Source organism: Rousettus aegyptiacus, unplaced genomic scaffold (genome assembly GCF_014176215.1).
Source record: "Rousettus aegyptiacus isolate mRouAeg1 unplaced genomic scaffold, mRouAeg1.p scaffold_m13_p_15, whole genome shotgun sequence".
In the NCBI taxonomy this organism is placed as follows: Eukaryota; Metazoa; Chordata; class Mammalia; order Chiroptera; family Pteropodidae; genus Rousettus; species Rousettus aegyptiacus.
In genome coordinates this window covers 19,175,172-19,297,067 of record NW_023416290.1, presented here as the reverse complement: position 1 = coordinate 19,297,067, position 121,896 = coordinate 19,175,172, and the positions used below count along the sequence as shown (strand labels likewise).

The window sequence follows — 121,896 nt, the reverse complement described above, 5'->3', positions numbered from 1 at the left end:
AAAACATTAAGAATGGATCTACCATATGATCCAGCAATCCCTCTACTGGGTATTTATCCAAAAGTCTTAAAAACCCGTATCCGAAAAGATCTTTGCACACCGATGTACATAGCAGCATTATTCACAGTGACCAGCACATGGAAGCAACCGAAGTGTCCTACAATAGATAATTGGCTAAAGAAGCAGTGGTACATATATACAATGGAATATTACTCAGCCATAAGAGGAGATGAAATACTGCCATTTGCGACAACATGGATGGACCTTGAGATAATCATGCTAAGTGAAATAAGCCAAACAGAAAAAGTTGAAAATCACATTATATCACTTAAATGTGGGATATAAACCTAAAAGCAACAAATGAGCAGAACAAATAAACAGAGAGACTCATGGACATGGACTATAGTCTAGTGGTTACCAGAGGACTATAGACTGGTGGTTACTAGTGGGGCAGGGGAGGGTGGGGGAGGTAGGCTCGGTAAAAGGTTTAGGGGGAGGGTGAAGTAGGTAAAGAGGATCAAATATATGGTAGCTGAAGGAAACTGGACTTTGGGTGGTAAACACACAATAAAATATATAGATGTTAAATGATAATGTACCCCTGAAAATTATATAATTGTATTAACCAATGTTACCATAGTAAACTTATTCAAAAAATTTTTTAAAAGATTGTAGTGACAAAGGATATTCTATATAAACATGGATCAGCAAATGGGCCCACTGCTCTGGATATTCGGTGTCTGACCTACCCCGCCCTTCCTTCCTTGACGGGGCCTTGCCTGTTTTTGGGCAGTGCAATCTCTTTGTCTTTAACCACTGTCTTCCCTGTGCAATAATTCACTAGGGCAGAAGTCTGATTGTCTAGCAGAGTTAGACTCTCTGCATAGGCCTGGGCTCACATCCTCCTGTCTTACTGCTCAGGACCCTGGGACCAGAATACTGACAATGCACACAATCAATGTTCCAGGAGAGTCCATGATTTTTTAAAAATTAAATTTGATGTGAATTAATGAGATTTCCTTGTCCTCAATATTTGACCATTCTGGGCTATAGCTGGTTCCTGAAGCCCTCGTATATACTGTCAGAGGCCCTGGGCAATTTAGACTAATATGGCCATCATCTTCAGATAATCATCTCAAGATTTTCCTTTTTTTTGACTTAAACTGGCGAAAGCTGAGAAAGATAGGGAGAGGGGAGGAGAGAGAATAAATGAGTGCTTGGAACCGAGTTATCTTGGTATATCTTTAAAATTGAGTTGAATACTAACATTAACTTCCGACATGGAAGCATTTATATTAACTTAGGATATTAAATTAATGGCTAATAATAACTTTTTTGTTTGTTTCTGAAAGCTAGAGGCAAGCCAACAAGAGTGTTTGGGCACGTTTGCATTATAAATCTCTTTTAGGCAGTTAGTGTTACAGAATAGTGAGATAAAACAACTAGGTCAGCTGATTTCTTTTTTATTTTTTTACTTTTTAAAAAGTAAAAGCTGAAGAAAGGAGCTGGCTAGCTCTCAGGCTGTTTAAATTGTGTGTAGTTTTCTGGAAAACATCTTCATTGTTTGGGGTGAGAAGTTGAAGGTTTATTTTTAAGCATCTCTGTTTTTAGCTGCAGATCAACATTGCTGGCTCACGGTGGAAGCCCCTTTGTGGGAAACATCCCTTACCGCATTTGTCCCTTGAGCATAGCACATGCCAAATTATCATTCCTAATAGGCTAATTGATTTGCTGGAAAGAGGAAACATCTTGATATCTCCCTGAGATGTGTTATGTCAGAGAAAGTATATCACGGATGCTCAATAGCTCACTCAAGAGCATCATGAGGGAGCAATGCCAGGTGCCAGGCCGTCCAGCTCACCTGCTCAGGGGCTGTTGCCTATATCATTACCCAACTGTATACACTTGGCTGCCATTTTCTCAGAGACACTTACGCAGTGGTATTTTGTAACGACGTCAATTCTTTTCCTGTCTGACCTAGAAGATTACAGTGACTCAATGCTGGCTGGTCAACCTTAAAGATTAAATCGAAGACAACGCTTAATGATTTTAACAGCTAAAGTAAAGGATTTCTCAAGTATGAGGATCATGATATAAAATAGGGTTGGGAATTTTATTCAGTCTTAAAGAGAAAGTAAGTGACAGATGAAGGCATATTTTACAATTGTATTTCTTAAAAAAATAAATTTCACATTTAAAAAATTTTAACAAGAATAAGGATATGATTCTAATGGAGAATCTACTTATGCTAAACTTGTAAAATGCCCTATGTGAATGACTATCTATTGCATGTTGGAAACTATGCAAGAATCACTATTATTCCATGATTATAACAATTTTTTTCTTAGTTGAATTCCTTTGGGTTAAACTTGTATTTGCTTCAGTCTAGTGTTTCTTAAACATTCGTATGCATAAGAATGTCTTGGGGAGCTTGTTTATAATGCAGATTCCCGGGCTGTATCCACAAACCTCAGTATGAAGTGGGCCACAGGATCATTAATTTTTTTTTAACATTTAAAAAAAATTATTATGGTAACACTGATTAATGAAATCCAATAAGTTTCAAGTGTATGATTCAACAGTCAGTCATATATATTTTGCATTGTGTTTTCACCACCCATAGTTAGATTTACCCCTATCTACCTTCTCCACCCCCTACCCTCTGGTAACCACTAGTTTATTGTCTATGTCCATGAGTCTCTGTTTGTCATGTTTGTTTGTTGCTTTTAGATTTATATCCCACATATGAGTGGTATCATGTGGTTTTCAACTTTTTCAATCTGGCTTATTTTGCTCGATTATCTCAAAATCCTTCCATGTTGTCGCAAGTGACAGTATCATCTCTTCTTTTAGCAGAGCAATATTCCATTGTATATTTGCACCACATCTTATTTATCCAATCATCTATTATAGGACACTTTGATTGCTTCCATGTGCTGGTCACTGTGAATAATGCTGCTATGTACATCGGTGTGCAAAGATCTTTTTGGATACGGGTTTTCAAGTCTTTGGGGTAAATACTCAGTAGAGGGATTGCTGGATCATATGGTAGACCCATTCTTAGTTTTTAAAGAAACTTCCATACTGTTTTCCATAGTGGCTGTACCAATTTTCAGTCCCACCAGCAGTGTATGAGGGTTCCTTTTTCTCTACATCCTCTCCAGCATTTGTTATTACTTGTCCTGTTGATTATAGCTATTCTAACAGAGTGAGATGATATCTTATTGTGGTTTTGATTTGCATTTCCCTAACAGGTAGTGATGTTGAGCATCTTTTCAAATATTTGTTGGCCATTTGTACATCCTCTAGGGAGAAGTGTCTTCAGGTCCTCTGCCCATTTTTTAATTGTTTGTTTTTTACTGCTATTGAGTTGTTTGAGTTCTTTGTATATTTTGGATATTAGGCCGTTATCAGTTGTTGCTTGCAAATATGCTTTCCCATTCGAGTGGTTGTGTCTTTGCCTTTTTGACAGTTTCTTTTGCTGAGCAGAAAGTTTTTTAGTTTGATGAAGTTCCATTCATTTATTTTAGCTTAACTTCCTTTGAGGTCAAAGTCATAAAGTCCTCATTAAGTCCAAGGATAGAAGAAAACATAGAAAATAAACTCAAGGACTATGAATTTAAAATAAACACTCTTGGTAATTCTAGTGCAGGTGGTTGTGAAGATAGAGATTCCTTAGCCAACACTTAATCTCCCTCTGAATGCTGACGGAAAATGGACTAAATACAAGAATGCTGATGGCAGTTAAGCTTTATGAACATACCTATTCAGAACAAGAACCTCCTGAACAATTTTTGCTTCAACTTTTAGTATCCTAGAGAGGCATACAGTTTCCAAAGAAAAGAAGTAAATCCCTGGCATATGACTTTTTTATAGTGCTTAGTATACTGTCTAGAACTATTTGGAAATACATCCAGTAGAAAAAATATCTTGCCTGGAATTTGCTGTGAACAAGTCTGTGACGTGTACCCTGGGATTCTGCATCCCAGCTGAAGGTATCTGGTCTAAAGCGCCCTACTGGTTAGCTCTGTATCTTTGTTATCCTGTCCGAAAATGGCAGGGCAAGAGCATGTGGTGTTCGAGACTAGAGAAATACCTTGACAAGCTAGCTACCTTTCCAAATGATACATGGATCCTGGGCTGCAGCACCTAGGTCAGAGGGAAAGAATGGGGGAACATCAGCCTTCTCTTTATCTGATACAGTATGATTTCCCCCAAATGTAGGAAAATCTTATCTTTTCTCTTTGAAGGGAATCAAACCAATTGATATTTTTAAAATACGGGGTGTAGACTCTATGGATGAATAGAGAAGAAAAAAAAAAGGCAACAGTACAGAAGCTCCTTTTACCTTAGGTTTTATTTCTCCCATTGACACTTCGGAAAGCAGTGATTATTGGAAGCTTCTTGGGAATACAGGAATGCTATGTAAGATGACAGGTTCTATCCTCAGTGCCTTATGAGTCATAAGCTTAACTCAGATATCTCACAGGAACCATATATGCAACATATGGAAAAATAGGGGTACTTATCAAAATCCTGGCAGCATTTTTTTTTTTGCAGAAATAGAAAAAAATTCCTCAGATTCATATGGAATTAAGGGAACCCTGAATATCCAAAAATTTTTTGAAAAGGAACAAAGTTGGAGGACTCATACTTTTTGATTTCAAAACTTATTACAAAGCCAGAGTAATAAAAATAGTGTGACACTCGCATAAAGACAGATAATGACCTAATGGAATAGAATAGAGAGCCAGAAATAAAAAATATATATATTATCTCTGGCAGCAGAGATAATAAAGAGCAGGTCATGCAGGTGTACTTACAGAGATGGAATCTATAAGATTTGGTGACTATAATGGCTGTGCAGATTTTTGCAAAAAGGAGACACTGGTTTGGGTATCACGTTTCAACAAGCCTGGGATGCAATAGATTTCAGGGTGCACCTAGATTTTATATGCCACTGACAAAGAAATAATTTCACAAACTATGACCTGCCCTGGATTGTGGGATATATCCCAATTTTAGATATGTCAAAAAGTGAAAATGTATGCATATTAGAATTGAAAAACTGCAGTATTTGTCCTTTCAAGTGAGTTTAAGCTGCCTACTCTGGGAAGTTTTCTTGCATCCCTAAGATTGAACGAGATGCCCTTCTGAGTGCTTTTCTAGCAGGCAATGTGCTTAGTCTTGCTGTGTTAGTCCTGTTATCCTGTCTGTGTTATTTTAAACTTTATGAACAAATGTCCACAGAAGCCTAACATGTGTTGGCTCTCTTCTAAGGTCAGGGATTCAATAAATGAATTCAGTCAGAAAAAGTCCACCCAGATCTCCCATGGTTGTTTTGTTGTCTTTTGCACAGTCAACTGTGGATTCCTTGGCTGAGCATTATTGCTTCCCCAACAGCCGGTGCAGTGCCCGACACATGCGGAGCACAATGAACGAATTGTTGTGAGAATAAATACATGAAAGGGCTTTTCCCTTGTGGTAACTGGTCCAGACTCTTAGAACTTTATGCTTCAGTAATTTCAAAGAGCCTGCCTCAGGTCTCTCTGCTTACTCTCACCATTTTGAGCATTGCTGACCTAAACACTGCTGTTATTTCACTAGGATCAACATCCTTTAGAGTCTTCTTGTCACCCACTGAGAGAAATCTGGTGTTCATTGACTCTTCTCAGTCTAGTTCCGGTTCGTCTTTCTAAACCCATTTCTTGCTTTTCCCCTAGAGGAATCAGAATCTGCTCACAATTCTTTAAGTCATTCCTGATTTTGTTTTTGCTTGGCTATCATCCTAGCCTTGAATACTCACTGCTTTTCTCCACCCCACCCCAAATCTAACCATACACTAATGCTCACTGCAGATCCCATTTTATCCTGAAGCTTTTCTTAATTGCAACGGTTCACAAATTTCTTTCATTTCTTATCTCTTGCTACAGTTATAATTTATACCATCTAACACCTCTGTCTCTTTGATCATAATTTAATCATTTATTTCTCACCTCCTTAATAATCTGAGAAATTCTTCATGGGTGGGAATTTTCTAACACGTGTGTGTGTGTGTGCGTGTGTGTGTGTGTGTGTGTTGCAGCACATGGCATATAGAAAACATTTAGGAATAGTTTAGTGAACCAATAAATGGATATTAAACAACTGAAAGTGATGAGAAAGATTTTTGAGGCTTTTTGGATGGAGTAATGAAGAAGAAATGAGACAAGGTGATAAACAAAAAGTCAGTTATTGACTTTAATTATTATGGAAGTAATAGTCTACATAGATTTAAAATGGTTATATAGCTCATAAGTTTATATTCAAAGATGGTGGTCCTCTACCTTTAACCACTCCCTGTTCCACACCAGAGGGAAAATCTCTCTCAACTCTTCCAGCTATTTTTCCCCTGAGAAACCTCCAAATTTCTAAATAACATGCTTCTATGTTGTTATTTCTTGATGGATCCATTTTGTACCTATGTTTCTGTTAGAGTAGGATCCCATGTTTCTTTTTCTTGGTTCATTCTCTTGTTTTACTCAAGCATACCCTCCAGTAGCACCCTAAGAAGAAGTAGATCGAGAATGGTTTCTGTTTTCCCCACACAAAAGTTCTTTGTTTATTAATCCTTTCACTAAAAAAATCTGCACAATCACCATAGACAAAGCCACTGAACAATTTGCTCCTTTTTGCCAGCACCAGCACTGGCCTTTGCAGTGCCCCTGACTTTCTTCATCTGTTCTTGCATTCCTTTCACTGTTTTCTTCAGGTCTTTTTCTTAGCATACAAGCCATGTCTCACAAGTCTACGTTTGGGTTCATTTTTTTTGTTTGGGTTCATTTTCTATGTTTGGGTTCATTTGTTCATGCCAAAGCCAGTTGTCTTGCCACCACCAAAATGGGTTCTAAATCCAAATACAAAGATGATTTCTCGTGTGGTTGTGTACATTCTGGCTACTTTTCCTCGAATTTCTGCTTTAGGTACTGCTGCCTTCCTAGGGTGAAGGATGTTGATGACCATTTCTTTCCGCTGAAGTACTCTATTGGTCATGAACTCCTTGGTTCGGATAGTTACTATGTCGTTCATGATGGCGGCTAAGCCACAAATAGCCAGTGAGAAAAACAGCTGAGAACTCTTTTTTAAAAAAAATTTTTTTAGAGCAGTTTCAGGTTAACAGCAAAATTGAGGGGAAAGTATTGAGATTTCCCATATATCCTGTCCCCACATGTCCACTGCTTCCCTCAATATGCATATCTCCTATTAGTGGTACCTTTATTGGAGATGATGAACCTGCATTGACACATCATAATCACTCAAAACCCATATTTTACATTAGGGTTCATTCTTGGTGTATATTCTATGGGTTTGGATAAACGCATAATGACGTGTATCCATTATTATAGCATACAGAGCATTTCACTGTCCTAAATGTCCTCTGTGTTCCACCTGTTCATCCTTCCTCACTCACCCTCAAGCCCCTGAAAACCAATGATCTCTTTACTGTCTCCACGGTTTTGCCTTTTCCAAAATGTTATTAGTTAGAATCATATAGTACGTAGCCTTTTCAAATTGGCTTCTTTCACTTAATAGTTTACATTTAAGTTTTCTCCACATCTTTTCATGGCTTGATAGCTCATTTCTTTTTTAGAGCTGAATAATATTTCATCTTATGAATGTACCATTGTTTATTTATTCACTCACCTGCCGAAGGACATCTAGTTGCTTCCAAGGTTTGGCAACTATTAATAAAGGGGCTATAAACATTCATGTGCAGATTCTTGTGTGAACATAAGGTGAAACTCATTTAGGTAAATACCAAGGAGTGCGATTGCTAGAACATATGGTAAAAGTATGTTTAGTTTTGTACAAATCACCAAACTGTTTTACGAAGCGGCTGCACCATTTTGCATTTCCATCAGCCATGAATGAGAGTTCCCGGTGCCCCACCTTCCTGCCAGCATCTGGTGCTGTCAGTGTTCTGGTTTTAGTGATTCTAATAGATGTGTCATGTATCTCACTATTGTTTTAATTTGCATTTCTCCGATGGCATGTGATGTGGAGCATCTTTTCATATGCTTATCTGCCATTTTCTTTGTTGAGGTGCCTGTTAAGGTCTTTGACCTATTTTTTAATTAAGTTGTTATCTTATTGTTGAGTTATAAGAGTTCCTCGTATATTCTGGGTAATAGTCCTCTATCAAATGTGTCTTTTGCAAATATTTTCTCTCTGTCTGAGTTGTCTCTCTATTCTCTTGGCTTTGTCTTTCACATAGTAGAAATTTGTCATTTTAATGAAGTCCAGCTCATCCATTATTTCTTTCATGGACAGTGCCTTTGGTGTTGTTTCTAAAAAGTCACCGCCATATCCAAGGCCATCTAGGTCTTCTAGGAGCCGTGTTTTTTGGTTCTTTGCATGCCTGAGAATGTTTTTATTCTATCCTTATGCTTGATTAACTAGACATAGAATTCTGTTGGGATTTTCAAGTCCCATAATGTCCAGCTTGGCTGTTAAGAAATCTGATGACATTTGGATTCCCTTTTTTTCTTTTTGGTTTGCCACCCATTTTATGACCCTGTCTTCCCTTTACAAACAGAAAGTAAAACTTTCAATAATATGCCTTTGCATAAATTAAAAAATAATTGTGGTCAGCCTTTTCAAGCTACTAACTTATTAGGGAAATTATTCTGGGATTATTTTTTATGATTACTCTCTCCTTTTTTTATTTTTTTAATTCTGGAATGTTACTTATCAGATGTTATAATTTCTGGATTGATTCAATGATTATCTTATTTATTTTTTATTTTCTACCTATTTACATTCTTATTCTACTTTCTGGATATCTATTTAATTTTAACTTCTGACATTTCATTGAACTTTTACAATTTTAACTCTGATAGTCATGCTATCCACGGTCTCTTTCTTCTTTAGTCCTTTTCATATTATCCATACATATGAATAATCTTTCTCTCAGAATATTAATTATGGTTTCTTCTATTCTCTGTGTTAGCTTTGCTTCTTCTCGTTCTCTTCTCATTTTTCTGTTTGTTTTGATCTTGGTGATGGATACCCTCCATTGGCCTATCAATCGACATCGAAGGTCATACAGCCTCATCCCTCTGCTTCCGCCCTCCCCCGCCCCCCACCCACAATAAACACCTTATTCCAGGAGTTAAGACAGGAGGAGGAGGATTTACATGCCTTTCCAGGCCTTGATTTTCCTCAGATAGAACATTAGCTCCTTGCCCTCTAGCACATAGCCATTTACTCTGCCTCATTGGCCTGGTCTTGAAGCAATACATGCAAGAATCTTGCCTTGCTGTAACTGCTACTCAGATAACTGCTGATTCTTTTTCCTTTCATCATATTTCTTCTGAATTTTCTTTGATTGTTTTTCGTTTAAAATCTCTTCCTCCTCAGTAGTCAGCATGGCCCCTTCTTGAGGTCCAAGGATTTGTACCGCTGTGGGTGCAGTGTGCTGTCAATGAGGAGGACACAATTCTTTACTAGGGTCTTGGTGCACATCAGTTCATTGTTGAATGCATTGTAGACAACATCAACAATCCTCATTTTACACGTACAACACTCTGAGCCCCAGGAGAAGTTCCCCATGTCCAGCCTCAAGGTGAAGTACTTCTTGTTGCCTCCCTAGACTTGGATTGTGTGTATGTGGTGGGGACTAATCTTAGTGTTGGCAGCGGGGCATCCCAACTCACATTTTCACTTCTTGTGGTGGGGCTTTCTCTTGTCCCCAGTTTCGCGGCACGTGTGCCCGTTGTGAGAAATGCCCACGGCTCTGCGAGGGCTGGAAAGAGCCATCCCTTTGCTTTTTGCTATGGAGACAGGTTCCTTTGCCTACTAGCTTCTGTTTGGTCTTGGCCGAGGGGGAGTGGGACAGAGGAGAGTTAGTTTGGGGCACTGGTTCCCTCAGGCTCCTCCTGACAGCTAGGTAAGATTAAATCCTTCCTCCAATGTCCACATTTCTAGGTGAATGGCCTCTCCACATAGCTGGATTGTCAGATTTTGGCAACTTCTCCTTCCTACTGACTCCCCCTGGGCACTGCTTATTATTGTCAACTGTCCCTCCATTAAATTATCCTCGCATTTCCAAATTGTAGTGTGCCATCTCTTTCCTTTTGGAACACTAACTGATAGCCTTTTTCACACAAGAAAATTTCTTCAAATGTATAGTGATCTTCAGCTGTCCCTTCATTTCTAGGAGTGAGGCAGTTAAAACCTGATGGGAAACCCTGCTGTACCATAGGGGCTTGCAATCTAATGAACTTCACCATAAAGAAATAGGGGACAATCATTTTATTTCATTTCTTTGAGGTACTCCCAAATGTCACTATCTGGATATATTTTTTCTGGGACTTTCATTGAGAAAGATAATTCCCTAATCTCCATGGGGGGTGGAAAGAAATGTCATAAGCATGGCTCCTTGTATTTGTGAGTAGGGCAGAGGCTAGGCCCTAAAGGCCTACATGTGGGTCTCCACTAAGCACTGCATGTAGGCCCACACTCATGCTCTCTCCTGGCCCTGGTCTTAGAGGGGAGGATGGGAAAGAGCTACCTGCTATGGGAAGACCCTACCTACTAGTGTCTAGGTCTTCTGTGTCCAGAGTTTCACACAGTTTTGTTTTGAATAGCATTTCCTTTTTTCCTCTATGAGAAGTTCCCCAGATGAACTGACCTGCTTCTCAACGAAGTCAGTCACCACACCTCCTTCTACTTCCTGTCTTCATGATTTGCTGAGATTTGTTGACTGCTGCTGTCTCCTCTTTTTATAATTCTGGGTAAATACCTTTTTCATCCCTTTACTGTCATTTTGGCAAGGTTTTAGAAAAGAGAAGAGATGAATGTGTATAAATGCTATTTTTAGGAATAACAAAAAAAAAAGGAATTTTTATCTTTGTAGGCGAAAGCAAGAGGCAGTACAGCCTGATGTTTCAGAGTTTAGATCCAGCTCTGTGACTTTGTTTCCTCCCCTGTGAAAAGGAGAAGAGTATAGGAATAGCATCTTCTTTAGAGAATTTCCACGAAGATTAAATCAGCTACTACTACAAAGTGCTTAAAACAGCATGTGGTACATAGTTAGCACTGTGTATAAAGGACAATGCAACACATTTTATTTCAAGATATTTGTTAATAAAACAAATGTGAGTAATAAGACCCTGGTATGGGGTTCTGAGACTTCTTTACACAGTTCCACTGGAAGCTGGTTCTATCAGGAGCCGGGGCTTAGCTGACCCAGGAACAGAGATCATCTGCGGTCACAGTATGGAGCTTTCGAAGGTTGTGGGGAACAGGAAGAGGAAGGTAGGTAGAAAAATTCTGCTGCCTTTCATGAAGCAGGCATGGAGGAGAGGGAAGAGGAGCCATTGGGAGCACGTAGCCTTCTCTGGGCCCCCCGGGTGCTCTATTCCTGCTGGGTTAGGCAAGGGCTGGAACATTCAATTTAGGTAGCATTGCAAACTGGAAAAGTAGAAATCTGCCTAGAAGCTCTGGAAGAAATCCTCAAGAAACCAACTGTAGGGTTAGGAAGTAACCATGCACTTAAAACATCTGCTTAAATCAATACTGTTAAAAACACAGAAAAAGGATTTAGAGAAAATCAATCAATGTATATTTAGGCAGTGCCAAGCATTTGAATGCTCTTCCTTCAGCCTTCTTCTTCAACGACTAATGGCTGGGTGCTACCTACCTAACCTTCAAATCTGAGCTTAGCATACCATTTTCTCTGGAGCCCTCTATGACCACCTGCAACCTGAGAAGAGACATTTTCCCCCTTCAGATAATAATTTAATATATGCCAGCCAAAGTATTTGCATCTTTATTAAATTCAATTAAAACATACATGCGTGGTATATTATTTAACGTTCATTATGTACACATGACTTAAGCAATGCAAAGTAATTCTAGGTATACGGATTACTAAACTGTTAGCACACCATAAGTGGGGTTAGTGATGCTCAGCAAAGATTAATTGTCTCCTAAATGTAAGAACTTTTTTTTTTTTTTTACATATTCTTCCAGCACCTCTGTTTATCTCATTGCATTGCTTAGCATGTTGCATTACAAACAGCCCTTTAAACTATGGACCTCTCGATAGACTGTGGGCTCCTTGTAGCAGGTTTTATGGAGAGTTATGCTCCCAGCACCGGGTTCATGTTAGAGAAGGAGAATGCCATCAGGAAAATGTGTGTACTTTCATATCTTGACTATCACTAGCAATGCTGCCATGGACATACAGTGCATGTATCTTATTCAAACTAGAGTTTTTGTTTTCTTTGGATAAATACCGAGAAATAGAATTGCTGGATCATAAGGTAGTTCTATTTTTAAGTTTTTGATGACTCTCCATACTGTTTTCCGTAGTGATTGCACTAATTTACAATCCCGCCAATAAAGTATAAAGGTTCCCCTTTCTTTACATACTTCCTCCTTCAGCACTTGTTGTTTGTTAGTTTTTTGTTAATAGCCATTCTCACAAGTGTCAAGTGATGTCACATTGTGGTTTTCATTTGCATTTTCTTGATGATTAATGACGTTGAGCATCTTTTCACGTATTTATTGGCCATCTGTATGTCCTCTTTGGGAAATGTCTATTCAGGTCCTCTGCTTATTTTTCAATTGGATTGTTTGTTTTTTTGGTGTTAAATTATGTGAGTTCCTGATATATTTCAGATATTAACTCCTAATTGGATGTATCATTGGCAATTACCTTCCCCATTCAGTAGGTCGTCTTCTTGTTTCGCTAATGTTTTCCTTTGCTGTACAAAATATTTTTAGCTTGATGTAGTCCTGTTTGGTTATTTTGTTTGTTTGTTTCCCTTGCCCTAGGATACATATCCAAAAAGATATTGCTGAGAGCAGTGTCCAAGAGTTACTGCCTGTGTTTCTTTCTAGTAGTTTTACGGTTTCAGGTCTTCCATTTTTTAAAGTTAATTTTGAGTTTATTTTTGTGTATGGTGTAAGTAGGTGGTCCAATTTTATTTTTTGCATTTATCTGTCCAGTTTTCTCAACATCAACTGTTGAAGAGACTGGCCTTACCTCATCGTGTGTCCTTACTTCCTTTGTCATAGATTAATTGGCTATATAAGCAGAGATTTATTTCTGGGATCTCTATTCTATTCCATTGATCTATATCTGTTTTCACCCCAGAACTGTACTGCTTTGATTATTGTAGCTTTATATTATAGTTTGATATGATGGAGTGTGATACCTCCTGCTTTGTTCTTTCTCAAAATGTCTTTGACTATTTGAGGTCTCCTGTGCTTCCACATAAATTTTAGGATTGGTTGTTCTAATTCTGAGAGAACATCATTTATATTTGCATTGAATATGTATCTCAAATAATGTGTCATACACACATGATAAGTATCTTCTAATCAGAACAGTTCTCTCTGCCTTGATTTTTCTTTGCATTGAATTTCTTGACAAGTTTAGACCAGTCATCCTCTAGAATATCCCACATTCTGGATTTTTGATTTGTTTTGATTTACTCTCTCATGTTTAAATTCATCTTTAAACACTCCTGGCAAGAATTCTTCATAAGCGCATCACATCGACAGGCATATAATGTCAAGCTCTTTTACTAAGGCTAGGTTTTTCCCCTTAAAGTTGTCACTGACAACCCCCCTATCATAATCTGTAAGGTGCCAATTTTAGACCTTATAAATAACATATATCTCTACAACATTTTACCCAGTGGTTTTTGTGTCCATTAATAATTCTTGCCTGAATCAATGATTACAACGGGAGGTAAAAATGGTGATTTACTAATTCTATCATTCCTTCTACATTGATTAAATGGAATTCTACTGTAAAAGAGAGCTTTCCCTCTCCTCTTCCTTTCCTTTGGAGTAGCACTATGATCCGTTAATTTTTTCCCTGAAATTCAATGTATCATAACTCATCATGATCACTCTTTTTTTGATGTGCAAATAATCCCCCGTTTGTGCAGTGAGAACCCCTTTAAGTTGGATCCTCTGTCTGTTGAAATAACCTTTTCATCTTTGAGCACTTTTTTTTTCTTTTTTTGCTTTCTGACACAGCCCAATGCTCTGGGCTCACATTTTCCTTCCTCCTTCAGAATTACAATACTTAGTCCTCTACCAACAACAAATGTACTAGGTTAAAATCAATACTTTTTGCAATTTTTTTGTCCTGCAAAAATATGTAATCATTAAGAGCACATAATCAGAGTGCTGTAATTCAAAAGTTATTTTAAATAACTGATTATCTGTGCAGTTATATGATCGATTTGATATAAAGTTAGGGCCATGTGTTTTTATTTTTATTCAGTTTTAAGGTATTATTTTACTCCTTTTTTGTAATTTAAATTTTTTTAAATATACAAATATATATTCAGTGGCTTTGTCATTGCCCAACACAGGAAATAGAACAGTCTCTGACTGACTTTAAAGACTCTCAATGTTTTGGCCTCATTCTACCTAGGAGTTTTCCCAACTCCACACCAGTCTCTGCGCTTTAGTTAGCGCATTTGCTGCAGTCCGGGTCTCCCCAGTATACACTATTGCAATCCTAACCGGAACTCTTTCGTGTCTCCAACCAGCTCAAGAGCGCCCTCTTCCAAAGAGCTTTATTTCACCGCAACATCGCACATTCATCCCTGGTCACCGTAACTCCTATAATACATATGATCTGGCCAACAGTTTAACTTTTGATTATATGCTGTCATAGAATATTTTTATTTTGTCTCTGGTATTTTCTGCTTTTCCTGTCTAAGTAGACTGAATTCTCTTTAAGGGTAGACTTAATGGTTAAATTATGACTGTATTTCTCTTACTTCTTGAATCTATTGGTTACTTTGTAGAACTCAGTGAATTTATTTTTTGATATATATTTTTTCTTACTTTAAAAGTAATAAATAACACACCCTTATAAGAAATTCCTGAGCATGAACTTACTGGATTCAACTATGTAAACATTTTCAGCTCCAAAAAAGCACAATTAATAAAGGGCATGGATAGATGAGACACACACACACATACACATACACAGATAAAATTCACAAAGAAGCATACTATACAGGTGTCTACTTGCTAGTAATCAAAGAAATACAAATAAAATCTAATACTATATATATAACATATATAACATGTATATAGACACATATATACACATACATATCTAGCATAAATTTTAAAAATTAAAATAAATTTACATGAAACACATTGTTGAGAGCATTTTGTTAATCTGAATCAAGAGCTTTAACATTACTTTTTTCATTTGGTTTCGTAATCTTTATTAATAGTGAAGAGAGATTACCTTTTTTCATAAAGTTTTTGTTGTGTCTGGGAAAGAAAAGATAAAAGTGTATGCTTCCTACCCATCCCTCTGCCAAAAGATAATAGCACATTATAAATATAAATAGCACATTATGAGAAAAGAAAACTAACACCCAGATATCTATAATCCTGTTATTTTGTTTGGCTTCCTTATGGTTTTTTTCAAAAGCACATTTTGCTATTCTTGTAATCAAATATACATATAACATTTTGTCTTGCTTTTTTTCATATATTATTTAAAATAAATAATATATGAAAAAAATAATCCAAATTATAAAAAATACATTTGCTGAGCACCTTACTATGTATGGGACATAAGATGAGGATGATTTTATATATTATACAACAACACATAAGTTTGATTATGGTAGAACAAAAAAGACTTTTAACAGTGATTAGGGCTATTAAATCAATGAAGTTAATCAACGCTCATTTACTGAGTAGCTGCTAAGTGATGGGCCCTTTTCTTGGTGGTGGGGGTCTAGCAATGAACAAACCAAAGGTGTGATCGATGGAGCCAACATTCCAATGAGGAAAACAGACAGGAAACAGATAGATGGGCAGTGACGACTGCTATAAAAACAAAAGCATGGTGAAGAGTTAGAGACTGATAGGGTTGCTATTTGAGCAGACATTAAAATGAAATAAGAGGTGGAGGCTTATGAACAGAGGGGTGAACAGATTTCTTTGGGCAGCGGGAACAGCAGGTCCGAAGGCCAGGAGCACATGAGAAATAGCTCAGAGGCTGGCGAGGCCAGAGCAGTCTTTGGCCCTTGTTCTGGTGAAATAAGCATTTTAATTTTATTTAGTTTCAAGTGCATGTTTTGCAGACAATCATATTTATTATAATATATGGAATGTTTATTGTACAAGATGCTCTACCTATATTTTCTCTAATCATTCAAACAACTATGAAGAACAGATTTCATTTGGTATTTATAGTATGATACATGTAAATTCACCAAATAATACTTCATGTTATTTATGGATAGAAACAACAGCTAAATTATGAAAACATGGATGGGGAAGATACACAGTTAGAAGTCACCTCTGGGGAAGGGGAAAAGGGAGCAGAATGAAGGTGGATGAACGGGGATCTGTAATGCTTTATTTCTTTTTTAAAAAATTTATGTCGTATAAATTTATATAATGCTTGATTTCTGTTTTTACTTTCGTATGTGTGTATGTGTGTGTTACAAGTTTAGACTCAAATATAATTCAGTGTAACTTCAAACCAGTGCTCATTTTATGTTGTTTTCCTCAAAATGAATAGCCCCCACCAAAGAATAAAAGCTCACAATAAAAATTACCACTCAACCAACCCTCCCAGCAAAGTGTACAGTGACAATGACTTCCCACAGATCCCATTTGCAGGAGAGTTCTATTCCTCTTGAGCCAGTCTGATGTCCAAGAACTGAGTCTAATTCATACAATGTGTCAGTGTCATTGCAATGAATGATGGCTTGTTGCATTGCAAGTGAGCTAATGAGCTGGGGACATTCGTAGCTGTTATGTAGAGGGAGTCAGCCGATTTCCAGTAAAGGATGGGAAGCAGTCTGCGAGGAAGGGGGGCCAAGATTTTGAGACAGCAGCGTGGCCATGACCTGCTATTGTTACTGTGAAGTGAGCATGCCAGGTGCCCCCAAGGAACATGAGGGCAGCATGGCTCACACGAAAGTTGCTATCTTTTTTTCAAGCCACTGCCTAGAAATTAAGATAGCAACTGTGCCTCATACTCTTAGGAAAACATTTTTATTCTCCAATAATGTAAGGTTTCTAATCATTTCTTTGTTCAAGCAGGACAGTAGATAGAAATGGGCTGAAATGATTATGTGATATGTTGGATTATTAATTTTATAAGCTTGGTGGTAGATTTGATATATATATTTTAAAGAGATTTCAGGGTGGCAGAATACTATTAAAAGTTATTGCTGGTGAGCAAAAGGGAGGGTAGAATAGTCACATTTCATTTCGAAAGTTTTCTTTTGCTTAAATTTTTATAAAAACATTATTTATCTATACAAATAGCTTTAAAAAGAATGACTGAATTTCTTTTATAAATAAAGAGTAATAACACATCTGAAGGTCACTTAAAGCTTTAATTTTTAATAATTTTTTAATTCTCAGAATTACTTTGCCATATGTATTTTATCCCCATTTGATAGATGTAGAAATTGAGGCACAGAACAGCAGACAACTTGTCTAAGATATCAAATTACTGATGAAGCCAGAACTAGAACTTGTCTCCTATGTTCTAGTTGAAATATATGTGTGTGTGTGTGTGTGTGTACATATTTTATGTGTGTGTGTATGTGTGTATACACATATTTTAAACTAGATTCTATTTGTCTTTGGGTAACATTAATTAAATGCTTTACCTAAAAAGAAAACACCATAAGAATCTAGAGACCCCAGAATTTTATCTAAAATGAATTCCCCCTACCTCAATGTTCTGTTTTAATTTCAACTATGTAAGTAAATTTTATCAACACATTTTCCCTCCATGATTTACTGTAATTGTTAAAATTTTTCTTCTGCATTTTCAAAACCAATCTGATCTGCCATTTACCATCACTAAGATGTAAAAATAAAAAGATTTTTTAGGTCTCCAAGTTTCGTTTTTTAAAAAAAGAATTAAAAGGTAAAGTCAAATACAAAACTTCGTAAGTAAACCATGTATAATCCATCTGTATTTTGGAACAGAGAATTGAAGAAGGATAGACATTTTATTCTGATTCACTAGATGCAAGTTTCTAGTTCCAGGTGTACATTATCTGAGTCTTGGGCTGTCATAGATGCATGCATGCATAAGGTGTGTACTTGTCATAGATTGGTTGCTTAGGTCATCAAAAGCTACAAAGAAACAGGAAACACCAAACACATGTACTGTCAAGCATGCTTCTAAGTGCTTAGTATGTATTAACTCAATCTTCCCAGCAAACTTCAGGGCAGGAACAATTACTCTTCTCATTTTATAGATGTAGAGCTGTAGCATAGAGTGACAAAGTGACATGTCACAGGCCAAAAGCTGCAGAGCTGGACTTATACCATCCAGTCTTCAATTTCCTCTCGACCACTCCAGCACCTCTCTCCAAGGGCAATCTCTGAGGTTTACAAAAGTTTCCATTATTTTAGATAATTTTCTTTTGCTCAGTTTCAATCGTTTGTTTAGCTTCACGATTTGGACAACAGCGACTGCATTTGCGGAGCTCAGGTCTGGCTGTAATAGTGATGCGCAGCCTGAACGCTCTGCTTTTAAGCAACACTGATTCTCCTTGCTCTCCTAGTTATCCATGATTTTTAATCCCTTGTTTATTTTCACTCACTCAGCAGCCGAACCTGAAGTGTGCTAAATTGATAAAGTATGAGATGAAAAGAGAGGGTTTGGAAGGTTTCAAGAGTCAGCCTGAGGCTCTGGGAATGTGCGAGCTCTGAGTTTCTTCTCTCATTCCTCACCCCCAATTTGACAAGCATCCCCAATACCAGCCAGGTGCTCCTAGGGAGGGCCCAATCAGATGCAAATTTCCGGTTCCAAGTTAAGATTTTTTTTGAATTTTAATTAATTTTTTGTTATTGCATTATCTATCACCCAGCCTTGAACTATCTAGAGGAACCCTCCACCTCCAAGGAGAAGCTACTTCATTTTCATACCTACGTACCAGTGATGAAAGCAGGATAAGAGGCCCTTTAGGAGACAGATATTATACATCAGATTTTTAGAACAAACATTTATGGAGGTCTTATTTTGTATAAGCAACTGCAAAGAGCAGTCTCCTCCCAGTATGGCAGACCCTCTCACTCCCAGGGTGGCAGACTTCTTAAATCCTGCTAATGAAGTTTAACAATGAGGGATTAGGACTGAGGGCTGGGAGACAGCGGAAGAGGCTGGCCAGAGGACACTCAATTCGCCTTGATTCCAAACAAATTTAGAACGCCCCAAAAGAAAATGCCCTTTGGTTTCCTTCGCCAAGATGATTCCAGATTTGGAATATTGTCTACACTAATATTAATAACTTAAAACTTTGCTTCAAAGCCTGAAATACCATTTTGCTCAGTTCTTCTGAAGTTTACTTCTCGACCTGGTTTTACTGCAGAATACACTTGACATCGTGGTGAGAAATCCTCAGATTTTTAAAAATCTCTTGGTCATCTGACCCAGGCTCCATGCCTGCAGCCCCCAGGGGCCTGATTTCTTCTATCACCACTCCTTAGTGCCTGGCAAACTGGTTAACTCCTTAAAATGTTAGGAAACGTAAACAATTAAAAATATAGAACTAAAGGAACCCAGGAAATGTGACTCACTCGGTGTGTCTTGGTTCAATGTAGTTCCCATGGAAACCTGTTGTACCTGTTCCAGGGACACTGATTTTCTGGCCTGTCTCAGTTGCGTGCACTCAACACTTGCTGAGGCATGACCACCACCACTGTCCACAGGGTAGATGTCCAGGATCTTGAAGGTCAGTTGTTTCCTTTTAGGCCGGACTTTAGTTTGCCTCAGTGAGGTATTTCTTAGCTATGTAGGGCTTTGGGTGTTTGCTATTGAAAAACTGTTGTCACTCTGAGTGAGTGAATATGTGTTTGTAGGAAACAGTGAGAGAAAGTTTTATTTTTCACAATGCTTATAATTCTCACTAACTACATCTTATCCATACTCAGGTGTTTGTTGTTGTTTTGCTAGTTGAGGTCCATTTTTCTTGGGGCTGATATACCTCTTAAGCTCAAATGTAAAGCAATAATTGGTATTTTGAAACTGAGTAAATCTTGAAACTGCTTTTAATATAAGTATTTCACATTTACCAAAAATGTTAGTAAGACTGCTCTAAGTGGAAAAGAAAGGCAAGTTTTAGTCTGCCATGTAAAATCCTGGGAAGCACTGAATAGTGAAACTTTCTTTTATTTCCCCCTTTATATTAATTGGTAAAAATAGGAAGAACATTTTTACTGACGGTGAATTTTTGAAACAACCTATCCACTTTCAGATAAATTATTCTCTTGCGAGACTCCTCTCTTTGGGGTAGGCAGTAAGGAAAGTTCAATAAAATGCAAGTATATGGAGAAATTGGAACCTTCGTACATTGCTTATGGGGATTTAAAATGAGTCTCTCCTGACTTTTCATCTTTACTAATTAAAATCCTCCCTGAAAGCTCCTTCCAGTTTGTACTTTTTTATTAGTAAATGTTTTCATATCACTTTTGGAGCCTCCTATGCTCATTAAGAATACCCTCTCCTGGATTCTGGGCTGCCTTCTGAGGGTTGTATCCCCAATATCTATAATGTCATCAGAGCTTGCACAGTGGATCAATATTTTAAAATATAGCTAACAAAGCCTTTTGCCTCTGATGATTTATTTTGTTTTGTGTTGGGCTAGTATTGAAATTTCTGAAAAAAAAAAAGATATATTAGTTACTTCAGTAAACTAACCACATCCGCTATTATCTCTTGACTTAGAAAAAATTTGTTTTGGTGCTGTTTACTAGTAATTCTCAACAACAATTTGAATATTCTTTCCATTTCCTCACTTTAAAAGAAAGGTGGAGGTATTGAAAGTAGGATACATTCTGTTGTGACTGACAACTTGTCTTCAAGTCTCCTTTTTTTTATTCTGGATAATAGAGATGGTATTTCACCTTTTTGGTATTGTCTAATATTGCTTGAATTTTTTTAAATAAATTTTTTGGACAGTTTTAGATGTACAGACAAATTGTGAAAACAGTACAGAGAGTTCCCACATACTCTGCATCCAGTTTCCCTTATTATTGACATCTTACGGCACATTTGTTAAAACGAATAAATTATTTGTTACGAATAATGAATACATTATTATTAACTAAAGTTCACACTTTATAGAGATTTCCTTAGTTTTAACCTAATGTCCTCTCCAGCTCCAGGGTCCCATCCAAGACACCACATTCCATTTAGCCATTATGTCTCCTTAAGCTCCTCTCCACTCTGGCAGTTCCTTGGACCTTCTTTTCCTTTGAGGACCTCAATGGTCTTGAGGAGTTCTAGTCAGGTATTTTGTAGACTACTCCTCAATTGTTTTTTTTCCCTGATGTTTCTCTCATAATTAGTTTAGCATGGAGTTATGGGTTTATTGGTAGACCACAGAGGAAGAGTGCTTCTTTCATCCCATCTTACCAAGAGTACATATTATTAACATGACATCACTGTTGATGTTGACTTGGACCACCTGGCTGTAGTAGTGTTTGTCAGATTCTCCACTGAAAAGTTGCTTTTTCCCCATTTCCCATGATGTAGTCTTTGGCGTTTAGTTATTATGTGCAGTAAACACTTTGGTAATGGAAAGTTATGCTTCACCTCCTTGTGGGTGGAGTCACCACATAAATTATTTGGAATTCTTCTGCACCGAGACTGGTCTTTTCTTTTTAATTTGCTTATTGAATCATTTATTTGTAAATATTTATTTGTATAAATAAGGCTTATTTATTTATTCTATAGCTCAAATTGTTCCAGCTTTTGCTGTTAGGAGCTCTTTTGTTTGACTCCTTTGAATATTCCAGTCAATGTAGAGTTTTCATTTGTTTGTTTTGTGGTTTTTTTGAGCATTTTCTTATTTCCTGATACTACAAAATGCTACAGACTTATCTTGTATATTCCCTGTCCTGGTCATAGAATCATCCATTTCTCTAAGAAACTCTAGTTCCTTTTATTGGTGAATGGTATTAGAAACCAAGTTCTGGGTACTAGGTGTGCTCAGTGTTACTGGGTGTCATTGCTTCTAGGCTTTTTTAGCTAACAAAGCCACCAGTGTATTACAAATATCTACGAATATTTCTATATGTGACCATCTATATCTATAATTAAACTAAATATGAGTTCATACTGAAGTTTCCAATTCAGTATATTTCCACAATGATTACTCTAATGACTTCCTCTTGCTTCTCTGTAAACTCACATTTCTGCAGTGCAAAATATGACTCTCATCATCTGCCATCCATTTGCTTAATTGTTCCATTCCAGGATACATGTACAGTGGTATCAGAATTGTTAACCTGCAAGCCCATGGGAAACACTAGCAGTGGGAGTACAGTACTCATATGCAGTTTTATTTGCCTTGAATCTTATGAGTTCCCTCATTTCCAAAGTTACTTAGGTTAGTGTCTACTCCTCCAACCTCCTCACTAAAGTTATTTTATACATTAGTATAAAACAGATTCTCTCATCATAGTCTCTATTCCATTCTGGAACACCCCACCTCTGAAATGACTTTAAATTTGCATATTAAGGATCACTCTGTGCTGTACAGTTTTACGGGTTTTGACAAATGCATAGTATTATGTATGCACAATTATGGTATCATACAGAATAGTTTCAGCATCTTAAAAAACATCTCCTGTGTATCACCTATTCAAAGACCCCTTTACCCCATAAGTGCTCTTCTTTACCATTATTATAGTTTTGCTTTTCCAGATATCATATAATTGGAAGCATACAGTATGTAGCATTTTAAGACTGGATTCCTTCACTTAGAAATATGCATTAAGATTTATCCGGGTCTCTTGTGGCTTGATAACTCATTTCTTTGTATCTTTAAATAATATTCCATTGTATGGAAATACCATAGTTTATTTATTCATTCACCTAATGATGCATTCAGTATTTGGCAATTATGAACAAAAGTGCAATAAACATTCATATGCAGGTGTTTATGGTAGACATAGTTTTCAAATAAGTTAGATAAATACCTGAGAACATGATCACATGATAAGACTATGTTTCGAAACTGCCCGACTGTTTTTAAAATTGCTGTGCTGCTTTGTATTCACACCGGCAAGAGATGAGAGGTCCTGTTGCTTCATAAACTGGCCAGCAGTTGATATCATCGGATTTAGGGATTTTCACCATGCCCATAAGTATGTTGTGGCATCTCATTGCTGAGGACCTTTCGCTTTAAACTTTCCCTTACTTGAACAGATAAATTACTTCACAAAATGATTTGAAAACTGATATATGGCTGCCTTTTTATTAGAATTTTTGAAGAGTTATATTGAAAATATTCTAAAATAAAAATTTAACTATCATGTAAATGAATATAGTTTCATAAGTCCAATCTTTACAGTATAAGTTTATTTAGTTGGTGCATAGCTTCTTTATGATCTGAAAATTCTAAAGAATAATTAGAACTGTAACCAATAGTAATTAATTTACCATTTATTGGACACTTTTTAATGGAATGGATAGAAAAAAATAGTAAAAAGTTCTTCTCATCCAAGTTTATAATCTGTATATATATTACTTTTATTATAAATTAGAAGAATCTTGAAAAACAATCCTAGATAAAGTTGATGGAGAAGATACATTTTTGTTAGAAATTTTGGGGAAAAACTTTTTATTTGACCATTTCTTATCTTAAAAACATGATTGGCATAAAAGGATATCATTTTTTACATTCCATTTTATAGTCTTAAAATAACAGAATATCTAATTCAACAAAATCTTTCATTCAGTGGGACATTTTGGGTGGTTCTGGATTCCTACCCTCTCTACTTTTTATCATTGCCTGGATTTCTGCATTCTTGCCAAGTTAATCTTTTGCTGCTCTTGCAAAGAGCCCCAGGAGCTCATCTATCTTTGACAGAACGAGAAGGTAATTTCTTAGTCCTCCCTGGGATTTGGGTTGGGTAAGAATGATTTATGTTGGTAGGTTATTTTATTCACATTTTTTCATTGTTTTGGAAGGCTGAAGTTGAGTAATGATGTAACCTCTAACACCAGCAGGCTTATTTAACCCTACATTTGGTTTATTTAAGTTAATATCATCCGGTAGTTGCCTATTTTGATTTTCCCGAATCTTTGAACTTTGCCCCCTCTTTATTCTTGATAAACCTGGGGTCTGCCCTTACCATCCTGCTTGGTCACATGGGATTTGAAAATTACAAGTCTGATTTGGTTTAGAAAAGACATTCCAGTACATTTAAATACCTCCACCCAGCAATTACGGATATAATCATGAAATAGACTTGGATTTGCCAGTTACAGGATAAAGAAAAGATAAATCAATAGGATTTGTGTCTCCCTGTCATGAAATCTAGTTTTCGATCCTGAGAGCTAGGAAGTCTGACAGCTTCTTACTGACTTGAATTTGGTCTTTAATTCCTTGTGCTGAGTGTTGGCTCCTGCTCTGTTCCGAATGAGCAGCCACAGGATCACCACAGTAACACTGAGCTTCCAGGTATTCATGTGCGTGGTGTGAAGAACTGGAAGTATTCCCAAAACTGGATTAATGTTTCATAATCATCTTTGAATCTGCCTCATTTGGGGTTGCCATGCAATGAGGCTGGCCCTGTGGATTTGAGGCAAAAATCTGTCAGGTAGCAGAAGTCAAGTTATCATTTCTGTCTATCTGTAAGCCAATATAATCTCAGAGCATATTTAAACTTTAAAGCCTCAGAGGAGAGAAAAGTGAGCTCATTTCCACTGCATTGATTCACAATAATAACTTTTTATTATCACAGAAACAGCGTATGATCATTGTGACGCTTGCACATATCTTTCTAGATATTTTTCTGTATGTACTGCCTTGTGTGTGATTGTCATAACTTATGTATAAGGATTTTCTTTTTTTTTTTTTTTTAACTCTGTCGGCATTTGCCTAGGAGATACCAAAAAACCGAATATTGTGTTCCACCAGAACTGATTTTAACCAACCGACACAAATCAGGCTTCTTCTTGACTAATGGACAATGGACTTGTTTTAACCAATTTTTACTGAGGACTCTGCCCTATTAGGAGTGCTAATTTTCATTCCTAGTTAACATAAACACCACACTTATACCCCACCACCTTCAATGCCCTGACTTTTCCCCCTGAGTGAACTACTCAGTAAATTTCTTTATTGGTGTGTTTCCTTGCCTGGCCGAGAAATAGTCACTTGATTTTGTATTGCCTCTTTGTTTTTGATCTTTGTGGTCTTTGTTTTATTCTTTGAAACAATATTTAAGAGATTAAATAGTGAGCTCTCTGTGGTAATATCAGGATTATTGGGCACAATGAATTGATCCTGCGAAGGTATATTAAGTTAAGCCATATGCAGACTTGACTTGGAAAATATGGCTCAGGCCGTGTGCCTTGCCTTTCTAGTCCAGGGTTCACCTGGTGCTGGCTTACCCGATGGCTCCTCTCCAGGGCTGCATGTTCCCAGTGGTCTATTTTATCACATTTTCAATTTGGGGATTCAAATCCGTTTCCTTTTGTGTTTCTTTAAGGTTGGATAGTTATCTTAACAATTCTGCTGAAGTTTATTTCCCAAGTCTGCAGGTTTGCTCAGATTTCTTAGACAAATAGCTGGATTTTTGACCCATCCATGACAATGAGTGGAATTCACAAGGCTTCTCGGACTGGGCCTCATATGATATACAATTTTCTGAACTCATTAAAGTCCAGGGTCTCAGATTTTGTTTTAAAAGTACCTCATTTTAGTTTGACCAATTAATGTCTTGATTTCTTTTTAGCTTTGATGTAAAAACATAGATTTATTTCTAATTTTTGAAGTACATATTACAAATACTACAGCTACAAGTCCAGTGGATTGGGTGTTCTCTATTTCTTCATAGGATGTGCTGGACAAAGCGCTTACCTTTCCTGAAGTCTAGTTTCTTCCTCATAAAATGTAGATAACACTTCCGTGAGAGAATTATTCCTACATTTGAAGCATAGAACAGCTTAAATGCATTTATTTGTGGGTATCAAATAAACGTTTTATGGACTGAAAATAATTTAACTTACATTTTCAGTTATCTTTTAAAGTGAGTTATAGATGATGGTAAGAAATAGATGGCAGGGCTCCAGATGTGGGGGAGATGAAAGTTAATGTAGAACTTGCTGTAGTGAGAGCTCTTTAGTTCAAGGTTATTAGGGATTTGCCAAACATTGCAGTCTGCCCTCTAACAGAGACACCGAGAGTTTCCCTTGAAAGGTAAAAGTGCCAGAGAGAGCCATCTATTGAGATCACTTTTTATTACACATGAAAAATTTTATATTTCAAGTAGCAAAGCTATAGGGTAAAACATGTTGGGAGGAGATAATATTAATAACAATAATGATTATGATGGCAATGACTATTTTTTTGTATGTTCTAAATATAGTATCGGGCATTGTTCCAAGGGCTTTACATATATTAACTCTGAATTCTTATACCAGCCTCATTAGGACAACACAATTATAATCATTTTGGCTGGTACTTCTTTTTTTCTATTTTAACTTTATCTTTTCTATCATAGCAAAATACACATAACATAAAATTTGTCATTTTAACCACTTTAAATGTACAGTTCGGTAGCACTAAGTACATTCATGTTGTTGCACAACCATCACCACAATCCATCTCCAGAACTGTTTCATCTTCCCAAACTGAACATCTGTACCCATTAAAGACTCATTCTTCATTCTCCCCCTCCCCTGGCCCCTGGAAACCATCATCTGCTCTCTGCCTCTATGAATCTGGCTACTCTGGGTACCTCATGTAAGTAGAATCATATGATATTTGTTCTTTTGTGTTACTTAGCAAAATGTCTTCAAGGTTCATCTATGTTATAGCATCTATCAAAATTTCATTCCTTTCTAAGCTGAATAATATTCCATGGCATACATACACCATATTTTGTTTATCGATTCATCTGTCTGTGGACACAAGTTATTTCCATCTTTTGGCTATTGTGAATAATGGTACTATGAACAAAGGTGTACAGTTATCTTTTCGAGTCCCCGATTTCAGTTCCTTCGGGTATATATTCAGGAGTAGAATTTCTGGATTATATGGTAATTCTCTGTTTGATTTTCTGAGGAGTCACTGTTCTGTTTTCCACAACAGCTATCCCATTCTAAATCCCCATAAGGGTACCAATTTCTCCATATCCTCACCAACACTTATTTTTCAGGCTGGTAATTTTTAAATTTTTTTAAAAGTTTTTATTTTTCAATTACCGTTGACATGCAATATTATATTAGTTTGAGGTGTACCACATAGTGATTAGACATTTATATAACTTATGAAGTGATCACTCTGGTAAACATACTACCCCATCTGACACCATAAATAATTATTGACTGTTTTCCTATGCTATACCTTACAACCCCATAACTGTTTTTATAACTGGTAATTTGTGTATCTTAATCTCTTCCCCTTCCTTTTTCACCAATCTTCCCAACTCCTCTCTCATCTGGCAACTGTAAAAATGTTCTCTGTATCTATGAGTTTGTTTCTCCTTTGTTTGTTTGTGTGTTTGTTGTTTTTAAGTTCTACATATGAGTGAAATCGTGTGGTTTTTGCCTTTTTCTGTATGACTTATTTTACTCAGCATAATACCCACTAATCCATCCATGTTGTAGATGGCAAGATTTCATTCATTTTTATGGCTGAGTAATTGTATATATGTACCGCTTCTTTATCCATTCATGTATTTTTGGACACTTAGGTTGCTGCCATGTCTTGGTTATTGTAAATAGTGCTGGAGTAAATATATGGATGCATATGTTTTTTTTGAATTAGTGTTTTGTGTTTCTTCAAAAAATACTCCAAAGTGGAATTACTGGGTCCTTCCCTGTCTCTTGTTATAGCCTTTGTTTTAAAGTCTATTTTGTTTGGTATAAGTATTGTTACCCCAGCTTTTTTTTTTTCATTCCTATTTTCATGAAATATCTTTTTCCATCTCTTTACTTTTGGTATTTGTCTTTTGAGCTGAAGTGGGTCTTTTGTAGGCAGCATATGTAAGGGTCTTGTTTTCTTATCCATTCAGCCACCCTATCTTTGATTAGAGCATTTAATTTATTTATATTTAAAATAATTGTTAAAAAACACAAAAGCCACACAAAAAGTAATTGTCGATACAAATGTAGTTATTGCCATTTTGTTATTCATATTTTTAAAAATCCTTTAAATTTTTTTTCTCTTCTTTTTCTTAAAGAAACCCCTTTAACAGTTCTTGTAATTCTACTTTGGTGATGATGAACTCCTTTAGCATTTTCTTATCTGAAAACCGATTATCTTTCTTTTGATTCTAAATGGTAACTTTGATGAGCAGAATAATATTGGTTGTAGGTCTTTGCTTTTCGTCACTTTAAATATTTCCCACCAGTCCCTTCTGGCCTGCAGTTTGTTGAGATCAGCTAATAGTCTTATGAGAGGTCCCTTGTAGATATCTAACTGCCTTCCTCTTGATGCTTTTAAGATTCTCTCTTTGTCTTTAACCTTTGGCCTTTTAATTATAATATGTCTTGTTGTAGGCTTCATCTTATTTGGGACTCTGAGCTTTCTGGGCTCATATGTCTATTTCCTTTACCAACTTAGGGAAGTTTTCTGTCATTATTTCTTCCAATAGGTTTTCAATTTCTTTTTTGAAAAACTTCTTATTTTTTTATTTTTAAATTTTTAATTACTTTCAAGTATACAGTACATTTGTTAGATATCTATAAAGTTTATTAAATGATTCTCCTAGTTGTTCCCTCCCTCCCCTGACCCTTTACCTAGCCAACATATTAATGCTAACGGCATTCCTTATGCCATGCTCCCCATCCACGCGACCATCCATCAGCTACTAATTTGTACTTCTTTAACCCTTCACCCCATTCTCCCAGACCCCCAAACTCTCCTCCCCTATGTCCAACACAAAATTGTCCACTACATTTGTGAGTCTGTTTTTGATTAGTTTGGTCTTTTTATTCCTTAGATTCTGCATATAAGTGAAATCATATAGTGTTATCTTTCTCTGACTTAAATATCTTCTAGGTCCATCAAAGCAATATCTTTTTCCATCCTCTTCCTTTTTATATGTAGGGGTTTTGTTTACTTATTCTTTCAGCCATTCAATCTTTTGGTTGGAGCACTTAATTCTTTTCCATTTAAGGTACTTATTGATAGGAATGTAGTTGTTACCATTCTTTCTTCCTGTTTTTGATATATGTTCTTTCTTCTTAAAGAAATCTCCCCAACATTTCCGGTAGTACTGGCTTGGTGGTGATAAATTCCTTTAGCTTATTTTTGTCTGGGAAGCTCTTTATCTGTCCTTCCACTCTAAATGATAGCTTTGCTGAATAAATTATTCTTGGTTTTATATCCTGGGTCTTCGTTCTGTCAAATATTTTTTGCCAAGCCCTTCTGTCCTGCATAATTCTTTTGAGAAATTAGCTGCCAGTCTTATGGATGTTCTCTTATAAGTAATTAGTTGTTTTTCTCTTGCTGCTTTTAACATTCTTTCTTTGTATTTAAACTTCAGCATTTTAATTATGATGTGTCTTGGTGTGGGCCTCTTTGGATCCTTGATTTTTGGAATTATCTGAGCTTCCTGTGATTTTTTGTCCATTTTCTTCACCAAGTTAGGGAAGTTTTTCCATCATTATTTCTTCAATCAACTGTTTAACATCTTTCTTTTCTTCTGTTACACCAATTAGATGAATATTTGGAGACCTAATAGTGTCCCATATCCTCCTTAAATTATTTTTCTAGTCTTGGCATCTTTTTTCTTGCCATTCTGATTGAGTGTCTTGATTGGCTTTCCTGACTTCCAGATAGGGCATTTGATCCTCTTCTTTATTCACTTTGTTTATTCCTTTGTTTATTTTATTTAATATACTTTTCATCTCAGACTGGTTTCCTTTTGTAATTTCCATTTCCATTTTTATGTTTCTAATCTTTTTGTTGAAGTTCTCACTGAATTCACCTACACTTCCCAAAAGTTGATTAAGCATCTATATAACCAGTGACTTGAACTCTATATCTGTTAGATGGCTTGACTCCATTATATCTGGATCTCTGTTGTGTTCTCTCATATGGTTTCTGCTTCTTTGTCTTCCCATTTTGACTGCCTTTCCTTGTCTGTTTCTATGTACTAAACAAAGCTCCTAAGTCTCCCGGTCTTATTAGTATTGATTTGTGAAGTAGGTGTCCAGTGGCACAGTCGTGACAGGGGTTCAGCTGAAGGCCGAGCCTCTACCCCTGCAGGGCCACCTGTTAAGATTCAGCAAACAATCCACATATGCTGTGCTTATAGTTGCCTCAAAAGGACATACTGGAAACTGAGGCCAGCTGCCTCCACCAGTGTGAGTCTCAGCAAGGATCACCTGACTCACTGAGGAAATACCTGGATGTGGCTTGGGTGAGGCCACGAGGTGGGGGAGGCAGGGCTTCAGGGAATTCTCTGCACAGAGTGACCTCTGCTATTCAGTTTGATGATTTCACAGCTATGGCGGCCCTGTGTCTAGGGGAGGGCTCAACAGGGAACAGGGGATTTCATTGGCACTTCTGTACCAAGTGAGTCTCGCCTTGGCCCTCACTCTAACAATGTCTCCCTGTAATTCCCTGGTGCCCCCGGCACGCAGCCAAATCAGCACTAGTGCTCAGAGTGAGCAGGTCCATTACCATGAAAATCCGCTCGTGGATGTGGCCCCTTTAAGAGGCATTTGCTGTTGCTGCTGCCGCAGCCTCCATCTCGCTCAGCCACTCAGGACCCAGCAGCCCCGCGTCCTCACCCTGTCCTGCCTTTCACCGTTGCAAGTGCTTTCTTGGATTTCTTCCTAGTTGTATGGCTTGCTCATCCCAGGCAGTTTTTCCTTACTGCTCTCCTTGTTTCTGTCGCAACTTCGATTTGGTCGTCAGAGGGATGAACAGAGCCTCTATCATCTACGCCATTTTTTTTCTCTCTCAGGTTTTCAATTTCTTTCTTTCTTCTTTTTTTGGTACCCATATGATGTGGATATTGGCACACTTGATGTTGTGCTGGAGCCCCTTAAACTATCCTGATTTTTTTGGATTCTTTTTTCTTTATTTTGTTCCAATTGGGTGTTTTCTGTTACCTTATCTTCCAAATCACTGATTCACTCCTCTGCTTCATCTAATCTACTATTGATTCTCTCTAATGTAATCTTCATTCAGTCATTGTATGCTTCATTCCTGACTGGTTCTTTTTTATGATTTCTATCCATTTTTATGTTTCCTTTTTCTTTCTTGAAATTCTTATTGAGATCATTGAGCATCCTTATAACTAGTAATTTGAACTCTGCATCTGGTAGATTGTTTGTCTTCATTTCGTTTAGTTCTTTTTCTGGAGCTTTCTTTCTATGGGAGATTTTTTTTTTCATCTCCTCATTTTGGCTACCTTCCCCATGTTTTTTTCTCTGTAATAAGGAGAGCTGCTATGTCTCCCAGTTTTAGTATAGTCACCTCATGTAAAAAGTGTCTTGTGGGCCCAGTGGTACAGTCTCCTTGTTCACACAAGCCTGGAGCTCCGAGTGTGTTCTTTGTGTGGGTTGTGCGTGCCCTCCTTCTGTAGCTGAGCCTTGCTTTCTGTTTGCATGTCAATGGGAGAAATTGACCCTCAGGCTGATTTGTTATGGGGGCTGGCCATGACTACAGAAGAGGAGCTGTTATGTAGGGGCTGACCCTAAGGGGCAGCATTTTAGTAGGGCTCTGCTGCCTGCAAAGTTTGCCCTTTGGGTGTGTTATTTATGGAGGTGGTTGTCCAAAGCTAACCATCAAGTGTGTTGGTTCTGGGGCCTCTTGAGAGGGCTCTGTTGCAGTCTGAGGTCAGTTGCTGCCTGTGCTCTGCCTAGGGACCACTCAGTATGAGTTACATAATAATCTGCAGATAGTTACCACTGTGCTAGGCTTGGAGGTGCCTGGGAGAGGCTAAACTGCAAACCAAGGACATCTGCTGCTAATGTGAGGCTTGGGGCTGCTTAGCAAGAGGTACAGGGCATGTCGTGGCTACATGCTGCTTGTTTGGAGTTTGTCAACCTTCGAGATATTTTAGGAAAGTCCGCAGCATGAGCCAAGACAGGCCATTTGCATAGAAAAGTCACTAGCATGGGCTTGGGTGGGCCCAAAAGTTGGGTTGGGTAGAGTCTCAGGGAATCACCAGGGCAGAGTGAAAGGTATTAACTGAGTTGATGGAGACTCAGATATGGCACCTGCAGAGTGGATTAGGAGAGGGCTCGACAAAGGAACAATGGTCTCTACCAGTGCTTCTGTGTGGGAGAAAGCTGCCTCTCTAGCTCTTGTCCTGAAGCTAGAATTCAGTTCCTCCCCATGTGTCCCTCACAGCTTTCATGCTGGAGCTCAGAGCCACTGAGTCCATCAGTGAGTAAGTTTATTTATAAGCCCTTTAAGAGGACTACCTGGCACTCTAATTACTCCCAGTCTCACTCTGTCACAATCTCCTCTGGTTTTCGCAGCCACAATTTGTCAAAACTTCTCTTCCTGGCACTGGAGCCCTGGGCTGGAGAGCCTGGTGTGGGATCAAGATTCCTCACTCCTCAGAGGGGACCTCTACGGCTGAGATATCCCTCCTGATTTTTAACTGCTACAGGTGTGACGAGCTGGTTCTGTGGCTCTGCCTCTCTTACCAGTCTCAACAGGGCTTCTATATGTCCTTAGAAGACTTCTGTTCAGCTAGACTTCAGGTGATTCTCAATGATAGTTGTTCTGTAGGTTAACTGTAATTTTGATGTGTTGTGAGAGGAGGCAAGCATAGCGTTTACCTACTCTGTCATCTTGACGGAAAGCCTAAGTTAGTAATTCCTGATAAATGCCTAGAAACTTAATGGAAAGGGAACATAATTGAACTAATTTATGATTTTCATAAATACAAATCCTTAGGTATTGTCCTTCAGCAATGACTAACTTAGATGGCTGATTCTTATGACAACTTTAAATTTCTTTAAGTTGGTGCATGACAATTGCCATGAACATTGTTTTTAGTCACTTAAAAACCATCAGTAGGATTGGAAAAAATATGTGAGGGTTATGCTAAAAATGGCTTAGATTAACTTTAGTTATGATTCCTACATAGGACTGAAGAGTCTGTCACGTCAGGCAAAGAGGTAATCTCCTTTTGAAATCAGAGCTGAATACGGTTTTAACAAAGAAAATTTTAACAAAGAAAGACTTTAAAAGATTTTAAAAAGGGATCCAAAAGGCTTTCTGGACATCAAGTAACTTATAATTCAGTTGACCTAAATGAAATAGCCATACAGTCTACTTTCAGTTCAATTATTTATAGATTCAGTAGTTAAGAGAAAGGAGAATGAGACTTCATAGGCAGAGAGGCCCTGTTTCAGGAATATTTGTTCAGGTATATATACATACACTCAGTGGATATTTTTAAGGCTTTCTATTTTCTGTTATCCTATCTATGGTGTTTAATTTTTCCCGAGATGGGGAATCTCTACTATGAATTATTTTTAAACCTTCTGCAAAATAAAATTCTTTTTCATATCAGCAAACTTCTTTTTCAGAATAAAATGAGTAACATGTGGAATGCTTTAAAATTGGACCATTAAAAGCTAACCATGAAACTTTTCGATGATCTGCCATCTTCTGTGATTATAATGGTAATCATGCCTTCTTAACACTTGTAGCAGACTGTGCTCTTGGCTGGTCAGTTTGTTCCGCTTGTTCTGTCTTGTTCAGAACATGGATGTGTGTTTGCTCTTTCACCTGTTAAAACTAATTATCAAAGAGCCACAAATGTTCAAATGTTCTTTCTTCCCTTCCTATTGCCATCATCTATCAGTGCTGCTGAGTTTTGTTTTGTTTTGTTTTGTTTTGTTTTGTTTTGTTTTGTTTTGTTTTGTTTTGTTTTGTTTTGCATTAAGGACCAGGGAAGCAAAAGCATCACAATAGTACAAAAAAAACAAGAACAAAAAGTTTTGTCATAAAAGTCATACATAAATTAAGAGTAACCCTAATCTGTGGGTGAGGAGAATATAGAGTATAAAATGTGTTGTGACTGGCCTTTAGACTTGGAAAGTTCATCCCTAAATTGGAAACCAAAAAGACACTAAAAAGAAAATGAATATTTACTGTAAAATTACTAAGTGTGCTGTTTATTATCCTGGATCTTTGTATAATCACTTTTAACAATCACAGAGGTCCAATAAAGTGACACTATTATCACATTTTATGTAGTAAGACATCTTAGCTCATTTAGAGAATTTAGGTCATTTTCTGGAGGTGAAAAATATAACAGGATTTCTTTGTACCAAAAGGAGTTATTTTCTTTTGAGGTTTATTTTTAACATTTACATCTCAACAAGACCATTCACTGTCTTCTTTGATTTGATTCGCTTCCTTAGTCATTGTTCTGTTTGCGGGTCCTCTGCTCAAAGCATTTTTGTGAGTTAATATTTGGGATTTGTCTTCAGAACCAGTTTATCACACAAAAAATAAGTCTTTCTGTGTTTTTGACAGTTTTACTGTTATCTTTTTCTTGCTCATTTTTGTATTTTACTGTTGTTCTTTCTTTTTAAGTTAGAGGATATATGTTTTTTATGATGTAAATTGCAAAAAAAAGTATTTTTCCTTGTTTATCTTTTGTTTATAGAGTTTTCTACCATGCGGAATTTTTTTTAATCACAATTATTTTAATAAATTTTTGTGTTCTTATGGCTCTGGCTTCTGTGCTAATTGAATTTAATTGAATTGTCATATTTAAAATGATCATCACCATTCTGAACTTTCCAAAAAAATTATACCATTGCTCTTGTACTTTTTTTTTTTTAGAATTTCAATCTTTCTGAAGCTTATTTTGGTGTAAAAAGTAAGGTAGAAATATGTTATGGATAGAATTGTGTCTCTCTAAAATTCGTGTTGAAATCCTAACCTCTAATACCTCAGAATTTGACCTTTTTTGAAAATAGGGTTGTTGGAGATGTAATTATTAAGGTGAGGTCATACTGAGGTGGAATGGGCCCCTAATTCAATATGACTGGTGTCTTTATAACAAAGGCAAATGTTATACACAGAGGAAGAATGTCATGTGAAGATTGGAGTTTTGGTGCCATAAATCAAGGAACTGCCAGAAGCTAGGAGAGTGGGCTGGAAAGGATCCTTCCCTAAACCTTCAGAGAGAGCATAACCCCCAACCCAACACCTTGATTTTGGACTTATAGCCTCCAGAATATGATAAAATTTCTGTTATGTAAGCCACTCAGTTTATGATACCTTATTATGGCAGCCCTAGCAAACTAATATAGAACACAGATAATTTTCTTCCACTTAGTTATCCAGTTTTCCCAACACCAATAACCATCACAGGCCATTTATTTGTTAAGCCACTTTTGAAATATACTAAGTTCTTGTATGTATGTGAATTTAATTCTATAATTTCTAATTTGTGCCATTGTCTACTCAGACACAGATAACCCAGTGTTTTAAACATGGGTGTTTTATGATGTGCTTTGAAATCTGGTGGACAAATACACCCCCTAAAATCTCCATTTTTTTTAAAGTATGTTTTTAGATCTTCTTTAATAATTTTTACATATAAATTTTAGAATTTTCTTTTTCTTTATTGTTCTTAAATATTGTTATAGTGTTTCTAGATATAGTCAATTTTTTCATTTATATTTTCTCTTTGGCAAATTATAGGCTCTTATCTAATTCTTTAATTACGGGATATTAGTCTCTATTATTTTTCTTCTTCATTTATATATTTTTTCTTTCGGTGATTCATATCACCTGGATTTTGGCACTTCTACATCTATCTATGATAACTCTTAATTTAAAAAATTCTTTATCTCTTCTTTTTTTTTTTTCCCCCTAGGAGAGTTCCCCAATTTGATCTTCTAAACTTTATTTGATCCTCATTTCTATACATTTTACTGTTTAGTCAATCAATTTTTAAAAATAAAACTATTATATTTTATATATATATTATATTTTTAATGAAGGACTGACTTCAGAGGCACATAATTGGATTTATCACAATTTTGTTCATTATGCAGTCTCAAATTTTGCTTAAATATTACCTATTTATTTATTTACTTATGAATAATAATATATTAAGCCTTTGTAAACCCACCACAAAACACAAAAGCTAGGATCTTGAAAACAACTGACATCTGACAATGGGTTTTATCATCCCATGCCTCTCTTCCTTTCACCATAGGAAGTCATTAGCCTGAATCTTGTATTCATCATTCCTTTCATTTTATTGTATCCACATATTTCTGAAAATGTATTTTTTAATTTTATATTTTTGTTAACTTTTAAACAGGGTATCATGCTTTGTGTAATTACTGGGAACTTACTTTTGTCGTCTATTGTTATGTTGCTAAGATTCTTCCATATTGATGTCTCCTGCAGCTGTTCCTTTGTTTGGCTTCTGTATAATGTTCTTTTGTGTGAATATACTACGTTATTTTTCATACATTTTCTTTTTGATCAACATTTGGGTTATTTCTAGGTTTTTGCTGTTGTGAGCAATAGTACCATGAATATTCATGCTCTGATGGACCTGTGTATAGCTTTCTCTTGACATCTACCAAGATATGTGAATGTTCAGCTTCAAAAGATAATATTAAATCATTTTCCAATGTGGCTACTCCAAATTGTACTCCCTCAAACAATGTATAAGAGATTCTGTGGGTTTGATCTCTCTCCAACATTTATTATTATAACACCTTTTCATTTTCCTAAACAGATTTATAATGACATATCATAGTCTTGATTTGCATTTCCCTTGTCTCTATGACACTGAGCATCTCCTCATATACTTGTTGGCCAAATATATTTTTTCTGTGAAATATCTATGTATATCTTTTGCCCATTTATCTATCAGATTAAATATATTTTTCTCATTGGTTGATAGAAATTATTTATGTACTATTGATAATAATTCTTTCTAGTTTCAAATATCTTTTTTATTTTAAGATTTTTTTGATAAAAGAGTCCTAAATTTTAATATAGTTAAATTTATTAATCTTTTCTCATAAAGTTGGCTCTTTTTGTTTCTTAAATCTATAATAATCTCATGGGCCAAAAGAATTCACTTATATAGTCTAAGATTTTTGAAATTTAATTTTTATCCTTGCATTGCCTTCCTTGTAGGCTAATTTTCTTTGTTTTGAAACTTTATATACATGTAATCACACGTTATGTGTTCTTTTATGACTGACCATTTTTTTCCCTCAATATTACATTTCTTAGTTCATTCATATTGTTGCATGTAGCCCTACAACATTTATTCATTTTTATTGCTATATAGCATTTCATTGTATGGGTAATTCCACAGTTGATTTATCTATTCTATTTACATTTACATTTAAGTTGTTTCCAGTTTGGGCTATTATGAATGGTACTTCTGTAAACATTCTTACACATTTCTTAATGTACCTTTGTTGCATCAGTGTGCATTTAATGCATAATTACCTAGGAATACACTAGCTGGGCCAAAGGCTGTGTTCACATTTCATAGATCAGTATCCTCAAAGAATGGTCCAGAGACCCCAGGATCCCTGGTAGTCTTGGGGAGTCCATGATGTGAGAATTATGTTCATAATAATATGGTTACATTATTTGTCATTTTTCACTATAATGCCATTTGCACTAATATTGCAAAAATCATGGTAGGTAAAACTACTAGTTCCTTAGCGTGACTCAAGTCAGTTGCACCAAATTTCAGTGGTAGTCATCGTTACTACTTCTCAATCCTTAACTACTTTTCTTTTTAACATCCTGTGTGATGAAGTGAGAAGTATACAAAAGGCTGGATAGCAAAGTATGATGATCTCTGAAGGAAGAGTTTGTTAACATTTTATAAACTTGTATACACCACTGTGAACTTGGTCAGTTTGCCAATAATTAAAGGCTTTTTTGGTGGCAATGATAATAACAAATGTGATTTTAAAAATAACATACGATGGAATATGTTAATATTTAAAAGATCTGTATAAATCGGTGAACCAATATTTTCCTAATGACCAATACAAAATCATATATGGTTAAACAATCCATTCAAAGTGCAAATTAGACCAATGAATTTTAATGTAATAGTACAAAAATTTCATTGATATGATTTCAGATTCCACATTGAAACTAACTTTAAAAAAATCTACCGCTTGTTGAGCTTTGGTGTAGTATCAAAGAATATCCCAATTATCTGAGGAAGCTAATAAAATACTCTTCACTCTTACAAGTACAAATCTAGGTCAGTTTGGTGGATTTTCCTCCTTAACATCAGTCAAAATAACATGTTGCTGTATATTAGGGACAGAGGCCTGTTTGTATTCAAGCCCTTGCATAATCCCTTATGACCAAGTGTGAGCAAGACCTGTGACTTGCTTTTAACCAACAGAACATAGCAAAGGTAAAAGGATGCATATGCTTATATATGTGATTGATTACGTGATTACATTACATATGACTATAGTGCTGTCTGGCTGGAATTTGCTCCTTTGTTGGCTATGAGGAAGCAAGTGGCCATGTTGGCCACATGGCTAGTAACTGCAGGAAGATTCCAGGAGCTGAGGATGGCCTCTGACCAACAGTCAGCAAAAACCGAAGCTCTCAGTCCCATAGCCTCACAAGGAACTAAATGCTGCCAATACCCATGTGATCCTTAATAAAGAGATATTTTGAAAATGTCTCAGTTTTAATTTGTAATATGGTAAATATTAATTGATATAACCCACATTTTGGGTGAAATTGTATCCTCCTCTAAATTATTATGTTGAAGCCCTAACTTTGAGTACCTCAGGATGTATTTGGAGATAAGGACTTTAAAGAAGTGATTAAGTTAAAATGAGCCGTTAGAGTGAGTCCTAACCCAGTCTGACTGGTGTCCCTATCAGAAGAAACTTGGACACAAAAAGAGCCACATGTGGGTAAAGAGAAGATCATGTAAGGATGCAGACAGAAGGTGGCCATTTGCAAGTCAAGCAGAGAGACCTTAGGAGAAACCAATCCTGTTGGCAGCTTGATGTTGAATTTCTAGTCTGCAGAATTGTGAGGAAATAAATTTTTGTTGCGTAAGACACTTTGTGGTATTTTGTTATGGCAGCTATAGCAAACTAACATGTCTCATAAAAGATGTTCTTTTGAATCATTAATAATTCTTAAGAGTTTCAAGGAACCCTGAAAGCAAAATATTTGAGAACCACTGTGATAGACAATTGCCAAATTGTTTTCTAAAATATTGTGTCAATTTATACCTCTGTGAATATTCTCGTTGTTCTACACTCTCAGCAAAAAACTCTTGCTGTCAGTCCTTTTAGTTTAAACAATTCTTACTTTAATTTGCATTTTCTTAATTACTTATGAGGTTGAATACATTTTTATCTATTTATTGGTCATCTAATTCACAAGTGCCTAGCAAATATCTTGCCTCTTTTCCTACTATCTCTATTTTTCTTACTGATTTGGAATTCTTATGTTCTTGACACAGGCCCTTTGTTGTTTATATTTGTTGCAAGTATCTTTTACTCTCTGGTTTATATTTTCATTCACTAATTATGTCTATGATAAGCAGAAATTCTTATTTTTAATGTAGTCCAATATATAAATCTTTTCTTGTATGGTTTGTGTTCTTTGTGCAACTAAAAATATGTTTCTTTACCACAGGCCTTGAAGCTATTTTCCTGAGTTATCTTCTAGAAAATGTGTAGCTTTTCCTTTCACATTTGATCTAAAAAAATTTTTTTTTGGAATTTTGTTTTGTATATGTATGAGATGGGGTTGAGTATAATTTTCTTCCCATAAGGATACACCATTGCTCTGGCAGATTGCTTTCCTCACCACTCTAGTTCACTCTTTCTCAAATGTCAAAAGGGTGGACTATCAATTTTCTTCTACTCATCTGTTTTCCATCTTTGTGCCAGCATCACACTCTCCTGATTGGTGTAGTTGCATTCTACATCTTTTATCTGGTAGAACAAGTGTTTTCATCTTGTATATCTCATTCAAGATCTTGGCTTTTCCCAGTCCTTAGCTCCCTATTTTAGTTTCTCAAGTTATACACACACACACAACACTTGGAATTTTGATAGGCATTGCATCTAATCTATGGACCATTTTGGGGGAAAATTGACACTTTTACAACATTGAGTTTTCCAATTCATGAACATAAAATGCCCCTCCATTTATTTATGTCTTCTCCAGTTTCCCTGAATAATGTTTATAATCTTTGTTGTAGAAGTCTCACACATTCCCGTTAGAAATATATCTAGCTATCTGTTTTTTTTAATGTTATTTGTAAATGCTATAATAAAAAATATGTTCTAGTTCCTTTCACTGATTTAGAGAATTATAGTTGATTTTTGTCTATTGACCTTTTATTCAGAAACCAAAACTCGCTTATTAAAAAAAAAACCACCTTTTTATCTTTTTATTATAAAAATTCCAAACATATATCATGCAATCATTTCATTTACCCTTTTCTCCTGTCAAAACACACAAAACATTTTTCTGTAGGTGCATCCCTGATGTCCTATTGTTTCATTGTATCTATGTCAGTTTTGAGTTTGGTAATTCTAAAAATTTATGTGTAAATCCCTTTAAATTTTTATTGCATGAAATCATTATTTGTAAATAAAATTTCTATTTCTTACTTTCCACTGCATATATATTTTACTTACTTTTTTCTTGCCTTGCCAGCCAGGTTAGACCACCATTGCAATAGAAGTAGTGATAGCAGGCATCCCTGTCCTATTTCAAACCTGAAAGGTGACCATTCATATTACACCATTATCTATGATGTTTGCTGCAGGGTTTTGTAAAGACCCTTTGATTGGCAAAGAAAATTCCTCTCTTATTTTAGTTTGCTAACAGTTTGTATCAAGAACGGATATTGAATTTTATCAACTGCTCTTTTCCACATATATTGTTCATACGATATATCTCCTTTATTCTGTTAATTAATTAATTAGTCAATTAATTTAGTGATTAATTGGTTGGCTGATTGATTTTTTAATATTAAACAAAACTGGAATTCATGGAACATAATTAAATGTAAAGTATTATCTTTTTTCTATGCGTTAGAATAAGTGTATTAATATTTGGTTTAAAAAGTTATAAGTGAGATGACTCCATAATTTTTTATAATAATGTCCTTGTCATTTTTTGGAATTGAAGTTATATCAGCCTCCTCAAAAAAGTTAAGAGAATGGAAGAATTTATCTTTAGAAGACTATTTCAAGATGTAAGTGAGCAAAACTCAAAAAAATTTTTCATTTCCTTGTGAAAATTATTATGTGCAGTATAGATAGGCAAAATAAATTTTTGTTCTTTGTTCTTTGCATCAAACTTTAAGAGTTATTGGCTTGCTGTGCCAGCCTACGAAATAGCCTCTTAGGAATGCACTAAAATCTTCAGAAAAAAATAGATCTGCAAAATGCCTAATGCAAGTGTCCTAGACCTCACTTTGAAGTACAGGTCTGATGAATATAGCCATTATTGTTAGTTAAACACTCCAGGAGCACACACACACTAGGAAAGTTTTTGTCATAATTCAGTGTTTTCTCTTCCTTGGCCAGGAGTGAATACAGATCTATTAGCTGCCTCAATGTTGAAACTTTTAAAAAATTGTGGTAAATATACATAATAAAATTTACCATCTTAACCATTCTTATGTATGCGATTCAGAAGCATTAAGTACATTCACATTGCTGTGCAGTCATCATCAGCATCCATTGCCAGAACTTCTTCATCATCCCAAACTGAAACTCTGCACCCTTTAAACACTAACTCTGTGTTACCACCTTCCCCCAGCTCCAGGAGTAACTACCCTTTTCCTTTCTGTCTCTATGAATTTGATAATCTAGGTACCTCATTTAAGTGGAATCATACAGTATCTGTCCTTTTGTGACCAGCCTATTTTACTTAGCATAATGTCCATGATGTTTCATCCATGTTGTAGTATGTATCCGAGTTTCTTTCTTTTTTTATGGCTGAATAATATTCCATTGTATGGATATACCACATTTGTTTATTTATTCATCCATCCCACAGACAGTTGGATTGCTTCCACCTTTTGGCTATTATGAATAGTGCTGCTATGAACATAGGTATACAAATATCTGTTTGAATCCCTGCTTTCATTTATTTTGGGTATATATAACTATTGTTTCTTGAGTCTAGAAAAAGTTACTTTCAGTTTAGTTCAACCCACTATTTAATTGTGCACTTTTGTATGTGCACCATGTCAAGTCATATGGAAAGCATCAATAAAAAATAGAACAGATTCTGGCATGGGGAGGGTTTACAACTATGATGGAGGAACGTTATTCAAAAATAATAATACCTTGTGTTCTTGTTTTATTATATATGTCCCTAGTTTTCATTAATGACTTATAGCATATTATCCAAGGAACTGGGTCCGGCAATAGGACGCATTCTGAATTCTCATTTTTCTAATAGTCATAAATCAAAAGTAGGAAGTGTGGAGAATGAATGTTGCTCTGTTGCTAATTGTTGTTACCTGAAGTCATTTATTGACCTCTGTGAGGAATGGGCTTGATGTTATAGTGTTTATACCTTGTGGTATCATCGTGGGATCTGGAAAGGGCCTCTGGCAGTGCCCTGCACAGGCAGAAGGAACAGCCCTGTGGTCTCCACACAGTAGTTTGCTATGGAAGGTCCTGAGATTCAGAATTTTTGGCCCTCTTGGAATCAGAGATGGGGACCTGCTCCTGTCCACAGCACAGGCTGGCTTGGGGGTGGAGAGATCAGCCGTTTTCAGTATCAGCCCTCGGCAAGGGTTGTTATTTTTCCTGTCATGTTTGTTGGGGTCCAGCTCAAGTTTGTTTTTCTTGCAGAAAGGCAGGAAGGCCCATTTGGAACACATACAACTCACATGTCATTGATGATGACTTGGCCCAGCGCTTGTCATTGGCTCCCTGACAGTTAAAAGGCACAGGGTGGGCGAGCCCCAGCAGCTAGCACTGAGGAACAAGGAAAAGGAGGGAGAATGCGAGATTCTTATCTGCGCAGGCCTTGCAGGCCCCTCCATTCTTTCCCCCTGCTCACTCCTCCCTCAAGAGACTTCTGGCCTCAGCTCACACAATCTCCTGCCTGGAAGGGCCCTGCTGTTCAGTGGCCGCCTCAGCTTTCTGTCCACCTCTTCCTCTTACTGAATGCATGAGGAAGCATCCCACCCTAAGGAGGGGAAAGTCTGGATCAGCAGAGATCCATGCAGCAGCCTCCTGGTAGGTAAAAGCAGGAAGAGGGAGAAAGCATTTTCCATTTTGGACCCAAGACAATTGTGTGGTTTTTTTGGGAAAAGCTTGGTGTTTTTCCATCCACACTTGAGTAGTGTTGGGAGTCACCATATACAAGTTTTTACTGTCTTTAAATATCAGGATGTTCCATGGATGGTGTGCTCTTGAACATATATGTGGATGCTTGATGACTGTTGTCCAGTCACTCCTATCGTGGAAAGACCCTGGACATTCTGAAGACCAAATCACAGCCTTACGTGTTAGTGAAGGAGCATGCTCATTCCGGGGAAACTTGACTGGGTCAAATTGGATATTAAAATACATATAAACAATAACATTTCCAAAATATAATCTTGTATTCTCAATAACTAAGGCATCCTTAGTCAATCTATTAACAAATATTTTAGGGAGTCGGTATTACTTTGAGAGTATTTAGCCCCTCTGAGAATCAGTTTTGTCATCTATAAAATAACTAATGGTAGGGCTTAATTTGCAGGGCTTTGAAAGGATCAGCGACTGTACTTAGCATAATTCCAGCACATAATAGTTTATTCCCAAATGACAACTGTTTTTATGATTCCTATGTACTCATCTCTTCTCCTTAAAAAATTGAGGTGGTTATAGTTAGAAAAGAAGTAGGAGGAATGGCTTGAAAGCTGTCTGAAAAATTACATTTTACCTAGTGGTATAAGATCAGCACATTAAACATTCAAAAAAATTTGTTGAATGAACTAATATCTTTATAGTTGTTCATCTTCTGCATATTTTATCTTTCAATTACACAATAAAGAAGAAATCTTGTTTTTCATCTTTTTGAGATAAAATATAACTTTTATGTAAAATTTTTGTTGTGTTGAAGTTTCTTTTCAGATGGATTATATACATGTTCTGTTCTCCTTAAACATATTTCACTTGTTTATCAAGCCCTTCACAAATCACATGCCAGATGAGGTAGGTCACATGTCCAAAGATACCTGCAGCAAGGTCTCCCATCCCATAGTCTTGGTGCCATGTGACCTTGTCACTCCCCATCAAGAGATGATTTCTCTCTCCCAATGCCTTGAATCTGGACTAGCCTTATGACTGCTTTGACCATTATATAGCAGTGGAAGTTGTATTCCGGGACTAAAATCCAGGCACAAAGAGGGACTGACAGTTTATGTCTTTCTACTTTTGGAAGTCCTGATAGAAGTACAGCAGGTAGCAGTCTGGCTACTGGGGAGACCCTATAAAGAGGCCAGATGAAGGGGTAGAGGTCCTGAAACTGTACATAAAGAGAAGTCCACCTGTTCCGCAACCTAGCTGAGCCCAGACCCTAGCTAACTGGCTAAGTAAATGAATACACATGTGATGGCCACAGGCAAGAGCAGCAGAAGAACCATCTGGCTCAGCCCAGGTTGCAGAATCATGAGAAAATAAATCGTTGTTATTTCAAGCTACAAATTTAATTTAATAATTTAATTTAATTTAATTTAGTAGCTTATTTTAAGATACTAACTTTAAGGATATTTTGTTATGCATAAAGATAATCAAAACACAAACTAATGTTAAATCTTTTCAAAAAATGTATTTTATTTGTTAATTTTCAATTACAGTTGACATTCAATGTTATTTTATATTAATTTCAGGTGTACGGCATAGTGGTTAGGTATTTATATAACTACAAAGTAATCACCCAATAAGTCTAGTACCCGCCTGGCACTATACATAGTACAGTATTATTGACTACATTCCCTATACTGTGTTTTATAACCCCATGACTATTTTGTAACAACCTTGTACTTCTTAAGCCCTTTACTTTTTTCACTTATCTCTCCAACCCTCCTCCCATCTAGCAAGCATCAGTTTGTTCTCTGTATCTATGAATCTGTTTCTGTTTTGTTTATTTTGCTCTTTAGATCCCACATGTAAGTCTGATCATATGGTATTTGTCTTTCTCTGTTTGACTTATTTCACTTAGCATAATACCCTCTAGATTTATGTATGTCATTGCAAATGGTAAGATTTCATTTTTTTGGCTGAGTAATATTCCATTGCATATATGTACCACCTCTTCTTTATCTATTCGTCTGCTAATGGGCACTTAGGTTGCTTCCATTTCTTAGCTATTGTAACACTGCATGAACATAGAGGTGCATGAACCTTTTTAAATTAGTGTTTTGGATTTATTTGGGTATATATCAAAAAGTAGAATTACTGGGTCATAAGGTTCTTGTAATTTTAATTTTTCGAGAAAACTCCATACTAGTTTTCCACAGTAGCTGCACCAATTTGCAATCCTACCAACAGTTCATGAGGGTTCCCTTTTCTCCACATCCTTGCTAACATTTGTCATTTGTTAATTTATTGATGATGGCCATTCCGACAGGTGTGAGGTGATATCTCATTGTTGGTTTAATTTTTATAACAACATTGAACATCTTTTCATATGTCTATTGGCCATTTGTATGTCCTCTTTGGAGAAATGTTTATTCAGGTCCTCTGCCTATTTTTATTGATGGTTTCCTTTTCTATGCAAAAACATTTTAGTTTGATGTAGTCCCATTTGTTTATTTTTTCTTTTGTTTCCCTTGCCTGAAGAGATATATCAGAAAAAATGTTAACTAAGAGCAATGTCGAAGAGTTTACTTACTATATTTTCTTCTAGGAGTTTTATGGTTTCAGGTTTTATTTTTAGGTCTTTAATCTATTTTGAGTTTATTTTTGTAATGATGTAAGAGGATGGTCTAGTTTCTTTTTTTTTTTTTCATGTATCTATCCAGTTTTCCCAACACCATTTATTGATTAGACTGTCTCTACCCCATTGTATATTCTTGCCTCTTTTGTCATAGTTTGATTGACCATATGCGCATGGATTTATTTCTGAGCTCTCTATTCTATTCCATTGATCTATGTGTCTGTTTTTATGCCAGTACCATGCCATTTTAATTACTATAGCCTTGTAGTATAGCTTGGTATCAGATATTGTAATATCACAAACTATGTTCTTCTTTCTCAAGATTGCTATGGCAATTTAAGGTCTTTTTTAGTTTCATATAATTTTAGGATCATTTGTTCTAGTTCTGTGAAAAATGCCATTGGTATTTTCATAGGGATTGCAGTGAATTCATAGATTGTTTTGGTAGTATGGACATTTTAACAATGTTAATTCTTTCCATCTATGAGCACAATATTTACTTCCACTTATTTATATCTTCTTCAATTTCTTCAGTGTTTTATAATTTTCCAAGTATAGGTCTTTTATCTTGGTTAAATTTATTCCTAGATATTTTATTGTTTTTGATGCAATTGTAAATAAGATTGTTTTCTTTCTTAATTTCTCTTTCTAATGGTTTGTTATTGGTGTGTAAAAATGCAACCCATTTCTGAATATTAATTTTGTATTCTACTTCTTTACAGAATTCATTTATCATTTCTAATAGGTTTTTTTTTTGTAGAATCTTTAGGATTTTCTCTCTATAGTATCATGTCATCTGAAAATAATGACAGTTTTACTTTTTTCTTTTCAATTTGGATGAATTCTTTTTCCATTTTCTTGTCCAATTGTTATAGCTAGAACTTCCAATACTATTTTTAATAAAAGTGGTGAAAGTGAACATTCTTGTATTGTTTCTGATCTTAAGGAAAATGCTTTTAGCTTTTTACCATTGAGTATGATGTTATCTGTGGGTTTGTCATATATGGTCTTTATTATGTTGCGGTATGTTCCCTCTAGTTCCTTTATTTGCTGAAAGAATGGATGCTGGATTTTATCAAATGCTTTTTCTGCATCTACTATGATCATATGATTTTTATTCTTCATTTTGTATATATGATATATAACATTCATTGATTTGCAGATATTGAACCAAACTTGCACTCCAGGAATAAATCCCACTTGAGCATGGTATATGATCTTTTTAATGTATTGTTGAATTCAGTTTGCTAATACTGTGTTGAGAACTTTTACATTTATGTTCATCAGGGATATTGGCCTATAATTTTTTTCTTTCATTGTCTTTGTCTGGCTTTGGAATCAGGGTAACTGTGGCCTCACAAAAGAAGGGTAGGAGACTTGTATCTTGTTGAATTTTTTTTAATAGATTGAGAAGGATAGTTGTTAATTTTTTTTTGACTGGTTAAATTCACCTATGAAGACATGTGGTCCAGGACTTTTGTTTCTTGGAAATTTTTGATTACTGGTTTGATTTAATTAGTAGTAATTGGCCTGTTTAGGTTTTCTGTTTCTTCTTGATTTAATTTTGAAAGATCGTATGTTTTTAAGAATTTATTCATTTCTTTCAGATTGTCTAATTTGTTGATAAATTATTGTTCATAGTATTTTTCTATGATTTTGTATTTCTGTACGTCATTTGTGACTACTCTTTCATTTCTGCTCTTATTTAGTTGGGTCTTCATTCTTCTTGATGAGTCTGGTTAAAGGTTTACCAATTTTGTTTATCTTTCAAAGAAACAGCTCTTGGTTTAATTGATTTTTTTTTTTTTTGTATTTTTTAAGACTCTATTTACTTATTTCCACTCTGATCTTTATTATTCTCTTCTTTCAACTCACTTTGAGTTTTGCTTGTTCTTTTTGTTTTTTAGTTCCTTTAGGTGTAAGATTAGATTGTTTATTTAAGATTTTTCTTATTTCTGAAGGTAGGCCTGTATTGCTATGAATTACCCTCTTAAGACTGCTTTCACTGTGTCCTATAGATTTGAGGTTGTTGAGTTTTGGTTTTCATTTGTCTCCAGGTATCTTTTGATTTTTTCCTTGAGCTCATTGTTAACCTATCCATTGTTTAGTAGAATGTTATTTAGCCTCTATGTGTTTCTGTGTTTTGGGTTGTTTTCTTGTAATTGATTTCTAGTTTCATACCATCGTGGTTGGAAAAGATGCTTGAATAATTTTAATCATCTTAAATTTATTGAGACATGTTTTCTGGCCCAACATATGGTCTATCTTGGAAAATGTTTCATGTGCACATGAAAAAAAGATATATCCTGCTATTTTGGGGTAAATGCTCTAAAAATATCAATTAAATTCATTTGGTTAATGTGTCATTGAAGGCTGTTGCTTTTTTTGTTGATTTTTTGTTTCAAAAAAATATCTATGGATATTGATGGGGTATTAAAATCCCCTACTATGAATGTATTACTGTTAATCTCTCCCTTTCTGTTGGTTAATATTTGCTTTATATACTTAGGTGCTCCTATGTTGGATGCATAAATGTTTACAAGCATTATATCTTCTTGTTGGATTGATCCTTCTATCATTATGAAATGGCCTTTCCCACCCCCCTCTTATTACAGCCTTTATTTTAAAGTCTATTTAGTCTGATATAAGTATTGCTACCCCAGTTTTTTTTTTTTCATTTCCATTTGCATGAAATATCTTTTTCCATCCCTTTACTTTCAGTATGTGTGTGTCTCTGGATCTGAAGTGGATCTCTTGTAGGCAGCATGTGTATGGGTTTTGTTTTCTTGTCCGTTCGGCTACCTTATGTCTTTCAATTGGGGCTTTTAATCCATTTCTATTTAAAGTGATTATTAATAGGTACATAGTTATTGCCATTTTATTGTTCATATTTACATTTTCTCCTCCTCATTCTCCTCCTCCTTGTTCTCCTCCTTTTCCTCCTTCTCCTCCTCATCGTCCTCGTCCTCCTCCTTAACATTTCTGGTAATTCTGACTTGGTGATGATGAACTCCTTTAGCTTTTTCTTGTCTGGGAAACTCTTTATCTGTCCTTCAATTTTAAATGACCAACTTGCTGGGTAGAGTAATCTTGGTTGTAGGTCCTTGCTTTTCATCACTTTAAATATTTCCTGCTATTCCCTTCTGGCCTTTAAAGTTTCAGTTGAGAAATCAACTGACAGTCTTATGGGAGCTCCCTTGTAGGTAACTTAACTGCCATTCTCGATGCTTTTAAGATTCTCGTTTTGTCTTTAATCTTTGGCATTTTAATTATGATGTGTCTTGCTGTGGACTTTTTCGGTTCATCTTGTTAGGGACTCTCTGTGCTTCTTGGGTTTATGTGTCTATTTCCTTTGCTAGGTTAGGGAAGTTTTCAGTCATTATTTCTTCAAACCTTGTTCTCTCTGGTACCCTTATGATGTGAATGTTGTTAAGACTGATGTTGTCTTAGAGTTCCCTTAAGCTATGCTCATTATATAAATATTTTTTTCTTTTTGCTGTTCTTGATTGAATGTTTTCTGCTATATTGTCTTCCAAATTGCTGATTTGATTCTCCGCTTCATCTAATCAGTTGTTGATTCCCTTTAGTGCATTCTTGATTTCAGTTATTATGATCCTTCTGTAAAATATTGATTGAAATTAAGAATCTTAATGCAGAAGTAGATTATAGATAATATTTATGGAAAGAATGGTCTGTGGTGGTGACAGTGAAGTAAACTATCCTTCAAACCATCACCTTAGTTAATTCTCCTTTTCATTTTAGAGACTAAAGGGTAATGTCATTCTCCAGGGATGATGACAGTGGCAGTGGAGCAGGTAGCTCTCCCAGTATGGAAGGGGAGCAGGGTGGCATAGTACAATGGCAAGCTCTAGAGATATTGGTGAAGACTCTGCTCTGATGGTGTCATTGCGTATGCCCAGATGGCATCATCAACCCTGGAATCTTCTCCTCCCAAGTTCAAATCTCTGACTTCATGCTTCGAGCACCTAGTTCTGAAGTGTTCTCTGAAAGTCATAAACCATCCAGAATCAGAACCTATTTTACCACAAAAAGGTATACATGCAAATTCCTAAGAAAAGTGTTATGATCATTCTTTATTTTGAATTCTTAGAAAACAATTTATCCATAGGCAGAAAAAGAAGTAGGACATTAGAAATTCACAATTGTGTTAAAGTTACTCCTCCCTAAGTACAATACAGTACATTCATAAATGATTGTAGAATTTAGAATCTGGTTAATGAGTAAAAAGTACAGCATTTTCTATATACAGATAAAAGTATTTGGTAGCTTTTTGAAAATTATTTCAAGATCAGGAGGCGCCTGGCTATTTTTATCTCAGATGGCTCCTCAATTTTTTTTTTTTTTTACTGGAATGGATATACATATGGATAATATATAAATTTTAGATTATAGGTCACATTTTCCTGTTTCTTTGTACATCTAGTAATTTTTCATTGTGTGTTGAACATTAAAGATGATATGTTCAGGGGTATTGGATTATGTTATCTTCCTATAAAGAGTGTTGAGTTTTATTCTATCGAACAGTTTAATTATTAGTGGATTCTCTTTATCCTACCAGTTGGGTTGATGTTTTGCTCTTAGTCCAAGGGTCATTTTTATTTTAGAGCATGTTTTATTTTCAGAAGGCATGGCTTTCCCAGGTCTGAGTTGAATGCCTGCAGTGCTAGCAAAGTCTCTCTACTCTGAATGGGTAGGAATCTAACATGTCCCAGCCCTGAGTGGCCTGGGGACCTCTGTAGAGGTTGCAGCCCACAGTAGCACTTCTCTGCAGGGCCCATTAGAATTTGCTCTGCACTGATGCAGTCCTGCCTTCAGCCCAAGACCAACAGGTGTACCCACTCAGACTTCTGCCATCCCCTCTTCCTAGTACCTTTCCTGACAAATTCCAGCTGTTTCACCTGAACTGTAGTATCTGCTTCCACAAGTCAAGAGATCAGAGTTCTCTACTTGGATTCTGTCTCCCTATGCTGCAGTCTGGAGCGTGTCTCTGGGCTGAAAGCCAGGCTGACCTGGGGCATGTTTTATTTCCCTTTTCTCTAGGATTACCACCTTCTGCTTCCTATTGTCTAATGCTTGGAAACATTTGCTTTATATATTGAGTGCAGTTTTATAGTTATCTACAATGGAAGGCTAGGGCTAGTAGAAGTTACCCTGTGAGAGTTAGAAGCTGAAGTCTAAATTTTGGAAGAAGTGGTAGAGTTTGTAGAATAAGACCACTACAGTTCGATTCAGTACTTTGGTGTAAAGAATTTTTACAATATTTTGTACAGATTTATGGTCTTCTGTTTACATAAAATGATAGCCTCTTATAGTCTGAAGAAGATTTTCAGCTCTTGCTTTTAAAGATGAGAAAACTGACACCCAAAAGGGTAGAGATTTGTCAAGAGCTGGGGAATGACAGAACTAGTTTTGTTTGGTCCTCTTCATTTTTTAATATAGTACTTCCAATGGAAGACAGAATTGATAGTTCTCTCTTATCTTCTACATTCTTGTCAACTCTCATTGGGAGAAAGTAATGAAAACTAACTGGTAAGGGAGATTGAGAAATATAGTGTGCAGAGTCTCAGCTAGCCTTGGAATCACAAAGCAGTTCGGTGGTTCTTTAAAAAATTAAACCTAGGATTACCATATGCTACAGCAATTCCACTTCTGAGCATATACCCAAAAGCGTTAAAAGCGGAATCTTAAAGAGACATCTGTACACTCATGTTCATAGCGGCACTATTCACAATAGCCAAAGGGTGAAAGCAGTGCAACTGTCCAATGATGGATCAATGGACAAAATGTGGTTCTTATATACAGTAGAATATTATATAGTCTTAAAAAGAAAAGACACATTCTACAACATCATGAACCTTGAAGACTTTACGTTAAGTGAAATAAACTACACAAAAGGATAAGCTCCACTGATGTGAAGTGACTGGAGGTCTCAAATTCACAGAGATGGAAAGTAGTAGTATAGTGGTTTCCGAGAGCTGGGGAGAGGAGAATGGAGAGTTAGTGTTGAATGGGTACAGAGTTTCAGTTGGGGGTGATGAAAAAATTCTGGAGATGGCTGGTAAGGATGGTTGTACAACAATGTGGATGTAGTTGATGTCATTGAAAATGACAAAGACAGTAAATTTTGTTATGTATATTTTACCACAATAAGAAGAAAAATAACTACAGAGCAGATATTGGGGGAGGGACTTGGAGCCAAGAGACATTAATCAATAACAAGCATAATTGTTAATAGCTATAATTCTTATGTAAGCTTGCTGCAGTTTAAGATACAATCACTTCATGTAACCGTAGTAATATTAATTTGTTACATTTCCTAGTCTGACATTGTATTAAGCTGGGGAGCATTAGAGAATCAGAGCATACTACCTCATATATTGGGTAGTATTCTCAAGACATAAAAGGGGAAGCACAAAATCCTGCACGTGTCACTGCGTGTAAAAATGTGCCAGGCCCTATACATATTCTACAGAAATGACCCTGCTTTCTAGGTTTCTAATAGCAAACTTCATTTAAATACACAGGGTTAGAGTTATGCAAATATATCCATCCTATTGTTCAAAAATGTTTATTAAATACAAGAGAGAGCAAAATAAGCATTCCTTGTCCTCTGAGCACTTCTAGTCTTTCTTATTGGGTGAGGAGAATAATCTATTAGCAGAGATGGTATCCAGTGCTATGTGGATAAAGAAAGAGAGCTGGAAAGGGGCTAGAAAGGGTGTATGTGAATGGTGAAGCAATCTTAAAAAAGCAGGTGGGAAGACCTCACTGAATGATATTCTAGCAAAGACTCAGGGAAATGAGGGGATATTTGAGTGCAAAGTCCCGAATGCCCCTGGTTCATTTGAGGAACAGCAGGGAGGCCTGTGAAGCTAGAGCTATGGAGGGTGAGGGTAAAATGAGGTCCCCAGGTGGGTGTGGGGTAGCTCCTGGAGCCACTGGAAGGATTTTGGCTTTCATCTGAGTGAGATGGGAGCTACTTGGAGAGGGGCTAGAGATAGTTGTGCAGAGAATAGACAGGAGGCAGGGGTGGAAGCAGAGAGCCGCTAGGGACACAGCATGCTGGACCAGGGCAGGAGCAGAGATGGGGGAAGTGGTCAGATACTGGATCTATTTTGAAGGTAGAGGCAACAAGATTTATTCCCTGGATCAGAGGTGGGGATTAAGAAAGAAAGGCATTAAAGCTGACTGCAAGAATCCTGGCCAGTTAACTAGAATAGAGCTGCTGTTCCAGAGAAAGGGAACACTAGGGAGGATTTGGTTTGGGATATGTGACATTAGTGAGCATACTCAACATCTCAGTAGAGTGCAGGTGAGCAGCTAAAAATAGCAGATTGAGTTTGGAGGTTCACATCTAGATAGTGTTTCAGGCCTGGGGTAGGACGGGGTCATGGAGAGAAGGTGAGTAGCTGCAGAAAAGATGGAGCTTAAGGTCTGAGAGCCTCTTCTGGCTGACTCCATGAATACAGTAAGAGGGGCCTGAAGTGGGCATTCAAGCTTCAGGGCACGGGCAGTAGCTGAACCTCTCTGAATCTCTTTCCATTTATAAGGTGAGGACAGCAACGCCTGTCCCACCTGCTGTTGAGTTTAATGCAGTGATTCATGCAGGAGCTTCGCACCCTAGTGCCCAGTTCTTACCTCTCCCCTCCTAGTGCGAGAGATGCAGCAGGGCCCACACACCATCCAAACCCGCTGACCGAAAGCAATTCTATAAGATTACAAGGGGAGTGTTTTCCACCTGGCTTTGTTGTTCTCTTTCTGAGTCTTGCATTTTGTCACCCTCAAGAGGCTAAGTCATATTTTAGAGACGTTTTCCCTTAGTTGACTGCCTACACTCCCTTCCTCTTCCCCTTTTTAAAAAAGTAGCCAGAGTTTCTGTTCCAGTTTTGCAAGTGCCATTCTCACTTAGGTGCCAAGATAAACTGGCCAGAGGGTTAATGTGTTAATGGTGCTAGTGAGTATTTGATTAACCTTCTCAATCGCCTGCAGTCAGGAGCCACAGGACCCCCTCCCCAAAGTAGTTGCTGCCTAAAAACCTGCTGTTTTCCATGGGAGAGGAGGAAAGTGAGAAACCAGGAAACTGAAATATTTGAGAGCATCTAGTAAAAAGAGCAAAGATCATCTATGTGCTGTGAAGTGGTTTTCACATACAACTGATAAATCATGCTGTTCTTGAAATTAAGATGTTGGCATTGAACAAGCACAAATATAAACTAAATATGTGATTGTCTCATCCTGACTAACAACCCAATGGTCCTAACAATAGACCCACATAGTGAGAAGGGCTGTGGTGTGCTTGCTCTTGCTTTGGGTATGGTTGGGAATATTGTGAAACCTAGTCAATCAGCACAAGAAAAATAACTCAAAGGTGAAGTGCTTTTTGATAGTACTAAATACATTCTTCCAAAATACACAGATTTAATGAAAAAAGGAAAAATTTAGTGAAGATAACACCAACATTGAAAAACAAAGCCTGTTTCTAGGGAAGCAAAAATATTTTCCTTTTTAATAGAAGCAGAATATAACAATAAACTTTGAGAATTCCAATCATTGAACTCAAGAGTCAGAAGTTGAGTAAATTCTATTATTTTTGTAGAGTTAACAAATTAACTCTGAAGTCTCTTCTCGGCAAAGGTTACGAATGCTTAAGTAATAGATTTTGTAGCTCAAAATCTTGAATTTCCTAAATTACTTCTCTATAAAAGTCTTCTTGTTTTTCATTATTATTATTAAAGCAAAAAAAAAAAGTTTATGCCTCCCATAATTTCAGAAAGCATAGATAAAAACAAAAACCAAAAAAGACTGATGACCTCTCTCTTTCAATAGGGAGATTGACTATGGCCCTGAGATAATTTCAGTTATCATGTTGATATTTGTCCTTTGAGAATTTTTTCTGAGAATGTTTTCCATCACAAAATGGGATAATACTACAGATATAATGTGCATATGTGCTTTTTTTCACTCCAAAATACATCTTAGTGTGTTTTTAGGTCAGCGGTGTGTTGCCAAGTGCAGTACAGTACTAGGTCTTGTGCTGTAAACTAAGCACTATGCTTCTGGGCTGGTTTGTCACCATTAGCAAGATTGACAGGGTCCCTGTCACGAGAAAGCTGATAGTCTAGTGAGAAAGATACAGAAAACTGAAATATAACACGCAGTAATGCAGAAGAACAGGCATTTGTTAGAACCAGAGCTTGTTGGAAAGGGGTATTTAAGCTGAGACTTGAAAGGTGAGTCAGAATTAACCAGGCCAAGAGCAGAGGGAGGCTATTCCAGGCAGAAGGCACACTGGCACAAAGGAAAAAAAGCATTTGGGGTTCAGGAAACCAAATGGAGATCTATGTGGGTCATTGAATCAGGCAGTGGGTAACCACAGTGCAGAGTCAAGGTCAGATGTGAGATAAGCACCATAAAAGATGATTGAGAATTCAGATTCTACCCTAAGTGGACTGAGGAGCCATGAAAGGGTTTGAGCAAGAGAATGACAATCAGATCTGGGTCTGGCAAAGATTACTCTTACTGAAGTGTGGAGAAAGTCATGTCAGGGTCTTGGAGTGTGACAATGACATCAGGGAGAAGGCCTCTATAGATTTTGGAAAGTAGAAACAGAGAAACAAGGATGATTCAAGAAACATTGAGGAAGTTGATAAGAAAGGACTTTCATTGCATTTATAATGGGCATGGAGTTAGGCCCGCATGTCCCCCTATGAAAGGACTTGTCCCACTGCAGGAAGGGCCGTCAGCCACTCCTGACCACCTTCCCAAAGCTCTGCTCTATTGGGAAGCTCATATCAAGCAACTGACTGAGGTGGACCCACGAAGACCAACTGAACTGGGGGCAATAATCATAGACCATTTCAGCTCCTGCATTCCCTGTGGGCCCCATGAGGCCATTATTAGGCCTATGTCACAGCTCAACTCCTCTCTCTGTCCAGTCCTGCCTCCACCTTCTCCTCTACCCAGGAGCCCACTCCAAGGGCACCTGGGGTGGGTGGGGGGGAGGTAACTGAAGAACTATGTGTGGCTTCTGGGTTTCTGTTATCATGATTTATTGTGATTGAAAACTTGGATGGGAAAATCAGGGTTGGAGGGAGGGATGCGGGGCTTGTGAAATTGGGATGCTTATAGCTTATTCCTGTGGAGACACCAGTAGGTGAGTCAACTAGGTACTTGTTTTTGAGGTTGAGTCTGATTTGAAGCTGCATAATTACAGATGTATTTCTTACTATCTTTTCTTGGTATCTCTATACTCATGATATGCTGAAATAATTCCAGTTTCTTAAATACACTGTGCTCTCTCCTTTTTCCTCTGAGTCCTTATACATGCAATTGTCTCTTAACATTCTGGTATTACCAACAATGTTACTGTAAATGCTCTTCTGCATATAGAGTTTGCCCACATTTTAAATCATGTCTTTGAGATAGATTGATAAAAGTGGAATTGCCATGTCAAAAATTTCATATTATTAGAAGGTTTGATATTAATGGTGACAATTTATCCACTGGAAACAGTGTATCATTTTTGTGCTTATTTTTCAGCTCTGAATTATTTAACATTTGAATATAAAGCCTTAGCTACTCATTTTATTGTGGTAAAATATGTATAACATAATATTTACCATTTCAACAATATTAAGTGTACCATCATCACCACTGTCCATTTTCAGAATTTTTTTTTATCATCCCAAGCAGAAAATTTTTGCATATTCAGCAATAACTCCCCTTTCCCTCCTTCTCAATTATTTTGGAGAATGATTTGCATGTTTTTGGAAAGAATTTTGTGTTTAACTGCATCTTCATCCAGCAATAGGAATGTTAATTGACCCTTAAAAGCTTCTGATTTTGCATCAGGCCAATGATTGGAAACATGGGTGAATAGTTCTATCGTTATGCCAAGAAATGGAGCTTTGAGGAAATAATATTCAGGCCCACAGTCCCACAGCGCCATAGGATAAATGGTCCTGAGGGTTTTGTGGACCCAGAAGAGTATCCATTTGTCGCATTCAAGAGTTCCTCAGTCAATCTGAGGGATTTTTCATTCAGCAATATAAAATAAACAAAGACCAACGTGTTTAAGATTTTTGAAGCAGATGTGAGTTTTTCATATTTTTTTATGATAAGCACCAGAAAATGTGATTGAACTAGAAATAAATACAGAGGGATTCTCTTTATTTTTGCAGGTGAAATTCACACTCCTAAGCATCAATAAGGTGTAGCTTACCTAAGTGGTGGTGATTTTAAGAAAATCGTGAAGAAAAATTTAGTCTTTGAAATCATTTTCCAGAGAGAAAAGATTTATGTTGAATATTGTGTTATTTTTTTTTTTATATCCACAGCATCTTCTGCAGTGCTTTCATGAAAAGTCGGAATAATGCAAGGATGAGACAATAGGGAATCAAGAGGAGCATTTATTTGAACTTGATATAGATCCTGAGGTTAAGGTATGTCTGGAGACCCAGTTAAAACAATGGAAGTTTGCAGTTTTGCTAATTATTGGCTCTTGCCTATCTTTTACTGTTAGAACTACTAAGCAAAAAGCTATTGTCCTGAAACCCTGGTCATAACAGGAGGGAGAATTTATGGAGGATTAACTTTCTTTCATCTTTTTACCGTTTAAATAGGAGAACAAATCTAACAAACTGAATTAAAGGGAGGAGCCTTCTTAAAGACTTTGAAGTTTTTCTTTGCAAACAGAGTTGAATTGATTTGAGCCTTCCCCTTCAAAGTAAAAGCCCTACAAGCAAGTTTCCTTTATGCACTCCTTGTTCTTTGTGAATTAACAGAGGTTATACAGTAAAAAAAGGATCTCATAGGGAGTGGGAGTAAGCCAGCCCCTCTAGAATATTAATAAATGCCGATGAGCTCATAAAGTGACAGAACAATTTTTTCAATGATTGAAAAGTTTTCCTTCCAAACTCTGGAAGCGTTAAAACCTTGGGATACTGATAAGGTTAACAAGGAAAAAAAAAATCAAAATCGTAATATGACCCTGAGATGTTTACATGTCGATGCTATTTGAATTTAGCCAAATGTTGTCTGGTAACGGGGCTTTCTGTTTCATCCCCAGAAAAAAATAAACAACAAAAGCACATGTAAGATGTTTCAAAATAGCCAAAATTGATGTCTTATGTAAATTACCAGTTTTGAACATCACCCGACATTCAGGATACTTTCTCAATGAAGAGTGTGCCCTGCAGCAAGCTTACAACAGCCTTGGTTCTGCTGCCACCTCTGCCACTTACCAGCTCTTGTACTGGGCAAACGAAGGACTCCATTTCCTCATTTGTGCAATGGGGATATGAATGGGGAGTAATCCTGGAAGCTGCGCTGGGGTGGTGGCATGAGATTACAGAAGACATCCACTTTATGTGCATTTGACACACTTTGCACACATTTTAGTTCCCTCAGAAGAACAAGAGAATATTTGGATTAAATGAAGCCCCGTATGTAAGTAGTCCAGCTCACATGTATAGGATGACATTGGAAGTGCTCTTACCCAGGAAGTTACTGGCCTGAGTCTGCTGTCAGCATAGTAAAAGGACCTGTTTGGGCTCACTTTCTCTCATGGTAAAAGGAGGGGTGTCAGACCCAGACCTCTTTCCAGACGCCAATATTTGAATCTTGAAAAGCATGCAGTTGCTTACTTGTAGTTGGGGTCTGAAGAGCAGGAAAAGATCGGGAGCTCTTTCTGTTGGCTGGGGTCAGAAAGAAATCCGACGTACAGGAGAGGGCAAACATCTCCTACGCCACTGCTTACAGCCACAGTCTCCTTGTGTGCTCTAGAGGTTGGATGCCCTACGCACAGGATCTCATGCAGGCTGGGTGAACTGAGACAGCAATCGCTCTTCCTAAGCTTGGGCACATCACTCCTAGGTCCTTCAGTGGGTAAGGCTTTTGTTCTCCAGACGTTTTTCTCACATTTATCATCCTCCCTCTTCCTCTATGTGTATGTATGCATGTAAAATTTTAGTTCAACGCCCTTTTGCTCTAATATTGATAAGATGCTATAGGAATTTAATTCTTGTTTTTGTCAATTAGCTTATGGTAAATTGGTTTCTTATAGTCGTTTTGCTGCAGTTTCAAGAAACTGCCAGCAATGTTAAGTGAGGACTTGCTACATTCATGGACTGTTGTTTGTGAATTTACATACTTGCTAAAATTTCTTTGTAACCCAAGATCTATACTTGCTGTACTTTCCCAGTCCTTCGTCAGCGGAGGTGGCACAAGGTAATGCTCTGTCTTCTTGTTTCAGCCCTCAAATTGTAAACAAGCGGCCTTTTCTTGCTCTATTTAATGCCATATTTTTGCATTTCTGTTGGTGATTCCACGGTTTAAAATGGCCTGTAGGCATTGGGCTGCACAGTAGTGTTCTTAAGCACATGAAGGTTCGCTGTGCTTTAAGGGGCAGATGTGTTAGAGAAGCTTTGTTCAGGCATGAGTTTCTGTGCTGTTGCCATGAGTTCAGGTTAATCAATCAATAATATATATGAAATAAGGGGTCTTCAAATAGAAATGCACAAAAACAAGATTGCATATTGATCAATTGATGAAAATGTTGTGATCACGGACTCACAAGAGCCTAACTGTATTTCCCCTAAGAGCAATTACAGTATCCATTGATTCAGTGTTCGCAGTGATTTTTTAGAACCCAACTACTGCAAATAATAAGGATCGACATGTGTGTGTACACACGCACTTATGTACCTAACACACACACATAAAACTACCTTCAAGGAAAATAAATCTAATCGAGAAGGTAAAGTACAAAAATAAATAAAGGCAATATGGATGGAAGCATTTGAGTGACGACTTAAAGAGACCACTAAAACAAATTGGCAGCTGAATGGAGAATGAGTTAATCTTGAACTCTTGGTGATTTCTTTTCCTGCCACTGGAATGGAGCAATGACACCCACCGCCTGGTTGGTTTCTGCTTATTTTTCCGTGCAAACAAAGCTATATTCAAAATAAAGATAAACATATTCATGCTAATTTTATATAAGACTCTTCCTTGTAATTTCCCTCATTTTCCTCGTGCAGCAAAGAGTTTGTTTCTTTCATCTCTCTCTGTCATCTAGGCAGTGCAATTAAAACTGTTACTTAATGTCTTTTGTGCTGGTTTTTGTTCCCTGAAAGTGACAGATTGTTCTGTTAGTAATCTACATCTAATTTGTATCTCTGCCAAGTCTCAATTCTTGTTTTTCCGATTTAGCAATGGACCAAAGTGTTCAAGTGGAAAGTTTAAAGCCAAAGTTTATAATTATCAGATGAAGTTAACTTAAAATGATCGTTTTTGGAGGAGAGAGGCTGGCATCAATTTGACTTTCCTATCATTTAACATATCAAGTGCTTGAAACTTCTGAAATTCTGGCAGAATTTCTGTCAAGGGCCAGTGTTTCCCAACTTCTTTCTTAATTTTCATGCCTGAGACCTGCAGAGGAGAGTCTGAAGCTAAGATACTAGGACACATTGAGTCCATTAATTCACAGTGTCTTGAACCTGATCATGGACCCAGACTTTGTTCATGGGATATACTCTAACTTGTTTATTCTTTTCCCTTTCTTCTTCTTCCTCCATATGTGGTACTGATGCTCCTTCTTCAGAAGCACATCTTACTTCCCCCTCTCCCTTCATCTCTCTCTCTTCTCTGAGTGCATTGATTAATCCAGCACCTTTATCCTGGAATAATGAACTCAAAACTTTCCTTCTGGTTTTCTTCGTAAGTCCAGTTTCTCTACTCAGACACCTCAGCCCTTTCCGATCAATGCCCAAAGTCATTTTTCTAGGTGAGAGTCCATCTTTATCTAGAGCTTTAAGTAGGGCACTTGTCCTGCCAGGCCCATAGGCAGTAGAATGAGAATTTAGATCAGCTTATCTAAGTTTGGTTATTGTTAAGTGCCCTTGGCCTCAGTTGCCATGACTGAGAAGAGGAAGTCCATCAGCCACAGGACAATGAACAGGTGGCCTTGGCAAGAGCAACCTACACAATTGTATATTTTCTTTGTGGTTAGCTGCCATTATGTGAATTCAGTGTTATAACAGTGGACTGATCTAGTTACTCTAAAAAGGACCAAAATCTATAAAAATAGTCTATAGGACCAAAAAAAAAAAAAAAAGAGAGAGAGAGAGAGAAATTCTTACATGTATAAGGATTAAAAGTGCTAAATCTAGACATCACGCTTTACCACTAAAGTCATTAACAACTATTATACTAGAAGTAGGACCATAACTTAGGCCTACTAACTTCTAGTTTCCAACGTTACTTAATCGATGACTGGTGAATGTATATTTGAGTTTCATCATTAAATTTAACCTTCTTTTGTAAATTAGTGTAATTACTTGTTTTGTGATTTTTTTCAGTTTCCTTGAAAAAAGATGTTTTTAATAGCTCTATCAAGGTACAATTGACTTACAATAACTGTACATATTAAAATCATACAAATCGATGAATTTTGACATATGAGTATATTCATGAAACTGTCACCACAAAGCAATTAAATGAACATATCCATCATTTGTTTCTTGAGCCCTTTTGCAATCCCTGTATCTCATCTCTTTTTAATTTTTCCTTGCTTCCCTCCCCCATATTTGGCAGCCATTGATTTGTTTTCTGTCATCATAGATTAGTTCATGTTTTCTAGAATTTTATCTAAATGAAAATGTCCATTTTTCTATTGTTTCTGGTTGGAGGGTAGATCGTGTCCCTGTTACTCTGTCTTGACTGGAAGGAAGATTCTTAACATCTACCCATACATGTTTTTCTGGTAGTTTCTCACAATCACATAACCCTAGCTGTCATATCTTTTTTTTTTTTTCCTTCAAATTCAAATCCTTAGACCTTAATTTTCTTACTTTGGCTTTTGAAAGTTAGTTTTGCTTAATGAAGACTTTTTATCATATGTTTTCTTTTCTTATCTTGGTTTGTTGACTTTGGCTACTGCATCTTCAAAAATTTTACAGTACCTAAATGATATTCATAAACTTTAGTTTAGCAATCAGGATACCCAAAAGGATTAAGAGAACAAATAAGAGGGATGGATGGAGACTGAGTATACCATTTCATTTTTTATTCTAGGTAGTTTTACTTTTGGTGTCCTTAAAAGTAAGCTGGTATAAAAGAAGACAATTGATAAAATGAGTTTTATCAGAGTTAAAATTTTTTATTCTTCTAAAGAATAAAAGTTAAGACAATAATAAGGCAAGACATGGATTGGGAGAAAATATTTATAACATACAACTTAATATAACTTATGTAAGTTAATAAAAATTCAAACAAACGCTTCAAAAAAGAAAATATGCAAGTGGCCACAAAGCACATAAAAAATGCTCATCATCCATAGTCACCAGGAAAATGAGAATTCAATACAGTGATACCATGGCATATCCTCTAGAATGGCTATTATTAAAAGAACTGACAATGCCATATGTTAAATAAGATATAGAGGAACTTGAACTCTCTTCATACATTGCTGGTGGAAATACAAAATTGTGTAGCTGCCTTGGAAAACATAATGTATGGTTTAATTTACATAAAATCCTAGAAGTGGCAATAAAGTATTGTGACACGAGGCAGAGCAGGCTGTGTTGGTAATTATACAACTGTATGCAATTGCCAAAATTCATCAAACTTTACAGTAAAAAGAAAGAAAACATTTATTCCATGTAAACTATACCTCAATAAATCTTGGAGGAGGGGAAGTAAACTGGTGATATTTACATTAGAAAATATGGTGTAACTACTTTCTATAATAAATGGTGTAGCAATGCAACTTCCAACCTGCCATCTAATTTGATTTTTAGGCTTCTTTGCATCATTTTTATGTCTTTTTAAAAACATGTTTTAAAGAAAATAACATGAATCTTTGAAGTACTTTCAGTTTTTCATGAAAAGTCCAATAAAAATATTATATAAATGTCTATGATCATGCTGTAAATCCACACCAACTTGCAAATATGTGATTAACAATTAAGGCTGGGAAACGAAGACAAGTATTGACTCCATATATTTTACTCCCTTTGCTTTAAAAATATGTTGGACTATGACTGCATTTCTTGTATGAAGCACTGAAAACACACTGAAAGAAAGAACGCTACTAAAAATATGTACTTTCCTCATGAGTAATATTAAAATCAAAGCCTAATGTGACAGCTTAAATAATGTTAATCCAATAATAAATTGTGGTGTGTTCAGTAGTGACCTGTTTCCTTTGGGTGTTTGAAACCTGAGGTTCACTTTGAGTTTTTGAGCTGAAATATCCGTGAATGGAAATATTACCAGAATAATGCTTTAAGCAGTAAGACCATGGAAGTGTGTACAGAAAGAGGGACCCAAATTGCAAATCTGAGTGGACAGAGAGTTTTCCAAAACACAATTTCTGGAAAATCCCTTGCATTTCTAATCTACAGTGTGGTGCATTATGTAGAGCTTAGAAATCTGCCATCTAGTAACAGTATATCCTTGGAAACAGAGGACGTATACTGCATTTGAAAGTGTATTCCAAGAGTCTCTTGGGTCCTGTAAAAATCAGAAGGTGAACTAGACACGTTCATTTATTTGTCTTTCAAAAAGATACTAATCACTACACTAAGAGTTGAGGAATCAATGGTGGACAATGTAGGTGTGATAATATCCTTACAGAACTTATAGTCTAGTGGCAGTAAATGCAAGTAACATGCAATTAACTAGGCAAATAAAATAATGTGTTGAAGGGAGTGTAAGGAAAGATCTATGGTGTCTAAGTGGATTGGTGGGTGGGAGGGAAGCTTGTTGCAGGAAATGATATCGATCCTAAGATCAGGTAAGAAAAATCAATGCTTTTAATGAAGAGGGAAAATATTGGGGTAGGGGCCAGGGAGGCAGGGCTATCCTCCCAGACTACGCAAGAGAGAGTATCTCCTAACAGGGGATGTAAAAGGAGTGAAGACTGGAGGCTGTGAGCTGAGTGTCGGGGATGGAGAGTCTTGGAAGTGGGGTGGAGCAAGCGGTAGCTCAGATCCTATCAGAAAGTATCTGCTGAAGCTGGGGCTTTTGGCAGCTCTCATGTGCAGGTGCTTTCAGCCTGAGCAGTGGCTGCCCCATGAGGCAACTACTCAGTGCAGAAAGGCGGCGACCTGGGCCAGCTTATGGGGACCAGTATGAAATGTGACCCGTGCTCTCTATAACTCCCATTTGGCAACGCTTGTATTCTTATTTAAACCCAATGAGCCAGATGTTCCTTTAACAATATTCTGACTAGTTCCAAAATAATGAACACAGAGCCCATTCTACTGAGTCAGCGAAATTTTCTATTACTGCTCGAATTCAGCAGTCTTTCACTTTTCTCTCTGAAAACATGGTAGATAGAGATATTTTCCTACCTTTACTGGATCCTTTACTGTATTTCCTTTCTCTTCAGATTTCTCTGCTGTACAATTATAAGAAAAGTATATACAAAAGAAATAAGAGAAACATTCTAACAGCATTTTGCATTTCCTGTGGTAGGTCAATAGGATGCTTTTGAATGTATAAACTTTGACCTCATGCAATAAAAGATGAGCATCTCTAAATGAAGATGTGACCAGGCCTACCTGCCTGGCTCGCTTACTTCTTCAGGGACAGGTAACATACATGCTGGATCTGGACAGATGCCAGTGATTTTTTGTTGTTGTTTTTTGACCTCCAAGGTGATTGCTTTTTTCATTTTGAATCCCGTATATATTTTTTAAAACCTAGTTTTCTATTTTTTAAAACACTTAAATTGTAAAATAGAACATAAATATTAAAAGTACAAAAACATCCACATGCAGTTTGTACAACGGTCATAAAAACAGCACCCAGGTTGAGACAGAGAACATTGTTGGTTCCCCAGCACCCTAATGCAGACGGGTAAAGACTAGACCATATAGTGCTTGTTTATATATATATATATATATATATATATATATATATATATATATATAATTTTTACTATCTATGGTTGTAGCCTTAAATATTATGGTTTAGTCTGGCCTTTTTGTAATTTAAATACATGAAATTATTATGTATGTATTCATTCATGTCTTTGCTTCTTTTGCTCACTCTAGGTTAGTAGAATTCATCCATGCTGCAAGTAGCTATGGCTGTTCATTTTCATTGCTATACACTATTCTATTGTATAACACACCACTATTTATTCATCTGCTCCAGAACTGATGGTATTTGGTTGTTTCCAATTTTTAATTATTGTAAACAAGGCTGTGATGAACACTTATATATGGCCCTATGCAAGACTTTCTTTAAACTGTATCTGTAGGATGTCATCGATGGGTCACCTCGTGTGCATATATCCTACCTACATGATAGCACCAAACTTTTTTTCCAAAGAGGCTTTACCGACCTATACTCCTACCAATTATCAATATTCATTAATCACTACTGTGTGATTTAGGTCTTGAGGGAAAAAACAATGAACAAAACAAACAAAATCCCTGTCCTCATTACATTTACATTCTAGTGGATGGTGACATATAAGAAACAATAAGATATTTCAACTGGTAAGTAAAAATATGGAACAATAACACATAACAAGGGAATAGAGAGGAGAATGGGATACTCCTTTAAACATGGTGATTGTTGTAAACTCTGCCTTTCTGCGGTGGTCAAGGTCACACTTAAAGAGTTATGCCTTTATGTTTTAATTTATATTCCCTTTATTACTGAACACATGGTTACATTTTCATATATTTTCTTGGCTATGCGAAGTTTCCATTCGAGTCTTTTGTCCATTTTTGTGTCTTCCCTTATTTCCTTATTGAGCTTTTAGGAGTGTTTCGCTTTATTAAACTTTTGATGAACAGGTTAAAATTACGTAGTCAGAGTTTTCAATTTTTTCTTCATATAGTTGTGCCTCTTGTTGAGTTTTTCTCTGACTTGGTTTCCTTTTTGCAATCCCAGTGCTGGATGTACCAGCTCTGTCCAGTAGGTGGCACACACTCGAATGTCAGTCCGTGGGCTTATAAGGATAGGCCTGAACCCCTATACCTTTGATGAGTATTTTCTCAGGGAAAATGTCTAATGGCATATTCTTGCTTTCTGAGCTATCGTTTGATTAGCGCGCTGCATGCCGTATCTGGCATCCGAGCCATGGTGGATGCTGCCCTTCACCTAGAAACACAACTTACAACTTCCCTACTCTTCTGCTGCTTTTCTTCTTTCCTCCTTTGGGAAATGCCCGGCCACCTGGCGTCTCTCTTAGTCCCACCTTGACGGTGAGTTCGGCTTAGGACCCTCTCATCAGTCTTCCTGTTGCACCCATTCTATACCATTATCACTGTCCTATTACAATGTATACAAAGTATTAGTATCTTAAAAAAGGAGTAAACGTATTAATATTCCATACTGTATACTCCATGAGGACCAGGGCAGCAGACCCATCTCTGGGACTCAACACCCAGCACAATGCTTATCATATGATGGACACCCAATAAATGCTTGTTGATCTGGAAATTAACTCTGAAAGCATTGCCAGTTATAGGCCTAATGAGTTCTGCTGGCTAACTGCATTTTAGACATATCTGTAGATTCATTAAGGTGAGAACTTTCTCTTACTACTGTTAACTAATACTAAGATTTCTTTCCCTGAAAACAGATGCTGGTAATGGGTTGAGGGTGGATGAGAGAAAAAGGGGACACTTGGAGATCAGCTATGATAACCAGAGGCACCCACAGTCAGCTGTGGATACTAGATAAAAAACTACAACCAAACCTACCAAACCTTCATAAGCATCTCTGCACCATGTCCCAGAAGAAACAATTACTTCACGTTTTTGGGAGATTTACAATGCGTGGCAAAGGCTAAGATTGAGCGCGTGTGAAGTCTGGATGAATTTGAAGCAGGCACCGTGTGGATTTTGTGCTATTTATGCTGTTTATCTTTTAAAAATAGGGCAGTGGTTACACAGCTGAAGCCCTGAGCCTGCCCAGCTCCCTGCACGACTCTGCCCGCTCTCAAGCTTGACAGCACTTCCTTCCTGACCTCGAGTAGCTTCCTGCTCTGGCCTTATCGCGCACAAAACTTGACACTGCACTGGAATGCACTTAAAGCCCATACATGGAAATCTCTTGCTTTCTACATTTACAAATCACTATCATCTACAAAATGCTTTCTTTATTTCAAGACTTACACCTTCTTTAGCATAAAATTAATACAATTTCAAAAGGACAAAGAAGAAAAAAAACACTTTTCATCTTCATCCCTTGTTTTCACCTGAAATTTTAATCTTTTTGTTTTATGAGCCAAGGAAATAAATAAAAAGCATGACATATATGTACACAGTAGCAAGAGAGAGGTGGCGGGAAGCTCCATTGTTTATAGGGACTTTGGGAAATGGCTCTCACGTAGAGTGAATTATACAATTCACTTTATCCGATAGTCTTCGTTTTATTACGTCTCCACATTAACGAGGAAGGGTGGGCAGTTTGGTTGTGAACACTGTTATATAAAAACAAGAAATCTCTTAGTACTGTAAGCATGTCAATCACTACGAAAGCTTTTTTGTTTCCCATCATCTGAGATCTCCTGATGTACTTGTTTCTCGCTCTCATAAAGTATCAGAGTAGATAAGAGATAATCCTCACATTGAAAATTAAAATTTAGAATGCCAAATCCATCAAAGATAAATGGTGCTCACAAAAATTTAGGAAATTAATTTTCTGAGTTATTTAATATTGATGAAGATAGTGTAACAGAAAAAGTTTCAGGGAAATGGAGCACAAACTGCTCAGCTTTGCAATGCATTAAATTAAAAATTACTTTGAAAATAATTTAAAATTTAGTATGATGCTGATCTGGAAATTTCAAGGGGTTAATGGAGGAGAAAAGTTGCTTAAAGGAGGTTCCTGGGAGTGTCTTGGCTTTCTAAATTTAATTGCTCTTCATGAGCTCATCAACCTTCTTAAGATATTATGATCTTTTACCCAGGCTGGGGGAATTTCCTCAGATGTGATTAAAGAGTGGGCTGGGCCATGTCTTCAGAAGTCAGAATACTTAATATTGGAAGCATGAACAATCTTGGAGCGTTTCCCAATTTTATTTCAGAGGAATTCCCCCTTGAAGAACAACTCCCACATAGAAGGTGGGGGATAGAGGAAGCCTTTTGAAATGCATTTATTTTTTATTTTGCAAGTCGAAGAGTCTCCTCTACCTCTTTAGAAACTGCTTAAATAAAAGTCAGAGGAAACAGTTTGAAATCTTTTCTTAGAATGAGTAAATGAAACAAGTGAAGAGTATTTAAAAATACTTATTAAACGTGCACGATCTGAGTTATTTTTTCCAATATATAGGACGTCAATTATTTGAGGAAGGCTGGCGGATCCCATGGGTGAGGGTAATTTGGGTTTTTCATCGATTCCTAAAGAACGAGACAGCTTTCATAAAGCTACTACGTGTGAGTATGAACTCCTCTGTGACACGCGATGAAAAAGTAGAAGTGATTAACAGAGGAGGATAGAGGGCTGACTGAGGGTTGGAGAGTGAGGAAGGGCTTCTTGGAGGCGGAGACAGTATTTAAGCTGCTGCTATATAGAAGAGGAGCTGCCCGCCTGGTGGAGAGGAGGTATGGCTGGCATCAGAGGACTGCTTGTTCTAAACTCCCGTCTAATGCTTCTTCGAGGGCAGGGGTAGTGAGAGGGGAACTCAGAGAGGTAGGCAGGCACTGGATCATGCAAAGCCTCCTAGGTCACGGTAAGAGTTCTGGATTTGTAAAGACAAATATACATAACATATAATTTACCATTTTAACCATTGTTAAGTGTACAGTTCAGTGTCATTAAATACATTCACATTGCAGTGCAACCATCACCACCATTCATCTTCAAAACTTTTTTCATCTTTCGAAGCTCAAACTCTAAACCCGTTAAACAACAAGTTCCCATTCCCTCTCCTCACTGCCCCAGGCAATCACCATTGTACTTTCTGTTTCTATTCATTTGACTCTTCTAATATAAGTCATGTAAGTGGAATCATAAAGTATTTGTCCTTCTGTGACTGGTTTATTTCACTTAGCATTATGTCCTTCAGATTCATTCATGTTCTTGCAAATGTCAGGATTTACTTTTTTTTTTTTAAGGCTGAATAATATTTTATTGTATGCATATACTACATTTTCTTTATTCATTTTATTTTATTGTATGTATATACTACATTTTCTTTATTCATTTCTCAGTGAACATTTGGCTATTGGGAATAATGCTGCTATGAACAACGTACAGTGCAATGCTGTAAAACCTATACAGCAGTGTTCAAATATCTGTTTCAGTCTCGGCCTTCAATGCTTCTGGGTATACGCCCAGAAGTGAAATTTTTGATCACATGGTAATTTTCTTTTTTAATATTTTGAGCAACTGCAATTCTGTTTTCCACAGCAGCTGCATACTTTACATTCTCACCAGCAATGAAGAAGGGTTCTTTCTGCTTGTTCCCCATCCTTGCCAACACTTGTTATTTTCTTTAAAAAAAAAAAAAAATCACTCTAATAGACGTGAAGAAGAGTTTGGAATTCATTGAATGATTTTAAAGGTAGTAACACAATCCTCTTTAAATAAAAAAAGAAACAATCATTTTTACTGCTTGATGGAGAATGGATTAAAGGGGAGAAGGAGGTAGCAACTGAGAAGATTAATTCTGAGAATATTTTGGTGTCTAGGAAAAAGATCATGGTGGCATGGACAGGGGTAGCAATTTTGAAGAAGAAAGGTATGCAGATTCGAGCTATACTTTAGAAGTAAAATTTATTGGTCTTGAAGATGAATTAGATGTGGGAGTGGCTGAGAGGAGAGGAAATTAATAAAGTATTGAGGTTTTTGGAATAAACAACTGGGTGGGTGTTGGCACTATTTTCAGAGATGAGGAAGACTAAGTGTGTGTGGGGTTGGAGGGCTGAGTACCAGGACTGGAAGACAAATGCTCATGAAATATTCAATAAAAGTATCAAGAGACAGAAAATTGGATCTATAACATGGATACTGGGGAAACTGATTCAGAAAACACAGGAAAGCTAAGTAAGTAACTTAAGGTCACACAGCACAGAAGACAAGTGACAGAGTCGAGAAGCAAGCCCAGGACTGTGTGACCTGGTCTTATCCATGCTGTGTCACTGCCTTCCAGGCAGAGCAGATCAAGCTCCAGGAATCTGGGCCAGTGACAGCATTTATTTATTTTGGAAAATCTCTAGTTTAAAAAGGGAGACATCACAGTAGTAATAAGCATGAAGTTTAAAAGCAAACTTTGCATAGTTTTTGCGAATAAATAAAGCAATGTATTTGAAACATGATAGACAACAAAAGAGCATTTCTTAAAATCGTATTTACAGAGTTGAGTTTAATAAATCCTACTGCCTATTACTGGGAAGCAAAGAATATATTTAATCTTATCCAAAGGACTTTGGAGTCAAGGGTGGTGTTTTAACAATGCTGCACAAGAATGCCCGATTCTAGTATTGCATCGCATACTCGATGCAGAGACATTTGTACAGGTGAAGGGATGCTAACAGAATAATAATGATGGACCATCAAGGAAGAGTGATTATAGCCTATAGGTTAAGGACAGAGGTTATAAAATTAGACAGAAATGAATTTGAACCTCATACTAGCTGTGTGTCCTTGGGCTAGTTATTTAACCTGTTTTACTTTCAGTTTCATCATCTATAAGAGAAAATAACATGATACCTAGATCTAAGGGGCATTCTGAGGATTAGATTAGATGATGCACATGAAGGACTTAGCAAAGATTAGTTATTTTTTTTTAAATAACTTTGTTCCTAAATGTCCAGTTTTTGTGACAAGTCAGTAACTTTTCATCCATTGCTTTTCCATAGGTTTAAATATACATTTAGAACAAATTAGGAAAGCACTATATTTTTTTCTACATATATTTCCCATATAATTAATGACTTCTCAAGAATCAGCTAATAACTTTATAAGCTTAAACATGTGGGATGCTTTAGTAAGGACAGATAGCATGTTTTCTGAAATCCTCCTTTTGGGGGTTGGAGAAGTATAGCAAAAAAGCACTGGATTTGCTACCCCAGTGGGGTAGACCTTAGTTTGATGCCCACAGTTTCTTCTAGGTAGCTGTGTGACCCTAGGGACATTACTTAACTTCCCTGCATCAATTTCTTCATTGGTAAAATGAGGATGATAATTCCTCTCTCATGGGATTTTGTGGGGCATGTAAATTGGTCAGTTACCGCTAGGTTCATCTTAGGCTATTTATAAATGGTACGTATTAATAATGATAACTATGTTTTTTTTTTCCCTTTTCTGTTTTCCTCTTGTACTGTACAACACACTTTTCTACCAGGTAAAAGGATACAGAAAAAAAACATTACTGAACAGTGGCTATCAAAGGTCCCATAGAATCTTTGAGAAATCAGGGATGTCATTCTTCCTATTGAGTTCACTTCCTAAAATAACTCCTTGATCACCTATAACCCTCCTCGCTAGAAGTTACCGATGGAAATGAGTGAGGAGTTCAGCTTGTTTCTTACAGCACTTGTCTGGTTGCTTTTTTGGCTTTCAGCGTTTCAGCTGGTTTGCTTGTGAAAGATGATCACGGCGAGGTTTTCTCACCGCTCCTGAGAGGTCACGTCACACTGTACAAGACTCCCTGGTGAAAGGCATGGATGTTCTTTTGCTCAATTGAAAGCAGCTTAACCTTTTCTGACTCTCTCTTCCCGGGGTCCCAGAGCAGTGCCTGGCTTCTTAAATTAAAGGGCAGAGGAACATAAAGCAGAAATCGGCGTGGTTTGGGGGCTGATGCCGTTCAGGGAGTCTGCGAGAGAAACGTTAACGCTGCCTTGCAGGGTCAGTGGCTGAGGGAGTAGGAACTGGTCTGAGAAGAAATGACCGAACGATCATCAGGTGGTTAGAAGTACAGACTGAGAAGCTTGTGGAAGGTTCCAGAATTGTGATATATCCTGGAGTCAGATGCATTGAGATGGAAGGTAGACAGGAGGGAGGTTGACTCACCCAGGAGGGAGCCCAGTGCAGGCAGAGAAAACTGTGGACTGACTACATTATGGAGTAGGAGAAGAAAAAGGGGCCAATGGCTCTAGCACAAAGGAGTTCTCAGGATGTAGAAATCCTGCACCTCAAGATGTGAAAGAGGGTCTCTGCTTACCACACCCAAGAGAGGCCAGCCAGGAAGGCACCAGGAGGTTAGGGATGGAGGGCAGGTCGTTGTGGCAGCTTCCAGGAAATGGCAACTCTTAAAGTACCCATTTCAGAGACCGATGGAGAAGTTTCATTCTCACATTAAAAAGAGAGGGGTTGTTAACTCGGGGGGTCAGTGAGGTTAAGGAAGCCCTTAGAATAGTCTTCTGGGAAAGGTCTGCTGCATAGTAAATTTGATAATTATCTTTTTTTGAAAATTGCCTCAAATTTAGGCACTGTTTTGAGAGATTATATAAATACAGAGTTTTTATAAATGGCAGAGATAGACACAGCACCGCTTATACCAAAAAGGTTTCAACACTAAAATGTTTTTAAAAACAATGTTCAGTTTTCTCCTGTATTTGAACTTGACCCAACACACCTGAACAAAGGGCTTTTCCACTGTTTTAAACCAACTTTTCAGGTCTTTTTTTTAAAATAAATATATTTACTATCTTGAAACTTATTTTAGTTTTCATTTAAAAAAATAAAATTTAAATGTGTTTACTGAGTTTGCAGTGTGGGTCTTAATTTTGCTGTATCAGGTGAGTGTTAGCTTTCCCTCATACTAATAATTGATCCTAAAACACTTTTTAATTACCTCGAAATGAGTAAGGTCCCAGGCTAGAGGTCCAGAGTCTTGCTATAATTTAGTCCCCTCCCTTTCAGAAAATGACACATTATGGAAACTATTAGTTCTTAGGAGGGGAGTTGTTATTTCCAAGATTGAAGAAGAGATATATTGTTTCAAAAGATTCACCTCTTTCCCTTTTATCTATCCTTGTTTATATAGATGGTAAGGTTCATATAAGGAAACCTAGCCTCACAGCACTTGCCTTTTGAGGGTGTTTGTAATGTTGATGTGTGCCAAAATGCCTGAGTTTATTAATATGCACTACACATTGTGTTTATTTCTGTTTCATCAAAGTTTTGCCAGATTATGGCCTGTCTGTGCCTGATAGTGGCTGTGTTTGTGTATGAGCACAGGGTCATCTGATAAGGAATTGTCGCATCATGCGATTAAGTGATGTTTAAAATGGGTTTAAGCCAGAAGAGTTTGACTCCCAGCGTGCTTTTAGAAGGTCTGATCAACAAAAGAAAGTTCAAGGTATCTTGGAAGAGGTCATTGATTACAACCAGTGTCTTGATCATTTTGGACTTGTTCCTTCCTGCAGAGACACAATTAAAATAATGTTGTACAGTAGAAATGTTTTATTGTTGGAGGAAGGATGATTTTTTTCAAAGGTAAATTAATATAAAATTTATCTTCTGCTGAGAAAGATAACAAATAGTTTTAGAAGCTAACTGAATGAGTTGCAGAAGAGTTGATGCTTTCTTACATGCGTCTGCTTCCAAATGCTATTTTTTCTGATGATATTCCCTGCCATACCCAAGGCGACAAGGGCAGGCCGTGAGCATTGTGGGAGCAAGGATGCTGCTTCATTCACTTTTGTATCCTTGGTACAGTTTTGTGGTACATAGTAAGTGTTTCATAAATTTCTGTTGAGAGACTAGATGAACACTGTAAACAAATCTGGTTACTAGGCAGGAATAGTAACTAAAATGTAAACTTTGACTTGTAATATTTATAACTACATTTTTCTATTGATATCTAATCTCTGATTTATCATGCTCTAATCAGCTAAAAAACTGAATGAATCTGGAAAGTATTGGAAAAAAATTTTGTCTGATAGCTAAAGTTTGAGACCAAAGTCATCCTCATCACTATTGGTTTTGCGCTATTCCAAAATTAACATTTTTCCTTATTATTTTTTTTTGACATTGGGTTCTTCTCCTTGATACTATGGGCATATCACCTTGTTCTAAGTCCTTTGAAACTTAAGAAAATGTGCAAAAGAAATGAATATGTGTTCTCTTCCGTAAAGTCTGGTAATTTTAGTAATCCATTGCCCTACAAGATACAAGGCAACTCTGCTTCCTCTGTAGTCTGTTTTTCCTCCTTTCTTTCAAAATAACCTGCCATCTTTCCAAAATAAACATGAAGGGGAAATACATTAGTGGGTATGTAATCACCCAGTTATCTGGAGCAGCATGCCTCTAAAAAAATAGTAAAAATAATACAGTCATCAGAAATTCATTCTGGTTTTACAAAATTTGTTAGTGTTCTTGTCTTTTCCTCATAAGGTTTTTGAAAAGAAACATCTATATTCATGTAAAAAGTTTCCCAAAGTGAATATTATTAAATAGCTATTTGCCTAGAACTAATTACCTCTTAGATTTCTAAGGTTATAATTTTGGGCGAACATTATCAAAATAATTATTTTACAGATTTTTAACATTCTAGAATTATAATATGATGTTCTATTTCCATCCAATATTTATAAATCTTCATTCTGATCACCTTATCTGAGAGCTGTGTTAACTACATAATTGTGTTATATATAAATTGTAAAATGCATATTTAACATTTATTTTTAGATACTTTGAATTTAAAGATAAGGTTCCTTTTAACCCTGAAGGGTCTTTGACATTTAAGAAATGGTTAGAAAACTGTCTTGCTCAAAAGACTGCATCTGCCCCTGTGAGTCTGGTGAATAATTTTACTATTTTCAATTTATGGTTTGGAAAATACAACGACCCCTCCCTTCTTTCTCCCGTTTTCCTCCTTTTCTTCCTTCTTCTCTTCTTCATTTGCATCTTTTCATTATCAACAAATATTTATTTAGCATTTACTCTCATACTGTGCAATGGAATTTCAAAGTTTTCAACTACTGCCCTTAGAGTCAAATCCTAACTCATTCTGTATCACTACTATGGCCAGGAACAGACCATTAGAAGTCTAGTACAGATTTGTTAATAAAGGTCCTGTTCTTTGGAGAATGTGACAATTTGTGGAGCTCTAAGCAAAATTATCTGTGTACAACAAACCAATCTAGGAGAGAGGGTTTGCCAATTTAATAGCATCATAAGATAACAATGTTTACTTCTCTTAGCAAAGTCTACTGCTTTTTCCCAGATATATGCTTGTGAGACCTGAGGATGCTAATTACAAATCATTCTTATCTTGTCACTAAGGTCCTCAAGGAGGTTTACTTGCAAGCAGACCTTAGTAACCACAGGAATCTTACAGACAAATAAACAAATTACAGTACTATTCTTCAGTTTAGACTGGTGCACCCCCCAAATTCCAAATTACCCTGACAGTAACACGTGGTGTGTATAGACCTTCCCTTTGAATGTTGACTTATTACAATTCTACATGCTAAAAAGAGTCCATCGTTTACTCTCCCAAGAGTTAGTTCTCCAGCCAAGATTCTCGAAGGAGAGCCTGTGAGATTGAGCCCACAGCTAAGCCTCTCTTTGGGTAAGGAGGGTCAGTTCTGAGGCTGGAGGCCTTGGTAATGGGATGGTGTCAGCCAGTATTCCTAATGGCTCTCTATGTGAAATAGACATTCCTTCTCACTATAGGACTAGGGGTCGACTGGGGCTAGAGATGGCATAGGAAAGACAAATATCCTCTGCCAGATCCCAGGAATTCCACGTCATTGTCCTTTCTCTGAATAGCTTCAATGGCTCACTTTACCCAGTCAGTGGAGGTTGCACAAAAGCTGCCCAGTTCATAAAAGAGAAGAATAGAGAAAGAACAACAGTGCCTGTTTGTACACTTTGTTTCTGTGTATGTGCCCATGCTGACCCAGGTCTAGCAGATTTCCTGTTCATAGATGACCAATTGGCTTCCAGCTCATTGAGCTGGGGTTTCTTGGCAGCCCCTTGGGCCATCAGATTCAATCCCCAGGAAACTAACTCATCCACAATAATCATAGTTTAGGTACATGGATTATGACTAAAACTCTTGGAGATAAGGAAGAAAAGTTTAATTAAAACATGTAACCACGATTCCATAGGGCAGAGCTGTGGGAGCATCTCTGATTGTATCTTGGAACTGGGCAACGCAAAATGCCTAGTTTTAATTAGAGACCCAGAGGTTGGCATTGATGGAGCTGATTCTTTTCCCTTCAAATTGCCACATAGGGAAAGTTCAGTGTTAGAATTGAAATCCCAGGCTGAGTCAGCCTGCCTCCATGAACAGAGCTCTCAGACTTTGGGGAGATTATTAACCTGCCACCTTTTTGACATACAGTTGTCCCCTTTATCCAGCGGGACATGTTCCAAGACCCTTGGATGGATGCCTAAAACCACAGATAGTACTGAACCCTAGATGTACTGTTTTTTTTTTTATACATACATACCTAAGAAAAAGTTAAATTTATAACTTAGTCGCATAAGAGATTAATAAAAATAAGAATAGAACAGTTATAATAACCTACTGTAATAAAAATTATGTGAATGGCTTTGGGGCCATTATTATGTGAAATAAGGGTGACTTGAACACAAGCACTGTCATACTGAGATAATCGATCTGCTAACCCAGTTGGCAGCTAATATAACTAATTGGCGAGTACCATGTGCAGTGTGGATAATCTGGACAAAGAGATGATTCAAATCCTGGGGGGCGGGACAGACTGGGATTGCCAGAGATTTCATCACACTACTCAGAATAGCTTGCAATTTTACACTTATGAATTGTTTATTTCTGAAATTTTCCATTTAATATTTTCAGACTGAAGTTGACTGAGTGTAACTGAAACTGTGAAAAGCAAAACCGTAGATAGGGGGGACTACTATACCTATAAAAACAAGGATGGGAATAGTGATACTTCGAAAGGTTCCTAGGAGTCTCTTTTGCAGGATTAAATGTGCTATAAAGTGCTTATAATCATGCCTATTACAGAATCAACACTAGCATAAATTAATTTAGATAGGCACAGGCTGTTACCACTGCTTCATGTTAGAACGCAAGAACTCTGGATGACAAAGAAAGGAAGGAAGGCAGGAGGGAAGGAGGGAGGCAGGGAGGGAGGGAGGAAGGAAGGAAGGAAGGAAGGAAGGAAGGAAGGAAGGAAGGAAGGAAGGAAGGAAGGAAGGAAGGAGAAATAGAAAAGTAGAGAAAAAAACTTCCTGGCAAGGAATAAAGATAATTTTGTATGTATTACTTCACAAAATATTTCCTTTAATTCTCATAATAACTATGAAATAAGTAAACAGCTAATATTTTATGAGAGTTGGAAAGAGAACTACCCTTTCCAGCATTATTTAGGTAAGATTGACAAAGATTATATATATTTAGGTTGTACAATGCAATTCTTTAATGTGTACTATAGGATGAGTTAATATACCTGTACACTGTGAAATGATTACTACAATCAAGTTAATTAACACAATAATGACCTCACATAGTTACCATTTTTTTCGAGTGTGTGTGTGGTGATAACACTTAAGATCTACTCTCTTAACATATTTCAAGTATAAAATACAGTATTATTAACTATAGTCACCATACTATATATTGGATCCCCAGAACTTACTTGTCTTATAACTGAAAGTTTGTACCCTATGACCAACATCTTTCCATTTTTACCACCCTCGACTCCAGTGAAATTGCTTCTACAATTTCAACTTTTTTAGAATCTACATAAAAGTGAGATAATACACTATTTGTCTTTCTGTGTTAGGCCTATTTCACTTATTCTCCAGGTTCCTCCATGTTGAAGCAAATGGCGGGATTTCCTTCTTTTTATTTTTCGGTATTGTTTTTTATTTGATGTATTTTCAGAATTAAATTATTTTTCAATTATGGTTGACACTCAATATTATGTTGGTTTCAGGTTACAGCCTGATGGTTAGACATTTATATAATTTATGTGGTGATCACCCTAACAGGTCTAGTACCCACCCAGTACCATACATACATGCTTAATACAATATTATTGATTATAGTCCCTCTGTTGTACTTTACATCACTGAGACTACTACCACTTCTTTATCTAATTGTGTACTGATGGGAACTTAGGTTGCTTCCATATCTTGGCTATTGTAAATAATGCTGCAAAGAACATAGAAGTGCATATATCTTTTTGAATTGGTGTTTTGGATTTTTTTGGATAAATACTGAGAAATAGAATTACTGGGTCAAAGGTAAGTTCTATTTTTAATCTTTTGAGGACACTTCTTACTGTTTTCCATTAGTGGCTGCACCACATTTCAATCCCACCCACAGTGCACAAGGATTCCTTTTTCTCCACATCCTTGCCAACAGTTGTTGTTTATTGATTTATTGCTAATAGCCATTCTGACAGATGTGAGGTGATATCTCCTTGTGGTTTTAATTTGCGTTTCTTTCATGATCAGTAACATTGAACATCTTTTTATATGTCTATTGGCCATCTGTATATCTTCTTTAAAAATATGTCTATTCAGGTCCTCCGTTCATTTTCGAATTGGATTGTTAGTGTTTATTTATTTTATTTATTTTATTTTATGTTGGTATTGAGTTGTGTGAGTTCTTGATAAAATTTTTATATTAACCCTTTATTGGATGTATCATTGGAAAATATCTTCTACCATTCAGTAGGTTGTCTTTTTGTTTTGTTGATAGTTTACTTTGCTGCACAAAATCTTTTTAGTTTAATATAATTCCATTTGTTTATTTTACCTTTTGTTTTTCTTGCTGGAAGAGATATATCAGAAAAAATATTACTAAGAACAATGCCAGAGAATTTACTGCCTATGTTTTCTTCTAAGAGTTTTATGGTTTTGGGTCTTATATTTAAGTCTTTAATCCATCTTGAGGTTATTCTTGTATGTAGTATAAGAAAGTGATCCAGTTTCATTTTTTTTGTATGTATCTGTCCAGTTTTCCCAACACCAGTTATTGAATGTCTTTACCCCCTTGTATATTCTTGTCTCCTTTGTCATAGATTAACTGACCACATAAGCATGGATTTATTTCTGGGTTCTCTATTCTCTTTCATTGATCTATGTGGTATTCTTATGCCAGTACCATGCTGTTTTGATTACTATAGTCTTGTAGTATAGTTTGATATCAAGGATCTGATACCCCCAACTTCATTCTTCTTTCACAAGATTGCTGGAACTATTAGGGGTCTTCTGTGGTTCCGTATACATTTTAGAATTATTTATTTTGGTTCTATGAAAAATGCCATTGGGTTTTAAGGGATTGCATTAAATCTATAGATTGCTTTGGGTAGTATGGACATTTTAACAGTGTTAATTTTTCCTATTCATGATCATGGTAGTATATATCATTTATCTGTATCTTCTTTAATTTCTTTCTTCAGTGTCTTATAATTTTTCAAGTACAAGTCTTTTACTTCCTCGGTTAAATTTATTTTTAGGTATTTTATTGTTTTCAATTTAATTATAAATGAGATTATTTCTTAATTTCTCTTTCTGGTGGTTTGTTATTGGTGTGTAAAAATGCAACCCATTTTTAAATATTAATGTTATATCGTGCTACTTTACTGAATTTATTTATCAGTTCTAATAGGTTTTTTTTTTGTAGAATCTTTAGGGTTCTCTCTATATATTATCATGTAATCCACAAATAATGACAGTTTTACTTTTCCTTTCTATTTAAATGGATTTCATTTCTTTTTCTTGTCTGAATACTGTTGCTGGGATTTTCAATACTATATTAAACAAAAGTGGTGAAAGTGGACAGTCTTGTCTTGTTCTTGATCTTAAGGAAAACACTTTTAGCTTTTCTGCATTGAGAATAATGTTAGCTGTGGGGTTGTCACATTTGGTCTTTATTATGTTGAGGTATATTCCCTCTATTCCCAGTTTGCTGAGAGTTTTTATTATAAATGGATGCTGGATTTTATCAAATGCTTTTTCTGCATTTACTGATATGATCATATGATTTTTATCCTTCATTTTGTTTATGTGATGAATTGCATTAATTGTTTTTGCAGATATCAACTTAACTTGCATCCCAGGAATAAATCCCAGTTGATCATGTCGTATGATCTTTTTAATCTATTGCTCAATTGGGTTGGCTAATATTTTGTTGAGGATGTTTGCATCTACGCTCATCAGGGATATTGGCTTACAATTTTCTTTTTTTGCAACGTCTTTGTCTGGTTTTAAAATCAGGGTAATGGTAGCCTCGCAAAATGAGCTTGGGAGCCTTTCCTACTCTTGAATTTTTTGGAATAGTTTGAGAAGTATAGGTGTTAATTTTTCTTTACATATTTGTTAGTATTCATCTGTGAAGTTGTTCAGTCCAGGACTTTTGTTTGTTGGGAGGTTTTATTAAATTACTGATTCAATTTTGTTAATATTTATAGGTTTTTTCAGACTTTCTGTATCTTTTTGACTCAGTCATGGGCTATTTCTAGGAATTTATCCATTTGTTCCAGCTTACCCAATTTGTTGGGCATATGATTTTTTGTAGTATAGTCTTATAATCTTTTACATTTCTGTGATGTCAGTTGTCACTTCTCTTTCATTTCTGATTTTATTTATTTGAGTCTACTTTCTTCTTTTTCTTATCCTCCTCCTCCTCCTTCCTTTACAAATTTCATTTATAAATAACCAGCTCTTGGCTTCATTGATCTTTTGTATTGTTTTTTTTTAGATTCTATTAAGTTTATATCCATGCTGATCTTTATTATGTCCTTCCTTCTGCTCCTTTTGGGCTTTGCTTATTCTTTTTTTTTTCTGGTTTCTATAGGTGTAAGGTTAAATTTTTTATTTGAGATTTTTCTTGTTTCTTGGGGTAGGACTTTATTGCTATGAATTTCTCTCTTAGAATTGCTTTGGTTGCGTCCAACAGATTTTTGGGTCTTGTGTTTTTGTTTGCATTTGTTTCAAGATATCTTTTGATTTCTTCCCTGAGTTTATTGTTAACCCATTTATTATTGTCCAGTAACTTGATATTTAGCTTCCATGTGTTTGTATGTTTTTCAGTTTGCTTTGAGTTGTTGATTTCTAGTTTCATATCATTGTTATCAGAGAAGATGTTTGATATATCAATCTTTTAAAATTTAGACAAACTTGTATTGTGGCCAAACACGTGGTCTATCCTTGAAAATGTTTCACATGCTCTTGCAAAAAAAAAAGTATCTCTTGCTACTTTAGAGTGAAAGACTCTAAAAATATCAATTAAATCTACCTGGTCTAATATGCCACTTAAGACCACTGTTTTCTTGTTGAATGACCTATCTATTAATGTCAATGAAGTGCTAAAGTTTACTAAGATTACTGTATTACTGTCAATTTCTTTTTTTTATGTCCATTGATACTTGCTTTGTATATTTAGGTGCTCCTACATTGGGTGTATAAATGTTTAGAAGGGTTATATCCTCTGGTTGAATTGATACCTTTATCATTATAAAATATCCTTCTTTGTCTCATATTATATAGCCTTCATTTTAAAGTCTATTTTGTCTAATATAAGTATTTCTACCCCAGCTGTTTTTCATTTCCATTTGCATGAAACATCTTTTTTCAACCCTTACTTTCAGTCTGTGTGTATTTGATCTGAAGTGGATATCTTTTAAAAACATATATATGGGTCTTTTTTTTTTTTAATCAATTTTTACCTTGTCTTTTGATTGGAGCATATAAACCATTTATGTTTAATGCAATTATTGATAGATGTGTAGTTACTGCCATTTTATTATTCACATTTTTTACCTTTTTCTTTTCTTTTCTTTTTTTTAAGAAAGTCCCTGTGATATTTTTTTGTAGTACTGGTTTGGTGCTGATGAACTCCTTTACCTTTTTTTTTTTTTTTTTGTCTGGGAAGCTTTTTATATGTTCCTTGATTCTAAATGATAGCCTTGCTGGGTAGAGTAATACTGGTCGTAAGTCATTGCTTTTCACCGCTTTTAATACTTTGCATTATCTTCTGGCCTGCAAAGTTTCTGTTGAGAAATTGACTGATAGTCTTATGAGAGCTCCCTTGTAGGTAAATAATTGCTTTTCTCTTGCTGCTTTTAAGATTCCCTCTTCATCTTTAAACTTTGGCATTTTAATTATAATGTGTCTTGGTGTGCATCTCTGGGTTCTACTTATTTGGAATTCTTTGTGCTTCCTAGATTTGTGTGTTTATTTCCTTTATTGGATTACAGAAGTTTTCCATCATTATTTTTTAAAATATGTTTTCAGTTTTTTGCTCTCTCTCTTCTCCTTCTGGTATCATAGTGATGCAGATGTTTGTACACTTAATGTTGTCCTTAAACTATCCTTACACTATCTTCATTTAAAAATTCTTTTTCTTTTTTTTCTCGCTGTTCTGATTAGGTGTTTTCTACTACCTTGTCTTCCAAATTGCTGATTTGATTCATTTACTGTTTCATCTTATTTGCAGTCATTTCCCTCTAGTGTATTCTTTATTTCTGTTATTATATTCTTCTTTTCTGATTGGTTCTTTTTTTTACAGTTTCTCTGTCCTTTTTTTTTACACTTTTTGTTGCAGTTCTCACTAAGTTCCTTAGGCATCTGAATAACCAGAGTTTTAAACTCCAGCAAATTTCTTGCCTCTATTTCATTTAATTCCTTTTTTTAGAGTTTTTTCCTGTTCTTTCATTTGGGACATGTTTCTTGTTTGTTTGTTTGTTTGTTTGTTTGTTGTTGCTGCTGCTGTTTGTCTGCCTCTCTATCTTTGTTTCCATGTATTAAGTAGATCTGCTGTGTTTTCCAGTCTTGGTATAGCAGGTGTCCTGTGGGGTTCAGTGGTGCATTCTTCCTAGTCACTTGACCTGGCTGCGCCAGAAGTGTCTCTTGTATGGGTTGTGAGTGCCCTCCTGTTGTAGTTGAGCCTTGATTGCTTTTGGCACATGAGTGGGTGGGGTTGACCCTTATGCTGACTGGCTATGAGGATTGGTCACAACCATAGAAGATGAGCTGTTGTGTGGGGACTGACCCTCATACGGCAAGATTAGCCCCAGCAGGACTCTGCCAAGACCACCCTTTCCTTTCAGTATGCCTTTTGTAGAGCCAATTGTGTTGTGCACTGTTGTGATCTGAAGCTGTTTACTAAGTGTGTTGATCTGGAGTCTCTTGGGAAGGGCTCTGGTGCAGGCCAAGTTCAGCTATTCTTTGTGCCCTGCTAGGGACCACTTGCTGAGGGCTATAAAGTGATTTGGCAGTTGGTAGCTGCCTATCCTGGTCCCAGAGGCATGTGGGAGAGGCCACACTGTAAGCTGAGGCTGGCTGCCACCAATGCTGGGCCTGGGGCCTCTCAGCAAGAGGCACAGGGAATGTCAAGGTGAATCACTGACTGCTTGGCACCTGTGGACTTTCGAGACTTTTTAGTAAAGTCTGCAACACAGGCTGAGGTCAGCTGTTTATGAGGCACAACCATTGAAAGAGGTTTGGCAAGTGCGCAAGTTGGGTGGTACAGAGTTTCAGGGAGCCACCAGGGTGTGGTGAGTTGTATTTACCAGGTTAATGCAGATTGAGACTTGGCACCCACCTGCACCTGCAGGTTGTGAGTAAGGAAGTCTTAACATAAAAACAATGGCTGCTGCTCCTGCAGCCTTAACCATGAAGCCATATAATTCAGTTTTTCTCATATGTCTTTGGCGCCTTTGGAACTTCTGTCCCTTCACTGGAGTGTAGGGTGAGTATTTGTGAGTGAGTGAGTTTGTATGTGGCCTTTTAAGATGATGCTTGAGTTTCCAGCAGACTTTGTCTCACCCAGGTGGAATCTCCAATGATTTTCACAACCACACGTTGTGGGGGCTCCTCTTCCCGGCGCAGGTACTTTGAGCTGGGGAGCCTCACTTCTCAGGGAGGGGGCTCTACAGCCAACAAACCCCTCCTGATTCTCAACCACTGTATGTGGGTGTGGGACCAGCCTGTTTCATGTCTCCATGCCTCCTAACAATCTCAAAGTGGTTTCTTCTTTATGTTCTTAGTTACAGGAGTTCTGTTTAGCTAGTCTTCAGATGGTTCTCCAGGGTGATTGTTCTATCATTTAGTTGTAATTTTGATGTGGTCATAGGAGGAGGGGAGCACAGAGTTTGCCTATTCCACCACCTTGACCATGTAGAGAGTTCTGTATTATATCACAGTAATCATGCAAGGTTGATACATTTATTCTTATTCTAAATGAGATATTGAAGTTTACCAGATTTACCTGAGGTTATACAACTTGGATCCATCTGACTTGAATTTTACATTCTTGAAACTAAGCTGCACAGTCTCAGAGAGAAGCAGTATCTTCAGTGACAGCAAGAGAGTCGATCTCCACTAGGATTCCTTTTTTAATGGCCGAATAATATTCTCTTGTATATGTTTATCACATTTTCTTTATCCATTAAAGAACTTAGATTGTTTCCATATCTCGGCTATTATGAATAATGCTGCAAAATACATGGGAGGTACAGATATCTTTTTGATATCCTGATTTTATTTTATTTTTTGGATATATACCCAGATGTCTGAATGCAGATCATATGGTAGTTCTATTTTTAATTTTTTGAGAAACCTTCATATTGTTTACAGAATAATAATCAACTTCCTACTGCTGGAAATTAAAATCCTGGGCCTCTTTGAAAATATTCTTTTGAAATAAAGGGGTGTTGAGATTGCACCAAGAGCATGGATATACCCTATAGGCAGACATCTGCTCTGTTCCTAAAGAAGAGGATTCTGGGTCTCAGATACTTGTATTTTGCTTCATTCAACAAACTTACTAAACACTCAACTATGTTCCAAGTACTGGCATGTGGAGGTAAAAATGTCGCTAAAACACAGTCTAGCAATTTACAATTTCTTGGAAAGACAGATATGACACTTATAATTAAAATACAGGGTAGTAAATGATCTTTGAAGATTGCTCCTGTCCTCAGTGCTTTAGGGGTCCAGAACCGAAGCATCCCAGTCTGTCTGGGGTAGGGGGTATGAGCTGAATCTTTGATAGAGGAGAGAGTACTTAGCTGGCTCTTGGGGGACAAACAGCAATGTGCCAGGTAAGAAAAGGAGAAGAAAATTCTAGGCGGAGAGCAGCATGAGCAACCATGAAACTGTGAAAATAGTCTCCATGGTTCTGAATCAGCAAATGAAGAAGTAGGACAATTGAGGAGGAAGAGAAGTGGGAAACGAGACGGGAAGATGGGTTCTACCTAGACTATTAATGACCTTCTATGTTAATTTCTTACTTAAACATTGCTGGCTTCAAAAATGATCTAGGACTGTTCAAGTGCCTATTTATTTTTTGTAGGGACCCAGTAGAGGTTCGACAAAGAGCAACATGACCATTGTTCCTGCAGCTGGCCATACAGCCCCTCTGGTGGCATGTGAAGAATGAGATGCAAAACCTGAGAAGGCCTTGGACACAGGCCACAGAGATGGAGCTCAGAGTGGAAGGAGGATGTAGGGTTGGAGAAATGCTGCTAGAATTGAGGCATGAGTGTTAGGATTTGATGACAAGCTGTAGGGTCAACAAAGAAAGGAATGAAGGCTGACACCAAGGGTTACTGACCAGATAGTAACTGGACACATTTTGGATTAAATGGAGAATTGAAGCTTCGTATAGGCATAAAAACCATTTTCTAAGAACTCTTATTCTGTTTTAAAATAACTGAACTTAGCTTGTTCACTACAATATCACACTGTACCAACAAGCTAACACCACATTGTTTCTGTCACTTATTAGCTATGTCATAAGCTAATCATTCATTTCTTGAGACTCTATTCAATTATTGATAAAATCTGGATAACATCTATTACTATAGAAATGGGAATTCAATTTTTAATCTACATGAGTAACCTAGTCATGATCCAAGAGTTAGCTGAGTTAGAATATGTTAGTTCCCTTTGAAGGGAAGAATTTTAACTAACAGAGAAAGATAATCAGTGAGTGACCAGGGTGCCTCTCCTCCTTCCTTTCTTCCTCTTCTTCCTCTCCCTGGTTTCCTTCCTCTCATTCTCATTGCTCTCCACCCTCCCCCTCCTCCCTTTCCTTCTTTTTTTTTTCCCCTTCTACTCTCTCTTCCCCTTCACCTTTCTCTTCTTTTCCTAGCTAGAGTCTGCAATTCAGAAAAGCTAAATATTTGTTTTCTTGTAAATAAAATTATATAAATAAGCCATTTTTGGACTTTTACCTGTGGGTCTAGAATTTAGCTTAATGAACAAATTTGTATTTAAGTTTTAATATGTAAGATCACTGTTAAACTGATCCTTTGTCTCCACCTATCTAAGTGCTTCTGGTTTCTATCTTCTCATTAGTTTCAGATCATTGGCTCTCATTGCACTAGAAGTGATGCCCAAGTGGCAAAGGGGACTCAAATGTAATGCCAGGCAGAGGAATGCTACACTGCCTGCTCACACTGAACTTCAGGCAAGGTCTTGTCCTGCTCCCCTAAACCTTTTCTGCTCACCTGGCTCCAGCTCACCCAGGCTTCCATCCTACAGGAGCTGGAACTAGAGTTCCGATAAGCCTCTCTCTGCGTGCTGGAGCTTTCAGGAAAGCAGGGTGACTCTCTTGGGCTCTTTGCCATTCTGTACACGTCCAGATCGTAGCACCCCAAATCACACCACCATTTAAATATCTCTTTCCTTGCCCTTTCCCTTACTAAACCTTGAACCTCAAAAGCAGGAATTTTCTTCTATTCATGGCTTTATTCCAGTACCCGACACAAGAGTAGGTACAAAGCACTTAGTGAGTGATTGAAGGGCAAGTATGTGTTAGAAATGTTGGTGGAGATAAATCTACTTCTACAATACTCCCAGAGAAGACTTTGGACCATGTGGAATTGGGATTACTCATCAGACATGTCTATATAGGAGACCAAACCTTGGGGGAATTTGTTGTCGCATTGGGCACTGGATGGAGAGGATAAGCTATGGGACCTCTGGTCTTTCCAGGCTGGTCTCCCAAGTCCTTTCTAGTAAAAGTTCTGCATAGATATTCTATTATAAAAATGAAGCTCTCTTAAGGCAGAAGGAACATGAAACTACCAAAAGGTTCTCCACCATCAACCTGGACACAGCAGCATCCTATTCTTTGCCTACCTGATAAAGTTTAAAGTGTTGACACCCTTAGATTATCGTATTTTAACAGGCGCATATTGAAGCAACATTTGGGACTGAGTGGGGAGGGGAGATCAAACCCTCCCTGAGTTTGTTTAGTCTCCTTTCATGGGGGCTAGAATTTGACTATATCCTGCCTGTGGCCAAGGCTAAGCAATTCTGCACCCTCTTTCTGTGGGCTTCTCAGCCAGGGTATTCTGTCAGAAGCAGGAGAGAGGAGAGCATCACTGTGGTAGCACCGATGTCGCTCCTCCTGGGAACAACTTTATCTCTGTCTTTCTAGCACGTAGGCTTTGTAAATAGACGGGAGTCTCAACTTCCCTGCTTTGTTAGTGTGAGCTATCGTCAGGGCCTGGAGCCACTTAGCCTTTCTGTCAAAGACACTTGTTTATGTGTTGTCTAGAAAGCCAACTACTGCCCTAAGGGAGGGCCAGCTTGTCGGGGAAGTGTGTCTGGAGTGTAGGCCAGAGTGTATCTTGTCTCCCTTTTGGAGTTTTTGGCCTGGCAGGAGCTCAATGTTATAACAAAGTGACATTATAAGTCAAATTTCCACAAACAAGAGAGATACTAAATGGCTTCTCGTCTTCTGGTAAATTACCATGTTTCCAATTCCTCTTGGAATCATCTTCTAAACTATTTCTAAAGATTTAAATTAGGTTTTATGCCTCAGACCAGATACCACTACCAGGAAAAAAAAAAAAAAAAAAGGTATGGGAGCAGGGTGGAGAGGGAAGATAAATATTAAAAAAAAAAAAAAAAAAAAAGAGGTACTATCGGGCTGAACAGGGTGTCCTCCAAGGAAGAAAGAATAAAATACTCTCTGTCTTTTTTTATTGTGGTAAACTACACACAACATAAAAATTCATCATTTCGACTATTTCTAAGTGGCACTTAGTAAATTTACAATGTTGTACAATCATAACCACTATCTTTCTACAACACTCTGATCACTCCACTCGCCCTCTCCTTTTAAAAAGCTAAGATTCTGTCTGTCTAATGAAGAAACCATAATAATTTTATTCAACCAGTGACTGTAGTAATTAATTCATAAAACATCTATATTATATATAGACCATTCACAGGGAACTATAGTCTGACTAACCTCTTTGATATGGACTATTCTGAAGAGATTTAGAAAAATAATACTGCATAGATATAGGTCAAAAACTTGATATGTCGAATATTTGAAGAAATATAATTGTATTGCTTTTATGTTCATAGAGTGTCTCTACTAACAGAAAATGGAAGGTATAAATACATTTAATCATTTCCTTAATAACTATAAAGAAGTAGATAGGTGATATAGATATATAGTAAAATTCTTTATTATTATTACCCAATAAGAAGAAGATAGACATCACTAGTAATTATCACATTATATTGCTATTAAACCAAATAGCAATATTTATATATAATGATTTACTAGGAGCTTCATGTTTATTGACTTCACTTTCAAGCAGGCTACATCTTTATTTTGGTTACTTTAAAAAATTTCCCTAGCAAATACTTTCACAGGAAATGCATGACAAATTCTATGTTATTAGAACCTCAAAGTGTGTTTTTATTAGCAAGTACACTGCAACTACTTTCATTAGTTCTAATTTGTACTTCTTTAGCCCTTTACTCCATTTTCCCAGCCCCCCAAACCTTCTCTCCTCTGTCCGATACCAAATTGTCCACTATATTTGTGAGTCTGTTTTTGATTAGTTTGTTCTTTTTATTCCTTAGAGTCCTCATATAAGTGAAATCATATAGTGTGTATCTTTCTCTGTCTGACTTAAATACCTTCTAGGTCCATCAAAGCAATATCCTTTTCTGTACTCTTCTTTCTTATGTATAGGGGTCTTGTTTTATTATCCTTTCTTATCTTTTGGTTGGACCACTTCTTTTCCATTTAAGGTGCTTATTGATAGGAATGTAGTTGTTGCCATTCTTTCTTCCTGTTTTTGATACATGTTTTTTCTTCTTAAAGAAGTCCCTCCAACATTTCCTATACTACTGGCTTGGTGGTGACAAATTCTTTTAGCTTATTTTTGTCTGGGAAGCTCTTTATCTATCTTTCAACTCTAAATGATAGCTTTGCTGGATAAAGTATTCTTGGTTGTATATCCTGGGTCTTCATTCTGTCAAATATTTTTTGCCAAACCCTTCTGTCCTGCATAGTTTCTTTTGAAAAAATCAGCTGTCAGTCTTGGGTTTTCCCTTATATATAGTTATTTGTTTTTCTCTTGCTGCTTTTAATATTCTTCCTTTGTATTTAACCTTTGACATTTTAATTATGACGTGTCTTGGTGTGGGCCTCTTTGGATCCCCAATTTTTGGAATTCTCTGAGCTTCCTGGGGTTTTATGTCCATTTCCTTCACCAGGTTAGAGAAGTTTTCCATTATTAGAGCATGAGTTGGAGGCTTTAGATTTTTTAAATTGGAAGTAGAAATAGAATTCATTAATTTTGAAGCTTAAATTATATCTTCTTTTATGTTCATAGTTTACTTGCAGTATTATCATACAAAATGGTTTTCCCAATGCCTAAAATTAGGTTAAACTTGTTTCTACTCATTTCTTCCTGGAGCTTATGCCCAGCCTTCAAAGTTCATCCTGCTTTAGGATGACTTTTCCATAGCCTGAACATTTCTTGCCTTGTGGTCTTGATTCTCTTTTAGCTTTAATAATTACTTGCTCTGTGATTTTAGTCCACTTACTTAAACTTTCTAAGATGTGTCTTGTGTGTGAAATAAAGATAAGAGCAGAATCTAGCTCCTAAAATTATTATGAGGATTAAAAGAGCTAATGTACATAAAGCACTTAACACTTTCTGCCAAATGGCCAGTGCTCCCTATTGTTGGTTCTTGTTACTTGTTATCTGCCTTAAGAATGTGCTTATTTGTCTACTTATATGCTATTAAACCTCTTGAAGGCAGGGGCATTATATTACTTCATAAATAAGCTCTTAAAGAGAGATTTGTTAACTAAATTGGTGCATAGATTCACAAACCAGACTGTAATGAAAATGAAAATTAGGGTAATTAATGATAAAATCTATGATTATCAAGTCTTCATATTGAAATAGCTCTGAAAAGCCAAAAGTAAGACTTTAGTAAGAGATGACTATGAACTCTCTATGACAAGCCTTTATGATTTTGGGAAGTCTTTTGTATTTATTTTAATAAATAAAATAAAATTTATCATTTTAACAATTTTTAAGTGGACAATTCAGTGGAATTGAGTACATTCTCATTGTTGTGCAACCATCACCATCATTCCTCTCTAGAACTGTTTCATATTCCCAAACTGAAACTTTGTACCCATTAGACACTAACTCCTGCCTACCTCTCCCTCTAGCCCCTGGAGATCACCATTCTACTTTCTGTCTTTGCGAATTTGACTATTCTAGGTACCACCTATAACTAGAATCATGCAGTATTTGTCCTTTTTACGACTGTCTTATTTCACTTAGCATAATGTCTTCAAGGTTAATCTAAGTTGCAACATGTGCCATACTTTTATGCCTTTTTATAGCTAAATAATATTCCATTTTCTAGATATACCACATATCCATTCTTCCATTGATGGGCACTTGTGTTGTTTCTACCTTTTGGCTATTGTGAATAATGCTTCTATGAACATTGCTATACAAATATCTCTTCAAGACCTTGTTTTCAATTTTGGGGGTACATACCTAGGCATGGAATTCCTGAGTCAAATGGTAATTCCACATTTAACTTTTTGGATAATCATCATACTATTTTTCATAGCAGCTACACCATTTTATTTATTATTATTATTTTGTTTTTTTCATTCAACATTTGTATACTTTGTAAAGTGATCACCATGATCACCATGATAAAGGGATCTGTCACTGTTCAAAGTTATTAAGATATTATTGATTATATTCCCTGTGCTGTATATAACATCTTTGTGATTTATTTATTTTATAACTGGAAGTTTATATCTCTTATTGCCCTTAATTTTTTTGCCCATTTTCCCATGCTCCTCTCCTCTGGCAACCACCAGTTTATTCTCTATGTCTGTGAGTCTGTTTCTATCTTATTTTATTTTGTTTATTCATTTGTTTTGTTTTTTAGATTTCACATGTAAGTGAAATCATATGGTATCTGACCTTCTCTGTCTGACTTATTTTGTTTTGCATAATACCCTCTAGGTTTATCCATGTTGCTGCAAAGATAAGATTTCGTTCTTTTTTTATGGCTAAGTAATATTCCATTGTGTGCACATTTGTGTATGTGTGTGTATGTATGTATGTATGTACACATATTTCATTGATCAATGGACACATAGGTTGCTTCCATACTTTGTCTACTGTAAATAATGCTGAAATAAACATAATGGTGCATATATCTTTTAAAATTAGTGTTGTATTTTCTTCAGATAGGTAGCCCAGAAGTGTAATAAAACTTCAAGGAGAAAACATGGGCAGTAAACTCTTTGACATCGACCTTAGAAATATTTTTTGGATAAGTTTTCCCCAGGAAAGGACAACAAAAGTGAAAATAAACAAATGGGATTACATTCAGCTGATTACGTCAAACTAAAAAGCTTTTGCACAATGAAGGAAATCATCAACAAAACCTAAAGAAAATCTTCTGAATGAGAGAATATATTCACAACTGATATATCTGATAAGAGATTAATATCCAAAATGTATAAAGAACTAGTACAACTCAACATCAAAAAATAATCCAGTTGAGAAACTGGCAGAGAAACTGAAAAGACATTTTTCCAGAGATACAGACAGCCAGCAGATACATGAAAAAATGCTCAAACTTACTAATCAACAGGGGTAATTCAAATCAAAACCACAATGAGATATCATCTCACACCTGTTACGTGGCTGTTACCAAAACAAAAACAAATAAGTTGTTGGCGAGAGAACTCTTGTGCACTATTGGTAGAGTTGCAAATTGGTGCAACCACTGTGCAAAACAAGTGGGAAGTTCCTCAAATTTTTTTTAAAAAGCAGCTACATCATTTTACATTACCATTGGCAGTAGATGAGAGTTCTAATTTCTCCACATCTTTGACAACAGTTTTGGCAAATCTTTTGTCTTCTAAGTGTCTCATGATTGATGACTACTAAAGTGAAACAGAAATCACCAATATTTTCCATGTGTTAAATGTTAAACTATTATGAAAACATTATCAAAAGCAATTTGATAATTATCAAAAAAATCATGGGAATTAATAAGTTATGATGGTGCGAAGCCCAGCTTCGTAATTGAATTACACTTTTCCTTGAATTCTCGAATTCTGGCTTTGCATCCCTCAGCTGTGTAACTTTGGCAAGTGATGTGACTTATCTGCACCTCAGCCTACTTACATATAAATCGAGGATCACAATACTTAGTTCACAGGGTTGTTATGGGACATTGAGACAATCATTGTAGAAGGAGTTACACAGTGCTGCTCATGTAGATCCTAAATAAAACTTTTGTTATTGTTTTCGAAAAATGTTTTTTTTCTTAAGAAAATGATTATTTAAGAATGTCATCTTTTGCTAGTTTAATTAATATGTATATTATTTCAATTTTGGAAATATTTCTTCATTCTACAAATTTATACATGTGCACAGACACTTCAAAGATTTGATTTTGATCTGATCTGGAAGACAAAATTTGATATGAGATCGGAGTAGGAAACAACTTACCTTGAGAGAAATTATTTGCCCTGTTTTAAATGGCGAAAAGGTGGGACAGAAGTAAGATGCATGACAAGCGGAAGATCCAGCAGAGAAGGCAAAGTCTAACAGAAAAATATGAGGCTCAGGAAACCTAAATTCTGTATCAAAGAACAGCACAGGGTCTTTGAGTCCTTTATTTTCTGGGTTCTCAATTTAACTACCTTTAAAATAGCCATAGAAACATTTATCCCTCTTTCACATGACATTACTCCCCAGAGAGTGAATAAACAAAAGTCATGGTATACTGTGGATGACAAATATAGCCATAATACTGATCAGAAAGTCCCAACCCTGCTCATGATACCAGTTTCTAATACTGCACCTTGCATCTGACAGTGGGAATGTTAATAGGACCTGTACTGCTGAGTTCCATGCTACTCACCTTGGTGGCTTGGGAATGTGAAAGGGCCTTTGAGAGGCACTAAAGATTCTTATAGTTCTTGGCAAATAGCAGATTTTTTAAAAATCAGATATCACTAAAGAGCATTTGAATTAGTGCCGGGTAGAGCCAGCCCCAGGGGACCATATCTTTGGCAAAGTCCTTATCGGGAAACACCCAGTACTGGTTTGTGTCTTTTACTCTCAGTAAAGGGAAATTCTGTCATTGTCTTTGAATATTTGATTAGGGTCCTACTGGCAGCCAAGTTGGACTGTGGCTCTTGTGCTCCAACCTGTGGGATTTTAGTGTCATTTTAAGAATAGCGATGGTGGGTGAGGGGCTTTGCCATCAATGACATTGAAGCTAAATATGGATTACCTTGCTTTGAGACAAAATATTCCCTCCTTTCTTTGGTAGGAGAAGTAAAGATGATCTAAATACAAAACAGATGACACATTTTAGGAAAATTATATGGACAGAATATTGTTGAACAATGATGTGGAAGCTCAGACAAAAATTTGTGATGACCCTGGAAAAGGGTCCGGACTTAGATGAGAAGAAGAGTTCATTTTGGCAACACTCGAGCCAACTGGATACAGAAAAACTCCAATGGAAAGACAATTCAAAATTCTTTGATAATAAGAATAGAATGTTAATTTTCCTTTTCTTAGGATCATTGTAAGTTCTTCATATCATAGAATAATTAATAGAGAACAGACATCTCCACATGAAGAAATAGAAGCAATAATAACCTAAATTATATCTCTAAGCAGTAAATTGTAGACCTGGCAAAACTTTCAATAAAACTTTCAATTCTCAGTATAAATTTGGTCTCGTTTTTGCTATTGTTTTCTGATTTAGAACAATTATGTAGTGTTTTTCTTTAATATAGGACTTAATCATTATTATGTTTCATATAATACATATGAAGGTTTTTACATAATATAGCAGAAAATAGAAATGAAATACTAATAGAAATTGTCTTTAAAATGTCTTCAAGTTAAGTATGTTATTGATACACTCAAACTTACATATGCATTTGCACACACATGTATTAGCCTTCAGGCAAGAAACACATAACATCTTCATAATGTCTATTCTTCATCTCAAATTTTAGAAGTGACAAGTTTCAGAGAACCTTTATTTTCTCCATTTTCTCTTTCTTTTGCAACAATAAAACTACAAATATTTTTTAAAACATTTTTTAAGAAAGTTGGAGGATGATTTTATTCTGGAAAAGTAGAAATTAAAACTGATATACTAGACCCAAGGATTTTTTGTTTGTTTGTTGTCTTTAAATCAGTGTTGCTAGCTCCAAAAGTTACCTAAACTTTGTTGAGAAAGATCACTCTACAGAATTTTTATAATATTTCTGAAAGGTACTTTAAGCGAACTCAGCACCCAGCCTTTGATGACTTGAAGCATACCTATGATAAGTACAGGTCTCATTGACCCAATGGGAAACTACAGATGGATACTTCTTTTGTTGAACAGCCTGCGATTTCATTAATTTCACTGACAGTAATTCTGAGTGAAATTTATGAAGGCCACAATGTAGAGTTAGTGAACCGCATGAAATGTCAGCATACCCACTTTGGACTCTGTGATCTATATTTTTTCTTCCCCCACTCCCACCAAGACTGTTTGCTTTGCCAGGTAGCTTTTTTCTAATCTAATTTACAGTGCTTCGACATTGTAAATGACCTCACTGGAGCTCCATTACTGACAGTCCTGGAAGGCCTCTTTGATTCTACTGAGCACCATGGGTGTTTTACTGTGAACATTTTGTTTTCTATGTAGGCACAATACTCACACCCACACCACAATACCCACACCATGCACACTACACACCACACAAACACACCACACAATGTCTCAGAGGCAGCATCTAAAAAACCAGTTTCCTGTTACACCAGATGGATCCTTTTACACCTATAGTCATACTGAGCTATTGTTTCTCTGCCTCTGGTCTACTTTCCTGCCTTTAATAAAACAGAACCCATGTCAGTCATGGCCCATTGGCCTAGTGCCTCTTTCTGGCCCTAGTACTAGGTTCAGCAAAGCTAGGGAGACCCAGCCCTGTGGCTTTTTCCGAGAGCAGTTGAAGGAAAGCTGGTTTTGGGGTTGTGAGTCATAATCTTGGAGTTGCTAGAAGGCATCTTGCCACCATGAGAAGGGTGTTTATTTGAGAACAGAGCCAACACAGAAGTGAGAAAGACTGTAACAAGAAGTTCAGGCCTGGATCCCTTGCCAAGTCCCCCTTCCCACACTTCCCATTTATGACCATAAGGCTTTGTTTTTTTCAGTTCCACTTGATTTTGTTTTGTTTTGTTTTGTTTCAGTTGGTTTTTCTGTCATTTGCATTCTGAAAATTCCTAACTAATTAATGATTTTTAGCAAAAATTAGTTTATTTTTTGAGATAGTTTGAATATCCATTATTCCTCTAGGGGTGATATCTTAATTGATGTGTGTAGTAAACACCTTTTTCCACCAGTAAAACAAAATGCAACTAGAATAAACTTAAATCATAAGAATTAAAACTAAGAGTATTATGATGCTGCAGTAGTAATAATAAATAGAAATATTACTGTTTTTATTAATATAATCTTTGGTTAGGCACAGATATAAAATAAACATATAGTCATTAATTTAAAACAATAAAAAACTTAAAATATTTTTAATTATAATGATGAATTATTAAATACAAGAAGGGGCAAATACTATCTAACTGTAAATTAACAAATCAGACCTATTAACATAACAATGGATAGCCAAAATATGAAAAAATAAAAATTTTAATGTATATAATCTGTCAGAATTTTTAAAAACAACAATAATTACAATAAAGTAATACTGAGTGTTTAAACTGATACCTAATACTATTATATCTATACTTTCAATAGTTTAGTACTCTGTGTGGGATGTATTATATATATGTATATTTTTTTTTTAATGAGAAAAGAAGCACTACAAATTACAAATTGAAAAAAAGTTAACAATGCATCACACAAAGATCACCAAATCCAAAAATCCCACACATTTTATGAGCTAATGTTTGCCATATCTCTATAACACTTTTCCTATGCTTTTTGGTGACATACTCTTTAATTGCCTCGCTCTATAACACTGAATTTGCAATAGAAATTTTTATAAAGAGAATATAAAGATGAATTAGTCCTTCCTTTAGCACAGTTGACAGATTTTTTTTTTTTAAGTTTTGATAGTGTGGACACGTGTTTTTCAGTTTTACAACTTTTTATTGGCACATCATGTAAATCTTAACAATTATCGCCAAATTTAGGAAAACTTCTTCAAGTTTTTTTTACATATGAGTTTCTTTTTATATTTTTCTTTTATACATCAAGTTTCTTTTACATATTAGGTCATTTCAGTTTTTTTTGTGTGTGAAGTAACTACTTTTAAATGCTGTTGTAATAGACAACACACGATCAGTTTGTCCCTGATGTTCTTTTTGTAGTGTTGTCTTATGAGTTGCAGATTATGTTCACTGATGTCAATATTTTGGGTAAAATACAGTCATAGGCAGATGTAAAATGTGTAAGACCACACCAATATTATCCGATGAAATGTGATGGAGTAGAAAGCAGATTGGAAAGAGACAGGTGTCTTAACTGATCGTTGTGAAACATCTTATTTTTTCAAAAATTTAAAAATATAAGACCAACTGAACACTAAAGACTTCTTAGAGTTTTGGGATGGGCCCATATAAATGGGAATCCTAAAACCTAACTTCAGATAAATTCGCCTCTGAGCAACACTGAAAATTAGACCGAATTGGGCTAAATCTCAGTTCTAGTGTACTTATTAGAAAAATGAGACCTACTCCTTTGCTCAAATAGTTTTCTAGAATCCCTAGGAAAAAGACCATTATACTTCTAGTTTACATAAATACAGTAAGAGAAGTAATTTCCTGGCCATTTGACATGAACTTTGTTCACTCCTTGAAGGTGAAATAGCTCTGATACCATGTTGGTTCTATTAGTTCCAGGAGTTGAAATTGTGAGATTCACTTCCTCTTTGGCTATAGTGAAAGTTGAATCATGCCTCAAGTGTTCCTGGAAGATCTGGTTTTCTCAAGCTTTTGTGATCACGTGGCAGAACAGACATCTCAAGGATTCTCTAGGATTCTGTTTCCTTATTCTATCACCTAACCACCAATATTTTGGAAGCCATCAGCACTAGGAACATATAGCTAAGGGGTTTAGAATATACCAGACTGATCTCTTTGTAGTCTTGTGATTTGGATCATTTATTTAATTAAAAATGGTAAAATTTCTCTCCGAGTATCTTGTTTAGGGGGAAGGCGGCTGCCATGTTGTAAGGATACTTGAGCAATGCACAGGTAGAAACCAAAACCAATTCACCAGCCATGCGAGGAAACACCTTGGTATTGGACCCTCCAGCGCCAGCCAGGCCTTTGGACACCTGCTGTCCTGGCTGACACCTTGATTACTACCTTAGGAGAATCTCCAAACCAGAACCAGCCTCTCTATAATTCTAATCTGCAGAAATTGTGAAGGTAAATAATGTTTTAAATTATGGATTTAAAACATTAAATCCATATAATTCACATTACATAACTGACTTATTTACAGTATACAATTCAATGTTTTTTAGTATATCCACAAAGTTAATGATAGACTTAAAAATTATGATAAAATACATTTAATATAAAATTTACCATCGTAACTATTTTTAAATGTATAGTTTAATAGTGTCGCATATATTGGCATTCTTGTACAACCAATTTCCAGAACTTTCATATTCCCAAACTGAAACTCTATACTCCTTGAAAACTAATTCCCTATTATCCCTTCCCCAGCCTCTGCCAACCACTATTGTATTCTCTATTTCTATGAATTTTACTGCTTTACTCTATGTACCTCGTATAAATGGTATTAGACAGTATGTGCCCTTTTATTTTTATCGCTGTCTTATTTCAATTAGCACAAAGTCTTCAAGGTTCATCCATGGTCTCACATATGTCAGCATTTCATGTCTTTCTATAGCTGAATGATATTGCATTGTATGTACCTACCCCATGCTTTGTATCCATGAGTTTGTTGATGCACACTTGGGTTGCTTCCATCTTTTAGCAGTTGTAAATAATGCTGCCATGAGCATGAGTATACATATATCTCATCAGGACATATAGTTTCTAGTATGTACACAAACAAATCCTGTGGAAATTTCTGATAAAACCACCATCATAATAAGAGTTATCAATTTTTGGTTGTTCTGTATATTTCTGAAGTGGCTCAGTGTCTGAATATCAGATTCCATACATCTTATACCTTGCCAAACATTCTGGAAACTACTCTTTTCTTTCCCTCTCTTTATGATGACTCTACTGGAGATCAGTTGACCAGTAAGAAACTCTTGATCTGCAGTCTGGGTCTCTTCTTAAGAAGAGAAAGCAAAGTTCAGAAAAAATAAAACAAAATTATTTTATTTCAATATATGTGAGAGTACATACCCATGTTTACATTATTTTTTTTAAATCATTAAAAACAAGTGCAAAAAAAATTGAGGATGCCTTAAAACAGTCCCCTCAGGGACCCAAAACAAATGGGGACCCATCTGTCAGATGAGGAAGTTCAGGCTCTGAGGTCAGCCTTAGGTTTCCAGAGTTGGACAATCAAGAGAACAGAAGGAAATCTTCTGCCTGGACTGAATCTTTGACAGATCTTCTCTGTTCAACAAAAACATTCTGGATGGAACTTAGTGTCTGCACCCTATCCACACTGTGTACAGTGTGCCAGCAAGGTCATTATAGGGAATCGGAGAAGATGCTGATGGAGAAAGGAGTTAGTGGGCCCATCAAGCCTTTGTGTTTCAGGGAAGAAAGCCGTGAGCTGAAGAATACAATAACTCATTACTTAGTGGTGGCAAGCAGTTGGGATGGGAAAACTATCAGAAAGCAGGGCAGGTGAAAATGAGGGGCTAGTGCATTTTTGACCACCAGATATTTTGTTTCCTTTTGTCTTTGATTCGGACATTTGTTCATCACCTCCCCTAAAAGATGAATTTGCTTATATGAAATTTCCATATTTCCTGCTAGAAAAACCATAGTATTCACTTAAATGAAGAACATTCTTTCATTTGAGCTTCCATGGCCCGTTATTAAGAATATTTAAAGTGACTTTGAATACTTTTCTATAAATATCTCGGGTTCTACTTGCATTAGTGGGTGGTCCCCACAAAACTCTCTACGCTGTTGGTGAGAGGTGACCTATCATTCTGGGGCAGCATGCCTCCAGAAGGGCCTTCAATGTTTCTTCATGGCTCTAGTGGAGCTGTCAGGCGAGGAAAGTGAGTATGTGCAAAAAGAAACCCTTTGAGTATCAGCAATGCTGAATGTCAGCTTGGGGAGAAACTGTCTCAATATTTATTTGTAAAGTTAGGGTTTTAAATTACATAAAGTCTACTGCTCACCACATCTTGGATTCTAGTAAGCTTGGTTGATCCAGGTCAGGACCAGCTCCATGTCCAGGCCAGATCCCACATAAGAGCCATACTCAACCTGTTCTTCAGGACTTATATCCTTTCCTTCTCCTACATATCTGCCTTGTTCACTATCCTGTGAGCCTTTCAGGACAAAGGACTGTGTATCTTCATCTTTGAAGCTCTGAAACTTACACAGTATATGGTATAAAATATAAGCTCAATGACTGTTCTTTGAATTTCAATGTTTAAAACAAGATAATAAACTGTGATTGTATCTCCGGTTAAACACCTGGCCCCTAAAGCCAAGTGCTTCTACTTGTAACGCAGCTAGTCTTCCCAGTGCCACAGATCAGAAACCAAATTCACTACCAACTCGCTCCAATCTGGCTTATTTTCTGACTTTACTTCAGGTACTCTAAGCTAAAATATGAGAATCTTCTTAGACCTCTGCCTTTCTTTCCTTCATTATCCCTTATTTCATGATCCAATGTCTTACTGACTCAGTCCCCAGAGTCCCTTTTGTTTGATGCAGGATTCTCAATGTCTAGTAGTACAGCGCCCGATGCGGTAGGTGCTCAATGATCATTAGGCAAATAAAAGAATGAGATTATTAAGGTATTTGAGGAATCTCGTATGCTGACCATCCTCAGTAGTGCAATGAATTGTCATCTGTTTGAAATGGTCTAAGCTTACAGCAGAGACTGAGGAGAATGATGCATGCATTGCTGCATATTTCTTTTCAGTGCTCTGACTTGATTTTCTAGAGGGGTTGTCCATGTTTTCCTCAAGGTATATGAAGACTGTGCTCTCCAGTCCCACGCCTTCAATTTCCTACCCTCAGCTTGCATGTATGCTCCGACTTAAAGGAGCCGCGTCCTTTTCCACTTCCACCTTCACAGAAAGTCTGACACCTTGACAAGAAAAGGGCATTCCATTGTGATGCATTGCCTCAAGTTGCAAAAATCTCCTAGGCATCAAAAACGACATCATTTGAAATATTGTCTCCTTTAACCAAGTTAACAATTCTACCTCTGTGTCTCACAAAGAGATACTCCTTACAAAAATTTACCTTCATATTTAATAATTATTTATCAAACTTGGAAAAAGTTCTCAATTATATACTAGCAAAGATTGTATTAGTTATTCCTCTGGTACACATTTTTTTTTTTTACATTTAAAACCATTTGGTCACAGGAATTGTTAAAAATATTAAATTTTAATTTATGTACATTTGTCTAGGGACAAATAAAATAAATTCAAGCATATGCATATGTTACCTTAGGATAAAATTCTAACAGGCATGTAAAACAGAAATAGAGCTTTTGAGGAGAAAATGAGTTGATGTCAAATTTCAGAGTGTTTATTAAAATCTTATTCTAGTACTTTAAACAGATAATAGTAGTTAACAAATAATTGTGCTATTAGTATTCCCCTGGATTCATTTGAAAGTAAGATAAAGTTTTATTTATACATTTAAGTATTTCCAATACAGTGGAGGTCACATCCTTTGCAACTATTTAAATTTAAGAGAAGATTTTTGGATGGCAATGCATCAGTATAAAAGGGGGGGGCAGTTTTTCAAAATCTTAAAGTAGACGGGTGCTTTAGTCATTTTGTAGACGAAGCCATAACACTAAAGGAAACATCCCTCATCATTCAATTTAACATAAAACTATAGAAGGTTGCCATTGAAGAACTAAAAATAGAAGCGCCCCTGCACGTCATGTTGCCATAGCATAGGTGCTATTTAGAGCCAGGAAAAGTGAAGCTCTGTTGCCATACAAAAGACCTCCCCAATTGTGTATTGCTTACTTCCTCACATTGTGGGCCTCCAGGATCTGCTGGCAAATGTGGGGGTGAGTCAGGCCTGAATGGCTGATTCCAGGGCCTAGATAAGGCATCTGGAAATCTCTCCATGAGCCCGAATAGATGGTGAGGCAGCCACCCATTTTATCAAGGTTGCTTAGGGTGGTGCCAAGGGCACGATTCTACTAGATCCTGTGGTGCCTACGTGAAGGCTACATGCTGTTGGATGAAGAACTCAGCCTCAGGAAGGAGAATCTATCCACAGAGGGAAAAACCCAGGGCAGTTCCTGGCACTTAGAAGGAACTAATAAAAGTTCTGTGTATGAATTCCTTCAAAGCAACCTTAAAGATATATCTTTAAAGGTTACAACCCAGGCAACACTCTAATAGCCTATTATTTCCCCTAGAAATATGCAAGCAGCAAATGAATGGACTAAGCACCTCACTGAACCTGTGTTATGAGTCTGTTGCCCAATTGGTTCAGCCTGACATCTCTATAAATTCTCCTCTCTCGGGTGTTCTCCTTACCTGAGGGCCAGGTAACAGAGACCCAACGCCTGCTGGCAATTCAGTTGGAATGTTCACAGGCACCTTCAAATCCACTGCTTCAGAAACCCACTCCTGCATCTCAGCTAACCTCTGGATCTCTCTTTACAGACATCCCCCATTTATTCAAGTCCAAAACGCAGAATCACTTTCCATCTCTCACTTTTCTCTGTGCCATATCATAGTTCGTTGCTTGTTTGTTTCTTTATATAATGGTAAAAATATACAATTTTTTTTTTTTACCAATTTAATCATTTTTAAGTGTATAGATCTGTGGTATTAAGTATATTCACATCGTTGTGCAACTATCTCCACTAGCCCTCTCCAAAACTTCTTCCCCCTTTTCCCATGTAGGGGAAAAAAAAAAAAAAAAAGTGCAGCTTGCTGCTAGCATTCATTTAACATCATGTGTAGAAATGTTACATTTTCTAGGATTTGACATTTTCAGCTATGGAACTCTAAAAACAGAATGCTGTAAATAGAATAATGTAATTTGTTTCGAAAGACTGTCCATATATTAGAGAGATGCAAAAATAATAAAAGCGAGATATTTCATGGCAAACTTTGGGAGTAAGGTTAAGACACGTAATCTTGGGGTAAACGCTGCAGCTGCAAGGGCCGCCAGTGAGTATTCTGGAGGCAAAAGGGAAAAGTGATCATCATCCCAAGCAGAAACTCTATATCCATTAAACAGTAACTCTCTATTCCTCCCCATTTCCTCTAGCCCCTAGTAATGTCTAGACTACTTTCTCTTTTTATAAAGTTGACTACTCTAGGTACCTCATACAAGCTGAATTGTACAGTATTTGTCCTTTTTTGTCTGCCTTGTTTCACCTAGTGTAATGCCTTCTGGGTACATCGATGTTGCAGCATGTGTCAGAATTTCCTTCCTTTATAAGGCTGAATAATAGTCTATTGTATGTATATACCATATTTGTTCATCTATTTATCTGTCGAAAGACATTTCTAATAGTTTTATGATCTCATTAAATTCTATTTTATCATTACTCCATTACTCTAGTTGACACAGAAGTTCCTTAATTTCCTAGTTTGTCTCTTCATCTTAAAATCCTTCTGTTTCCAGTTCTTCTCATGCACCACTTAACAATTTACCTAACATTTCTAATAATTGCTCTATTCTCCTGTGTATCTCCATTCCTTGCCTCCAGATGGCCTAGGCCCAACCAACCTTTACCTCATCTTACTACTTTCATTGAAGCCCCCATAGTCACCCTACTTATCAGGTCAAGAAACAGTTGTTGGATGAGTCCTGTTTTGGGGACAGGATATAGCAGGAAGTCAAAAAAGGCTCTAGAGAACATGTCCACCCTGGAAAGCAGGAGCGTGGCTGGAAACCCCTCACCTGGCCTCCCCCACAGCTCCCTCATGGCTGCTCCACCCACCACCTGCTCTCTAGACTGTTCTTCACCCCCCTCTTTGAGGTCCCCGTTTCCTGGTGCAAGGGGTGCTCCCATCCTGTAGGTGACTAGAGCACATGTGGTTATGAGTGCAAATCCTGGAGGTAGACATCTGTTCTCAGCCCCAAGCTCTGCTATTCACTAGCTTAGACTCTGGGATAAATTCACATTCATATATCTTGTATTACAGTATAGTGTTATATTTGTTCTATTTTAGCGTTATTGTTGTTCATCTCTTACTATACCTAATTTATAAATTAAACTTTATCATAGGTATGTAGTATAGGAAAAAAAACATAGCATATATAGGATTCAGTACTATCCACGGTTTCAGGCATCCACTGGGGGTCTTGGAATGTATCTCCTGCAGATAAGGGGGAACTACTATATTATTGCAGTTACCTTTCTGTGATTATCCTCAAGTGTAAACTTTAGCCCATTTGTTAGGTTTCCACCCTCTCTTAAATATCTTCAAATGCCTAGTTATGTGCTAAGCACAAGGAATGTGCTGCTCCCCGGGGGTTCCTATTATGTGTTTCTGCTTCTTTCTAGAGCCCCGTGGTGATAGCATAGTGTATTACCCTCCTTCCTTCTCCCCTTCCTCCCTTCTTCCTTTTTCTTCCCTTTCGTCCTTCTTTGCTTGCTTCCTTCTTTTCTTTCCTGTTTTGGACACTGCCCAAATGCCAGAGACCCTGCAACAGACAGGACAGTCATTCTTTCATGGAGACCACTAACTAATGGAGAAGACAAATAATAAATGCATAAGTGAATAAAGAATATGATTCAAGAGAGCAATAAGTACTCTGGAAAAATCGAGAAAGGTGACAGGAATGGGTGTGCTGCTTGACGTAGTTCTGTTAGGAGTGTCCCCCTGAAGAGACGTCACCTGAGCAAGACCTGAAGAAAGAGAAGGTGTCAGCTCTGACCAGACCTACAGGAAGAACAATACAGGCAGAAAGAATAGCCAGAACCCAGAATCAAGGCTGAGCTGGGTGTGTTTGGGTGAAGGGAGCCAGAGCAGGGCGGAGGTGCTGCAGTGGGAAGTGAAAATAGAAGAGGCGGAAGGAGATCATGGTCTTGTTGGTTCTCAAAATATGTGGTTCGGGGCTTGTATTTTTATCCCAGGTGTGATGATAAGCCACTTAGAGGGCAAACGACGTGATTAAGTTGGCAAATGACATGATCCAACAGGTACAAGAAGCAAGAAGACCAGGTGGGCTGCCACGGCAGAACAAGCATAGCAGGTGGGCACAAATATCTGCTGAGCAAAGCATTTGCTGGTACTGACTGCAAGATGCAACCCTAACTGAGCACCTACCTCTAGCTTATGCCTTTTAATTGTTAAAAATCAAATAAGAACTAAGCGGATATTGTGTTCTATGAATCAGGCCCCCAAAATCTTAATCTCATGCTCATTAAAAGAGTGAATTTATTCCATTTCTAAGTTCAAAAAGAAAATATGTTAAAAAATTAAAAAATATATTTCCCACAAGAAAGTTTATATACCAGAGACGGAAGAGACAAATTCAGTCCTTTCATCTCTCTCTGATAGAACATAAGTGTTGATATAATTTTAAATATCTCATGGGGTGAGTTTTTATTGTTTCTTAAAGGCAATTGTTTCCATATTTCAAACATCCTTCTATTAAGAATTTAAAGTGTAATTTTTTTTCTATTTTAAACTAACAAAGAGCCAGTGAGAGTATATTTAATATAAGAAGCAATAAAAGAGAGCTGACTGAGGTACAAAAGGTTGTTAACACGAATACTTTTTAAATTAATTTCTTAAGAGCTGTTCAATTATGTTAGCCAATTCAAAAGAAATTCTTGTGTCTCCTGTAAAATTATTTATTTCAGGTATTTGTAGATTACTAATCTTAATCCTTTACTCATCTCCTGTCCCCTAATCCATGTCAAAAAAGAAAAAAAGAATCATTGATTAGCCTAGCTAAACATCAAAGGAATGATCTTCCCCATAAATCAACCCCCCAGTCTCTTAATTGCTTTGTTGATTTCTCCCAAACTTCCCCATTTATCTATTGAACTTCTTACTCCTAAAGCCTCAGGTTTGTTGTCAGAAATTCTTCACTTGTTTTTCTGCGACAAGTTATTGTCCAACTAGTGATGCTTGGGTAATCGAGTAGTCTTGCCCCCATGAACAGCACAGAGATATCAAGTCTGAGAAACTCAGTCACTTCTCATCCTGAGCACTAAACTGACTAAAGCCAGACTCTCAGTTCCCTGCATTTTAAAAAAGCACCTTCATATCCCAATGATCACAAAGGTAATCGGGTTGCTTTTGTTGTTTTCTTCTTTTTTAAAAATAAAATTAATGGGATGATAACCTCCTTCTCACCAGACCTGAATATTGATTTCTGCTTCATTTTTTAGCCCCTCTTCTAAGTTCTGAAGACTCTACCAAATGGGGATATTGATCAGCAGGTTGCTTGTCACTTCTTTGGATACAAAGGACACAAGCCCTGTTACCTTCATGCCCCAGAACAGACCTAAAGGCAAAGGGTCAGAGATGAAAGGCTTCTGATTAGTTCTTCTTTGTAATCAGCCTCCCAGGAAGCACTGAGACTCTGTTTACACCTGTCCTTGGAGTTTAAGATGGAAAACTTTTACTCCCGGGTCCATGCATGGATGTAGGTGAAGCAGAACCCTTATCTTTCTCAATTTTCTCACTGGGAGAGATAGATTGTTTGTTGTGAAGGCGGGTTGCCTTTTTAGGTAGAAAGCCTATGTTTCCTGAGCTTTTCATTTGTTACCTGTTCTTCCAAGACTTCATCTGTTATAGGAATTCCAATGCTTTGGGACATTGATTAAAGAACACCCACATAATTTCCTCTGAGAAAACGAGCATGCAGGCCCTGAAAGACTCTATTTTCTTTCCTCGGTTTGCAGTGATGCCATTGATTTCATTGTTAAGCCAGAGCAGAGAGGGTCAAGGGAGTTTCAGGAAGCAAAGAGAAAGAATGCAAAAAAAGTCATTACTTATCCATGTCCATGGAATGGCCAATTAAAATTCAGGAGGGCAACTCTGAACCATGTCCTGGAGAACAGAAGTTTTCTAAAGTGGCCTTGGCTTAATCCTCTCCCCTTATAGTTAACTCAATGACTAACCTTTAAAAACAAGGTCATGCCATAAAGTTCTGGTAATCCTTTGTTACTATTTCATGTATATCCTCTCCTTTCCAGGTCTAGATTATTACCTTAAAACAGGCATACATTTTTCGTTGGAATTACACCCATATTTTCCTCTACTCTCTTTGCTTTTGTCATACCCTAGTCATTTATATTCTCACTCCTCAAATAAGGGAGGTTATTTCCATGCATATCCCCTAAGTTTTCTTTAGTTTCTAGAACTGTGAACATATGACTAAGCAACATGTCCAATAAGTTACAAAGAAGGAAGAAATGTGCAGAGTCTAGTTTAATAATCAAAGTGATACTTCATGCTTCAGGTAATTGTTAGGGGGCGGCACGAAAGGTGGGCATAATGCTCTCGGGATTTGAGTCGAGAACAGCCCTCTTTCCCTCACTTTGCTCCCCTTCTCTGCTCTCTTCCCTGTCCCTTCTCCTGGTTCCTCTGGTCTCAGAGCAGCAGCTGTCATCTCCTTCTCTTTCCAGAACCTGCAAAGCTATCTCCCGAATCTGCCCAGACTACTTCCTAACCCCCTGAGGAGTCTCTCTTTTTGCCCTCTCACATTCCTACATAGAAGCCAGGGAGCAGGCTTATTTGGGGCTGCGTGTAGCCACACCTGGACCCAGTTTAGTTGGAGAATGTTCACTGCATAACTTTACACCCCAGTTAGAATCCCTGTGTGCAAGAAATATAATGGGAAATTATTTTCACAACTGGCTGAGTATAACTAACTATAAATACAGGGCTCCTCTATTTGTCAATGTTCAGTGATCAACTTTATGGACAAAGGTGGCCATCACATGGCTCTAGTGGGGAATGAGAATTGCAGATTTGCTGAAAGCAAATTTCTCTGAAACTATTTTTTTCATGTATACATTCAACATTCCTAAATTTCATTCATTAATAAAATGTAACTTATTTTTTGCAAAATTCCATAAGGAGTGATTGGCTCTTTGTCCATATTTCAGATTGTGACCATCAAACTTCGCCTTACATAGGAACAACGGAAGTCCACAGATACCTGGCCCACAAGGCAATGTTGCCTTCTCTCTACTCCTCTAGCATCAATTTAATACTGTCATGAAAGAAGTAGAATGGTTTTCAGAGGTCTATCTCCAAATGCTAATCTTATCATGATAAGCAAGAGATCTAAGTGCTGTTTGTTTTAGAGTATTTTTCATCAACTTCCAGCCCTGGTTGCTAACTCAACTTGTGTCATAAAACAATTCACATAGATACTGGGATTAGTAAACCTTTGAAGACAGTGTCAATCAAGATATGGTCACTTTGTACCCTGCTGCTCCTAAATTCTACTGAAGGTTGGCTCCTCCTGTTGTCCGGCAATTCCCGATCACTAATTAACGACACTTGGGCATGTGAATACTGCTTGCCCAATGAGTATATGATGAAATTTATTCTCACTCCACTATACCATGTTACTAGCCAGTAAAAGGTGCTCTATAGAATTAACCTGATGTGGTTGGGTTAAGTCAATACGATGCTTATTGTTTGCTTGTTTAATTCTTGTTTGATCTCCACTACAGGTGATATGTGGGCAGTTCCTTGTGATGTTCAAGGATTGGAAGCCCAGCAAGGAAAAATTCCTTGGGAAAACTGAAACAAGAAATAAGAGAGAAATGGGTTTTAGAAAACATTGAAAAAGATCCACCTCTAAAAAGAATTTAAAGCTAGTTCTACTTTCTTATTAACTGTTAATGTGCTATAGACATGTAGACACCCTGGCCACATTTACTCTCTATTTAATAATGAGATTGAACTAGATATATTCTTTAGGTTTTTTCTATTAATTAATTACTATATTGATTGATCGACTTGGCCTTATGGCTGTTCCTCCGGCCTGCATGCTGTTTCCTGCCCAGTAACACTCATATACTCATTTACTCACTTTTTTCCAGGCTGGGTGCTCGCCCCGATCTTCGCACAGCTGGTTCTTTTCACCAACCGGACTTGCTCCAATGACAGTGCTTCCCAGAAGCCTTTCCGACAGCCCAGCTACTTGCAGAGAGTGCCCTTGTCTCCTCTCTGCTCATTTGGGACAGCACGTATCACTGTCTGAACAGAGTGTATCACAGTGAGGATCATGCATACTTGTGTTTGTCTCTCCCTTTCTCTCTTGTTCATAGCCACTTCCTAACACCAGAGAAGCACTGGTTCTCACTGGGACTCAGTAAATTTTCATTGAATAAATGTTCAAAGAATAAAGGTGTCACCTCTGCATTCTACAGATTGTTTACCTGTGCTATGACTAGCGTCTTGGTTGTTTTTCACAATCCATGGGTGTGTGCTTCTTTTGAACTGTTTTGGCTTTGTTTTTTAAAAAACTTTTTATTGAAAAATAATATCAAACATACAGAAAATAATATCAAACTTACTGTACTAAGTATAGGTTGCTTGTCTGCCCTTTCCCCAGATTTATCAGAAGTCATTTACTATAAACTAATATTGTGATATCCTGAAAACCTTCATGTGCCCTCAGATGTACTGAATGTTCAGTTTGTCAATTATATTTGTATTTTGAGACTCTGTTTACCCAAACTGAAAGGGTTAGCAGAACAGAAATCGAGATAGTTAGTCAAGGAAAACATACTGGTTTCCCTTTTCTTCAGCAGCCAAGTTTCCTCCATGTTAGACATACCGTTTTGGGGCAGTTTTCTCAACTTCTCATTGAACACTTTGGGCTGCCTCTTCCTGGGCATATAAGCTCCTTTATGGTCTCAGTATATCTTCTCCCCCATCTTTCTAATTTTTTAGCAGAGAGTTGCCAGACGGAAGCAACAAGTAGACTGAGAATAATGTGAAAGCAATTGACCCATTTAATTCTTAAACTCTTTGGAGAAAACTGAAAAGCCCCTGCAGCGATCCCCAGGTCAGCTCCTCTAGGGCATGGAGGGCAGCATAACGAAGTGAAGAGCTGACAGCCAGGGCCGAAAGCAGCCTGCTCTGAGCTGGCTGCTCTGAAGGGCATGGAGATGGAGTCTGGAGGTCATGGCCATCGGTAGCTCCCTTCTAGGAGCCTAGCAGATAGTGTGCCATCACTGCACATCGCCACTGTTTGTTTCACACTATTGACACAGAAAGATGAGCTGCCTCATCACCTACCTTGTGCAGAAACTACCATTTCCTCCCTCCTGCACAGGCAAATATTTACTGGCCCTGTGGACATTCAGGTGTATCGGCATTAAGGAGGCAAGTGGTGACGTGTGGCCAAGTCAGTCTGGGGTCAGATGCCAAGGGGCACAGGGGTTGGTCTCTCCTTGCTGCAATAGCAGAGAACAGCAGAGAGGGAGAGAGGTTTTAATTTTGGGGGATTCCAATTTTATCCAAATTGGTGTCGAAATACTGTTGTCATTTGATCCCTACCAAATTAGTCTTGAAATAACCTTGGTTTCAGGTACTGATTTGTAGACTCCATGAATTTCTTCATTGTCAACATAAAGACCTAGAAAGAAAAAAAAGAAAAGAAAAAGAGGAAGAAAGGAGACGAAGAACGTAGAGAGGAGGGAAGAAAGGACCCTGTAGTGGGTGGCTGGCTGAGTGATGGAGACACTTCCTTTGGCTAACATTCCCGGACCTCCAGGCTGTGGTTTGCTTCCCAGTCTAAACTAAAATATGGGAATGTTGGGGTCATACAGAGAGAATCAGATACATAACAAAGTAAATTATTACACTCTTTTTGGAAGCACCAACTTACCTTTTAATAAGGATCTAGGACCCAGATAAAGTCCAGAGCTAGAAAAGATGTAAGATCAAAAGTTAGGAAAGAATAAAACACTTACTGAACCAGGCATTACAGCTGTCCTTGATTCTTAATCCTCATAAGCATCATGAAAGAATGGTATTTTGATCCCCATTGGATAAGAGAAGCTATCTCAGTCAGAAAGGGTTAGTGACCCACCTAAGTCCACACAAGAAGTAAATGATGGGGCCAGGGATCCATTATTGTTCTGACTCCAAATCCTACCGTCATTTCTCCACGGAATCTTTACTGCCACTTAAACCCAGAAAACAACAGATGTGGGCTGGAAACAAATCTAAAAGCAAACAGCACGAGGCAAATGAAACTCAGGGAGAAGCAGCCCCAGCTGGCAGGTGGTTCGGAAGAAGGGACCGGGGGCTGGGAAAGCCGAGGAGGAAGGCCGCCTGGGCGCTGGCAGGTCCCTGCTCCCACTCGGCCAGCCCTGTCCTACGAGCAGATGGTGGCACGCGTTTCCTCAGATTTCACATCCATTGTTCTGCCTTTATTACACGGTCTCACTGTCTATCACAGACGGAAATGAAATTGGTCTAGAATGGTTTCCTCTTCCCACAGTCTTCTTGGTTCCTTACTGATAGATGACTTTTAAATATAATATCCTTACAGATATGAAAATTAAGCTCATCTATCCATTCAATGGCCAGAACCGTAGGAGCCTTTTATTTTTTCTATTTTAACATGAGATACAACAAATTTGCCTTTTTCAGTCCTCCAAGATTTCCTTACCATACTACAGTCTGGAAAAGTGACTTAATTTTCCTAGGTCATCCGCGCGACCACGTCAGTTGGACACATGTGGTGTCAACACTCGGCCCTGTCCTGTTGGAGCTCGGCCTCCCTTCTCCCCAGTCCCAGGCCTTTGGCCAGGTAATTACAAGTTTGCAAAGGTGGGTGAAGAAGAGCGAGACCCTGCTTCTCCCAGTCCTCTGCTTGCTTCTCAGCTGGCCCCGTTTCGCCTGGTCTTCCTCGCAGATTTTCTATAATCTGTGGACCTTTTCCCCGCTCCTTTCTGTGTCTCCTACGAGGCCCATCTCTTTTTGTGTTTTGGTTTTTTGATTATGACGTGCAAACCTCACACTGTTCCTGTTTTCTCTGTTTGAAGCCCGATGTGTCTTTCAGACCCTGGAGAGAGAATGTTCTGCTTTTGTCACTGTCTCTTTCTGTCAGTATAATTAGTCGTTTCTGTGGCCCGAGAAAAGTCTGTGAAAATTACATTCCATTTTCCTTGTAAAATTTGTCCCTAAGATTTTCTTTTCATCAGATTCTTTCTGCTCCTATTTAAAGCGTATTCGAATATACTTTTCTGACAACTCATGCTGACAATGCTTATTTGGCACAAATACTATTACCTGGATAGTCAATATTTTCACTGGTGTTTATGATGAACTTTTTGGAAGAACTTTCTCATGCTAACATGAATTATCTCATTTAATCTCAAATAACCCACGAGGTACACACTAGGACCACCCTCCATGTTATAGATGAGGAAACTGGCTCTGAGACCGGCCAAATAATTTGGTCTCGTCCCACAGCTCACAGCCGGCAGCTGAGCCTGTCCCGCTGTGGAGCGAGGCTGCTGCCCATGAGGGTTCTACTGGGGGCGGGTAGAAGCTCTGAGAGTGAACTCATGGAGGGTGTGCAGAAGAGTGCCCCGGTCGACGCCACGTACTCGTTCTCGCCTTGGGAACTGCCGATCTCATGTATAAATTCCACCACTTTTTCCTTGGCTTCCATCATTAAATATGATTCTTTTCCATTGTAAAAATTAAATCTAGAAGCCAGTCTATCTGAAATGATTTTTTGGTCTTCTGTACTAAGAAATCACATAGAAAAATGATTGGCCTAAAAGCTTATGTTTGCTTCCTAAAAGGCCATTCTTTCTCACCCCGAAGCACCTTTTCACTAGAAGAATCTGGCACTCGGTGTCATATTTGGAACTTTTGAATTGGAACTGAAGTTTTACACTGTTTATCATCTGGTGAGGGTTTTAAGGGGAAAGTATCAACATAAATTTGGAATTTCCTGACTTCTGCAGATTTGAGTTATAATCTTGACATGACTAGAAAGGAAATCTTAAAAAAATATTTTAGAGTGTTTTATTGTGGAAATGTCCTCAAACATTTTCATCCCATTTTCCCAGAGAAACCTGACAGCTCCGGGAGGGGAGGAGAAGGGGGAGAAGAACAAAACCCGACACCACATCCTTGAACTCTTTTGTGTGTTTAGAACAATGTCCAGTTAAAATCAAACAATATTGCTGCTAAATCTGTCTAAAATAGTCCTTGGTAAGTGCTCTTGCCTGATGGAGGAGCTCTGTGGGAAGGGCAGTTGCAGAAGTGATGAGAGCTGGGCTTTTATGAAGAGCGAGGGCCCAACGCAGACGGTGGAGGCAGCTAGGCACGGCAAGATACAGTATCTTTCCAATAACCCTGTCATCAGCTCGTTTACTGCCTGGGACTTTAAATCCGGATCTGAGCGCAGAGTGAATACCACCACTGCACCCAAGTGGAAACAAAAGTCCGGGCGAGGGCTGGGGGTGGGTGAGACTCATAAAGGAGAAGTCACGAAGTCTGGCTTTCTGGCCAGATTTCCTCTGGAAGGTGAGGTGTGGCCGTCACTGTGTGTGTGGACCGCCTGGGAGGGGACACACACCCTGCCTTCAGACGGCAGGACCTCAGCCTGGACTGCAGCCAAGGAGCCAGACGCCAGGCCCGGCTCTCAGCGGTGGGAGCGGTCGCTGCGCCTGGTTATACAATGGTATTATCTCAAGCCAACCACGGCTGCAGAAACTCGCAATGCTTCCTGTCCTTGCAATGCAGCACAAACTGTCCGATTTCCAACTGCTTTCGGACACACTTACTGGCCCTTGGTTGCCAGGCTTGGAATATAAATGTCTAAAGCCACTTCTTCCTTGGGAATTGCAGACGCTGCAATGCCGTAATCCATTGTATTTTTATCCCCTCTGGAAGGATTTACAAGACCATGAGTCACATGAGGAAAGGGATTAACTCTCAAAACAGTTTATGTAATGTAGGAACTTCTTATAGTAGGGGAACACAGAAATGTCTTTAAAGTAATCTGACCAACCACTCACGATATGACTTATTATTGCTGTCGGCCCATCATCTCGCTCATATTCACTTTTTAATCTCTGGACTCTTTCTGTACAAGAAAAGCAGAGACTGTGACAAAGAGGGGAAAATCTAGGTGAATGTGATGCGGGAGCTTGCTTTTAATATGCAGTAATTACTTTCAATATATTTCGAATTTGGTCTAAACTGTTAATGTACTCTCAAATAGAGCCTTTGGAATGCATTAAAGAAGTTTAAAAAACTTTTAAACCCTAGTGATAAGCAATGTGTCGAAAAGGACAAGAAAGACTAGGTTCTTCTTCTTTTTAAAATGTGCTTGGTGTTCTTAGCTTTCGAATATTGTGATTATGTTATTAAAATCTGACAGAGTCTTTCAAACTACATGCCTATGCCATGAAGTTACCTTTTAGCGAACTGCTCCCAGAAATCAGGGATTTAATCCAGCAGTTACCAGAAGTGATCTTAAACCTTCTGCTTCCGGGTCAGGGAGTTTTTGGCAGACCTTGGACTTTGCTACAGACTGTGTTGCTTAAGGAGTGTTGGACCAGGTGGATTGCGGGATTTGGGGGCGGAGTTGGGGGTGCGGTACCTTGAAGGCGAACCCTCCGCTTCCTGCTCAATGGCAATTCCTGCTACTTCAGGAGAACTGGGCGACAATGGCTCCAAATAATGGGGCTCTTGGTTAACCTCGAATATACCTAGAAAGGTTGTGCATGAAGATCCCTCTGGTCTTTGCCTTGGTGGCGGTGGGCAGGCTTTTACAGCCTGGGCTAAGCAGCGTGCTGGCAAATGTTTAACCTCGCGCAACAAACAGCCCAGATCGAAGGCATTTGTCAAGGCCTTTAATGAGACAGACTTAGAAATGTAGACTTTTTCAAACTGTGCAATAGTTCAGGCACAAAGAAAAATATAGGGAGTCACACAATAAATGCTTATGTACTCACAGACAATTTTGATGAAATCTGAACAGTGTGTGATATTTACTTCTTTTAAAGAAACCATGGAGGACCGCTGAGTCCCCTCGCTGACGTCCTTCCGCTCTCCCTGCACAGAGGTAATTGCTGTCTGAACTTCGGCGTTTATCTTTCCCCTGCCTGCAGGACGGATGTTCTTCAAGCACTCACTGCTATGTAAAGGCTGGCATCTACTCTGATGAGTCAGTATGAGTTTTTCAATATTTTGAATACCACTCTTGACTGCTTGTTTCCAAATGTGTTCGTATGCACAACAGTAATACTATTTTGCATATTTTAAAATTTGAATAAAAGTGGTATTACAATGCATATAACTTTTTAGATAACTTTTATTGAGATACAGTTCACATACCTATACTTCATCTATCTGAAGTACAATTCAACCATCTTTAATAATTTCGATAAAAATTTAATAATATGTTTTAATTAAACATTGCACCATCATCGCCACAAGCAATTTTAGAACATTTTCAGTTCACTCTTCCAAGAAAAAACTGTGCCAGTTAGCAGTCACTCCCCTTCCTCCCACTCACCCTGCAACCTCCCAGACCTAGACAACCGCTAATCTGTTTTCTGTTTCTATGGATTTATCTTTTCTGCTCATTTCATGTAAATGGAAATATATAATATGTGATCTTTTGTGTCGGACTTCGTTCACTTGACACAGCATTTTTATGGTTCACTACATTGTAGCATATATTGGTACTTCATTCTTTTTCATTGTCTAATACCCTATTGTATGAAAGTATTACATTTTATTATTTATTTATTTATTTATTTATTTATTCATCTATTGATGGATATTTGCATTTTTTCCCCTCTCTACTTTTTGGCTATTGTGAATAATGCTGTTAAAAATTTTCTGTACAAGTTTTTGTGTGAACATATTTCCTTTCATGGGGTGGTGGGGGGGGGGGGAGGGTGTACATTCCAGAGTGGAATTCCTGAGTCATATAGTAAACTATTTGAACCTTTTGAGGAATTGCTGGACTGTTTCGCAAAGGACCTGCATCATTTTACCTTCTCACCAGCAGTGTAGGAGGGTTCCCATTTCTCTGCATCTTTGTCAACATTTGTTATTGTCTGACTTTTTAATTATAGCCATCTTAGAAGGTGTGAAGAGATATCTCATTGTGATTTTGATTTGCATTTCCCTAATAACTAACGATGTCGAGCATCTTTTCATGTGCTTGTTAGATATTTGTATATATTTTTTGGAGAAATGTCTGTTCAGATCTTTTCTTCAGTTCTTAAATTAAATTACTTGTCTTTTTATTATAGACATATAAAAACTCTTTATACTAGATATAATTCCATTATTGGATATATGATTTGCAAATATTTTCTTCTATATAGTCTGTATTTTTACCTTCTTGATGGTATTCTTTGCTGTACATAACCTTCTGAAATTTTTTAAGTAAGTAAACTTGCATAAAAGATAATTATCCTATTAGAAACATAGAACACTAGTACATTAATTTCAACTTATGTAATAGTATTCAACAGTATAATTATTGTGTGTTAAGTTATTGATCCATGCTCTGGGCAATGGAAATTTGGTCTATTTCCAGTATTTGGCTCTGACAAACAATGCCACCATGACCGTTCTTGTCTGTGTCTCCTGAGGCATGTTTTCAAGTGTTAGTTGGGTAGAATACCTAGATATTCCTGGGATCTGAATGCATACCTTCAGATATTAGATGTTGTGGAGTTATTTTTCTTTCTTACCAGCAGTGATTTAGAAACCTCATTGTGGGACATCTTTGCTAATACTTAGTACTGTTTGACATTTAAATTGTAGGTATTTAGATGGATATGAAATTGAATCTCAACACTGTTAAACTGTGGCTTTACTCCTTGTCAAACTTTGGAAGCCTGTGAAGGAGCTATAAGCTGCTGGTGCTGTTTTGTTATTTGCAACAGTGTGAAAAAATTGTGGCAATACTATGTTCTTGTGTATTGCGAGCTCTGGAGACCTCTATATAAATAAGACAATGTTAATAACTGTGCAGAATGTTTGTATAGTTCTTCTGCACAGTTTTAGTTGACTGCATTACATTACTGATTGGGTAGACTGTGTTTAGAGTGGAGCGTATTTTAAGTCTGCAATGTGAAATTTTGCTATCGATTAACATTAAGTTTTAGAATTTATTCGTATAAGCCATTTACAAATTCTTTAGCCCTGAAAGTCCTGTAAAAGTAGAATACATTCCATTCCCATTCTTGTTTCTCAGTCTTCACTTAGTCTTGTTGCTAATAATTCCAGTTCTTTTGATATTTTCTCATGTAGTTCAATGCAACTCTCTAGTCTTTTAGGAGTTGATGTTTTAAAAGTTAATCTTTTCTATACTACATTTGTAATATATATAACTTTGTTAGTTAGGCTTCCAAAATTAACCCCACTTTCAAGGCAAAGATTAAATAAATAAGACCACTATGGTGTCTCTGTTTTGACATTTTTAGTACAGTGAAATTCAGCAGATAGCCTGTATTGTAGATATCCCATTAAAATTATACTTAAATCAATGTAATATAATATTTTTGCAAAGAAGAAGCTTTCAATGCAAATAAAAGTTTCTTTTTTTCTTACTAGAGTTTGATTCAAAAGGCGACTAAGTAGAAGTTTTAATTTGAATTGTGAGAGGTCTAAAATTGGAATAATGTCTTTTTCAGCTGAGTTTCTCAGGTGAACATTGACCTGTTGTTTTAATATACATAGATAGAACGTATAGAGTAAAACAAGCAAACCAAAAACTAATAATAAAGTTAGGACTCTAGCGGGAAAAGCTTTATAATCCTCATTTCCCACTAAATACTTTTTTCAAGGCGTTCTTGAACAGATGGGTTCTCTTACGGAAGGTTTAAAGCAACACTGTGCTCAGCCTTTCAGGTGTATTCATTATACCACTTATTCTTCTAAATCTAGGAGGCAGGCATTACCCCGTTCATCCTGGCTATTTGCCAGAATCTGCCACAGATTTAGGTGGTGATATTAGGTTAGGCTCTGAAAATAAACTAAACTTTAGTTTTTAGATATTTTCCACCAGCAAATTTTCAAAAGCCAAGAAAGTTCAAGAGTTTAATTAAAGATGGTTGGTCCTTTTAGCTGCACCATGAAGCATTCTCCTTCAGAGTAAATGGTAACGTCAGGAAATCCTGAAATGTTCTATCTAAATTCTACTCCTCTGAAGTGGTGAAAGATTAAAGTTCAGCTTCAAAGTTATTTTTCATTGAGAATTGGGTAGACTCCGGTTTGTGCCAGATTTTCTTGGCCAGACTCTCTCATCTCTCTGGGTGGGGCTAGGGCTCTGTGTGACTGGTGGAACCTTGCCCACGGAAGCCCCTCAAATGGAGCGATGGAGAGTGTGGGGTGGAGAGGCTCCGACGTCCGTCTTTAAGCCATTGACCATCCAGTGGTTTCATAGGCTTCGTATCAAAAAGACTGTGAATGTGCTGTTGGCCAGATGTGGAACTGTCACAGCCTGGAAGACCAGAAAAATGAAAATGTCCTATTTCATAGGCCCTGCAGGTTTTCGCCCACTGTTGGTGTTATCTGCCTCTTATGTAGCTATTGTGAAATTAAGGAGAGACCTGAATCAGATCTGTTTATCATGTTAGGTTTGTCACACATTGGCTCTGTGTTACTTAAATTCTCTGTGCTTTCCTTGTCTATAAATTGGGGTTAATAATAGTATTATTAGCCCAAAGGGCTAATATGAGGATTAAATGAGATTATAAATGTAAAATGCAGAAGAGTGCCTGGAAAATAGGAAATGCTCAATAAACGTTAAATAGAACTATGATTGTATTATTTTTTATGATACAGCCAAGAAAGTCAGGGGATAATAAATTAATTCTTGATATACATAAAAATTATTTGGCTAAATGATTTTTACAAATCATTTAGTTGTATTCAATTTGGTGTAGAATCAATGTAGATCTTCTCAATGCGATGGTCAAATTGAACTTAAAAATAAAGAAATTAGTAAATTTACATGCCATGTAAAAATGTGCTTTAGTAGGTAGTCTTGTATATCTAAATAGTTTTTCTGGTTTCAGGACACATATAAACACAGAAATAGTCTGTCGATTCATTTTAACATTAAAAATCAGAAAGCGCATATGTTACTATATCAACATGGCAGATATTTTGGAATATCATAATAATTAAATCTAAAATTAAAAACTACAAAATGTGATTTTACTGAATACAGACTACAAAAGAAGTTCATCTTTAACAGTATGAATTTCTAACTTCCTGGCTACTTTTTGACTCACATGATTAAGAAACAGCCAAGTCAACATTTAATAAATAAAGTTGTAAACAACTTACAATTAATTTTTTCTTATTTTTATCAACAAAGAGAATTAAGAACACACACATACACAATCCTCCCAAATTAAAACTTATTTGGATAGTGCCCTTTCAGATCATAACTGTAGCAAATCAAAGTTTTACCTAAATAAGTAATTTTCTATAATTAGTGTGTTACATAATTATGAACCTTCACCAAAACTTACATTGTTCAAGAGTAAGTGATTTTTCTTTTCAAGAAATGGCTCATGAATGTTTTCTTAAGTAAATTATAAAGATAAATCAGCAGTAATATCTTAAATAAATATCATCTAACATTTTCCCTTGATTTCCATGCCCAAAGTACACAATTTATTTCAGGAGGATTATTTCTGCTGACAGGGAAGTTAGAAAAAATCACTCAGCTGAAGGTTTCCTGATAATCAGAGAATCTTTGAAAGCTTGGCCCTGGACAGCACTAGGTGACGGTCTAACCTTGGGGTCCCCTCGCTGAAAGGAAACCCGGATGAGAACCAAGTCTCCTCATCACTGAAGGGCATGCCTGCCAGCACAAACCGTTTGGGGAGAGGGAAATCTAAATACAAGCAGAAATAGCCACCGACAAATTTCAGGAAATAGCGGTCAGGGGGAGTCACCAAGGTTGTCAAATCTTGGGTTTTTTGATTTTGTAGGCAAGATGAAAAAGTAGGAACTATCCTTTAGCCTCTCATGAAATAGAAATATTTTCTAATCCAACTAATGGAAAAACACCATGCTTCAAAAGTTTCCGGAGAATAATGATGAAAACTATGATTTTGCTAGGTTTAAAAAAACTTTTACATATAGAAAAGAGTACAATTCATAAATATATAGCTTGATTATTTTTTTCTCTTTAAAACAAAATCGTAAGGTATGCATAGCACATGATTTATCATTTTAACCATTTTGGGATATGCAGTTCAATGGCATTAAGTACATTCATGTTGTTGTGCAATCTGCACCATCAGCCACACTCAGAAGTTTTTCATCTTCTCATAACAAAACCCCAGGCCTATTAAATGATGACTCCCCACCACACTTCCCCTAGGCCTGGACAGCTACCATTCTACTTTCTGTCTCTGAATTTGACTACTCTAGGTATAAGTTATAGAAGTGGAGTCACACAATATTTGTCCTTTGTGCCTGGCACTTATTATTAATGTCTTCAAGGTTCAGCGGGATGAATTTAATCAAATTGAACTCACCTGTGTAACCAGTGCCCCGATCAAGAGAAACAGCGTTACTGGCACCAAAGAAGCCCCTTGTGCCCCACTTCCAGTCAGTACCCACTATCCTTGTACGGTCATGAGGGTCGCCATGTCCTTCAGTCAATGAGAGGAGGGAGGTAGAAGAGGAATGACCGAGGCTACTGCCTCTGTCTTTTCCCAATAGAAAAAACTGCACATTTGATCTGTTTTGTAAATTAGGCTTTGGCCTACTTGCCAAGGAAAAGCTTGGAAATTGTTGACTTAGGAAATAGTCATATATCATTCCCAGATTATCTGGATAAGTGCCTTGAGTCTGCCTTTATCCTACTATCTCCCATTTTTGTATCTGTTTAGACAGCATCTCTTGCAGGAAGCCTTCTCTAAGTATTCTTGCTGCCTTTCCACCAAAATGTGGTATATCCATGCAACCATGCAGCCTTAGAAAAGAAAGAAATTCTGTCATGTGCTATAATGTAAGTGAACCTCCATCTTGCTTATCGAGGGCATTATGATAAGTGTAATAAGCCAATCACAGAAGGACATACACTGCATGATTCCACTCATATGAAGTATCTAGGTAGTCAAACTCATAGAATCAAAAAGTAGAATGGTGGTTGTCAGGGGTTGTGTGGAGGGGAAATGGGGAGTTGTTTATTTGATCTAGAGTTTCACATTTTCAAGATAAAAAAGTTTCTAGGATCTGTTGCACAACAATATGAATATACTTAACACTACTGAACTGTACACTTTAAAAAGGCTGAGAAGATAACTACGTTATGTGTTACTACCAAAAAAGTTGATCTTTCTAATTCTGAAGCTGTTCACCATTTCACTTTTCAGTCTGGGACTCTTGCAAAATGAGGGAAGTTTCACAATATTAACCTACCTGAAAGAGTTTCTATAAATATATGCCTAGCGTGCTCTTAGTTAAACAGAGTTATCACACTGTCATCTTAAGAATTAGTGTGCATATTTTCTTCTCTTATTTATCTGAATGAAATTATTTAGAAATCTCTTCCTTTAATGAAATCACATTTGCTGGTTTAGATATAAAAGATCTCATAGTCTAATTAGACAAAAAGTATACAATATTATATGATTTATTACAATATAACATAAAAATACAAGCCAAGATTTTTTTCTTTTTCAAGCAAGGGTAAGTTATAATAGGTAAAAATATTTTTTTTCTCATTATGAATGTTTGACTTTTACTCGAATGCCATTCTCTGGTTTGTGAGGATTTACTCTACATTCTTTTAATCTAGGTTGCAAGAAAACCTTGAAACACAAAAGCCAGCAGTGGGTGGAGTGGGAAGACCCCTTTGCTACTTTCCAGATGCCTAGAAGTGGGTTGCTTTCTGATGGTGTCTTCGCACCTAATGAAATGGGCTTCTTTACACTAGCTATGGAAGGGGCTATGCACGCAGCTAAGGGAAGACCCCAAATCTGCCTTTTCTTTAACTTTGGATTGATAACTAACAGAAAAGACATCAACTCAGATAAACAGGCAAAAGTATTGAACAGACTACTCATAACTATACTTAGAGCCACAATAAAAATACAAGAAATTCACAATTTAAATAATATAATTAATTATTTCAGCCCTATGAAATCACAAAATATTTAAAACACTAGAATTATGAATGATTTTTTGTTTCTATTTGTCAGATCTTACAAAATACTAAATACACACTGTTTTAATAACTATGCCACACTATTTGAGAGTATGCTAGAAACAAATGAACACACTTCATTACTCATGTTCAGAAGATACAGAAGAAATGAGAAATGATACAAACTCACCTGGCTTCTAGGAAATGCACAAATGTTCTGGTGAACGACAGGTCCAGGGGAAAGAACAAAAACAGAAACCAAGCAGATGAGGATTCAAGTCTGATTTTCGCTGAAATCTAATGGAGGAGAATGACAGTGAACTATATTATGTCTTGCACGATCATAGCTTAACCTGGGTGAGCGCAAGAGTGGTGCATTCCAGAAAGACCCCTCATCCAGGCTTGGACTTGGGAAATGGGGATTTGAGAAATTTTGCTGGAAGAGGAAGTGCCCAACCTGAATGGAC

The 121,896-nt window shown here is 37.0% G+C and overlaps 1 long non-coding RNA gene and 2 pseudogenes across 2 annotated transcripts; 1 reads left to right on the top strand and 2 right to left on the bottom strand.

Moving 5' to 3' along the window:
- Positions 1-6,634: 6,634 nt before the first annotated feature.
- LOC107500712 lies at positions 6,635-7,068 on the bottom strand (annotated as a pseudogene).
- A 2,104-nt stretch (positions 7,069-9,172) lies between these two features.
- On the bottom strand, positions 9,173-9,798 carry LOC107500713 (annotated as a pseudogene).
- A 9,862-nt stretch (positions 9,799-19,660) lies between these two features.
- On the top strand, positions 19,661-104,611 carry LOC107500739. 2 transcript variants are annotated; one of them, XR_001594584.2, is made up of 3 exons: positions 19,661-19,751; positions 57,275-57,379; positions 104,412-104,611. It is a non-coding gene; the product is annotated as an uncharacterized LOC107500739 (long non-coding RNA). The 2 variants fall into 2 exon arrangements; XR_001594585.2 differs by lacking the exon at positions 104,412-104,611 and adding an exon at positions 66,544-67,377.
- Positions 104,612-121,896: the final 17,285 nt, after the last annotated feature.